Genomic DNA, 144,179 nt, shown 5'->3' with positions numbered 1-144,179 from the left:
CTCTGCAATCCGCCCTGGCATGCTGTCAATTAACTTCTGGGCCACATCCTGACTGATGGCAGCCCATTCTTGCATAATCAATGCTTGGAGTTTGTCAGAATTTGTGGATTTTTGTTTGTCCACCCGCCTCTTGAGGATTGACCACAAGTTCTCAATGGGATTAAGGTCTGGGGAGTTTCCTGGCCATGGACCCAAAATGTCGATGTTTTGTTCCCCGAGCCACTTAGTTATCACTTTGCCTTATGGCAAGGTGCTCCATCATGCTGGAAAAGGCATTGTACGTCACCAAACTGTTCTTGGATGGTTGGGAGAAGTTGCTCTCGGAGGATGTGTTGGTACCATTCTTTATTCATGGCTGTCTTCTTAGGCAAAATTGTGAGTGAGCCCACTCCCTTGGCTGAGAAGCAACCCCACACATGAATGGTCTCAGGATGCTTTACTGTTGGCATGACACAGGACTGATGGTAGCGCTCACCTTGTCTTCCTCGCTGCCCTTCTTGACACCAGGCCATCCTTCAAAAGTCTTCGCCTCACTGTGTGTGCAGATGCACTCACACCTGCCTGCTGCCATTCCTGAGCAAGCTCTGCACTGGTGGTGCCCCGATCCCACAGCTGAATCAACTTTAGGAGACGGTCCTGGCTCATGCTGGACTTTCTTGGGCGCCCTGAAGCCTTCTTCACAACAATTGAAACTATCTCTTTGAAGTTCTTGATGATCCGATAAATGGTTGATTTAGGTGCAATCTTACTAGCAGCAATATCCTTGCCTGTGAAGCCCTTTTTGTGCAAACCAATGATGACAGCACGTGTTTCCTTGCAGGTAACCATGGTTAACAGAGGAAGAACAATGATTTCAAGCACCACCCTCCTTTTAAAGCTTCCAGTCTGTTATTCTAACTCAATCAGCATGACAGAGTGTTCTCCATTCTTGTCCTCGTCAACACTCTCACCTGTGTTAACGAGGGAGTCACTGACATGATGTCAGCTGGTCCTATTGTGGCAGGGCTGAAATGCAATGGAAATGTTTTTGGGGGATTAAGTTCATTTTCATGGCAAAGAGGGACTTTGCAATTAATTGCAATTAATCTGAACACTCTTCATAACATTCTGGAGTATATGCAAATTGCCATCATAAAACCTGAGGCAGCAGACTTTGTGAAAATTAATATTTGTGTCATTCTCAAAACTTTTGACCACGACTGTATAAGAAACAATTCATTCTCAGTTAATGTTTTCCGTTAGTCCTGACAATGTACAGGCTTTAGTCTACATTTGGCTGTCCAGTAAGGCTTTATTTTATAGTCTTGTATTGCTTTGCTATTTCCTACAATTGGTACTTTCTGGTACATTAAATGAAGGTTGTCATATTAACAAAAGCTAATGTGTGGTTGGTGGGCTGTAATGTGGTGATTGGTTGGTTGTCCAGGTTCCGACCAGTCAACAGAAGGAGGGGGTATATGACGTCCCCAAGAGACACCCAGTGAGTCCAGCTGTGTGTGCCTGTCCCCCCCTTGGTGCTATGGTGTTACCCGTGGATATCCTCTGCTGTGGCTTTGTGGTAGTGTGGGTGGAGTCGCTGTGTATGTGAATTGGAGTGGGTGGGGCTTGCTCTATGCTTGGTGCTGGTTGCATGCAGTGTGGTGGCAGGTGGCATGTGCATTGCATGCAGTGTGGTGTCTTGGTGATGCATGGCTGGCTGTGGTCTGCTGGTGAACGAACAAACATGCATGGACTGACAATACTAGAAAGAAAGAGATTGGTAAGAGGGAGAGAGCGTGTGTATGTGCATGTACACACCTGTGTGTGTGTGTCATTCCAGTTGACCTTGACCGTTGTCAGGATGCACCATAACTGTCCATCTCCTTTATGATCTTATTAAACATGGTAGTTAAACATCTCTCTGTTTCACTAGCTAATAACTCCATCCTCATAACCACACTATAGTAGCTATTCTGCACCTGCTACTCCACACATGTCTAAAAATCAAAGATCCTAACAGTAGGGAGGGCGTCTCGTTGTCAAAATCTGCCCTGCTCACTGTTCCCCCTGTACTTCCACTGGGCTCTCCTAGCTCAAACTACAGAACACACACACATTGTATAGTCGTAATCAGATGGTGTGGATTGTGGCAGTCAGTTCTGTCCTGTGTTTCTGTATTATCCCAGCAGTGCTAAGAGGCTTATAGTATGTATACTAGTGAGATCCCACAGCCCTACTGCTCTCCTGTACCACACCACAACACTGACGCTTAACGGCTTTTCTCTGTGCTTACCAGGCCTGTGTGTATCTGTAGGTGTTGTAATACTGTACTATAGCCAGTAGGGTCTGGCACCTCTGTCGAAACCATATGCTCCACTGTTATTTAGACTGTCACCTTCTGTCTCTCAATGCTATTAACCAATAAGAATAAAACACACACACACACACAAAGGCACACACATACAAACGCACGCTCGAACACACACACGCACACACACATATACACACACACACACGTAAAACACACACACATAAAGAACACACACGTAAAACACACACACACGTGACTACTTCAATCTCCGGAGTCCTTGACCCTGTGCGAGTTTACACAGTCTATTGATTTAACCTGGCTCATTCCCTGGCCCTGACCCAAAAGAGGGCAGCCTATTGTCATCTGGCAGTGAAGCACAAGTGGGCTAGTGTGTGTGTGTCCATGCATGCGGTGTGTGTGTGTATGTTCAGCGAGACAGCAGGAGATCAGGGAGGTGGGTGTTAATTAAGGGGGCTGCGTTAATTGTATGCAAACACATGCCTATGCTAATTACTGTTTCCTTGGAGACCGCTAATTGATAGGTGGTTGTCGCAGTGATAAGGAGCAAGGGATGGGCAGAGAGAGAGAGATGGAGGAAAGAGGAGGGCAGGAATCGGATGTGATGAGCTCTGTGTGTGTGTGAAAGTGTGTGAACAGTAAAAGTACCTACATGTAATGTTCCATCCCTCCACCTCAACTCACCCTGTCTCCATATGTCTGTTATTGTTTGAGTGTGTGATACATCATTTCTGTGTCTGTGTTTCCATCTCATCCCACCATTCTCCATCTCATGTGACTGTGCAGAATGCTCAAAATGGTCACCAACAACAACAACAACAACAACAGTCTCTGATAGATCTCATGGATATGGACAGTGTATGGACACCACAGGTAAGGTGCATTATGAAGGACTGGCCATCAACGCAAAGGGTGGCTATTTGAAGAATCTCAAATATAAAATATATTTTGATTTGTTTAACACTTTTTGGGTTAATACATGATTCCATATGTGTTACTGCATAGTTTTGATGTCTTCACTATTATTCTAAAAATAAAGAAAAATCCTTGAATGAGTAGGTGTCCAAACTTTTGACTGGTAGTGTATATTAAGATATTTAAGTAATTTAGTAATGAATGTTTGTGACCTCTGCTGCTACTAATGAATGTAAAAACTTCAGTATCTGATTGATTTCAGAGAGGGGGAGGGGGAGAGAGGGAGGGCCTTGAGAGCTGACATAAAGGTCAAATCTACATCAGACAGATGGAGAAGTCGGAGAGAGAGGGAGGTGGTCAGGTCAGAGAGGGATGGAGGGATGCGAGGAGGGGGAGGGGTCAAGCTTTGGTCATCCTGTCCAACAGAGAGGGTCTGACTCACTCCTCACAGCTCATTAATAACACAGAGGATATAATCAGCTCAGTACTGACCCAGGCTTCGTCCCAAATGGCACCCTGTTATTTATTTTAGTAACACACTACAGTGACCACACTGACCGACCACAGAGGTCAGAAGTGACCCTCCCTCAGCTCCGGGAGATTCAGACTAACACTATCAGCCATAGGTGTCAGTAAGTTCAGGGTTAAAAGAAAGACAGGGTAGTGTCAGTGTACAGTATACTATATACAGTATCTCCCTCGGACTGTGAGTGTTGTCAGTAACAGTATGTACATAACTCCTCCTCTCTCCTCCTCTCTCACTAACAGCAGAAACACTCAGTTCAGCTGTATGGCAAGAAATGACACGCTCTTTCTGATCCATTATCTGATAGATAGACACTTTAAGCTTTAGAATATAATAAGAGCGCCATGGTCTGTGTGACCTATTAGTTTAACTAGTGGAGCCAGAAAGTAGATATTCTAAGAAGCGTCTGTGCAGACATGATCCCCAGAGCCCTATGCAGCAGAATACTGGAGATAGATCTAGCTCTATACAGTGGGGGGAAAAGTATTTAGTCAGCCACCAATTGTGCAAGTTCTCCCACTTAAAAAGATGAGAGAGGCCTGTAATTTTCATCATAGGTACACGTCAACTATGACAGACAAATTGAGATTTTTTTTCTCCAGAAAATCACATTGTAGGATCTTTAATGAATTTATTTGCAAATTATGGTGGAAAATAAGTATTTGGTCACCTACAAACAAGCAAGATTTCTAACTCTCACAGACCTGTAACTTCTTCTTTAAGAGGCTCCTCTGTCCTCCACTCGTTACCTGTATTAATGGCACCTGTTTGAACTTGTTATCAGTATAAAAGACACCTGTCCACAACCTCAAACAGTCACACTCCAAACTCCATTATGGCCAAGACCAAAGAGCTGTCAAAGGACACCAGAAACAAAATTGTAGACCTGCACCAGGCTGGGAAGACTGAATCTGCAATAGGTAAGCAGCTTGGTTTGAAGAAATCAACTGTGGGAGCAATTATTAGGAAATGGAAGACATACAAGACCACTGATAATCTCCCTTGATCTGGGGCTCCACGCAAGATCTCACCCCGTGGGGTCAAAATGATCACAAGAACGGTGAGCAAAAATCCCAGAACCACACGGGGGGACCTAGTGAATGACCTGCAGAGAGCTGGGACCAAAGTAACAAAGCCTACCATCAGTAACACACTACGCCGCCAGAGACTCAAATCCTGCAGTGCCAGACGTGTCCCCCTGCTTAAGCCAGTACATGTCCAGGCCCGTCTGAAGTTTGCTAGAGTGCATTTGGATGATCCAGAAGAGGATTGGGAGAATGTCAGATGAAACCAAAATAGAACTTTTTGGTAAAAACTCAACTCGTAGTGTTTGGAGGACAAAGAATGCTGAGTTGCATCCAAAGAACACCATACCTACTGTGAAGCATGGGGGTGGAAACATCATGCTTTGGAGCTGTTTTTCTGCAAAGGGACCAGGACGACTGATCCGTGTAAAGGAAAGAATGAATGGGGCCATGTATTGTGAGATTCTGAGTGAAAACCTCCTTCCATCAGCAAGGGCATTGAAGATGAAACCTGGCTGGGTCTTTCAGCATGACAATGATCCCAAACACACCGCCCGGGCAACAAAGGAGTGGTGAGAAGCATTTCAAGGTCCTGGAGTGGCCTAGCCAGTTTCCAGATCTCAACCCCATAGAAAATCTTTGGAGGGAGTTGAACGTCCGTGTTGCCCAGCGACAGCCCCAAAACATCACTGCTTTAGAGGAGATCTGCATTGAGGAATGGGCCAAAATAACAGCAACAGTGTGTGAAAACCTTGTGAAGACTTACAGAAAACGTTTGACCTGTGTCATTGCCAACAAAGGGTATATAATAAAGTATTGAGAAACTTTTGTTATTGACCAAATACTTATTTTCCACCATAATTTGCAAATAAATTCATTAAAAATCCTACAATGTGATTTTCTGGATTTTTTCCCCTCATTTTGTCTGTCATAGTTGACGTGTACCTATGATGAAAATTACAGGCCTCTCTCATCTTTTTAAGTGGGAGAACTTGCACAATTGGTGGCTGACTAAATACTTTTTTCCCCCACTGTATATGGCTCTGATTGGCCCTATCTCTGATTTATGCTAATCTCTGACCATGTCTCCACAGGGCTAAATACCTTATTAATGCTAGAAAATATGTGATGAGAGATGTTAGAGAGATATGAAATGGAGGGATTTTGAAGAAAGAGAGACATATATAGAGAGATTGAAGTTAAAGGAAGAGAGATATGAGAGTATATGGAGATCTGTGGATTAGGGTAACTTGGATCAGGTAGGTACTGTATGTCACCTCCACCAATCATATCACTCCATTAATTCATGACATCATCACCTAACCACCCCTGGCTCTTTCCCTGTGGCTCAGTTTGATGATGTCACTGTGCCCACCAGAGGTAGGTACCAGGTCGCGTTTGGCATGTTGCGTGTTCTGTGTTTTCGTAATGTGTGTTGACATGCAACACTGACGTTTCTATTGTAGCATGATGTCTGACGGCTGTGAACTCTCTTTCTGATTGGCAGAATATCAACCAATTAGAGCTCTTCGGAGACATCTCTACACTCCCGGACATCTACTCCCCTTCGGTGAGTACACCCCCCCACCCTCGCTCTCTCCTGACCTTTGATCTGGCTGTAGGTAGACAACTGTGTTGTGTGTGTGTCTGTTTGGCTCCCCTGAAGGTGTGAAGTAGTTTTAACTTGTTCCTCTCCACTCTCCTCCCTCAGACCCCTGCCTCTCCAGACAACACCCTGGACCCCTCTCTGGGCCTGCAGCCCCCCACGGAACTCTTCACCCCCTTCAACCCCGCCTCCGTACCCTCAGGTAGGAACTCTCCCCTCCCCTATACTCTCTTCTTCTCTCCTCTCCCCTCTCTTCTCCTCTCTTATTCTGTCCTCTCCTCTCCTCTTTGGAGCAGAGCTGGAACAAGCAGCTCTGAGAAGAGATGAGTCTGAGAGTTATAGTGAGTCTGTACAGTTTCATGAGTCTGTGTGACTGTCTGAATAGGTCTGTACATGATATGACTGAGGCTCATCGTGGATGTAATGATAATAGTTCAGCAGAACCATTAAGACACAACATTAACTACAGGCTATAGTAGGTCACTACTGCAGTGGTACATGGGGTACTCTGTGTGTGTCCATGCCATGTGCATGTGTATAACTCGCTCTTCTCCTCTCTGTGTCTAGGTTATGTGACGATGGGAGCGGTACCTCCAGGTCAGGTGTGGTCCCAGCAGGCATTTGCTGCCCAGGCAGGTCCTCTGTTCGGGGTCCAGTCCCCCCTGGGTCAGTCCCTCCCTGTGGCCCAGGTCCTACCTGGAGGCCAGCCTCTCATCTGGGGCCAGGCCAACCTCTTCCCTGCTACACAGCAGCAGTGGGCCGCTATGACGGGAGCAGGTATATACACACAGACACAGACATGTAGGTATGTACGCACACACACGCATGCACATACATGTATGCACACACACAGAGATGCATGCGCGCGCACACACACACTAAAGTGTATTTTCCTGTATCTAGGGTTCCCTGCTACAGCCTACCTCCCAGCCCAGCCAGGGTCTCTGCCTACCATGTTCCTCCCTGTTAATCAACCCTGCGACAGCCTATCATCTGCTGGCGCTGCCTCTAACCCTGCCCCCTCATCAGCCTCCAGTCCACAGCATGCAGAGAGGCAGCGGCAGAAGATGAGCAAGGTAAGATCATTTTATTCCATTGATTTTATTTAAACCAAACAAATGGCCTGGCCAAGACACACAAGCTCTATACAATAGCTTTTTATTGGCCAACATCTTACATAGTCTGTCTTTAACATCTTCTGCTCTTTCTGTAGGAGATGTTTAAGGACTTCCAGCTAGCAAAGCCCCCTGCCATGCCAGCTAAGATGGGGGACCAGCACCAATGTCTAGCAGGGACCTCGGAGGCCTTCAGTTCCTATTTCAGCCGCGTGGGGACCGCCACCGATACAGACGACTGTGACGACTTTGACATCTCTCAGCTCAACCTCACACCTGTCACCTCTACCACGCCCTCCACTAACTCACGTATGTACATACTCCTGGCTGGTTGTATATGAGATAACTCTCTGTTTGGAAGTTCCCTCCACCCCTCAGACCATTCGACCTCCATGTTTGTCTCAACTCCCAGTCTTTTTTACATACTGTATCTCATTTTATCAATTGTAATTTGTTTTATTGTATGTGTTACTGCAATTACAGTTTTTTTCAATTGCTAACAAGCATCGGTCAATACTGAAGCCACTTTTTCAAAACTCTTCACACAGTCTGCATTACCAACATGCATCTTGGCCAAACAGTTAATCTCACCTCCAAAACTCACTAAACCACCAAAACACTTCATACATGTCTCAAAATAAGCTTGTTCGACCACAACACTGGCAACAATTCTCACTCAGAAAGCATACATTGTCACTCATAACTCACTGACCTAAAAAACACTAACAACAGGGAGCATTACATAAATGATTAACTTTTCTCTTTGAAGTTTGAATGGTTTTTCACATAAATCAGTATTTCATTATAGAATAAGAATAACACCTTTTCACTTTATTGACTGTACTAAAGTATATGTAACAATAATGATTCAGAAATGCAGCAATTTGCTTCAATAGCCTTTATATTTTCTATATCTTAAAAAAAAATTATATATATATATATATATATATATATATAGTAATTTACTTGTGAAAAATAAAAAGTTTAAACAAAAAACTAATTCCTGAAATTCCAGGACTGCAATAATAATTTAAAAAATAATAATCAACAACATGTATAGTATAATCACTCATACTGTAGAGTACTGTGAGGGTTCTAGTTCTCCCCCTCTCCTGCATTTGGCCACTAGTTCTCATCAACATCACATCTTATTTCTTCTCTGGCCATGCATCTTGGAAAGTATCTTCTGGAATGTCTAATCCAACCCTGGCAGTCTTCAGGAGAAGTGTCTCCACACCCTGCATTCATAGCATCCAGTAAGGACATCTGGTCATGTGGATGGTGGTCATAAACCTTCCACCTCCACGCAGAGAAGAACTCCTCTATGGGGTTTAAGAAGGGGGAGTATGGAGGCAGGAATAGTACTGACATTCTGGGATGTGCAGCAAACCAGTCTGTGACTGCAGCAGAGTGGTGGAATGCCACATTATCCCACACAACAACGAAGGTAGAGGAGTTTCTTGCCCCTCTCTCTTCCACTGGCACAAGTCGATTATGCAGGTCATCCAGAAAATAAATGAGCCTCTCTGTATTGTAGGGGCCAATGAGTGGTTTGTGTAACACAAACCATCATTGGACAGTGCTGCACACATTGTGAAATTAGCTCCTCTCTGGCCTGGGACATCCACGGTTATTCTCTGTCCAATCACATTTCTTCCCCGGCTGTGTTTTTTTGCCAGGTTGAATCCAGCTTCATCCACAAAGATGAATGTATGTGCAGTTTGCCTGGCTTCCATCTCCATTACTCTCTAAAATACAGTAAATCCACAGTTTTACAGTACTTTACATTATACATAGCTGTGTATGTACCCTGTTTGGTTATTGAACAGACATCTTACCTGGACATATTGATACCGGAGTTCTTTCACACGTTCACCGTTTCTCTCAAAGGGTACGGTGTACAACTGCTTTATCCTTATTTTATGTTTCTCTAGGACTCTGGCAATTGTCGTTGTGCTGACTGTATTCACATTCCCGAAAGTGATATTGTCTGCCCACAGTTTTATTGCATTGTTGCCAATTACCATGTCAACAATGGCAATTTCCTGCGCATCTGATAATATTCTGGCTCTCCCTCCTGTGGGAGGCAACCTTTGGATTCTACTGAAAAACACAAAACAATCAATATATTTCAAAATGTCAGTACAATAATGTGAACATACTGTATTGTACTGTAATATGTAGTTCAATTATCATTGAAGGATGCACATCTCACCTGTTGTTTTGCCGGAAAATCTGTACTATTGATGCAACTGTTGAACGCTGCAGATTTGGTTGCACCCTTAAACCGGCCTCTCTCAAAGAGAGACCATGGATTACAATAATAATTGTGGCCCTTATCTCATCAGAGACAACCGCTCTTGCTCTTCCTCTCCTTTGTCCTCCATGCATTCTTCCTCTCCATGCCACTTGTTACGAACCCCGTGGCTTTAAACGTCTAGGGTGGATGGAGAAGAGACCCGTAACATAATTCATGCAAATTAGAATGATGACATGGAACAGTGAGGACAAAAACTACACGACAACCATAAACTACCGTCAAACATAAAAGGTTTATTTTTAAACACACGGTAAAGGTTTGGGAAAAAGGGCTGAGCAGGACCCAAGAAATGAAACAATAGTGTAAAACACCCCTAAACTGATCTTGCCTGCCTCAAGAACCGCTAAGCTACTGCTAATCATACAAAAGTACAGTGGGTGGTCCGCTCAGGTCTAACTAGTGTTTTTAGACAGATTTCTTCCTACGGGTAATGTACGCCCAAGGGCAACTTGCTTAAATTCCCCTTTTCCCAGAAACACACAAAGTTACCAAACAGAGTAACCAGCAAATGAGTGAGTACACAAAACACCACAGTATCCATACTCACATACGGAAATAGTCTCTAACAAAGTTATCAAACAGAGTAACCAGGAACATACAGGACACCTGTGATTAGGGCAGAAGGAGAGGAAAAACACAAAAAGACACAGGATACCTGTATCCGTAACACTCCCACCCTTAAAAGAGCAAACCACAATGGTTTGCGATACACGTACCATCACAACACCCAAAATTCAAAGATCAACAGCATCCTGACGGGATAACAAAAAAAAACTAGATCTTTAAACACGAGACAAAGCATCTGCCAACACATTATCCAACCCCTTTTTGTGGCGGATCTCCAAATTATATAATTTTGCACGACAAGTGCCCAACGCATAAGGCGTTGGTTCTGGTTGTACATCCGATGGAGAAAAACTAAGGGGTTATGGTCAGTATACACTATCACTGGTAATGCACTGGAACCAACATAAACTTCAAAGTACTGCAGAGCTAACAACAAAGCTAGAGCTTCTTGTTCAATGGTGGAATAGTTTGTCTGACATTTGTTAAATTTCCGTGAAAAATAACAGACAGGATGGTCCACTCCACTCTGGTCCTGCTGCAGTAGAACAGCACCAGCACCTCTGGCACTTGCATCTACCTCCAGTTTAAACGGTCAGTCAAAATCTGGCGCAGCAAGAACAGGAGTACTACATAAGAGTGCTTTAGCAGTGTTGAAAGCAGTACGACAATCTTCAGACCATACAAATTTTCTCGCCGGACTGAGCAAATCCGTTAATGGAGCAACTACCGCAGAGACATTTTTACAGAAACTACGGTAGTAGCCAACCATCCCTAAAAAGCGGCGTAGCTCTCTTCTGGTGGTAGGTGCGGGAAATGCATTTATAGCTGAGACCTTGGCATCTAGAGGGCGCACCTGACCATGGCCGACCTGTTTACCAAGATAAGTAACAGTGGCCTTCCCAAACTTGCACTTTGCTAAGTTCAGGGTTAGAGAAGCGGCTGCTAGATGTTCACACACTACCCTTAGAGTGTTAACATGATCAGACCACTCAGTTGAATAAATTACCAGATCATCAAGGTAAGCACTACAATCAGGAACTCCAGCCAATACTGTGTTAACCAGGCGTGGAAAGTGGCTGGTGCGTTCCGCATCCCAAATGCCATGACAGCATATTGTAGGAAGTGATCTGGGGTCACAAAGGCAGAGATGTCGGAGGCACGTGAGGTTAACGGCACCTGCCAGTAACCTTTTAGAAGATCTAGTTTGGTTACATAAGTAGCAGCACCAACAGTATCAATACAGTCATCCAGTCTGGGTAACGGGAACGAGTCGGGCACTGTGACAGCATTGACCTTCCGATAGTCCGTACATAATCTGGATGTCCCATCAGGTTTAGGAACCAGAATGCACGGAGAACTCCAAGGACTTGAACTTGGCATAGCCAGGTTATTCTCCAGCAAATAACCGACCTCATCCCTCATTATCTTTCTTTTAGAGACGTTGACACGATAAGCATGTTGCTTGATAGGTGCAGCGTTTCCAACGTTAATGTCATGTTCTAACACATTTGTGCATGTAGGAACATCATTAAAAAGACATGGAAAGCTGTGTAATAGTCTCATAATATCATCTGACTGTCCGCCCGTTAAATGAATCAGGCTTGACGGGAGAGACAGCAGCATCTCTGAATTGGGCAATCTAGCACACTGCTGCTGAGTATTGCGCAACTCCAAACCATCTCCGTCCACATCATTAACATGACCTCCCACTACAGCCGTAGCAGCCATAGAGACAGCCGACTCGGCCAGTTTCTCTGGACTGTCTATCTGAGTGACGGGTCTGGTGTGGTATGTCTTCAACATGTTAACGTGGCACACACGAGATTGGCGTTTTCTATCAGGAGTCTGTATCACGTAGTCAGTTTCACTTAGTTTCTTTTCAATGACATAAGGACCAGAGAAACGTGCTGACAATGACGCTCCTGGCAAAGGCAACAATACAAGAACTTGGTCACCTGGCTGCAGTGAACGAGAAACAGCCTGTGTGTCATAGTGTCGTTTCATCCGTTTCTGTGAGGAAGACAGCGCTTCCTTTGCTAGAGCACAGGCACCATGTAGGCGCTCACGAAAGCGACTAACGTAGTCCAACACATTTTCTTTCACACACAACTCTTGTGACAAAAACTGATCCTTAAGGACTTTCATAGGTCCTCTCATGGTGTGTCCAAACACCAGTTCAGCTGGGCTGAACCCTAGGGATTCCTGTACTGTCTCACGGACAGCAAACAAAACTAGAGGAACTCCCTCATCCCAATCCTTCTCAGATTCCAAGCAATATTTACGGAGCATAGACTTCAGTGTCTGATGCCAACGTTCAAGCGCACCCTGAGACTCTGGGTGATATGCGCTTGACATACGGTGTGTAACTGACAAGGATTTTAACACTTGTTTGAAAAGTTTAGAAAGGAAATTCGTACCCTGATCAGTTTGTATCACCTTAGGTAACCCAAAAGTTGAGAAGAATTTGATCAACGCTTTACTCACCACCGGAGCAGTAATCCTTCGCAGAGGAATGGCCTCTGGGTACCTGGTGGCCACACACATAATCGTCAACATAAACTGGTTACCAGATTTTGTCTTTGGTAATGGTCCAACACAATCAACCATCACATGTTCGAATGGTTCACCTATGGCCGGTATGGGACAAAGAGGCGCGGGGGAAATAACCTGGTTCGGTTTCCCAGTTACTTGACAGGTGTGGCAAGTCCGACAGAACTGAGTCACATCTTGTTTTAAACCAGGCCAAAAGAAATGTCGCAAAACTCGATCATAAGTCTTGGTGACTCCCAGATGTCCGGACCACTGGTGATCATGAGCGAGGGATAAAACATTTTGTCGAAAGGCTGTAGGAATCACTATTTGGTAAACAGCATTCCAATCTCCGCCAGCGTCAACATGGGATGTCCATTTACGCATGAGGAGATTACCATCAATGAAGTATGCCATGTTTTTCTTCTTTAGCTCCTCCTCTGAGACAACATTAGAAAAACATTTAGCCAGGCTAATGTCAACCTTTTGGTTAGCGATCAGCTGCTCACGAGTGACTGGTAACTGTATTGCCTCAGCAACAAGTTCCACATCCTTCTTCCTTTCTCTGGACTGTTGGTCAGACTGCACCAGCTTACCAGAGGTAGCACCCGAACTATCCTCTGGGTCACACTCTCTGAATAGAACCGTGTTCGACAAATCTATCACTTCACCCACTTGTCGTGCTTGAGCACGTGTGACAGCACAAGCGGGGAACACATCTGGATAACCCTGTGCCAGCTCCTCGGAGAGAGACTGGTCACTTTTATCCAATACCTCCAATACGGGTATCACCTTTCCTCCGGCAATATCGTTGCCCATTATAAATGTCACACCTTTTACTGGTAACATAGGACGTACGCCAACTCTGAACACTCCACTGACTAACTCAGAGTGTACGTTCACAAAGTGCAATGGCACTGGGACAAATCCCATTTCAATTCCTTGTTCTAACACACTGGAACCACAATATGTATTATTGGACAAGGGCAACACATCAGATAGTATGAACGACTGCGCCGCACCAGTATCTCTGAGGATTCTAACTGGACGCTGAGACGCTTCGTCATCTGATATAGAAACAAACCCCTCAAAAATGAACGGTTCATAACTGTGATCTGGGACAGGGACTTTCAAACCACATTCACTATGAGGCCTCTGTCTTGATTCCGGCCTTACAACCGTACGAATCAGCCCAACACCCGTTGGCGGCCTGGCGTGCTGAGGCATCCCCTGTTTGCGTTTTAGCAGAAAGCAATCATTAACCATATGTCCCACCTTATGACAATAGAAACAGTGACGCACATCTTTTGGGCGTGCTGGATGTACTGCTGGTCGACTAGGACTAAAAGTTAGCAACTCCGCAGCCCTGCCCTCCGTACGAGCCGAAAACACGCTCTTATGCGTCAACACAAACTCGTCTGCCTCTAGTTTACGCGTCTCCAGTTCTTGATCAAGCCTACGCGTCTCCAGTTCCATCTTACGCGTCTCCAGTTCCTGATCAAGCCTACGCGTTTCCAGCTTGTCTAGCCTGATTTGTGCCCGCTCTTCCGCCTCCATTTGGAGCCGTGTCGAGCGGACATCCATCCTGGCATCACTGTCAGTCAGTGGGGAGAGTGGGTCATAACGGGGCAATGTGGCTGGAGCCTTAGCCTCGTCCTCAGACACTGATGGGCTTACAGGAGCAGCAACCACATCCCCTACAGGAGCAGCAGACTCAGGCAGCGGTAACTCAAGCACTCGCTCGTTCAACAATATCTCTAACACTGCTTTCCTCACTTCGGCTTTCACTAAAACCCTTGATATGGGTGCAGAAAAGTGGTCAGCCAAAGCCTGTAGATCCACTCTACGGCAATTCTCAAAAACCTCCCACGTAGGGTTTTCCAAAAATGCATCCAACTCAAAAGTAGCCATCCTAAACTAGCAACACGAGCCGTCGAATACTGAACACACAAAAAAAACAGGTAGTTACAGCTGCCAAGCTCAACACTGAACCAGACACTAACTAATTTGCATGAGTAGCATGGGTATCAATGAGAATAATCCCAGACGAACCCCCACATTATGTTACGAACCCCGTGGCTTTAAACGTCTAGGGTGGATGGAGAAGAGACCCGTAACATAATTCATGCAAATTAGAATGATGACATGGAACAGTGAGGACAAAAACTACACGACAACCATAAACTACCGTCAAACATAAAAAGTTTATTTTTAAACACACGGTAAAGGTTTAGGAAAAAGGGCTGAGCAGGACCCAAGAAATGAAACAATAGTGTAAAACACCCCTAAACTGATCTTGCCTGCCTCAAGAACCGCTAAGCTACTGCTAATCATACAAAAGTACAGTGGGTGGTCCGCTCAGGTCTAACTAGTGTTTTTAGACAGATTTCTTCCTACGGGTAATGTACGGCCAAGGGCAACTTGCTTAAATTCCCCTTTTCCCAGAAACACACAAAGTTACCAAACAGAGTAACCAGCAAATGAGTGAGTACACAAAACACAGGACACCACAGTATCCATACTCACATACGGAAATAGTCTCTCTAAGTTACCAAACACAACTGACCGGCTTTTAAACAATGGGATGTGTGATTGAAAAACCAGCAACAGGTGGTGCAATGCAGAGGAATGTTCACTGATTGGTCCACCTTAGCAATCAGCAGACCCCCCCAACGACCACCAATCAGGAACATACAGGACACCTGTGATTAGGGCAGAAGGAGAGGAAAAACACAAAAAGACACAGGATACCTGTATCCGTAACACCACTCTTCTTTCCCCACCAACCTGTCTTCCTTGATCCATGTTTCCAAACATTCCGAAGCCGTCCGCTTCTGTCTGTTTGGTAACGAGACTAAAAGCAGGACACTTGGGTAGGCTTTCAGCTGAAATTGCAATCAGCTGTGTTTGGAATGATGAAATATTCTGCAGAGATTTCCTATATGTATCAATCTGGTTACTGCAGAAATGCACGAAATTTGCAGTTTTTAACAGTTTTGGAAACAGTGTGTTAGCATTTGAAAACGTGCTGCAAATATATAGTTTTGCAGGTGGTGGAGTATGAATGAGAAAAGAGTTCATCGATTTCGGAGAATGTGGTCATTGAATGCATTTTGTGTGAAAGCAATGAAAAATGATTCACAGTTTGGTCCACATACACTTCTGTTTCGCTGACTGTGTGAAGACAATGTGACTTCAGTTTTGACCAATGCATGTTAGCAATTGAAAAAAACCTGTAATCTTTTAGCTGCAGAAATGAAATAAATCACGATCATCATCAATAAAATGAAATAGAGACAGTCGCTGTCCCCCTCTCCTCCCCCAGCTCCGACCCCGGCCCCCAGACAGAGTTCTCCGTCTAAATCGTCGCCGTCTCACGTTAGTGACCACATTGACCACATCAGTGACCCCCCCACAGACGCCACCGACCCCCCCACAGATGACTCGTTCGGCGAGGTGGAGGGCAGCCCCAGTCGCAGTGGAGAGGAGGATGCGGTGAGTGCCTGTGTGTGTGTGCGTGCATGCCCGGAGTGTGTGTGTATGTATTTAGATCTGTTGATGAATAGGCTGTGTAGCAGCACAGTGGGCCAGGTAATTACTCTCTCTGATTGGCCACTCTCATAGCTGGCCAGTGTGTGTGTGTGTGTGTGTGTGTGTGTGTGTGTGTGTGTGTGTGTGTGTGTGTGTGTGTGTGTGTGTGTGTGTGTGTGTGTGTGTGTGTGTGTGTGTGTGTGTGTGTGTGTGTGTGTGTGTGTGTGTGTGTGTGTGTGTGTGTGTGTGTGTGTGTGTGTGTGTGTGTGCGCGTGTGTGTGTGCGTGTGGCCAGTAAAGCATTAAATTAGCTGCTTGAAGTGTCAGATAGATCATTAAGATGTTATTAATGTTAGCAGGTGGCTCCATACATCATCTGATCTGTAGCACCATGTTATTATTCAACTATATTAGAGAAAAACCCCTAGGGTCTTTTCTAGGTCAATTAATATTTATTATTCACCTAATCTATGAGAGAGAGAGAGAGAGAGAGAGAGAGAGAGAGAGAGAGAGAGAGAGAGAGAGAGAGAGAGAGAGAGAGAGAGAGAGAGAGAGAGAGAGAGAGAGAGAGAGAGAGAGAGAGAGAGAGAGAGAGAGAGAGAGAGAGAGAGAGAGAGAGAGAGAGAGAGAGAGAGAGAGAGAGAGAGAGAGAGAGAGAGAGAGAGAGAGAGAGAGAGAGAGAGACACAGATGGAGGTAGAGAGAGAATGATAGGTACAGAAACAGGGCAGTGAGCAAGAGATACTTAGAGAGAGAGGAATGGGAGGAGACTATTTTGAATGAAAGCACTGGAGTCACCAACCTGACAATGGTGAAAGAACTGAATTGGAAGCTATGCCTTCTACCATTGATTCTGTAGACCGTTAATTCCAAAGTATCTCCCCCTCTCCTCTCTCTCTCTCTCTCTCTCTTGCTCTCTGACAGAGGTGTAACTCAGCTGAACCAGGGGGATCCAGATATTTTTCCATATTGCGAGAGGGCGGAGAGAAAGAGAGAGAGAAAGGGAGAGAGAGAGGGGGGTGGGAGAGAAAGAGAGAGAGAGACAGGGAGAGAGAGAGGAACAGAGAGAGAGAAACAGCCTCCCACTCTGTGGTGAGGGAGTTATTGTAAAGAGATGAAGTTTTTCAGGAATCAGTAGAGGGGACTTTTATAACAGCTCAGTGTGTGTGGGTGTGTCCATCCTTTCTCTCCTTTAGTACACTGCTACTCTGTCCCTTTGCTGTCAGTATTCTCCTATTTTATTATCCTGCTTTCACCTTTTTCTCTTTTTCTATCTTCCCTTACTTCCCTGCTCTTCCCTCTCCTCTCCTCTCCTCTCCTCTCCTCTCCTCTCCTCTCCTCTCCTCTCCTCTCCTCTCCTCTCCTCTCCTCTCCTCTCCTCTCCTCTCCTCTCCTCCCTCCATCCCTCTCTCCAGGCGTGTGGGTCTGGGTCTCCGTGTCCCAGTGAGACAGCAGGTTCTAGTCCAGCCCAGACCAGTCCACCTGCCGACAGCTAGATAGATGCTGGCTGGGTGCTTGGTAGGTCTCTTTCCCTCCTTCCTCCCCTCCTTCCTCAGCTTGCTGTCAGCCTGACTGTTGCAAGCACACCTTTTCTGATCTTCAGTTCACCCGCTCTACTCTCTCTCTCCAGTCTTCCCTTTTAATCTCTCCCTTCTCTCATCCTGCCTGCTGCTTGCTCGGATGATGGCATGATGTGTCTGACTGCCTGTGGTCCTGTTGTGTGGTTCTGCACCTGCGTGTGTGTGTGTGTTGTCTTGTTGTGTCTCTTTGTTTGCTCTCCCTATAGCCACCAGAGGTGTGTGAGTATTACTGCAGTGTGTGTATTTAAAAACAATCTGATGACTTCCTTAATGTGCATGGCCATGCTGTCATGATATTGTGTTGTGTTTGTCATGCATACAGTGAGGGAAAAAAGTATTTGATCCCCTACTGATTTTGTAAGTTTGCCCACTGACAAAGAAATGATCAGTCTATCATTTTAATGGTAGGTTTATTTGAACAGTGAGAGACAGAATAATAACAACAAAATCCAGAAAAACACATGTCAAAAATGTTATAAATTGATTTGCATTTTAATGAGGGAAATAAGTATTTGACCCACTCTCAATCAGAACGATTTCTGGCTCCCACGTGTCTTTTATACAGGTAACGAGCTGAGATTAGGAGCACACTCTTAAAGGGAGTGCTCCTAATCTCAGTTTGTTACCTGTATAAAAGACACCTGTCCACAAAAGCAATCAATCAATCAGATTCCAAACTCTCCACCATGGCCAAGACCAAAGAGTTCCCCAAGGATGTCAGGGACAAGATTGTAGACCTACACAAGGCTGGAATGGGCTACAAGACCATCGCCAAGCAGCTTGGTGAGAAGGTGACAACAGTTGGTGCGATTATTCGCAAATGGAAGAAACACAAAAGAACTGTCAATCTCCCTTGGCCTGGGGCTCCATGCAAGATCTCACCTCGTGGAGTTGCAATGATCATGAGAATGGTGAGGAATCAGCACAGAACTACACGGGAGGATCTTGTCAATGATCTCAAGGCAGCTGGGACCATAGTCACCAAGAAAACTATTGGTAACGCACTACGCCATGAAGGACTGAAATCCTGCAGCGCCCGCAAGGTCCCCCTGCTCAAGAAAGCACATATACAGGCCCGTCTGAAGTTTGCCAATGAACATCTGAATGATTCAGAGGAGAACTGGGTGAAAGTGTTGTGGTCAGATGAGACCAAAATCGAGCTCTTTGGCATCAACTCAACTCGCCGTGTTTGGAGGAGGAGGAATGCTGCCTATGACCCCAAGAACACCATCCCCACCGTCAAACATGGAGGTGGAAACATTATGGGACAAAATCCCTCTTGAGATGTGTGCAAACCTGGTGGCCAACTACAAGAAACGTCTGACCTCTGTGATTGCCAACAAGGGTTTTGCCACCAAGTATTAAGTCATGTTTTGCAGAGGGGTCAAATACTTATTTCCCTCATTAAAATGCAAATCAATTCATAAAATTTTTGACATGCGTTTTTCTGGATTTTGTTGTTGTTATTCTGTCTCTCACTGTTCAAATAAACCTACCATTAAAATTATAGACTGATCATGTCTTTGTCAGTGGGCAAACGTACAAAATCAGCAGGGGATCAACTAAGCTACTACCTGGGCGGGCAGGTATCTTAGTGTTTAAGAGCGTTGTGCCAGTAACCGAAAGGTTGCTGGTTCTAATCCCCGAGCCGACTAGGTGAAAAAATCTGTCGATGTGCCCTTGAGCAAGGCACTTAACCCTAATTGCTCCTGTAAGTCGCTCTGGATAAGAGCGTCTGCTAAATGTACTTTTTTCCCTCACTGTAGCTACATCTTTGCCATGGAATAAATATTGCGATACTGGTACCGTCACAGCCCTAGTATATTTTATGGTATATAATGGGACGTAAAATGTATATATCCTAGAATGCCTATCAGGTTAACGGAATGTTTTGCATTGAGAGACTTTCCACCAATGGCAGTGGCTTTACATGATCTCTGACACAATGAAGCTGCTTATAGAACTGTGTGTGTAAGGATAGGGGTGTCAGTAAGGCCCACACACAGGGAACTATGTAATGACAGTGTTTTCATCACTGATACTGGGCTGCCACCACTAATGACTGGCTGCTATTCATTTACATTAATGAAATCCCATGAAGAATCCTAAACCCAATCACCACTCTCCTCCATCAAACCTGCTGGGATATATTCTCCCATTCAAGTCTCCCACATAAACACACATGCGCGCACGTACACACTTTCACATGCACGCCCGTACACACACACTGCTGTAGGAGGGAGGCAGACTTGAGTCATAATAACTCCCAGTCAGACACACACACACACACACACACACACACACACACACACACATATATTGTATGGCCTTGGAATTGCCAGGGACCTCACGATACAATATTATTGCGATACTTAGGTGCCAATACGATATGTATTGCTATTCAATACTGTGATTTTAATGTGATTCCATGGTCCAAACGTATTGCTAACCATATGTCTGCTGCAGAGAGACAAGAGAGAGCCATGAGAAAACGAGTGTTGATCAGTCATGGAAATGGAAGTTCTGAAAACAAATTGGCTCCCTATTTAAAAAGAAGATGGAGAACAAGCTATTAAGGAAAAATAATGGAGTTTTGGTGCAGGTACAGCCAACTAGAGCAAAAGTTATATTGCGGTATTGTTAAAACATTACGATACGATATATTGTCAAAAAGAATATCCCGATATGTAACTGTATTGATTTCTTCCATCACTAACGCTCTAACTATGCATACAACAATACACTCGACCCAGCAACATGGCTGTTCTCTCTGTCTGTAGCAGGGTGATACTGTCCTCTGGTGTTGACAACAGGAACTGCATGTGTTGAAGTTGGGATTTGAGACTCTAGGGCAGGGTTCTTCAATTCCGGTCCTGGAGGGCCGAAACACTTCTGTTTTTTATTTCTACCTGGTAGTTAATTGCACTCACCTGGTGTCCCAGGTCTGAATTAGCCCCTGATTAGAAGGAGAGGATGAAAAACAGAGGTGTTTCGGCCCTCCAGGACCGGAATTGAAGAACCCTGCTCTAGGGAGTAGGTAGGCAGAAGAGGACCTGGCCAGACCCGGGTCCAAATACATATACTTTTAGCGTTTGCTTGAGTCTACCTGGAGTGCCACATGGGTAGGGTTTGCGGTTTTGGGACTTGTATACTGGTTTGATAAGCCAGGCAAGCTCAAACAGGCACAAATAAAGTATTTGAAACCCAGGTCTGGTTCATACCAAGTGGGTCATGGTAATGCTAACAAGCTAACAGTACCTCCTCTCTGTCTGTCACCAGGGGAAGGATCTCTGTCTGCAGGGGAAGGATCCTCTCTACGCCCAGGTCAACAAAGGGAAGAAATAAAGAGACACACTGAACACTGGACTGACCAACCAACGCTGACCAACCAACCTGATGTGTGTGTGTTACTCCTCTCAAGCAGCAGCCTGGCCTCCCCTCTAACAAGGATGGAACACTCCATCTACTCCCTCTACTCTCCTTTCATTCATTCCTTTCATCTCTCTGTCTCTCTCTCTCTCTCCCTCCATCAAACGTTGCTAGAGACTATGCTGCCAAAAGGGGACGGGGCCAAGCATTGTCTCCCTTCCTAACACACACACAGCGTTATCAGACATGGACAAAATTAGTGTCTGTAGCGAGTGGATCCTGTGGGACAAGCCAGGAATGGTATGCTGGGATCCTTATTTCTGATTAGCCGGTTTATTGGGATCTGATTGGCTGTTTGGGTGTTTCACCTTCATGTGAGCGTCTGCTGGATGACTATGCAGAAACAGACTCTCTGGGAGCTGCTCACACACACACACACACGCACACACACACACACACACAGTGTTTTGCCAAATGTCTCTTCTCAGACAGATTCAGAGGGAAGGCTTCAGAGTGAATGGACTCAGCGGGGCATGGATGTTGCCAGCCTAACCGGCACCGCCTGGCATGGACAAACATTGCCAAATTACCGGGTACCCCCGCCTTCGGATGGATGTTGCCAAACAAACTGATTCTGTGATTGAACTGCTCATTCTCTATAATAGCTTTTGTACAATATGGATTAAAAACAGACAAAGGGAAATTGAGTTTTTATTTTATAAGTCCATCAAGACGCTCTACTGTCAGCTCTACTGGAGTTGCACAGTCACATGGCTTTAAGAGACCTGATCGTTGGTTTGCCAAACTAATTTAGTAAATAATAATAATACTAACAACAACAATGATAATTCTGTCTGCAGGACTTCTGTGCCATAAAATAGGCAGGCTTCAGTTATGCAATCAGAAGGTATCAAGCAATACCAACATCTCCTCTGTCTGTCTGTCCAGGTTTCTGTTGCTCTCTCAACCCCTGATGTTGTTCGGTGTATGATCCTATAAGTGTCTTTCCCTAACTCAGACCTTGTCTCTACTGCAGTCTTTTATTGATCAATATCCATGAGCCCTGTAACCTCTTACAGTCATACCATCATCCCGTCTGTGCTTCATATAATCTCTCAGTCTGAGGGACAGGAGCCTTACCCATCATCACAACTACACCAGACACTCCCTACAGCTGTCTGTCTGTCATCGGCCCCTAACCTTGCTTGTCTCTGTCTCCATGTCCGTCTGTCTGCCGGTCTATCCGCCCGTCTGTCTCTGCTAGTACTACATCAACTGTGATGCCAATGACTCCCTATTTTATGGCCAGAGTCTCTGTGTAATTAGACCGCTCTGGACTGACACCTGATTAATAACGACGTTTGGACAATAGAAGAAGAATGTGAAGAAGATGAGGAAGTGGACTAAAAGGGAAACATGCTGTTTGATTACGTAACATTTCTAGACATATTTTAACCTTACCTCAGATAACGGTTTCTTAATGTAAATTGACACATTATTTTTATCTTTATGAATACAACAGCATTCTACAGTGGATTTTTAGAAGACTATTATTTTCTGTTGATTTACGTCTCCACCATGTATTACTGTTCCTATTAAACACATCCCAATGACAGCTGGGTCCGGGTGATCACTGTGCGTGTGGCGTGTCTGTACCTCATCTCTTTGTCTTCTCTCACCTGCCTGACAGACAGTGACACCTATCTGTCAACATAGGATGGCTTTAATGAGGGTTTAGTAGACTAATTGTATGAATAATATCCTACAGTACACATGTACTGTATGTTTCTCTAACTAGCCATATTAAGTACACATAACCTATTATTATGTCCCAAGTTTTTACACATCCATTTAAATCTGTGTGTTTCTGTATCTTGTATGGTTTGTGTCTTCTGAATGCAGTTTAAATACACCTGTTCTTGGAATGCTGACAGACTCCTCAAGCTGTCTTTTTTCACTGTCTCTGTTTGTCTGGAAGACGTAATATAGCTCGCTATAGGCAACATGGGCATAGGCCTACATAGGCACACACAGCAATAGGATATAAGATATCACGTCGGTGTCATTTACCTCTGCCTAACATTTGTCAAATGGCTAAACTGTAATAGCCTATTTCATTGTGGTTGGAAAACAATCGCGATTCTATGGCACCAGCTGCGAGGAATGACACACACACACACACATACACTGCATGCCGGACAACATTCCTGTTGGATGAAAGCTGTCAGACAGTTAATCATACACGTTGCGTTGAACTGCCTTGCGCTCTCGACACTGAAGGACCAGTTTAACTAGACCGACCGTTTCTGCGATGTGCGCGTGAATATTTCTATGAGCGCGAGAGAGAGAATTCCAACCTGACTTCAAACCTACAACCAAACCATTCATCCCTGAAGCTAAGAAACACATGCTGAGAGAGAATAGGTCAATGTAAGGGTCTGTAGACTAACCTAATCCTCTATTAGTAGGTGAGAACAGTAACATTTGCCGGCAGCCTCCTGGACTGTTGACACTGGGGAAAGTTATTCAGAGTTATTGTATTGACTGTTTTGTGTAACTGCTTGGTGTACGGACGTTAAAGGAAATAGCCAGAATGAGAGGCTGAAGCTGCCACCTGGATAAAGCGAGAATAGAGGTGGAACAAGGCTACCCATTGCTGTCTGTCTCCGGTTGAATTACGCACGATGGACCAGGTAAAACGTATATGGTGTTATTACACAGACAGCATTAAGACTCATCTCATTCTCTCTCTCTCTCTCTCTCACAGACGCACACAGCGCCGTGATGTTATAATGCAGATCGTTATCAAGAGTTAAAGTAAAGTCCTGCGCCACAGTTACATTTTGTATTACTGTAAAACGTTAGTTAGATAGGGAGTTGGCATGATGCCCATGCTTCTTGTCTCAACAACTATTAGTTGGTGGTTCTGCTCTCTGGTTTATTGCTAGATGTGGCTGTTTACCCCTGAGTCGATGTCAGCGCCCCAGCGGAAACCTAATTAGCATAATAATAAATAATTCCCATCAAAATCTGTCTGTTTAAACTAGAGATTTTTTGCATGGGCTGCGTCTCAATCAACTGCATCCGCCAAATGGCGGGCTTCCACATCAGTGGTGGAAGGTGGCTGAGCTACAGCAGTGTTTGTCAGACCATGAGACATCCCAAAAACGGTTTGGACTACAAACTAATACTCTATGGAAAGATGAGAGTCTCAGGAACACCATGGTGTTCTCGGTTTTGCTCTATGACCCCCACAAGCGTCATGTGACTAGTCTGAAGTTGGTACCACTGATCTGCCAACTTCTGTCTGTAGTCTCTGAACAGCTTGGGTGAGATTCTCAAGAACATGTACATGTTGGTTGTTTTGCTCTGGGACCCCCACAAGCCTCACAAGACTCTTCTGAAGGTAGCCCGGTACCAGTTTGAAAAATGAATGGAAGTACAGTACCTTCAGAAAGTATTCATACCCCTTGACTTATTCCAAAAAGAATTGTGTTACAGCCTGAATTCAAAATGGATTAAAACAAATGGTTTTCTCACCCATCTACACACCACACTACCCCATAATGACAAAGTAAAAACATGTTTTTAGAAATGTTTGTAAATGTATTGAATAAGTATTCACACCCAAGAGTCAACATTTTGCAGAAGCACCTTTGGCAGTGATTACAGTTTTCTGGGTAAGTCTCTAAGCGCTTTCCACACCTGGATTGCGCAACACTTGCCCATTATTATTTTCAGAAACTCCAGTGTAGGTTTGGCCTTGTGTTTTAGGATATTGTCCTGCTGAAAGGTGAATTCATCTCCCAGTGTCTAGTGGAAAGCAGACTGAACCAAGTTTTCCTTTAGGATTTTGCCTTTGCTTAGCTCCATTCCGTTTCTTTTTTATCCTTTAAAGCTCCCCAGTCCTTAACTATTACAAGCATACCAATAACATGATGCAGCCACCAATATGCTTGAAAATATGGAGAGTGGTACTCAGTAATGTGTTGTATTGGATTTGCCCCAAACATAGCACGTTGTATTCAGGACAAAAGTGAATTGCTTTGCCACATTTTTTGCAGTATTACTTTAGAGCCTTGTTGCAAACAGGATGCATGTTTTGGAATATTTTTATTCGGTACAAGCTAGATGTTTTAAAGTCACCATTGGCCTCATGGTGAAATCCCTGAGCGGTTTCCTTCCTCTCCAGTAACTGAGTTAAGAAGGACACCTGTATGTTTGCAGTGACTGGGTTTATTGATACACCATCCAAAGTGTAATTAATAACTTCACCATGCTCAAAAGGATATTCAATGTCTACTTATTTTTTATTTTTTACCCATCTACCAATAGGTGCCCTTCTTTGTAAGGCATTGGAAAACCTCCCTGGTCTTTGTGGTTGAATCTGTGTTTGAAATGCACTGCTCGACTGAGGGACCTTATAGATAATTGTATGTGTGGGTTACAGAGATGAGGTAGTCATTCAAAAATCTTGTTAAACACTATTATTGCACACAGAGTGAGTCCATGCAACGTATTATGTGACTTGTTAAGCACATTTTTACTCCTGAACTTATTTATTCTTGCCATAACAAGGGGGTTGAATACTTATTGACTAAATACATTTCAGCTTTTCATTTTGAATTCATTTGTAAAAATTTAGAAAAACATAATTCCACTTTAACATTATGGGGTATTGTGTTTAAGCCAGTGACAAAACATCTCAATTTAATACATGTTTAATTCAGACTATAACACAACAATGTGAAAAAAAGTCAAGTGGTGTGAATACTTTCTGAAGGCACTATATACAGTCGTGGTCAAAAGTTTTGAGAATGACACAAATATTAATTTTCACAAAGTCTGCTGCCTCAGTTTTTATGATGGCAATTTGCATATACTCCAGAATGTTATGAAGAGTGATCAGATGAATTGCAATGAATTGCAAAGTCCCTCTTTGCCATGAAAATGAACTTAATCCCCAAAAAACATTTCCACTGCATTTCAGCTCTGCCACACAAGGACCAGCTGACATCATGTCAGTGATTCTCTCGTTAACACAGGTGAGAGTGTTGACGAGGACAAGGCTGGAGATCACTCTGTCATGCTGATTGAGTTAGAATAACAGACTGGAAGCTTTAAAAGGAGGGTGGTGCTTGAAATCATTGTTCTTCCTCTGTTAACCATGGTTACCTGCAAGGAAACACGTGCCGTCATCATTGCTTTGCACAAAAAGGGCTTCACAGGCAAGGATATTGCTGCTAGTAAGATTGCACCTAAATCACCCATTTATCGGATCATCAAGAACTTCAAGGAGAGAGGTTCAATTGTTGTGAAGAAGGCTTCAGGGTGCCCAAAAAAGTCCAGCAAGAGCCAGGACCGTCTCCTAAAGTTGATTCAGCTGTGGGATCGTGGCACCACCAGTGCAGAGCTTGCTCAGGAATGGCAGCAGGCAGGTGTGAGGGCATCTGCAAACACAGTGAGGCGAAGACTTTTGGAGGATGGCCTGGTGTCAAGAAGGGCACTGAGGAAGCCACTTTTCTCCAGGAAAAACATCAGGAACAGACTGATATTAAATCGCTCTGGATAAGAGCGTCTGCTAAATGACTAAAATGTAAATGTAAATATTCTGCAAAAGGTATTAAAGGTATATAAACGGGATTGGACTGCTGAGGACTGGGGTAAAGTCATTTTCTCTGATGAATCCCCTTTCCGATTGTTTGGGGCATCCGGAAAAAAGCTTGTCCGGAGAAGACAAGGTGAGCGCTACCATCAGTCCTGTGTCATGCCAACAGTAAAGCATCCTGAGACCACTCATGTGGTCTCAGGGAGTGGGCTCACTCACAATTTTGCCTAAGAACACAGCCATGAAGAAAGAATGGTACCAACACATCCTCCGAGAGCAACTTCTCCCAACCATCCAAGAACAGTTTGGTGACGAACAATGCCTTTTCCAGCATGATGGAGCACCTTGCCATAATGCAAAAGTGATAACTAAGTGGCTCGGGGAACAAAACATCAACATTTTGGGTCCATGGCCAGGAAACTCCACAGACCTTAATCCCATTGAGAACGTGTGGTCAATCCTCAAGAGGCGGGTGGGCCAAACAAAAACCCACAAATCTGACAAACTCCAAGCATTGATTATGCAAGAATGGGCTGCCATCAGTCAGGATGTGGCCCAGAAGTTAATTGACAGCATGCCAGGGCGGATTGCAAAGGTCTTGAAAAAGAAGGGTCAACACTGCAAATATTGACTCTTTGCATAAACTTAATGTAATTGTCAATAAAAGCCTTTGACACTTATGGAATGCTTGTAATTATACTTCAGTATACCATAGTAACATCTGACAAAAAATATCTAAAAACACTGAAGCAGCAAACTTTGTGAAGACCAATACTTGTGTCATTCTCCAAACTTTTGACCACGACTGTACACTGAGTGTACAAAACATTAAGAACACCTGCTCTTTCCATGACATAGACTGATTAGGTGAATCCAGGTGGAAGCTATGATCCCTTATTGATGTAACTTGTTAAATCCTCTTCAATCAGTGTAGATGAAGGGGAGGAGACAGGTTAAAGAAGGATTTTCTTTGTTGTTGAGACATGGATTGTGTATGTGCACCATTCAGAGGATGAATGGGCAAGACAAAATATTTAAGTGCCTTTGAACGGGTTATGGTAGTAGGTGCCAGCCGCACCGGTTTGTGTCAAGAACTGCAATGCTGCTGGGTTTTTCATGCTCAACAGTTTCCCTTGTGTATCACGAATGGTCCTCAAAGCATTGGAGTCAACATGGGCCAGCATCCCTATGGAACGCTTTTGACATCTTGTAGACGAATTGAGGCTATTCTGAGGGCCAAAGGTGGGTGGGGGGGGGGTTAGATATAGGATATAGGACAGACGCTTTAAAACAACATCCTTTTTTATACCTAAAACGGTGCTAAAATTCATAATCAAATAGCTAAATGATCCTTGGTATGACCATCTTAAAACAATTCCAACAACCCCCCCACTGGCTTAGACTCTTAAGAGGGATTTTATTAAATGTCACATTATTTAGTGCATTTTATTTTAAATCTCTGTCTTTATCTCTCAGTGTGTGTGTGTATGGATGGCAGAGATATGATGTGGTATAGCAGGCCAGAGGGATTAATGCTAAAGCTGGTTACTGCTCCGTCAACCTTCTCACCGCAGCTCTGAGTTACACACACACACACACACACACACACACACACATACAGCCCCAGGCCCCCTGACCTATACCTCTATTGCCCCCATGCCCTCATCTAAAAGAATTAGGCTTCTACGGGTTTCTATTGGCAGTTTTGGTGCGAAAGGGCCTGGACGATGCTTTATGGGTTGTGCACCCCGCCTTGAAAATTATCTAGGGGGAACACTGGATGATCCGGTCACTTTGTTTTATCTTATGTTGAATTAGACTATGAAAAGAGAGAGAGAGAGAGTGGGACAGTTAGGGAGGGCTCAAAGATAACCTGTGATTTGAAATTCAATTATGATTCCTTAGTCTTTCTCAGGTATGAGGTACCTGTTTTCCACCCATCTCACCCCCTCCCCTCTGTTATCTCTCTCTCAGGAAGAACACTGTCTGGACTTCAAGTCCTTGAGGGCAAAGTACCAGGATGAGGAAGTGCTGCTGAAGCAGCCGAGGACCAAACCTGCCCTTCCTTTGAAACCTAAAGTCCTGTCCCCTCCTCACAGCCCTACAAACTCCCTTCCTTCCTTCAGCCCCACATCACACACACCCTCCAACTCACACGCCCTACCGCCCGGAGCTCGACCCTCCCTCCTCTCCTCCCTCCAGGGGAAGGGTGGCTTCGCACCCCGAGTCATCTTCGAGGAGAAGGAAAAGAAGTTAAAGGGAAAAGATCTGCTGGACCAGAAACAGAAGATAGAGGCAGACCTAGTCATGAAGAACAAGAAGGTGTCCCTGCTGTCCCCTAGGGGGTCTAATAGGGGCAGTGTCGAGCTGGTAGACGCGTCACCACCGCCCATAAACGCAACAGAGAAGAAGAAGGGTTTTCGGGGCATCAGGAAGCCTGTGAAATCAGGGAAGAAAGGGAAGGAGGGGAAAGGTGAGTTTCCTCCTCTCCCCATGTTGGACATAGCCAGCCCAGACATGGCTGGCCCTGAACCTCTCATCACTCTAACCACCTTCAGAACCCCACCACACCCTGCTAATATACCCATACCAACCGCCCTCATCCCACCGGCCCCGGCAGCACACATTGCCCGCTTACCCCCTGCCCCAATACCTGCCCCAGTACTAGATGCCCGCTTAACCCCTGAGCTGTTACCCTCCACCCTGATGCCTGCACCAGCAGCTGAAACCATTACAGTCGTAACACCACCCGACCCCCCTACCCTGGAGGTAGAAACCCCAGCTGAGACCATCCCAGCCCCCACCCTGGCTGTATTAGTTCCCCCCAGCCCTACCCCTTCCCCTGTTCCTGCCCCACCCAGCCCAGTACCAACTCCCCCAGTCACCCCTAACCCCTCTGCTATCCCCACCCCACGACCACCCACTATCGCCACCCCATCCCCACCTGCAATCCCCACCCTACCACCACCCACTATAGCCACCCCACGTCGACCTGTTATTGCCACGCCACCCCAACCCGCTGACCCTACCCCCTCTCCTCCTCCACCTCCCCCTACACCTCCAGCTCCTGAACCTGAGTCTGTAGTAGTGGATGCTGCTGTTGTAGTAGTCGAGGCCTCTGCCTCTACGTCTCCCTCTCACACCCCCCCTCCCCCAGCGGTGGACCCCCCAGTCACACACCCGTCCCCCCAGCCTGAGAGGCCCGTGTTGGTCCAGGAACGACCACTCTCAGCCCTGTCGGCTCTAGGGCGAGCAGAGGAAATGATTCCACAAAAAAAAAGAGGATCAGAGATAATATTCAATGCTCTGGAGAAGGCCAAGAGGAAGTTCGCCAGGTACACAGTATACCTTTAATACATACACATTAACGTTAACATCAACTATCCTAACATACTATCCTAACATACTATCCTAACATATTAACCTAACATATACTGTCTCAGTCAGACAGGGAATAAGGTGACATTGACAGTTGTGTTTACAGATTTAGTAGCGTTTCCTGTCCATTGTTCATCCCCAGTCGCTTTAGATAAGAGTCTGCTAAATAACCATATTGTTATTATTACCTTATAATTAACTCCATCTCTTTTCCCCTTTTCCCCTTTGACCACCCCCACCCCCTCCAGCCCTGACACCTCCACCATAGAGGACCAACCCCCACTCCCCCACAAATCCCTCCCTGAGCTCCCACCAATCGACTACGATGACCAGGCCAGGGCGGGGCCCCCTACACCCCTGAAACCGGCCCTGGACAACGGTGTTGACGTTAGTAAGTGTCTCACTCCATCTCTCTTTCCCTGAGGCTCCTGTTCTCTCTCTTCCCCGCTCTTTCTTTCATTCTATATATCTCTATCTGTTTTCTGTTGACTCTGCTTTTGTACTCACTCTGAACATGAAGTACACAGGAGTGCAGCTCACCCCCTACACCCTAGGTAAGACTTTGCATGGTGTCAGTATTATTTTAGAGGAATGGTTTAGATATCTTAAGAGGGTGTCAGCTAGGCTGGTATGCAGGAGGTCAGGTATGCTGCTGGATCTAGGCTGCCAGAGAGTCCCTGGCCTGCAGCAGGTGTTATATGGTTGTTGCAAAGCTGCAGACACTAAACAGCAGAGCAGGTAGAATACCGCTCTGTGCCAGAAACAACTTTGTCTTGAGGAGGGCGGAGGGGAAGGAGGATGGGGAAGCAGGGTTGGGTAGGTTACTTTCTAAATGTAATCCATTATAGTTACTAGTTACCTGTCCAAAATTGATATCAATAATTACCCAAACTCAGTTACGTAATCTGATTACTTTCTGTTACTTGTGGATTACTTTCCCCTTAAGAGGCATTAGAAGAAGACAAAAAGGATCCATCAAACGCATTTGGTGTGTCATCATAGTGGTCTCTGACTTGTGGTTAGACTCGCTCAGGTGGAACAAACATAAAACTTGCGCCTTTTTCCAATGCTGAATTGAATGTCATAATGTATTTTTTCGCAAACATACTTCCTGAATTGAAAAGTAATTCAAGAAGTTAGCATCTAGTTTTTCAAAAGTATCTGTAATCTGATTACAATATTTTAGCTGGTGACGTAACTGATTACAGTTAGTTTTTTTGAAATTAGATTACATTTAACTGATTACATTAAATCAGTTACTCCCCAACCCTGTGGGGAAGTGAGGAGGAGGAAAGGGGAAGGAAGAGAGTGGGAGAGTAGGGCGTAGGAGAGGAAGAGAAGGGGAGAGTAGGGTGGAGAAAGAGAGGTATTTAAACTATCTTCGGTGTGTCACTGTGGGGCAACTGTGTCTTGTGTTCTAACTCTCTTGTTGGTGATGATTACATAGTTTTAAGTTGAGGAATGTTGTTATCAGTAAATCAGAGTGTTCCTCCTGTCTGACTCAGTGAACAGGCCAGTACAACCGCTCAGACTCTCGCTTCACAGCGTTACACTACAACAAAACAATAACCTACACACTGTAGTTTTCACTGCTTTAGCATTCTTAATATTGAATAGGTTTGGGCGGTATCCAGATTTTCATACCTTCATACCGTTCCTGTGCCATACCGGGGTATACAGTATTATAGGCAGTGCACACAAGGGGCTCTATTTCTTTCCAGGAGGGGATTGATTGTCTCTACTGTGACCAAGAAGCTTGATCTTGCAAGCTACCCACTTTGCTAGCAAGTTAAGCAAACCAAATGCATAGCTGGAGTCCTGTTGCCATAAGGGCGCAAGGTAGCCTAGCGGTTAAGAGCATTGCGCCAGTAGCCGAAAGGTCGCTTGTTTGAATCCCTGGGTGAAAGATGTGTCCTTGAGCAAGGCACTTAACCCTAAATTGCTCCTGTAAGTAACTCTGGATAAGAGTGTCTGCTAAAATGTAAGGTTAGGAGTATGGTTAGGTTTAAAATCACATTTTAAGAGGATAAATTGTAGAAATAGCCGGGGTTTATGACTGGCTGTGGTAACTATTGACGACCCTGGAAGCCTGCGCCGGAGATAATTTAATTGGCACATCTTAGATAGTTAACTTGTAGTTTTAAGCAGTGGCATAGCACACACACCCCGAGCTTCATACTGTCGGTATTTCAAAATACCCCGGTATACGGTATACAGTTGAAGTCGGAAGTTTACATACACTTAGGTTGGAGTCATTAAAACTCGTTTTTCAACCACTCCACAAATGTCTTGTTAACAAACTATAGTTTTGGCAAGTCGGTTAGGACATTTACTATGTGCATGACACATATAATTTTTCCAACAATTGTTTACAGACAGATTATTTCACTTTAAATTCACTGTATCACAATTCCAGTGGGTCAGAAGTTTACATACACAAAGTTGACTGTGACTTTAAACAGCTTGGAAAATTCAAAAAAATTATGTCATGGCTTTAGAAGCTTCTGATAGGCTAATTGACATCATTTGAGTCAATTGGAGGTGTACCTGTGGATGTATTTCAAGGCCTACCTTCAAACTCAGTACCTCTTTGCTTGACATCATGGGAAAATCAAAAGAAATCAGCCAAGACCTCAGAAAAAAAATGGTAGACCTCCACAAGTCTGGTTCATCCTTGGGAGCAATTTCCAAATGCCTGAAGATACCATGCTCATCTGTATAAACAATAGTACGCAAGTATAAACACCATGGGACCACGCAGCCGTCATACGCTCAGGAAGGAGATGCGTTCTGTCTCCTAGAGATGAACGTACTTTGGTGCGAAAAGTGCAAATCAATCCCAGAACAACAGCAAAGGACCTTGTGAAGATGCTGGTGGAAACAGGTACAAAAGTATCTATCTCCACAGTAAAACGAGTCCTATATTGACATAACCTGAAAGGCCGCTCAGCAAGGAAGAAGCCACTGCTCCAAAACCGCCATAAAAAAGCCAGACTACGGTTTGCAACTGCACATGGGGACAAAGATCGTACTTTTTGGAGAAATGTCCTCTGGTCTGATGAAACAAAAATAGAACTGTTTGGCCATAATGACCATCGTTATGTTTGGAGGAAAAAGGGGTTTGCTTGCAAGCCGAAGAACACCATCCCAACCGTGAAGCACGGGGTTGGCAGCATCATGCTGTGGGGGTGCTTTGCTGCAGGAGGGACTGGTGCACTTCACAAAATAGATTGCATCATGAGGAAGGAAAATTATGTGGATATATTGAAGCAACATCTCAAGACATCAGTCAGGAAGTTAAAGCTTGGTCGCAAATGGGTCTTCCAAATGGACAATGACCCCAAGCATACTTCCAAAGTTGTGGCAAAATGGCTTAAGGACAACAAAGTCAAGGTATTGGAGTGGCCATCACAAAGCCCTGACCTCAATCCTATAGAAAATTTGTGGGCAGAACTGAAAAAGTGTCTGCGAGCAAGGAGGCCTACAAACCTGACTCAGTTACACCAGCTCTGTCAGGAGGAATGGACAAAAATTCACCCAACTTATTGTGGGAAACTTGTGGAAGGCTACCCAAAACGTTTGACCCAAGTTAAACAATTTAAAGGCAATGCTACCAAATACTATTTGAGTGTATGTAAACTTCTGACCCACTGGGAATGTGATGAAATAAATAAAAGCTTAAATAAATCATTCTCTCTACTATTATTCTGACATTTCACATTCATAAAATAAAGTGGTGATCCTAACTGACCTAAGACAGGGAATTTTTACTAGGATTAAATGTCAGGAATTGTGAAAAACTGAGTTTAAACGTATTTGGCTAAGGTATATGTAAACTTCCTACTTCAACTGTATATGGTATACATGCCCAAGCCTAATATTCAACATGTCTCTCTCCCTCTTTAGGGCAGGCGTTTCCTGTGTTGGAGGGGATAGCAGGGGACCTGATACCAGACCTGTTGGTGGTGCCCCCTCCTCTCCTGAGGAGGCACCTCCCGGAGGCCTCCACCCTGCGACCCCTGCAAGAGAAACCCCTCCGACTCCCCTCCATGGACCTGACCGCCCATGGTACATCCTACCCACTTCTCCTCACACTGGACATGTTCTGTCACTAAAGTGGTCCACAGCAGTGTGTTCACAAACCACATTACATTGCACATAGACAAACATATCTCACACACACACTAATAAACTGGGAAACTAAAAGAGAAAGGATAGAGTAGTGTTATCAGTGTGTGGTTCTTCATGTTGGGTAACTATCGGTCTTTCTTCTCAGCTGTGGAGATTCCTGCTCCTCTAGAGTTCTCCGTAGCCGATCCTGCTCTTGACGTTCCCGAGTTTGAGGACGGAGGGTCGGAGCTTCTGAAATTGGAAGCCCTAGAAATGCAGCCTGCAGACTTGGTGGAGTTAGGGAGGTCAGAGTGGGGGAACGGGAAATATGGTGACCCTGAGTTAGTCCCGCTAGATGTAGACAACATTCCAGAGACAGTGCTTCTAAAGCAGGAGATTCTGGAAGAGGGGGAGGGGGTTCCAGAATTTGAGGACCACAGAGTTCCAGAGTTTGGAGTTGAATTCAGAGAGATTCCAGAAACTGTCCCTGCCTCCCCTTCCAGCCAGGACCCCCAGCCAGCGGCAGGGTAACACAACCAGCTAACTCTTTCTCTCTCTCAAACTTACCTAATTCTTACCTTAAAAAGAACATATCCAGCTCCTGTTCTCCACTAGAATATTGTTCTATGTCATGTTCTTGTCCCTGACTGACCGTTCCCCACCCCCACCCCTCCAGAGCCCAGGCAGAGGACGGCACCTATGAGAGCTGTGACAATGCCAATGAGCACATGCCCTCAGCCAAACAGAAGGTCAAGGGTCAATCCACCAAGAAAAAGAAGGAACCAAAGAGTAAGACACAGGCCCCTTACAGTAAGTTCTCACTCAGATACCATCCACCAGCATGAAAGTTTCCAGCTGTGGGTGTGAGTGTGTGAGATGAGGTCAGTTGTTGAGTGTGTGTGTACTGTGTGTAATGTTATGCAGGCCAGTGTCTAGGCAGTGAGGTTTATGTGTGTTTACCTATTTTCTCCTATCGACCCTAGACAGACTGGAATTGCTATCGCACTCATGATTGTATCTTATCTAGCCATAACTGCCACCAATAAGATTAACTAACATAAAATATGTCATCATGTTTTCTTAACTATTTATCTTCCTTTTATCTTTTCACAGACCCATATGCTGAGACTCAGTCTCCGGTAAGGAAGATTCTGGGTCTTTTGATTGGTTGATAGCTCAGTATTTGAAAATATTTGACCCAGGTCTGTTACACACAGTAAAAGCTGCTCTATCTGTCAGACACTTCTCTGCATCTATCCTGTGGGAATCTAATCACCCATTAAAGATCTTATCAGACATGTCCCTCATCTTCCTATTGTTTACAGACTGAAGGAACACCCAAGACTGGCTGGTCTTTTAAGAAGCCTGCTCTGGAAACCCCAGAGGAGAAAGCACTGAAGAAGAAAGAAAAACAACATCTGGAGAAGGAGAAGAAAGAGCAGAAAGAGAGAGCGAGGAAGGAGCAGAAAGAGAGAGCGAGGAAGGAGCAGAAAGAGAGAGAGAAGAAAGAAAATGAGATGAAGAAGTTTAAGGTAAGAAATCCTGAGAGGAGAGAAGAGGAATAGTATTCTCGGCAGTAGAAACCAGTGCGATTTCATTCCTTCAGGATGGAAGATTAACTGAACAACATGGTTACATGGTAATAACTTCACCTATCACAGAGAGATGTATTCTGATTTGAGATCCACATGGTTGACTTTCATTTTTGAGCAAATCTCCCAATGACGTCAATGAATGATTTTCGCAGAAGTCACAGTTGGATCTCAAGTCTCAATACTAACGACGAGAGAGGGGGTGGGACTTATAGGAAATGTCATATAACCCTAACCCAAGTGTTGCTAGTACAAACACTGCACACTACACTACTACACTCAATAATACACAGATTAATACACAGGGTAATATCAACAATAGCAGCCCCTCTAGCAACTGATGTCATTAATGTAAAGCCCAGCTGCAAAGAAAGACTCAAACTGGACAGTTTTATCTCGATCTCTTCATTCAAAGACTCAATCATGGACACTCTTACTGACAGTTGTGGCTGCTTCGCGTGATGTATTGTTGTCTCTACCTTCTTGCCATTGTTCTGTTGTCTGTGCCCAATAATGTTTGTACCATGTTTTGTGCTGCTACCATGTTGTGCTGCTGCCATGTTGTGTTGCTACCATGTTGCTGTCATGTGGTGTTGCTACCATGCTGTTGTTGTGTTAGGTCTCTTTATGTAGTGTTGTGGTGTCTCTCGTCGTGATGTGTGTTTTGTCCTATATTTTTATTTTTAATCCCAGCCCCTGTCCCCGCAGGAGGCCTTTTGCCTTTGGTAGGCCGTCATTGTAAATAAGAATTTGTTCTTAACTGACTTGCCTAGTTAAATGAAGGTAAAAAAAAAAAAAAAAAGATTTACATTGCATTCATCGCACTCCACTACAGTAAATACATAATAGACTGCTGAGATTATATTTTCACTGTGTGTGCATGTGCATGCCTTTGTGCGTGTGCAGATAACAGGTCAGGAGGAGGCTATATATCAGGCTACGGTGACGGTAGCATCTAAAGGACGTAAGAACGACCTGGCTGTGAAGAATCGGGACATCGTCAGCATCATACGGACCACAAACTGCCCCAAAGGAAAATGGCTAGCCAGGGACAGCACTAATACATGTAAGTTACACACCTACCTAACTCCTGACCTCTACACAAATACAGGTGGGCATAACATTAGTCAAAGTAATAGTTCAAAATCTACAGTAGTTGTTTGAATGTGGGATCACAGACTGGTTGTGTTGTTGTGTTGTCATTACTTGAAGACCTACTGTATGTGAAAACTGTCTTGCAGATGGGTACAACATGAGTAATATGTGTTTACAAACTATCTGTGTGTGTAGATGGGTACATCTTAGTTATAGCAGGTGTAATCAGTGTTATATCTATGTGTGATATAGATGGGTACATCTCAGTGAGCCAGGTGGAGCTGGACATTAAGGAGATGTTGGAGCTGGGGAAGAAGGCTTCTCATGCCATCAGCCATAAGGACAGCAGTACTCTGGTAGAACAGGGAGGAGAGGTGGCCAGTATGGGCAGCAGGACGTCCAATCACTACCCACTACAGGAAGATACAGGCAGCTGTAAGTACTTCACTGTTCAGTCATTCATGTGCACGTGCACATATCATATTGTGGATCCAAATGAACTAGTAGCCCTTTCCTGAAGTCAATGACCAAAAGCGCTCTCTTTGGCCTCATGGGTGGAATGTTATTAATATTTTTCATAATTAATATAGATTATTTCAAAGAACCCGACAAATATCTATGTTAAACAGTTTTGTTAAATTATTCTGTGTTCTGTGATGTACAGTGCCTTCGGAAAGTATTCAGAGCCCTTATTCTAAAATGTATTACATAATACCCCATAATGACGAAGCGAAAACAGTTTTTTAGAAATTCTAGCAAATTTATAAAAAATCAAAAAACAGAAATACCTTATTTACATAAGTATTCAGACCGTTTGCTATGAGATTCGAAATTGAGCTCAGTTGCATCATGTGTCCATTGATCATCCTTGAGATGTTTCTACAACTTGACTGGAGTCCACCTGTGGTAAATTCAATTGATTGGACATGATTTGGAAAGGCACACACCTGTCCATATAAGGTCTCACAGTTGAAAGCGCATGTCAGAGCAAAAACCAAGCCATGAGGTCGAAGGAATTGTCCATAGAACTCCGAGACAGGATTGTGTCGAGGCGCAGATCTGGGGAAGGGTACCAAAACATTTCTGCAGCTTTGAAGGTCCACAAGAACACAGTGGCCTCCATCATTCTTAAATGGAAGAAGTTTGGAACCTCCAAGACTCTTCCTAGAGCTGGCCGCCCAGCCAGGGAGAAGGGCCTTGGTCAGGGAGGTGACCAAGAACCCGATGGTCACTCTGCCAGAGCTCCAGAATTCCTCTGTGGAGATGGGAGAAACTTCCAGAAGGACAACCATCTCTGCAGCACTCCACCAATCAGGCCTTTATGGTAGAGTTGGCCAGACGGAAGCCACTCCTCAGTAAAAGGCACATGACAGCCCGCTTGGAGTTTGCCAAAAGGCACCTAAAGACTCAGACCATGAGAAACAAAATTCTCTGGTCTGATGAAATCAAGATCTGGCCTGAATGCCAAGCGTCACGTCTGGAGAAAACTTGGCACCATCCCTAAGGTGAAGCATGGTGGTGGCAGCGTCATGCTGTGGGGATGTTTTTCAGCGGCAAGAACTGGGAGACTAGTCAGGATCAAGGGAAAGATGAACGGAGCAAAGTACAGAGATCCTTGATGAAAACCTGCTCCAGAGCGCTCAGGACCTCAGACTGAGGCGAAGGTTCACCTTCCAACAGGACAACAACCCTAAGCACACAGCCAAGACAACACAGGAGTGGCTTTGGAACAGGTCTCTGAATGTCCTTGAGTTTCCCAGCCAGAGCCCGGACTTGAACCCGATCGAACATCTCTGGAGAGACCTGAAAATAGCTGTGCAGCGACGCTCCCCATCAACATAACAGAGCTTGAGAGGCTCTGCAGAGAAGAATGGGAGAAACTCCCCCAATACAGGTGTCAAGGTTGTAATTGCTGCCAAAGTTGCTTCAACAAAGTACTGAGTAAAGGGTCTGAATACTTATGTAAATGTGATATTTCCGTTTTTTTATTTGTAATACATTTGCAAAAATTTCAAAAACTGTTTTTGCTTTGTCATTATGGGGTATTGCATGTAGGGAAAAAAACTATTTAATCAATTTTAGAATAAGGCTGTAACGTAACAAAATGTGGAAAAAGTAAAGGGGTCTGAATACTTTCCCAATGCACTGTATTGGGATGCAAACTCAAAATTTAAAAAAATTTCAACTCTATATCTGACATGGTACAGGCGTCTTCTTTTTTTCAAAAACAACCATGTGTGTGAGGTGTATACTTTTGTTTCAAAGTAGATTTGTTTAAGACTACCAAGAAACACTCTTGTGTGGCCCTGATTTAGCCCACTGCAGTAAAAGGTAAAACTCTGTGTGTGTGTGTGTGTTCTCCCCCCAGTCACAGACGAAAGTGAGGAGTGGATGTGTGATGATGATGATGAAGCGCTCTCCTCCCCCATTGAGGAAGATCCTACAGAGAGGTAAGTACACACCGCAACATTAACTATTTTAACAGGCACGTTTAGATATGGGGACTATTCACCATTCGGGCCCGATCCCGATTTAGGAATTGATGTCTTTCCTACGCACGCCTTTCCTACGCACTTCTCAGTATTTGGTATTCAGACTTACTTTTTTCAGTCACATAACACACTCTGCAGGTGTGGCTACCTTGCTCGCTCTGAATACATTACATTCAACCACTGAAAACCCTCCCACTTGATGGCCAACAGATTTTCTCATGGAGTTTTCATTCAATAGGGTTTTCAGTACATTGATCTTAAGCCATCCCTTTAAACAGTGTACCTTTTTAATTACAATTTTGTCAACAGACACAATGAAATACATGGAGAGAACGGTTTCAGATTATAGAGATCAATGAAAGAATGCCATCTATACATATTTGTCTCAGTTTCAGCACCAACTGGTGGATTTAAAAATACTCTGATGTTTTAGATTATTTAGACACATTTTAAGGTTAGGAAAGTATGTATGAATAAAAAAATAACAGTTTGGAGAGCCTTTACGCACTAAATACACTGCTCAAAAAAATAAAGGGAACACTAAAATAACACATCCTAGATCTGAATGAATGAAATAATGTGCTGACAACAAAATCACACAAAAATTATCAATGGAAGTCAAATGTATCAACCCATGGAGGTCTGGATTTGGAGTCACCCTCAAAATTAAAGTGGAAAACCACATTACAGGCTGATCCAACTTTGATGTAATGTCCTTAAAACAAGTCAAAATGAGGCTCAGTAGTGTGTGTGTGGCCTCCACGTGCCTGTATGACCTCCCTATAACGCCTGGGCATGCTCCTGATGAGGTGGCGGATGGTCTCCTAAGGGATCTCCTCCCAGACCTGGACTAAAGCATCCACCAACTCCTGGACAGTCTGTGGTGCAACGTGGCGTTGGTGGATGGAGCGAGACATGATGTCCCAGATGTGCTCAATTGGATTCAGGTCTGGGGAACGGGCGGGCCAGTCCATAGCATCAATGCCTTCCTCTTGCAGGAACTGCTGACACACTCCAGCCACATGAGGTCTAGCATTGTCTTGCATTAGGAGGAACCCAGGGCCAACCGCACCAGCATATGGTCTCACAAGGGGTCTGAGGATCTCATCTCGGTACCTAATGGCAGTCAGGCTACCTCTGGCGAGCACATGGAGGGCTGTGCGGCCCCCAAAGAAATGCCACCCCACACCATGACTGACCCACCGCCAAACCGGTCATGCTGGAGGATGTTGCAGGCAGCAGAACATTCTCCACGGCGTCTCCAGACTCTGTCACGTCTGTCACGTGCTCAGTGTGAACCTGCTTTCATTTGTGAAGAGCACAGGGCGCCAGTGGCGAATTTGCCAATCTTGGTGTTCTCTGGCAAATGCCAAACGTCCTGCACGGTGTTGGGCTGTAAGCACAACCCCCACCTGTGGACGTCGGGCCCTCATACCACCCTCATGAAGTCTGTTTCTGACCGTTTGAGCAGACACATGCACATTTGTGGCCTGCTGGAGGTCATTTTGCAGGGCTCTGGCAGTGCTCCTCCTGCTCCTCCTTGCACAAAGGCGGAGGTAGCAGTCCTGCTGCTGGGTTGTTGCCCTCCTACGGCCTCCTCCACGTCTCCTGATGTACTGGCCTGTCTCCTGGTAGCGCCTCCATGCTCTGGACACTACGCTGACAGACACAGCAAACCTTCTTGCCACAGCTCGCATTGATGTGCCATCCTGGATGAGCTGCACTACCTGAGCCACTTGTGTGGGTTGTAGACTCCGTCTCATGCTACCACTAGAGTGAAAGCACCGCCAGCATTCAAAAGTGACCAAAACATCAGCCAGGAAGCATAGGAACTGAGAAGTGGTCTGTGGTCACCACCTGCAAAACCAGTCCTTTATTGGGGGTGTCTTGCTAATTGCCTATAATTTCCACCTGTTGTCTATTCCATTTGCACAACAGCATGTGACATTTATTGTCAATCAGTGTTGCTTCCTAAGTGGACAGTTTGATTTCACAGAAGTGTGATTGACTTGGAGTTACATTGTGTTGTTTAAGTGTTCCCTTTATTTTTTTGAGCAGTGTATATTGATTAATAACAAATATAGTGGTTTGATTCATCCTGAAAGTTGTCATATTCAAGTTCAATCCATAACATTTTGGAAGGTGAGAAAGTGTACAATAGGGGTTGAATAATAATCCTACAAATCTACCCTAATTCTCACTAATCATGGAACTGTATGACATCGGACCGGTTGTCAGGAACCTGCTACGTGTGGTCTGAGTTCCATAATGATTCAAATAGGCTACATGTCCCAAATTATTGCATGTCTATATGATCCACTAATGCTAGCGACCCTCAGGAACAATTTACAAGGACGTGACAGAGGAAAGAAATGTAAACAGAATGGAATGATGCAAAAATAAATGTTTGTGGGTATTACTGACGGTGGCTCCCGATACTGACTAATATTTAACATGATACAAATTGTAAAATAAAATGGAGAAAAGCCCAGGCATATTGCAATTGCTATTTGTATTTACAATCCCCTTCTCCAAACGGATTGCTCATTTACCTAACTCTTATCAATTTATAAATGACTGTGCATGGAGAATGCTGTTATTTCTATTGAAAAAAAGAAAGTAGATGCTTTTTCCACTTGGAACAGGCAGGTTCGCTCAACCTTATTCATGGTTTCCTCGTGCGTAAAGGTGGTGGAATTATGAGGGAATTAAGTCCAGGTCAGAATACGGTGTATCTGTAGACACACCTCTACCATACCTTCATTTATTCAAGTCCACCTCAAACGAATAGTGGGTGAATAGCCTGCTATTCTCATGCTTAAGTTCAAGGTCAGAATACGCATAGAGAGAAAAGCAGATAAAAAGGGAATTACTTTCCCTTTACTCGCGCTTAACTCGGGTCGGAATCGGGCCCATGGGACTGTTATGGTGAGGGCTATCATAGTGGGGACTATTGACTTTGATGTCAGGAACTTTGAATCTGCATGACATCACTGTTCTCTTCTGCAGCGGCCACATCCAAACAATGTCCAGGATGGGTGAGTAAAACACCACAGTCAAGCCACTGGGTTTCAATTATCTATCTGACTATCAATGAGCCATGACTGGCCTCAGCTTCCTGCACGTCCTGCTCATCTTTTCTTCCTCTCTTTAAATACCTAAAATCAGTGAGGGAAAAAGTATTTGATCCCCTGCTGATTTTATATGTTTGCCCACTGACAAATAAATGATCAGTCTATAATTTTAATGGTAGGTTTGTTTGAACAGTGAGAGACAGAATAACAACAACAAAAATCCAGAAAAACGCATGTCAAAAATGTTATAGATTGATTTGCATTTTAATGAGGGAAATAAGTATTTGACCCCCTCTCAATCAGAAAGATTTCTGGCTCCCAGGTGTCTTTTATACAGGTAACGAGCTGAGATTAGGAGCACACTCTTAAAGGGAGTGCTCCTAATCTCAGCTTGTTACCTGTGTAAAAGACACCTGTCCACAGAAGCAATCAATCAATCAGATTCCAAACTCTCCACTATGGCCAAGACCAAATAACTCTCCAAGGATGTCAGGGACAAGATAGTAGACCTACACAAGGCTGGAATGGGCTACAAGACCATCGCCAAGCAGCTTGGTGAGAAGGTGACAACAGTTGGGGCGATTATTCGCAAATTGAAGAAACACAAAATAAGTGTCAATCTCCCTTGGCCTGGGGCTCCATGCAAGATCTCACCTTGTGGAGTTGCAATGATCATGAGAACGGTGAGGAATCAGCCCAGAACTACACGGGAGGATCTTGTCAATGATCTCAAGGCAGCTGGGACCATAGTCACCAAGAAAACAATTGGTAACACACTACGCCGTGAAGGACTGAAATTCTGCAGCGCCCGCAAGGTCCCCCTGCTCAAGAAAGCACATATACAGGCCCGTCTGAAGTTTGCCAATGAACATCTGAATGATTCAGAGGAGAACTGGGTGAAAGTGTTGTGGTCAGATGAGACCAAAATGGAGCTCTTTGGCATCAACTCAACTCGCCATGTTTGGAGGAGGAGGAATGCTGCCTATGACCCCAAGGACACCATCAAACATGGAGGTGGAAACATTATGCTTTGGGGGTGTTTTTCTGCTAAGGGGACAGGACAACTTCACCGCATCAAAGGGACGATGGACGGGGCCATGTACCGTCAAATCTTGGGTGAGAACCTCCTTCCCTCAGCCAGGGCATTGAAAATGGGTCGTGGATGGGTATTCCAGCATGACAATGACCCAAAACACACGGCCAAGGCAACAAAGGAGAGGCTCAAGAAGCAGCACATTAAGGTCCTGGAGTGGCCTAGCCAGTCTCCAGACCTTAATCCCATAGAAAATCTGTGGAGGGAGCTGAAGGTTTGAGTTGCCAAACGTCAGCCTCGAAACCTTAATGACTTGGAGAAGATCTGCAAAGAGGAGTGGGGCAAAATCCCTCCTGAGATGTGTGCAAACCTGGTGGCCAACTACAAGAAACGTCTGACCTCTGTGATTGCCAACAAGGGTTTTGCCACCAAGTACTAAGTCATGTTTTGCAGAGGGGTCAAATACTTATTTCCCTCATTAAAATGCAAAACAATGTATAACATTTTTGACATTCGTTTTTCTGGATTTTTTTGTTGTTATTCTGTCTCACTGTTCAAATAAACCTACCATTAAAATTATAGACTGATCATGTCTTTGTCAGAGGGCAAACGTACAAAATCAGCAGGGGATCAAATACTTTTTTCCCTCACTGTACCTTTGGCCGATTATATCTGTTGTTGTTTACATTATTGTGTGTGTGTTTTCTTCCTCCAGGAAGCAGAGAGCCTAGCATCCACCACCAACACACACTCAGTGACACCACCATAGATGGCATGCAGTGAGTCACACACAGATAATAAGACAATGATTTGAATAGTATTAACAATATTCTGTCCAATAGTTATCATGTCTCCCTTCTGATGTCTGTTCTGCAGGGCGAGACATGAAGCACTTCAGAAGCTGGCCACTTTCTTCCACAAACCTGTTGTAGAGGAACCCATCAGGAGGTACATATACCTGCACACACACACGCGCACACGCAGATGAAGGTAAAGGTGATTGAATGTTTCCTTTGATGTTTACCTCTTGTTTCTCTGTTTTTTCTCTCCATCTCTCTCTTTCTCTACTGTCTCCCTCTGAGAAGACCTGAAGAACCTGAACCTGAAGAACTAATCAGTAAGTAAAGATCTATGTATGGATTCTGTGTCCTACACATTCCACACATTAGGCCTATAGTCTTTGGGCTGGTTAGCCAGACACAGATTATCCATTTAGCATACCTTTCTTTCATAGCCCAGTAGGGTTTCATTTGGGTCTGGGAAATCAGCCAATAAAGGTTGAAAGAATGTTGTTGGAATTTTTTGAGTTCAATGAAAGGAATCCACTTTTTACGTCTGAATCTGACACTGATGACACAGAGTGGAAAAATACCTTTACGTTTAAAACATTCTTTTTTACTTTCCAGGTCCCGTGGATATAGAAGAACCAGTGTACCCGTAAGTAGGATAGAAAAAAATGTCACATTGTGTAATCTGTTGTCAGACTGGTTTTCTGGGCTTGGATTGTGAATGTTATTGAGCTGTGTCATTGAGTGTGTGTGCGCGAGTGTGTGTCTGACATGCATGTGTGTTTCTATGTAGATGTAAAGAGGAAGCAGATTTGGCCTTTCCAGGCATGGTGATTCTTCCTCCTCCTGACCTGTATTCAGACGACATAATCAATGACGCTTAGTAGACTACCAACTACCGTAAAACAGGTAGTTGAACAGGTAAAAATGATACTTTACAATAATCAGCCATTAAGAACCATTGATCAGTCAGTCAATACCAGTAGGCCATTGATCATGCATTGATGATGTCTGTGTCTGTTCTCTCTTCTATGAGCAGTTGGAGAGCAGAGGAAGAATGGCAAGATGGTATGTCGTCAAGTGCCAGTCATCTCCATGACAATCACTCAGATAACGGAGACATGAAGGATCGCCGTTTGGACAACCTGCAATCGGATGGACTATTTCTCTGTTATAATATTGTTTAGGCCGGGATTCAATCCGAGCGCTCTAGTCAACAATGCAGATTTTGAAGGCAACGTTAGCGTCTTTGCGGAGATCGCATTCAAGGTAAATGCTGCAGATGTCGACTCATTTGGAAATGAACTTTAAAATGTCAATAACGCTATAGTGTTTCAGATTGAATCCCTTGTTTTGATGTCCATCCAGGGTTATGGAGGTTGAGATTAAGGGAAGGATACAGACAGAGAGCAGTTCTGTTTATACTTAATGTTCAATCGTTTTATACAAAGACAACTATGGGATACCATGCATACATTGAGGTTCCACAGTGTAATAAATCTTTACAGGTGTTCGTGTTTGGCTATGACAAATCAACAGTCTGTATCCAGCTACTGTCTGTGTCTAAAATGACACCCTATTCCCCATGTAGTGCACTAACTTTGACCTAAGTGACACAGGGTTAGCCACATAGGGCTCTGGTCAAAAGTAGTGCACTACACAGAGAATGGGATGCCTGCCATATGAGATTTGTCTGTCTGTTGTTTTATATTCTCAGTGTATTTCCCATTAAGTATTAGAGAGAGAGGAAGTCATTAGTTTAAGTCATGTTCATTTAGCTACCAGCTCTGATAGTTATGATCTGCCAATTAATAAAAACGCAAAGCAGTGGTCTACTGTATAGGTCAATGTAATTGTGTTTGACAATAAATACTCAGTAAAGTGCAAATCAGAACAGCACCGCCATGCAATACATATAACACAGAAAACCACACCTCACAGAGGAGAGGAAGAGGTACATTTCACTCTCACACACAGACAGAAGAGAAGAACACTTTGGTTCCAGAAGTCTGAATACAGTGACAACACACCTTAACCCTTGTAAAGAGGTACACCTTACACTGACTGAGTGCGTGTGTATAAACACCAGAATCTAGGGGCATTGCTGTGTGTAATTGCATGAGTGTAGCAGCAGGGAGCAGAGTTTCTCCCTGACCCTGTAGCAGCTACGATCAGACATACAGTGTTCAAAACATTAAGAACACCTTCCTAATATTAAGTTCCACCCCTTTACCCTCAAAACAGTCTCAATTCGTTGTGGCATGGACTCTACAAGGTGTCGAAAGCGTTCCACAGGGATGCTGGCCCATGTTGACTCCAATGCTTGTGTCAAGTTGACTGGATGTCCTTTGGGTGGTGGACCATTCTTGATACACATGGGAAACTGTTGAAGATTAAAAACCCAGCAGCGTTGCAGTTCTTGACACAAACCTGTGCGCCTGGCACCTACTACCATACCCTGTTCAAAGGCACTTAAATATTTTGTCTTGCCCATTCACCCTCTGAATGGCACACATACACAATCCATGTCTCAGTTGTCTCAAGGCTTCAAAATCCTTCTTTAACCTGTTTCCTCCCTTTCATCTACACTAGTGGTCACCAACCTTTGAGTCAAGATTGCTTTCGCATTAAAAAAAGCAAGCAAAGATCTACCGCTCAGATATTTTTTTAAAATTACTTTTAAAAAGTAACATTAACCTAATAAAAACAGTAGAGATTAGGTTTGAGCAGTAGGCCTAATACATTACCACAACATATTGGCTATATGCCTGGCCTGACAGTATCGTTCTTCTCAGACCATATTATATTTCAAAACTCAAGCTTTGATAACATAGATCAGTTTTTGTAGCACTTGCGAGCCACAGCTGAGCATAACTTGAAATAATATGGTACAGTACCTGCATCTGATGGCCATGGTGCTTTCAAGACAACTGGGAACTCGAAGAAAAACGAGGTGAAATCATGATGTTTTGATCTTCAGGTCGGAGCTCTAGAAAGATGCCAGAGTTTCCGACTAGGAATTCTGAGTTGGATGACCGTTCAAAACAATTTCCCAGTCGGATCTCGTTTTTACCGAGTTCCCAGTTGTATTCAACACACTGAAGTCGGAGATTTCCGAGTTCCCAGTTGTTTTGAACAGGGCACTATTCTCAGCTGAGGGAGGAATAGAGCAGCAGCGGGTCCGCCTCTCACGGTCCCTACTCTATCCTTACTTTCCTCCGGTGTGACTGACCAGAGAGAGACACAGTCTTCCACCTGACATCAAACCTCGAGTTGCGCCGCATCTCTAATAATAATAAAGACGCAGGACTATCGATACACTTGGCTACTCATTCATTGCAGCGCGAGTGGAAAATGGGAGAAGAGCGTTTTATGTTTTGTAATAGTGTTGAATAAAAGCAGTGTTGACAATGCTGAATAAAAACTTAAACTCACTCATAAAAACAGCAGCTCTTTGCTGTATTCATTGACAGTCTCTCTGTGGTCATGGTTTTAAAAGTTATTCAATCTTACGTAGGTTAGTATCAAACTTTGCTGTGGCCGGGGAAGCGCTGTACGGTGATTTGAGCTATTCGATTGGCCAGCCCAATAGGCGCACTCGATTTAGCCACAGATTTCGCGGTCCACCGGGTAGACGTAGTTTGTCCTTTGGAGACAAATGAAATGGTTCAAAATGGAAACACTTTGCATACTCGGTGCGCAGGGCTTTTGAATCAAGTGCACCTACCGCCAACAGCGCAACTCACACACACACAAAAGGAGTGCAAGCCTTTATCGTTGGCTTTTCTACAGACATTTTAGGTTACCTACTAGGAATGCCTTGAAGATCGACCGGTTGGTGACCACTGATCTACACCAATTGAAATGGATTTAACAAATTACATCAATAAGGGATCATAGCGGAGTCACTGACCACCTTCCGGAGACACTTGAAACCCTACCTCTTTAAGGAATACCAGGAATAATATAAAAGTAATCTATCTATCATCTAATGTTTTGTACACTCAGTATGTATAATTTATATCAAATATGGGATATGCCCGTTTATTAGGTACACCACCCAGTTAACATAAATGGATCGCTCCTACAGACAGTGAGTCACATGGCCGTGGCTTGTTATATAAAGCCGGCAGACAGGCATCCAGTTACTGTTCAATTGGAACGTTAGAATAGACAAAACAAGTGACTGAGCGTGGTATGATCGTCGGTGCCACGCGCCGGGTCTAGTATCTCAGAAACGCCCGCCCTCCTGGGCTTTTCACGCACGACAGTGTCTAATGTTTACCAAGAATGGTGCGACAAACAAATAACATCCACTCAGCAGCAGTCCTGTGGGCGAAAACAGCTCGTTGATGAGAGGTCGAAGGAGAATGGCAAGAATCGTGCAAGCTAACAGGCGGGCCACAAACAGCTAGCTGTGCCACTAGAGATCCTGGTTCGAATCCAGGCTCTGTCGTAGCCGGCCGCGACCGGGAGACCCATGGGGCGGTGCACAATTGGTCCAGCGTCGTCCAGGGTATGGGGAGGGAATGGCCGGCAGGGATGTAGCTCAGTTGGTAGAGCATGGCGTTTGCAACGCCAGGGTTGTGGGTTCGATTCCCACGGGGGGCCAGTATGTCTGCACTCACTAACTGTAAGTCGCTCTGGATAAGAGCGTCTGCTAAATGACTAAAATGTAAAAATGAGTGGAAAAACATCGCCTGGAACATGACAGCGAGTTCAGTTTACTTGAGTGGCCTGCTCAGTCCCCAGACATCAACCCAATAGAGCATCTTTGGGATGAGATGGAATGGGCTGTTCACAGCATGAATGTACTGCTGTCCAATCTGCAACAACTGCGTGATGCCATCACGTCAGCATGGACGAACATCCCTGTGGAACGTTACTGACACCTTGTAGAATCCCCTGAAGAATTCAGGCTGTTCTGGGGGCAAAGGGGGGGTCAGATCGGTACTAGATGGGTGTACCTAATAAACCATCCGGTGAGTATATACACACACACGTGGGTACCGTATTGCATGTATAGTGTCATACACAGATAAAACAGACAACGCTCTCAGAATAGAGATGTGATGACAGAACTACTGCACAGGACAAATGACAAATAAACAAATAAGGAAACAAAGAAACAGAAGGAAAGGAGGTTTAGTGTCTTCTCTCTTTGTGGCTCAAACCTCTCTTTAACTGGCCCAACAGAGGAGGACTACAATTCCCTCAGTGAAACACACGCTACTGCAAATACACACAACAAACCAATGACTCGAGGGAGCGAGGGAAAGAGAGAGTCAAATGATTCTACATTTAGTAACGAACCGAACACAGAACAGATCACCATCATTGTACCAGAACAGACCAGAGAAACACACACACACAAGCATGCATCAGATCAGCAAGAGCCCAGCCCTCACTGGCTCCAGCAAAACAAGAGACACGGACAGGAGTCCAGAAGACTATATACTGTAAACCATTTGACAAAATGGTAAAGGGAGATTTGTTCCAGTGTTCTCTCATATCTATTCGCTGTCCTCCTTTAGTTATATTAGTCAGATCTCAAATCTCATTGGCACATAAACTACAGCACTGTATTTCTTCTCCTGACCAATCCCTGGCAAGCTCCTGTTTGTATGTCAGTCCTCTCCTCTACACACAGGAGTGTACACACACAAAGAAACAGTCCGCTTGCCATTCAGTTTCTGCAAACAAAACAGCCAACAAGCTAGAAACAACGTTTGTGTTTTTAAGGCACCTGGAGAAAGGTTTGGTACAGATACACTTCCTCCTCCTCCGTCAGTTGCTAACTAATCCACAGAACAATATTGCCAGTCAGTTAGCCTCCTCTCTCTATGACCTCTCATCGCCTAAAATCTCTTCAGTCAGTATAGAATTCTCAAACATCAGCAGTGCTTTAATACTCAATATTCAGTACCACACACATCTCTTTAAAATAAATAACAATCTGATATCTAAATAATAACAATCCTCTTTAACTTCATTTCAATCAACAGCTACTCCACTACTCAAAGTGATAGTAATAGAAATATATGTGATACATATGGATAACAAAATCTGTGTCGTTACAAAAACCATATAAAACCATATATAAAATGCTCAGTGTTTGTGCTACAGTGATGGCTATTCTGGAGCTGATTGGAGGTTGTGTAGTCTGGGAGGCGTCGCCTGTCTATAAACAAACAGTCTATTGCCGCATTCACATGCTAGTCAGAAGTAGGAAACTCTGAAATGTCCGACTTGCTAACCGGTTGAACACTGCACGTGCATAACTACAACTAGTTCGCAAGCTAGAAATGTCAGTTTCCTAGTTCCGACTAGCACGTGAACGCGGCATATGGGAACTACAGTAGATTTGACTTAACGTGACCTTGCCTCAGCAAGTGAGACCTAACCTCTAACCTTTCCCACGGCCAGACTGGCTGCCTCTAGACCAGGGATGGGCAACTAGTGGCCCGCGGGCCGCATGGCCCCTTTTGTAGGCCTGCAGATCAATCCCCCCCCCCTCTCCACATTTTATTTTTTACCCAGTCTGGGTCTCAACTTCCAGTAAATTAACTCTAAAACTTCACATTTTCCTCCACTGTCAAGAGGAGGGACCACTAAAATGTTTTTAAATCGCTTAATTTTACTTAGGGCCCCCAAAACGCTGACTGCATGTGTGTGTATGGATGTGGGTAAGCAGAACCGTGAGCCACCGCAACCCCTAATGATGAGTTCAGATTTTTTGTGGCCCCTACCCCCATCAAAGTTGCCCACCCCTGCTCTAGACAGACAGGAAGCCTAACCAGAGATCTAGGACCTTGCACAGCTCAAACCTACAACACCAGGAGGTAACAACTCTCCCTAAAAACTGACCTTAGATCTGTGGTTAGAGGCATGTCTGCCCTGCAGTGGTCAGTGTTCTGCAGTACTTTGAGAATTAGGTCAGGATCGCACCGATATAAAACTGTCTAAATAGGCTCAGTGCAGGGTTCTGTTTCAGAGGTTATGCAGGTAGGACCTGGAGTTTTCCTGACTATATGACATTGACCAGGAAACACTCCAGGCCCCTAGTTATCCAGCGGGGTTAACCCTCTCTAGCGGGCCAGTGTGGTGATGAGACTGGCACACATCTCAAAGAAGTCCATGGTGTGGCTGCCCTGGCGCGGGGTGGGGGTGGAGGTGAGGAGGGCAGCGCTGGAGCACAGCGACCCAGGCAGAGAGGAGCTGAGCTTGGGGAGATCCACGGCAGGACAGGCTGAGTCCACACTGAGTCTGGGTCTGTGGAGCCCTGCAGTGGAGCCTGACCTCTGGGGGGTGGAAGAGCCCGACTTAAACCCTACTGCGTCCATGATGTCATCTGGGGGAGGAGAGATTAGTGTTTGTTTTTGTCATTACTCATCTTCTGCAGTCAGTAATACATTGTAAAAAGAGGAAACTCTAAATTCTGTTTTCAGAATTAACCAGATATCAAAAGTCAGTTTGCTATTATAAATATGTTGTGTAGCAGGCGTACCGTCGATGCTTTTGAAGTCCAGCAGGTAGGATCTGTTGTCTACTTGGTACAGCTGGAGACTCATCTTCACCAGGTTGCCTGTTACTGGGTTCTTCCTCCGAACACGCAGGTGGTACGGGTTCACCACCTAAACATAACATAACACACACACACAAAAGGTGCAATATGCAGAAATCGTTCCGCCATTTTCTGGTTGCTAAAATTCTAATAGTTCACCTAATTTCTGTTTATATTACAAAACAAACAATGTATAGTGTACAGAATCATTGTACCATCTAAACCGCTGTGAAATATATTTTCAATAACCAAGACTATTGTATTTTCAGCTTTTTGAAGACTGTGTACAAAACTGAAAGTATAAAAGGCAAAAAAAACGAAATTTAAGAACGGGAAGCATAGAAATAGCGCACATAGAACAGATATACCGCTTCTTAGACTTTCTTTCAATGAGAATGACAGATCTATAATTTTTATGTGAATTTGGTCGGGTCACCTAGAATATTACATACTGCAGCTTTAACATGTATACACACACCTTAACATGTACAGTGAGATATTAGAAATTCTCATTTTCGAAAGAAAAGCAATTTTTTTGTCCATTAAAATAACATCAAATGTATCAGAAATACGGTATAGACACTGTTAATGTTGTAAATGGCTATTGTAGCTGGAATCAGCTGATTTTTAATGGAATATCTACATAGGCCCATTATAAGCAACCATCAGTCCTGTGTTCCAATGGCACGTTGTGTTTGCTAATCCAAGTTTATCATTTTAAAAAGGCTAATTGATCATTAGAAAACCCTTTTGCAATTATGTTAGCACAGCTGAAAACTGTTGTGCTGATTAAAGAAGCAATAAAAAAACTGGCCTTCAGTCTATTCTTGTTCTGAGAAATGAAGGCTATTCCATGCATGAAATTGCCAAGAAAATGAAGATCTCGTACAAGCTGTGTACTACTCCCTTCACAGAACAGCGCAAACTGGCTCTAACCAGAATAGAAAGAGGAGTGGGAGGCCCCGGTGCACAAGTGAGCAAGAGGACAAATACATTAGAGTGTCTAGTTTGAGAAACAGACGCCTCACAGGTCCTCAACTGGCAGCTTAATTAAATAGTACCCACAAAACACCAGTCTCAACGTCAACAGTGAAGAGTTGACTCCGGGATGCTGACCTTCTAGGCAGAGTTGCAAAGAAAAAGCCATATCTCAGACTGCCCATCTTTTAAATGTATTGGCCAGTCTGAGATATGGCTTTTTCTTTGCAACTCTGCCTAGAAGGTCAGCATCCCAGAGTCGCCTCTTCAATGTTGACGTTGAGACTGGTGTTTTGTGGGTACTATTTAATGAAGCTGCCAGTTGAGGACCTGTGAGGCGTCTGTTTCTGATCAATTTGATGTTATTTTAAAAAATGGACAAAAAAATTGCTTTTCTTTCGAAAACAAGGACATTTCTAAGTGACCCCAAACTTTTGAACAGTAGTGTATGTATGTATGTATGTATGTATGTATGTATGTATAGTTGAAGTCGGAAGTTTACATACACCTTAGCCAAATACATTTAAACTCAGTTTTTCACGATTCCTGACATTTAATCCTAGTAAAAAAAGTATTTAGGTCAGTTAGGATCACCACTTTATTTTAAGAATGTGAAATGTCAGAATAATAGTAGAGAGAATGATTTATTTCAGCTTTTATTTCTTTCATCACATTCCCAGTGGGTCAGAAGTTTACATACACTCAATTAGTATTTGGTAGCATTGCCTTTAAATTGTTTAACTTGGGTCAAAAGTTTTGGGTAGCCTTCCACAAGCTGCCCACAATAAATTGGGTGAATTTTGGCCCATTCCTCCTGACAGAGCTGGTGTAACTGAGTCAGGTTTGTAGGCCCCTTGCTCGCACACGCTTTTTCAGTTCTGCCCACACATTTTCTATAGGATTGAGGTCAGGGCTTTGTGATGGCCACTCCAATACCTTGACTTTGTTGTTCTTAAACCATTTTGCCACAACTTTGGAAGTATGCTTGGGGTTGTTGTCCATTTGGAAGACCAATTTGCGACCAAGCTTTAACTTCCTGACGGATGTCTTGAGATGTTGCTTCAATATATCCACATAATTTCCTTCCTCATGATACCATCTATTTTGTGAAGTGCACCAGTCCCTCCTGCAGTAAAGCACCCCCACAGCATGATGCTGCCACCCCCATGCTTCACGGTTGGGATGGTGTTCTTCGGCTTGCAAGGTCCCCCCTTTTTCCTCCAAACATAACGATGGTTGTTATGGCCAAACAGTTCTATTATTGTTTCATCAGACCAGAGGACATTTCTCCAAAAAGTATGATCTTTGTCCCCATGTGCAGTTGCAAACCGTACTCTGGCTTTTTTATGGCGGTTTTGGAGCAGTGGCTTCTTCTTTGCTGAGCGGCCTTTCAGGATATGTCAATATAGGACTCGTTTTACTGTGGATATACAGTGGGGAGAACAAGTATTTGATAACCTGCAAAATCGGCAGTGTTTCCTGCTTACAAAGCATGTAGAGGTCTGTAATTTTTTATCATAGGTACACTTCAACTGTGAGAGACGGAATCTAAAACAAAAATCCAGAAAATCACATTGTATGATTTTTAAGTAATTAATTTGCATTTTATTGCATGACATAAGTATTTGATACATCAGAAAAGCAGAACTTAATATTTGGTACAGAAACCTTTGTTTGCAATTACAGAGATCATACGTTTCCTGTAGGTCTTGACCAGGTTTGCACACACTGCAGCAGGGATTTTGGCCCACTCCTCCATACAGACCTTCTCCAGATCCTTCAGGTTTCGGGGCTGTCGCTGGGCAATACGGACTTTCAGCTCCCTCCAAAGATGTTCTATTGGGTTCAGGTCTGAAGACTGTCTAGGCCACTCCAGGACCTTGAGATGCTTCTTACGGAGCCACTCCTTAGTTGCACTGGCTGTGTGTTTCGGGTCGTTGTCATGCTGGAAGACCCAGACATGACCCATCTTCAATGCTCTTACTGAGGGAAGGAGGTTGTTGGCCAAGATCTCGCGATACATGGCCCCATCCATCCTCCCCTCAATACGGTATCCCCTTTGCAGAAAAGCATCCCCAAAGCATTTTATTGCATGACATAAGTATTTGATCACCTACCAACCAGTAAGAACTATCTCCTGAGTGGCGCAGTGGTCTAAGGCACTGCATCGCAGTGCTAACTGTGCCACTAGAGATCCTGGTTCGAAACCAGGCTCTGTCGCAGCCGGCCGCGACCGGGAGACTCATGGGCGGCGCACAATTGGCCCAGCGTCGTCCAGGGTAGGGGAGGGAATGGCCGGCAGGGATGTAGCTCAGTTGATAGAGCATGGCGTTTGTAACGCCAGGGTTGTGGGTTCGATTCCCACGGGGGGCCAGTATAAAAAAAATATATGTATTCACTAACTGTAAGTCGCTCTGGATAAGAGCGTCTGCTAAATGAATAAAAATGTAAGAATTCCAGCTCTCACAGACCTGTTAGTTTTTCTTTAAGAAGCCCTCCTGTTCTCCACTCATTACCTGCATTAACTGCACCTGTTTGAACTCGTTACCTGTATAAAAGACACCTGTCCACACACTCAATCAAACAGACTCCAACCTCTCCACAATGGCCAAGACCAGAGAGCTGTGTAAGGACATCAGGGATAAAATTGTAGACTTGCACAAGGCTGGGATGGGCTACAGGACAATAGGCAAGCAGCTTGGTGAGAAGGCAACAACTGTTGGCGCAATTATTAGAAAATGGAAGAAGTTCAAGATGACGGTCAATCACCCTCGGTCTGGGGCTCCATGCAAGATCTCACCTCGTGGGGCATCAATGATCATGAGGAAGGTGAGGGATCAGCCCAGAACTACACGGCAGGACCTGGTCAATGACCTGAAGAGAGCTGGGACCACAGTCTCAAAGAAAACCATTAGTAACACACTATGCCTTCATGGATTAAAATCCTGCAGCGCACGCAAGGTCCCCCTGCTCAAGCCAGCGCATGTCCAGGCCCGTCTGAAGTTTGCCAATGACCATCTGGATGATCCAGAGGAGGAATGGGAGAAGGTCATGTGGTCTGATGAGACAAAAATAGAGCTTTTTGGTCTAAACTCCACACGCCGTGTTTGGAGGAAGAAGAAGGATGAGTACAACCCCAAGAACACCATCCCAACCGTGAAGCATGGAGGTGCAAACATCATTCTTTGGGGATGCTTTTCTGCAAAGGGGACACCGTATTGAGGGGAGGATGGATGGGGCCATGTATCGCGAGATCTTGGCCAACAACCTCCTTCCCTCAGTAAGAGCATTGAAGATGGGTCGTGTCTGGGTCTTCCAGCATGACAACGACCCGAAACACACAGCCAGTGCAACTAAGGAGTGGCTCCGTAAGAAGCATCTCAAGGTCCTGGAGTGGCCTAGACAGTCTTCAGACCTGAACCCAATAGAACATCTTTGGAGGGAGCTGAAAGTCCGTATTGCCCAGCGACAGCCCCGAAACCTGAAGGATCTGGAGAAGGTCTGTATGGAGGAGTGGGCCAAAATCCCTGCTGCAGTGTGTGCAAACCTGGTCAAGACCTACAGGAAACGTATGATCTCTGTAATTGCAAACAAAGGTTTCTGTACCAAATATTAAGTTCTGCTTTTCTGATGTATCAAATACTTATGTCATGCAATAAAATGCAAATTAATTACTTTAAAATCATACAATGTGATTTTCTGGATTTTTGTTTTAGATTCCGTCTCTCACAGTTGAAGTGTACCTATGATAAAAATTACAGACCTCTACATGCTTTGTAAGCAGGAAAACCTGCAAAATCGGCAGTGTATCAAATACTTGTTCTCCCCAATGTAGATACTTTTGTACCTGTTTCCTCAACATCTTCATAAGGTCCTTTGCTGTTGTTCTGGGATTGATTTGCACTTTTCGCACCAAAGTACATTCATCTCTAGGAGACAGAATGCGTCTCCTTCCTGAGCGGTATGACGGCTGCGTGGTCCCATGGTGTTTAGACTTGCGTACTATTGTTTGTACAGCTGAATGTGGTACCTTCAGGCGTTTGGAAATTGGTCCCAAGGATGAACCAGACTTGTGGAGGTCTAAAATTCTTTTTCTGGGGTCTTGGCTGATTTCTTTTGATTTTCCCATTATGTCAAGCAAAGAGGCACTGAGTTTGAAGGTAGGCCTTGAAATACAATTAGCCTATCAGAAGCTTCTAAAGCCATGCACAAAGTAGATGTCCTAACCGACTTGCCAAAACTATAGTTTGTTAACAAGACATTTGTGGAGTGGTTGAAAAACGAGTTTTAATGACTCCAACCTAAGTGTATGTAAACTTCCGACTTCAACTGTATGTATGTATGTATGTATGTATGTATGTATGTATGTATGTATAAAAATAAAACACACACACACACACACAGTGCATTCGGGATAAGAGCGTCTGCTAAATGACTAAAATGTAAATGTAATGAAAGTATTCAGACCCCTTGACTTTTTCCACATTTTGATACGTTACAGCCTTATTCTTAAATGTATTAAATATATTTTCTCCCTCATCAATCTACACACAATACCCGATAATGACAAAGCAAAAACAGGTTTTTTGAAATTTTTGCAAATGTATTACAAATAAGAAAAACTGATATTACATTTACATAAGTATTCAGACCCTTTACTCAGTACTTTGTTGAAGCATCTTTGGCAGCAATTACAGCCTCAAGTCTTCTTGGGTATGACGCTACAAGCTTGGCACACCTGTATTTGGGGAGTTTCTCCCATTCTTCTCTGCAGATCCTCTCAAGCTCTGTCAGATTGGATGGGGTGCGTCGCTGTACAGCTATTTTCAGGTCTCTCCAGAGATGTTCGATCGGGTTGAAGTCCGGGCTCTGGCTGGGCCACTCAAGGACATTGAGACTTGTCCCGAAGCCACTCCTACGTTGTCTTGGTTGTGTGCTTAGGGTCGTTGTCCTGTTGGAAGGTGAACCTTCGCCCCAGTCTGAGGTCCTGAGCGCTCTGGAGCAGGTTTTCATCAAGGATCTCTCTGTACTTTGCTCCATTCAACTTTCCCCTCGATCCTTACTAGTCTCCCAGTCCCTGCTGCTGAAAAACATCCCCAGAGCATGATACTGCCACCACCATGCTTCATCGTAGGGATGGTATTGGCCAGGTGATGAGCGGTGCCTGGTTTCCTCCAGACTTGACGCTTGGCATTCAGGCCAAAGAGTTCAATCTTGGTTTCATCAGAGCAGAGAATCTTGTTTCTCATGGTCAGAGTCCTTTAGGTGCCTTTTGGCAAACTCCAAGCGGGCGGTCATGTGCCTTTTACTGAGGAGTGGCTTCCGTCTGGCCACTCTACCATAAAGGCCTGATTGGTGGAGTGCTGCAGAGATGGTTGTCCTTCTGGAAGGTTCTCGCATCTCCACAGAGGAACTCTGGAGCTCTGTCAGAGTGACCATTGGGTTCTTGGTCACCTCCCTGACCAAGGCCCTTCTCCCCTGATTGCTCAGTTTGGCTGGGCTGCCAGCTCTAGGAAGAGTCTTGGTGGTTCCAAACTTCTTCCATTTAAGAATGATGGAGGCCACGGTGTTCTTGGGGACCTTCAATACTGCAGAAATATTTTGATACCCTTCCCCAGATCTGTGCTTCGACACAATCCTGTCTCGGAGCTCCACGGACAACCTTCGACCTCATGGCTTGGTTTTTGCTCTGACATGCACTGTCAACTGTGGGACCTTATATAGACAGGTGTGTGCCTTTCCTAATCATGTCCAATCAATTGAATTTACCACAGGTGGACTCAATGGAAACAGGATGCACCTGAACTCAATTTCGAGTGTCATAGCAAAGGGTGTAAATACTTATGTAAATAAGGTATCTTTTTTATTTTATATTATACATTTCCATTATGGGGTATTGTGTGTAGATTGATGATAATTTTTCTTTATTTAATCAATTTTAGAATAAAGCTGTAACGTAACAAGATGTGGAAAAAGTCAAGGCGTCTGAATACACTATCACACACAGCCTCACCTTCCAGTCATACTGTAGCTGTCTCATAGCCCTGTAGACCTCAGCCATGATGTCATAGGGTCTGCTCTGACTCCTGATGCCCAGATGCCACTTGGCTTTCTTCACTGCCAAGGGTTTGGCTCTGGTGGTGTTCAGGGCATCCAGCGGGCAGCGAGCCTGCAGACAGAGAGCGAGGAGAGAATATTTATTATCCCTAACAAGCAGTCATAAATACATGAGGACAAGAAGACTTCATGCAAAACTATACTGCCAATGTTGCATTTGCAACACTGGTATCATGGAAGAAGCACGTTATCAAGTGTTTACACTTCAGAGATATTGTATCTGATTTCTGTAAACATAATACATAGAATAGAACCAGGTAGAGATCCTTGCCTTGGGGCTGTCTACCAGCAGGGGGGGCATCCTCTCTGGGTGTGGTTTGACCCCGGGGGGCAGTGGCATGCCATCCTCCATGAAGGAGCTCTGGGGAGGGCTGGAGGCCAGGTAGAACTCACTGGCCTGGGTCATGATGCGTCGGTTATCTATGATCAGATGGTACGCTACCGCTAGCTGGTCCTGGAAAGAGACGGAAGGAGAGAGTAAGAGAGATCGTGAGAGAAGAGAGAGAGAGGGTAAGTGTGTTTGTCTACGTACTGTATGACTAAGCGTGTGTGTGTGTGTGTGTGTGTGTGTGTGCACATGCCTGTGTTGCGTGCATACCTGGGGGTCTCCACTGTACAGGCTGGACATCACCTCAGACTCGGTGCTCTCAAACTTGTCACACACCTCTCTGACGGCCTCCTCGTCCAGAACGGTGGAGTCATAGGAAGGGTCCTCAGGAAACAGGTAGCCTGGCAGGTCCTGCTTAAACCACTCATGTTCCCTACACATACACACACACGTGTGAACGCACGCACGCACACACACTCAAAGTAACAGTTACTATCCATGATTCTTCTATTCTTTTGCTCTGGACCAACCTTCAACCACCACAAACAAGCTTTAGACTAGGTTTGCCAGTTCTATTAATCACATTAAAAACATGAGCATCATCATCAGTAGGGAAGTTTAGAGGTCAGGGGTTACCTAATGTCTTTAATGGTAGCTCTCTTCAGCGGGTCAACCTGCAGCATGAGCAGCAGCAGGGAAGCGACGGGGCGAGTGAGGTATTCTGGCATATAGAACACGCCCCCTCTGATCTTCTTAAACAGTGTGGGAACGTGTTCGTCATCAAAGGGTAGAGTCCCACACAGCAACGCATATAGGATCACCCCACAGCTCCATATATCCACCTCAGGACCAGCATATAACCTGTACACAAAGCAAATAATACACGATCACACCACAACATGCCGCCTACAGTATCAACCTTAGGATCTGCATACAGCCTAAACACGCACACACACCTTCCGGAGATGACTTCAGGAGCAGCGTAGTTGGGAGATCCACAGCTGGTCCTCAGGAACTCCCCGTCTGACATCATGTTTGACAACCCTGTTGACCAGAGCAAATCATTTTTAAAACATTATCTTCAAATTCCAACCTTAACTAACCTTATCACTGTCCAAACAAACACAAGTTACTATATTCTATCTTCCCTCTCCCCACCTCTCTCTCTCTCCCTCCCTCACCCACCCACTCTCCCTCCCTCCCTCACCCACTCTGCCTCCCTCCCTCACCCACTCTGCCTCCCTCCCTCACCCACTCTGCCTCCCTCCCTCACCCACTCTCGCTCCCTCTCTCGCTCCCTCTGTCTCTCTCGCTCCCTCTGTCTCTCACTCTCTCTGTCTCTCACTCTCTCCTCACTCTGTCTCCTGCTGTCTCTCTCCCAGTCTCCCGCTGTCTCTCTCTAATCAGGTGACACAGTGTCTGACAAGGCTCCCTCAAGTGGATATCCGATAGACAGCCCCCCCCATACACATCCGGCCAAACCCCTTGTCAGTGTCCAGTAAAAGGTGTCGGTATATTCTAAAAGAGAAGTGGTTTGGTTTGACTTTTGCTACTGCTGATATAGTGGTTATGGCTGTGTGGACAACTCAATTTGTTATTTCTCTGCATGCGTGTGTGTGTGTGTGTGTGCTCTATCGTGCATGTGTGTGTAGTGTACCAAAGTCAGCTATTTTGGCGTTCTTGGAATGGTCCAGCAGGACATTCTCAGGTTTGAGGTCTCTGTGCACCACCATGTGTCTGTGGCAGTAGTCTACCCCTGAGATGATCTGCTGGAACAACCGACGAGCCTCTTTGTCTTCTACCTACACACACACAATACGAGGTACAGATTAAGAGGTTAGGAGATTATTATTTTCTAATGTGACTACATGCTTTCACTATGAAAAATGTCACCATAAAATGGCCTGTGTCTATATTAATCAATCAATCAACCAGATAGTCAGTCAGCCATTCAGTCAGTAAGTCAGTCAGAGACAGATAGCCATTCAGACAGTCAGTCTTTCAGTCAGTCAGCCTTTCAGTCAGAGACAGACAAACTGACAGTCAGAGGTATGTCTCACCCGTCCATGTTTGCAGATGTAGTCAAACAGCTCTCCTCCTGATACATACTCCATCACCATGAAGAAGTCTGTAGGAGTACTGATCACCTGGTACCTACACACACACACACACACACACCTTACAGAAGCCAACACGTCTGCCATAGCTCACAATGTCAATGTGGCCTAAACCTAAAAATAACACGGAGAGAGAGATAGAGAGAGCGAGACAGAGCGAGCGAGCGAGAGACTAGAAACCTGAGAAGGGATTTACCCAAGCAGGAATTATAAACTTCTATCTTCTTAACTAGAGATTTCTTCTAACCGGAATTGGTGTGTGTGGGAGAGAGAGAGGGGGTACTCCTTAGGCCCGAAGTAAACAAACACTGAGTGCATGTGTGTGCGGGTATATGTGTGGGGGAGAGAGGGGGTACTCCTTAGGCCCGTAGTAAACAAACACAGTCTGTGTTTGTGTGTGTTATCCTCACAGTTTGATGATGTGAGGGTGTCTGAAGAGTTTGAGGTTCTGTATCTCTCGTTTGATCTTGCCCACCACGTCCAGACTCCTGATCTTCTGTCTGTTCAGGATCTTCACTGCCACCTTATGACCTGTCAACTGGTGCTCTCCAACTACAACACACACACACACACGAACCAACTGGAATATCCATAATTTGTCCCAATATATATATATATATACTTATTGTGTTCAACTGCTACAATGTAGGCTATAAGGCACAATTTGTGCTGATGGGTCAAATATTAAAAATGGTTTAGTCTTTTCCTCTGTTGCCAAGGTGACACAAACCACACTGTGGTAGGAGATAGGGGAATGTGTGATGTGTATGCTACTCTCAGCTAAACATTAATTACCTGATAAAAGAACAGAACCCTAGCTGTTTCACAGTAGTCAACTAGCTATATCTATCTATTCACAACAGTAAGTAACGTACATAAACTGGTAAACAGGGAAAACACAACACACAAATTACAGTAAGCCTAAAGCCATACACACAGATTACAGGCTGAATAAATCAAGTGCGTCTGTCAGATAGTTTCAAAATCGTATCAAGTCGGTCTGTACTCTGTCGCCACATGGTTAGTCAGTCTAACAATTCAGCAACATTGTCTGTCTGCTACAATGTAGCAACCCTGTTTTTGTTGGCTACTTGCTGGTTACACACTCACACTCATGTCTCAAATCAAACACACCTCCTGCAGTGCAGGGGGTGAGAGGAGGAGTAGGGTGGTCTGAATTCTACAAGGTCACGTTGAGACTGCTAGAAAATAGGAAACTTGACGAGGCGTTTTAGATTCTCATTCTGTCCATGCCTTGGTATGGTTTACATGATTGAGGAACACTGGTGATGATGAGCACTATTAAGCTATAACGTTACGGTTTATTTTCATTTTAAAATGTCCTTTCCATAGCCATATAAGGCAAGTTTAAAGGTCAACTGTCACTAGCAAAGTCAACCTCCGACATTCACTGGTGGTCAGGCGATACAATTGTGTGACTTGTTTGTTTTTACACCATCATTGTTGTCGAAGTTAATTATGCATACATAGCCTATCATTACTGATAAGAATGAGTGGACAGGCTAGCTAGATTTGTTGCTGGAAGAATTCACCTTTCAACAAATCCAAACCACATTCTCTACATATCAACGGAGACAACGTTAATCTAGCTACGCAGCCACAACTACGCACTTTGCGTAGCTATCTAAATAGCCCGCCGCTGACTTGTGTTCGAAAACAGTCTATGATTATTTATTTTTTACAATCAATACCAACAAATGTCCCACGACATGACTGTTGACAAGCTCGCGACTTAACTCTTTACTTTGCCGAAGGTGCCGACGCCCAGAGTGTCTCCTAGGAGGTAATGTCCGATCTTCACTCGGCCGCCTTCATGTTTCTGCTGTCGTTCTGCCATCTTTACCGTTCAGAACGTTAAACCGCTCCGGTAGGCTCGCGCTGGCTGCGGGGCCGCCGTACACTAGACCTGTGCGTTCAGTTCGCTTGAACGTTTGCTACGTTGCGGAACGGTTTGTACTGAACGACACGTTTCCCCAAAACGTTCTTGAACAGACTGAGGTACATTTGCTCCCGTTTGGTGGGTGTGGCTTGAAGCAATGAGTGACGTCCTTAAAGGGCACTGGCCATGCTGACAGCGTTCCTCAACATCTCCCCGTTTTTTAACTGGTCATTCAGTACAGCACCGTTTCCATTGAATTGAACGTCCCAGATAGATAAACACGTATTGAACGCAGCCCTGGGTTTCCCAAACTTGGTCCTGGGGCCCCCCCTTGCAAAAAAAGATTGCAGTTTTGAAACTGCAGTAACAGTGCAGTAACTGCAGTAGACTGTGGTATTTTGGAGGCAATCATTGCAGAATAACTGCAGTGTACTGCAGTTGAACTGCAGTTATACTGCACTGTAACTGCAGTTATACTGCACTCTCACTGCAATCTTTTTTTGTAAGGGCCCCCTGGGTGCAAGTTTTGGTTTTTGCCCTAGCACTACACAGCTGATTCAAATAACCAACTCATCATCAAGCTTTGATTATTTGAGTCAGCTGTGTAGTGCTAGGGCAAAAACCAAAACGTGCAACACACTCATCAATCACCTCAGCGATTACAGTATGTTCAGTAGGCTAAACTATGCCTGTAGGCTTAAAAATATATATTGGGTCAGAAATCTATTACAGAACAGGTCATTGATTCTAGGCCTAATATAGGCAAATTAATGTGACCTGTTATTACAGATAATGGCCTATATACTACACAACTACAGTATTATTAGTGCCCTGGATGTCTCTCTTCCTCCCGGGGAAGGACTGCCCGTTCCATGATCTCGCCATCACGGTTGACAACTCCGTTGTGTCCTCCTCCCAGAGTGCGAAGAGCCTTGGCGTGACCCTGGACAACACCCTGTCGTTCTCCGCTAACATCAAGGCGGTGACCCGCTCCTGCAGGTTCATGCTCTACAACATTCGGAGAGTACGACCCTGCCTTACACAGGAAGCGGCACAGGTCCTAATCCAGGCACTTGTCATCTCCCGTCTGGATTACTGCAACTCACTGTTGGCTGGCCTCCCTGCCTGTGCTATTAAACCCCTACAACTCATCCAGAATGACGCAGCCCGTCTGGTGTTCAACCTTCCCAAGTTCTCTCACGTCACCCCCCTCCTCCGCACACTCCACTGGCTTCCAGTTGAAGCTCGCATCCGTTACAAGACCATGGTGCTTGCCTATGGAGCAGTGAGGGGAACGGCACCTCTGTACCTTCGGGCTCTGATCAGTCCCTACACCCAAACGAGAGCATTGCGTTCATCCACCTCTGGCCTGCTGGCTCCCCTTCCTCTGCGGAAGCATAGTTCCCGCTCAGCCCAGTCAAAACTGTTCGCTGCTCTGGCACCCCAATGGTGGAACAAGCTCCCTCACGACGCCAGGACAGCGGAGTCACTCACCACCTTCCGGAGACATTTGAAACCCCACCTCTTTAAGGAACACCTGGGATAGGATAAAGTAATCCTTCTACCCCCCCCCACCAAAAATTGTAAAGTGGTTATCCCACTGGCTATAGGGTGAATGCACCAATTTGTGAGTCGCTCTGGATAAGAGCGTCTGCTAAATGACGTAAATGTGCTCTTGAGCAAGGCACTTAACCCTAATTGCTCCTGTAAGTCGCTCTGGATAAGAGCGTCTGCTAAATGACTAAAATGTAAATGTAAATGTCTCACATAGGTGAGAGACACAATCCCAAACACTACTGCTGTTTTTCATTCTTCTTCCCCTCTAATCAGGGACTGATTCAGACCTGGGGCACCGGTGAGTGGACTCTCTGGCCAATCAATTAACTCAGGGAGAAAATTAAAAAATCAGTACTCTGTCCAGATTGGAGAAAAGTGGTTGTTTCTGAACCGAGGACTGCATGGGTGAGAATACCTCTACTGGTTGTAGTTAAGTATTTCCACCACCACTAGATGTCAGACAGAGCTCAGTGTTGATCCCCTGGCCTCATTGGCGTTGATCAGTCACACACTTTCATGCCTGGGATCACTGCTCTTAGTGTAATGTCTATGAGCCTCACAAACAGACTGAAGAAAACACTACTCAACTGTCGACGACAGCCAGACAGACAGACCGACCGATGAAACTCTCAATATGCAGACGGAAAAAAGACATAGGCTTATTCTAAACTGAACTCTCAACTCTACACAGACAGACAATATCTATTTTGGCTTCAATACATTTACAGTACAACACCAGAGACCTCGTCATGAGGTTTGGACATAATGGCTAAGAAGGTGTTGGACAGAAGAGACAGTCAGGGGCCTGTATACCGCCAAATTCACTACATTGGTGTCAGAAGTTAAATGGTGCTACACTGAGGTCATTGAGGTGTGCTGAAGGACATGAGATAGTGAAGAAGGGGGTAGTGTAGCAACACTAGTTGTTGGAGACATTTTGGCCTACTTTGTTATGTGGCTGTTGTGTTGTCTATAGTTTGCCCTGTAGTTCACAAATTAAGTGGAATATACAAAGACAGACACATTGTTTGTCTGTCTTTGTATATTCCACTTAATTTGTACACTACAGGGCAAACTATATGTTGGTTCATGGGTTATTGGTCATAGGCACCATAGACTTAGATAGATATTTCATCATCGTATCTGTCCCATCATGGCGTCTGTGAGAGCATGGGCAGCGCCATGAGGCCATCTCCATTTTGAAGTAGTCGACTTGGTGGGACTTCCTATGGGTTAAGGAAGGAACACATAATTCCATCCAGGTCATCAGGAGGGTTCAGCCAATGTATTATACTTGTGAGTAAATATTCCATAATTGCAGGTGGCAGTAAATTGGCAACCTTGGCTTTAAACCTGTTCAAACAACACACTCCAGGTGGCAGTATGCACCCTTTCAGTTTGTTTGACAACTCATAGAAGTAGTAGAAGAAAATTGACTACTTCAAAATGGAGATGGCCTCAATGGCGCTGCCCATGCTCTAGCAGAAGCCATAATGGGGCATATCCAGTGGGGAGAACAAGTATTTGATACACTGCCGATTTTGCAGGTTTTCCTACTTACAAAGCATGTAGAGGTCTGTAATTTTTATCATAGGTACACTTCAACTGTGAGAGACGGAATCTAAAACAAAAATTCAGAAAATCACATTGTATGATTTTTAAGTAATTAATTTGCATTTTATTGCATGACATAATTATTTGATACATCAGAAAAGCAGAACTTAATATTTGGTACAGAAACCTTTGTTTGCAATTACAGAAATCATACGTTTCCTGTAGGTCTTGACCAGGTTTGCACACACTGCAGCAGGGATTTTGGCCCACTCCTCCATACAGACTTTCGCCAGATCCTTCAGGTTTCGGGGCTGTCGCTGGGCCATACGGACTTTCAGCTCCCTCCAAAGATTTTCTATTGGGTTCAGGTCTGGAGACTGGCTAGACCACTCCAGGACCTTGAGATGCTTCTTACGGAGCCACTCCTTAGTTGCCCTGGCTGTGTGTTTCGGGTCGTTGTCATGCTGGAAGACCCAACCACGACCCATCTTCAATGCTCTTACTGAGGGAAGGAGGTTGTTGGCCAAGATCTCGCGATACATGGCCCCATCCATCCTCCCCTCAATACAGTGCAGTCGTCCTGTCCCCTTTGCAGAAAAGCATCCCCAAAGAATGATGTTTCCACCTCCATGCTTCACGGTTGGGATGGTGTTCTTGGGGTTGTACTCTTCTTTTTCTTCCTCCAAACAAAGCGAGTGGAGTTTAGACCAAAAAGCTCTATTTTTGTCTCATCAGACCACATGACCTTCTCCCATTCCTCCTCTGGATCATCCAGATGGTCATTGGCAAACTTCAGACGGGCCTGGACATGCGCTGGCTTGAGCAGGGGGACCTTGCGTGCGCTGCAGGATTTTAATCCATGACAGCGTAGTGTGTTACTAATGGTTTTCTTTGAGACTGTGGTCCCAGCTCTCTTCAGGTCATTGACCAGGTCCTGCCGTGTAGTTCTGGGCTGATCCCTCACCTTCCTCATGATCATTGATGCCCCCACGAGGTGAGATCTTGCATGGAGCCCCAGACCGAGGGTGATTGACCGTCATCTTGAACTTCTTCCATTTTCTAATAATTGCGCCAACAGTTGTTGCCTTCTCACCAAGCTGCTTGCCTATTGTCCTGTAGCCCATCCCAGCCTTGTGCAGGTCTACAATTTTATCTCTGATGTCCTTACACAGCTCTCTGGTCTTGGCCATTGTGGAGAGGTTGGAGTCTGTTTGATTGAGTGTGTGGACAGGTGTCTTTTATACAGGTAACAAGTTCAAACAGCTGCAGTTAATACAGGTAATGAGTGGAGAACAGGAGGGCTTCTTAAAGAAAAACTAACAGGTCTGTGAGAGCCGGAATTCTTACTGGTTGGTAGGTGATCAAATACTTATGTCATGCAATAAAATGCTAATTCATTACTTAAAAATCATACAATGTGATTTTCTGGATTTTTTTTAGATTCCGTCTCTCACAGTTGAAGTGTACCTATGATAAAAAAATTACAGACCTCTACATGCTTTGTAAGTAGGAAAACCTGCAAAATCGGCAGGGTATCAAATACTTGTTCTCCCCACTGTCCAATGTTGTGTCCTCTAACTATCTCCATGTGAACTTTTGACTAGGTTAGCCACACTACTAATCTCATCAAGAGGTTCAGATCTCTTGGCAATTACATTAGGGTATTTGCTGGCACATTGCTGGCACAAAAAAGCAAAATTAGGTATGTGGATGATCGCCATGTTTAGGCAAACAAATTATGAAGGGAAATAAATGGCTGCAGTTGACAAATGTTTTGTTATTTAATATACTTTTTTTTGTTGAAAAGGGGCATTTTGCCCAGTTATTGGGTTAACCAAATAACTGAAGAAGAAGAAAAATTGTGTAATTTTTTTTTGTAATTCACTTTTGAAAGCTCGACTAGGTATCTTCTAGTATTTGAATTAAATAAATGAAATATTGAAACAAAATGGCATTGCACATCTCACTATTAATATCCTCACTATGATGAGGTTTTAATGTAAGTTCCCTCTTTTCATTTTTACGCCAAATCATCCTAAAGACTGTTTTTTTAAGACTGTGTAAATCAATGAAAGTGCTTACAGATGATTTGCACATGATTTGGGAAATGCAAATGTAGGTACTATTGACTTGCATTGGATTGTCCGGGAGGCAAGTTACTCCAATGGAAGGGAGGCGAGGTGCTCCAAACATACACAAATCAAATCAAAGTTTATTGGTCACGTACACAGATTCGCAGATGTTATCGCAGGTGCAGCGAAATGCTTGTGTTTCTAGTTCCAACCGTGCAGTGTAACAATACACACATAATCCAAAAAGTTAAAAGAAAGAAATTAAGAAATATCAGAATGAGCAATGTCAGAGTCCAGAATAGATATAATGATGTGTATAGAGATTATAGACAGTATATGAATAGAAAGGTTGTGTACAGCAGTAGTTATATAGGATGAGCCATGACTAGAATACAGTGCATTCGGAAGTATTCATACCGCTTGACTTATTCAACATTTTGTTGTGTTACAGCCTGAATTCAAAATTGATTAAATATATTGTTTTTCTCACTCATCTACACAAAATACCCATATAATGACAACGTGAAAACATGTTTTTAGACAGTTTTGCAAATGTATTGAAAATGAAATACAGAAATATCTAATTTACATTTATATTAAGAAGCAAAGTGAAAACAGCATCGTTGTCATCAACATTGCTGCATGTGATATTGACCATGCAGACTGAACACAAGTGTCTGGTGGTCGAGGAACCACAAATGCGCTCCTTGAGTGACAGGGGGCAGGGCTAGGTCTGTGTGGAAAGCGGCATGGAGAGGGAGAGAGAGATGGCTCAAGTTGCGGAGTAAACTATAAAAATGGACGATACACACAACGTATCACATTTAACAAACCAAAAATTCAAATACCATTATAGAAGGTAAAGTAAAAACCCAAAACGGTCAGTGCATCAATACCGGTATATCGTAAAATAAGGTATAGCCTACTGCCCAGCCCTACCTGACTCAATACATGTTAGAATCACCTTTAGCAGCGATTACAGCTGAGACTCTTTCTGGGTAAGTCTCTAAGAGCTTTGTACACCTGGATTGTACAATATTTGCACATTATTCTTGTAAAAAAATGTCAAGCTCTGTCAAGTTGGTTGTTGACAAATGCTAGACAGACATTTTCAAGTCTTGCCATAGATTTTCAAGCCGATTTAAGTCAAAACTTTAACTAGGCCACTCAGGAACATTCAATGTCGTCTTGGTAACAACTCCAGTGTATATTTGAGCTTGTGTTTTAGGTTATTGTCCTGCTGAAAGGTGAATTTGTTCCAAGTGTCTGTTGGAAAGCAAACTGAACCAGGTTTTCAGACCCTTTATTCAGTACTTTGTTGAAGCACCTTTGGCAGCGATTACAGCCTCGAGTCTTCTTGGGTATGACTCTACAAGCTTGGCACACCTGTATTTGGGGAGTTTTTCCCATTCTTCTCTGCAGATCCTCTCAAGCTCTGTCAGGTTGGATGGGGAACGTCGCTGCACAGCCATTTTCAGGTCTCTCCAGAGATGTTCGATCGGGTTCAAGTCCGGGCTCTGGCTGGGCTACTCAAGGACATTCAGAGACTTGTCCCGAACCCACTCCTGCGTTGTCTTGGCTGTGTGCTTAGGGTCGTTGTCCTGTTGGAAGGTGAACCTTCGCCCCAGTCTGAAGTCCTGAGCGCTCTGGAGCAGGTTTTCATCAAGGATCTCTCTGTGCTTTGTTCCGTTCATCTTTCCCTCAATCCTGGCTAGTCTCTAAGCCCCTGCCGCTGAAAAACATCCCAAGAGCATGATGCTGCCACCACCATGCTTCACCGTTCAATCTTGGTTTCATCAGACCAGAGAATCTTGTTTCTCCAGGTCTGAGAATCCTTTAGCTGCCCTTTGGCAAACTCCAAGTGGGCTGTCATGTGCCTTTTACTGAGGAGTGGCTTCTGTCTGGCCACTCTACCATAAAGGCCTGATTGGTGGAGTGCTGCAGAGATGGTTGTCCTTCTGGAAGGTTCTCCCATCTCCACAGAGGAACTCTGGAATTCTGTCAGAGTGACCTTCAGGTTCTTGGTCACCTCCCTGACCAAGGCCCTTCTCCCCCGATTGCTCAGTTTGGCTGGGCGGCCAGCTCTAAGAAGAGTCTTGGTGGTTCCAAACTTCTTCCATTTAAGAATGATGGAGGCCACTGTGTTCTTGGGGACCTTCAATGCTGCAGAAATGTTTCTTTACCCTTCTGCAGATCCTTGCCTCAACACAATCCTGTCTCGTAGCTCTACGGACAATTCCTTCGACCTCATGGCTTGGTTTTTGCTCTGACATGCACTGTCAACTGTGGGACCTTATATAGACAGGTGTGTGCCTTTCCAAATCATGTCCAATCAATTGAATTTACCACAGATCGACTCCAATCAAGTTGTAGAAACATCTCAAGGATGATCAATGGAAACAGGATGCACCTTAGCTCAATTTCGAGACTCATAGCAAGAGTCTGCATACTTATGTAGATAAGGTATTTCTGTTTTTCTATTTTATATAAATTTGCAAAAATGTCTAAAAAACTGTTTTCGCTTTGTCATTATTGGGTATTGTGTGTAGATTGATGAGGGAAAAAATGTATTTAATCCATTTTAGAATAAGGTTGTAACGTAACAAAATGTGGAAAAAGTGAAGGGGTCTGAATACTTTCCGAATGCACTGTACATATTAAGTGGGTAAAACAGTATGTAAAGATTATTAAAATGACCAGTGTTTAATGACTCTATGTACATAGAGCAGCAGTCTCTAAGGTGCAGGGTAGAGGACCTGTGTGGTAGCCGACTAGTAACAGCGACTAAGGTTCAGGGCAGGGTACTGGGTGGAGGCCAGCTAGTGGTGACTATTTAATACTCTGACGGCCTGGAGATAGAAGCTGTTTATCAGTCTCTCGGTCCCAGCTTTGATGCACCTGTACTGTCTCCTCCTTCTAGATGGTAGCAGGGTGAACAGGCCGTGGCTCGGGTGGCTGAGGTCCTTGATGATATTTTTGGCCTTCCTGTGACACCGGGTGCTGTGGATGTCTTGGAGGGCAGGCAGTGTGCCCCCGTTGGGCTTGACCTCACCACCCTCTGGAGAGCCCTGCGGTTGCGGTCGGTGCAATTGCCATACCAGGCGTTGATACAGCCCGACAGGATGCTCTCAATGGTACATCTGTAAAGGGTCTTAGGGACAGAGACACATTTCTTCACCACACTGTCTGTGTGAATGCACCATTTCAGGTCATCAGTGATGTGCATGCAGAGGAACTTGAAGCTTTTGACCCTCTCCACTGCGGCCCCGTCGATGTGAATGGGGGCGTGATCTCTCTGCTGTCTACTGTAGTCCACGATCAGCTCCTTCATTTTGTTGACATTGAGGAAGAGGTTACTTTTCTGGCACCACTCCGCCAGGGCTCTCACCTCCTCCATGTAGGCTGTCTCGTCGTTGTTGGTAATCAGGCCTACCACTGTTGTGTTGTCTGCAAAGTTGATGATTGAGTTGGAGACGTGCGTGGCCACGCAGTCATGGGTGAACATGGAGTACAGGAGGGGGCTGAGCACGCACCCCTGTGGGGCCCCGTGTTGAGGATCAGTGTGGTGATCAGTGTGAATGCTTAGCAGGACAGGACATTTTTCAAATTCATGCACTTAGCAAGAGAACACGTGGTCATCCCTACTGCCTCTGGCCTAGCAGACTCACTAAAAACAAATGCTTCTTAAGTAAATAATGTGTGGAGTGTGCCCCTGGCTATCCCCTCCAAAATGGTGTTGTCTGCTTTGCTTAATATAAGGAATTTTAAATGATTTATACTTGTACTTTTGATACTTAAGTATGTTTTAGCAATTACATTTACCTTTGATACTTAAGTATATTTAAAACCAAATACTTTTAGACTTTTACTCAAGTTGTGGTGATGTGATTTGAAGGAGTCAGGCACAGGAGGGTAAATCACAGAATAGCAATGCGTCAAACACTCCAGTGCGAAAATATATGGCTCACTGGAAACAACAAGGCACACGGGTGAATATCCCGGCGAATAAGACAAGGGGGCAGAGGGAACACTTATACAGGTACTGATGAGGGGATATGAACCAGGTGTGTGTAATAAACAAGACAAAACAAATGGAATGATGAGATGAGATGAGGAGCGGCAGTGGCTAGAAGGCCGGTGACGATTATCGCCGAATCCTCGAACAAGGAGAGGAGGCAGCTTCGGCGGAAGTCGTGACACAAGTAGTATTTTACTGCCTGACTTTAACTTTTACTTGAGTAACCTTCCATTAAGGTATCTATACTTTTACCCAAGTATGACAATTGGGTACTTTTTCCACCACTGCAAATAGTGATATCGGCTTCTCGCTCATTAATGTCTTAATCGAAATTATGACTTGCCTCTTATCCGCTTATGGTTCTCTTATGCCATAGTTTGTACATTCCAAGTGTTATATTGCTTATATAGGTATATTTCATTAGTATCTTAGTCATTATTGTAGGCAATATTGGAATGATTTAATTGTTTTGCTTACTTTGTGTATTATAATTAGCTCATGTGCATTCCTTCACCAGGAGGGGATACTATATAATGTTGTTGGGTCTGTAACCATGTTTGCCAGTGACAGTCTCTTCCCATTCAAATATATTTTTTTAAACAAAAACTTAAACAATAGACCCCATGTAATTCCAGTTGATATTTCAAGGGTTGTTTTGGTTGCGCAATGTGCGGTCTGTTCGTTGATATATTGTCTATAAAATTGGATCCTCATGATTGTATTTTCGTTCCTTTTTAGACCACATAGGCCTAATAAAATAATACAATATTGTGTAGTGGCTTTGCTGGCATGCATCTAAAAAAAATTGGTTGAGTTTGTCACACCAAGAAATAAAATGCTAAAATAGTAGTGACAGCGGGTCCACCGACGCCCCTTCATGATGTGTTCTGTGTTGGCCTCTCGGTAACCGCCGCTGGGAGCAGTGTCGGACTGCTCTTTATCCAGGTCAAGAGAAAGTTTTCTAGCAGGAGGTCTGGAGCTTATTACTGGGCTGTAGCAGAGAGGAGAGAAGAGGGCTGAGAGGAGGGGGAGGAGGAGAGGAAGGATTGATAAAACGACGGTCTCTCTCTCTGCGCTCAGAGCGCTATTTTCTGCCAGGCTTTGAAGCAGACTGAGAGAGAGGAGCGGGAGAAGCAGGCTTCATTCATCATAGTGCCGTTACACAAGTTTACCGTCCCTAAAGCGTGGACCGGACAGACGAAAGGTTTTTATCCCGGATCTGAAGAGGCGACTTCAGTGGAAAAGTCTAAAGTTTCTAAAGTTTGTTTAGGACGAGGCATCGCATCGTTGCAGCACGGATACGTTTGCAGAACCTCTTCTTAGTTGGGAAGTTAGTTTCCCATAGTTGGCTACTCAGTGACATTCGCTTCTTCTCGGCTGGAAACCTTGACCGACTAAATAACGTGATTTAGTTTGTTTGGCACGCTGGTGGGATTTTAACTGGAGACGGAGTTCTTACATGTAACAGTATTTTGTATGAAAAAGCCATGGCACAACAGACCAGAAACGGAGGGACTTCATTAAACAACAACAACGGCATCGATAACACCAAGAGGAAACTGTTGATAGGACTGGACCTATTCTGCCTGCTACTAGGTGAGTTTCAAAGACATATTAGTCCCAACTGTAAACAAATGAAATGACTTGACAGCACTGAATGGTCTATAACGTGACAATAACATGACAATACTGTCACACAATAATGCCATCAGGGAAAAGTGTGACCTATAACAAATTGGACAATTACATAACATATTTAACACTTTAAAGGGTGTGACCAAAATGTATAAAACTGCGCTCACCATAATGGTGCGTTAGTGTGTTATCAGTGAAAACAGAACAACTGTCAGCGTGTTATAACAGAGAGAGAGAGGCAGCGGGAGTGGATACCCGACCCTGAGCAGAGAGAGAGCGAGAGAGTGGACAGAACTGCATCCAATATGTCCAAAGGGACAGGTTACTATATAAAAAAAAAAAAGTAATATGTTAACAACCTGCACCATGTCCACCTAACACACTTCGTTAACGTGATCAGAGTCAGACCGTGAAATAGACGTCAGACAGTGAAAACCAGGACCACGGGACTACGTTTTAAGTGCCACTGAGAGAGAGAACATATTGTGGTTGTTGACATGATGTGAAGTGGTCAGCCAACATGGCATATGGCGTCCTAAAGACCACTGTCTGACCGAACAAGACTCTGACTCTGAAAATTAACCTAACTCAATTTATTAAGTTGCAATTAAGTCAAATCGTTTATAAATGTTAAAAACTCTACAGTTTTCAGAGTCTATAATTGGATATTAGATTATCCCAATTAACAGTGAGTAAGGTCCCTATGTGTGTGTTTCAAATCAAATTGTATTTGTCACATGCACCGAAACAACAGTTGTAGACTTTACAGCTGCTTATGAGCCCTACCCAATGCAGAGTTTAAAAAATAAAATAAAATAAATACTAATAGTAACACAAGGAATAAAATACACAAGAATGAAGATATATACAGGGAATACCAGTACCATATCACTGTGCAGGAGTATGAGGTATGTGAGGTAGATATGTACATAAAGGCAGGGTAAAATTACTAGGCATCAGGATAGATAATAATACGAATAAAATAAAGAAGAAAGTAGCAGAAGCATATGATGAGTGTGTGCATGTGTGTATCTATGTGTGCATGTGTGTGTGTGTGTGTGTGTGTGTGTGGCATCGGTATGCGTGTGTGTTTTGTGTGTGCATATGTAGTGTATGTGAATGCGTGTAGGTTTGTGTGAGAGTGTCAGTGTAGTGTGTGAGTGAGTGTATTAAATAGTGTATATATTGTGTAGTATTGTGAGTGTGCACAGTCAGTGCAAGATAGGGTCAATGCAGATAGTCTGTGTAACCATTTAGCAGTCTTATGGCCAGGGGGTAGAAGCTGTTCCTGAGCCTGTTGGTCTGAGAGCCGGGATGCTTCGGTAACGTTTTGAGGGCCTTCCTCTTAAACAGCCTGATATAGAGGTCCAGGATGGCAGGGAGCTCGGTCCGAGTGATTTACTGGGCTGTCCGCACCACCCTCTGTAGCGCTTTGCAGTTGAGGGCGGTGCATTTGCCATACCAAGCGGTGATGCAGCCAGTCAAGATGCTCTCGATGGTGCAGCTGCATAGCTTTTTGAGGATCCAAGGGCTTTTCAGCCTCCTGAAGGGCTGTGTGTGTGTGTGTGTGTGTCCAGGGGGAGAGATGTTGTAGATGTTTTGAAGTGCTGTAGCTTGCACATTTTACTGCCCCTTAATTAAATAGCCCGCCAGGCCCTCGCCCCTCCAGCCGTCCTCCCTTTCCCCTATTGCCCATATTACCTTCTAAGATGCCTTTCCATCTATAGAACAGGAATGGTATGAAACAGGACTAGTGTAAAAATAGGAATGGTATGGTGTGGAATTGGAATAGAAATAGAACATGGAATGTGATGATGCTCTGGAGAGCTATTTGACATTCATTACAGGACAGCATTGACACGGGTCAGGCAAGGCAATGTCGTGTGTGTGTGTGTGTGTGTGTGTGTTTGTGTGTTTCTGAGGTGATGATGGCTCGTTTGAACTGTGACCCCCTTGAGTGTTACCAATGCCAGCCATCTCCTTCTCTGTTTCTCTCTCATTCTCCCTCTTTCTCACCCCCTTTCTCTGAGAGCAGGATTAGGGAGTGAAGCCGAACTTTACACATTCTCTCCCAGAACCTTAAAGCAAATCCCCTTCAGCGGTCCCCCATCACTCTACAGCAGATTAACTTTCTTATTTTCTTCTCTCTCTCTCTCTCTCTCTCTCTCTCTCTCTCTCTCTCTCTCTCTCTCTCTCTCTCTCTCTCTCTCTCTCTCTCTCTCTAATTGCTTAAACATGTGTTGTGAGGCAGGGGGAATGCCTCTCAACTGTAAGCCCTGCACTGAGAGATAGATGGGCAATTCCACGTTAACAGAATTACACTTTGAAAAAACATTAATTTCAAAGTTTAACAAACCATACAAATCTATGCAGAATGATTACTTTGTACAATTTACACAGAACATTTCACAAAAACACATTTACTGGAAGAACTGTGCAGATGCAAAGTTTGGTAACAGAATTACAGTAAAATCTCCCCCAGTTTTGTATGTGACCACATTTTCCAAAAACTCTGTTAAATATCTGCACCGAATTAAGATTCTGCAGAAAGAATGTGGTGTCAGCTATGACATGACACCTTGAGTTTGGAAAATAATATCAGGGTTATTAAATTACAGTAGGTGAAGTGGATTTACGTCCGGTAACGGAATTACGGTAACGGAATTACATCATGGATCCCTAATCTGTACTATACAGAAATTTATCATTCTCTTCATGGTGATGTATCCTGAATAGGTAAACAAAGGTAGAAATTTGCAATATCCTTCTTTTGCATATTTGGGTATTATTCTACACTGGCTATTATTGTAATGATCTCCGCTCCCAAACAAGACCACATTTTGGTTGGTCTGGACCAGACCAAATCTGAAACAATAATAAACGTCTATGTTTCACAAGTTTGGACAGTACAGCACAGTAGAGCACAGGTAGAGGGTGTCAGGTAGCCTAGCAGTTAAGAGTGTTGGGCCAGTAACCAAACGGTGTTTGGTTACAAATCCCGAGCTGACTAGGTGAAAAATAAGTAAATATGCCCTTGAGCAAGGCACTTAACCCTAATTGCTCCTGTAAGTCGTTCTGGATGAGAGTTTCTGCTGAATACCTAAAAAATAAAAAGTAGAGTAAAGTAGATATGTACAGTAAAATACAGTACACTGTTCTCTACTGTGCTGTCCAAACCTGTAAAACATAGACGTCTATGATTGGTTCAAATTGTTCCAGCCAGGGCGGACTGACCTAGTTTCAACTACTTTTCAACATCGATGGACGTCCGGTGTCGGTCGGTGCTCAGTGGGTAAGGATGCTTGTTACAGTAAATGGAAAGAGGGTAGGTGTCAGTATGAGAGGTGACATTAACTGGGGAGAGAGAGAGAGAGAGTGGCAGAGAGTGAGAGGGTGGGGTTGTCCCGACTGTTTTCATAGTGTTATTGGCCATGAGACAACAGAAAGAGAAAGAAAACAGTTATGAGCTGAACATAACAGTATGCCAGTGGAAGGGAGGACAGTAGCAGGTGACCCAACTGTGATTTCCCATTGTAGCCAATTCAATTGCAGTAATTCCGTTACAGATTTTGGGGTAATTCCATCACCGATTTGGTAACAGAATTACGAGTTTTAATCACTTAATAATTGATAAACAAACTTGATATCATTAAAAACACAGTAACTAATTGGTAGGTCTACCTTTACTTGTTACTTCTGTGAACTTTCATTATCCTCCTTCCTCATGTGGGAGAGAAATTAGAAAATATCTTTAAAATATGTGGGTTTTTGGTAACGGAATTACAAGGCACAAGTCAATGTTTCTTAAACTTACAGAAGGCAAATAATTTCTCCAAAACTAAATATGTATTGATATTAGTTGGCAGGGGTCTTTACTTCAACATTATTGTGTTTTGATGTATTTCTAATACCTTTTACAACTTTTTCTGGTAGATGTTGTCTAAGACCCCTCTAAGATCTGTTTGACCAAAACTCAAAGCCTTTGCTTATTCCATAGTTTTAGGATGGAAAATGGTTGAGAAATGTATATATGCATTAATAAAAATAAAAAATAAATACTCTTAGCTTTCATTTGACACCCAATTTGACATCCTTTTAGATGGAAATGTCCAGATAGATTGAGAGAGAGAGAGAGAGAGAGAGATGTTAGGAAATGTAGCAAGGGACCAGGGGAAAGCTAAGAACCATAATAGCTCTAAAAACTGATCTGATATTCACTGAGTGTATAAAAAATTAGGAACAACTTCCTAATATTGAGTTTCACCCCCTTTTACCCTCAGAACAGCCTCAATTAGTCGGGAAATTGACTCTACAAGGTGTCAAAAGCATTCCACAGGGATGCTGGCCCATGTTGACTCCAATGCTTCCCACAGTTGTGTCAAGTTGTCTGAATGTCCTTTGGGTGGTGGAATTTCTTGATACACATGGGAAACTGTTGAGCGTGAAAAACCCAGCAGCATTACAGTTCTTGACCCACTCAAACAGGTGCGTCTGGCACCTACTACCATACCCTGTTCAAAGGCACTTAAATATTTTCACCCTCTCAGTGGCGCACATACACAATCCATGTCCCAATTGTCTCAAGGCTTAACAACCCTTCATCTACACTGATTGAAGTAGATTTAACAAGTGACATCAATAAGGGATGATGCCTTTCACCTGGATTCACCTGGTCAGTCTGTGTCATGGAAAGAGCAGGTGTTCCTAATGTTTTGAACACTCAGTGTAGCACATTTTCTTCATAAACATAGCTGAATTCAGTCTAGAAACAGTTAATTTACAACCAGGGAGTTTACATTTCTATTGGTTTGCTTATTGAAAAACCCTAGAAACACACACACTGTTTCAACTATTTCATCTCTAGCATATAAACTAAGAAACAGATACACTGATTCATATAAACTCTGTGACATTCTTTGAATCCATGTGGAGTACATTTCCTCCACAAACCAACTTCTTCCACTTTAGAAACATAGGCTGGTATGCACACACACACACACACACACACACACACACACACACACTCTCACTCTGACTCTCTCTCTCTCTCTCTCTCTCTCTTTCTTTGTGATGCTAAACTCAGACAAGCTGTTAGTTTTTGATTCACTGGCCTGGTTTAGTGGCGTGGGGGTGAGGGAGGGAGGGATGGAGAGTGGGATGAATCTAGAGAAAGAGAAGAGGAGATAGAGGGGTTCTATCATTGGGAATGAAAGGGGGGAGGAGGAATGCGAGTGCGGAGGACTTGAAGAATGTGTGATTGTGAATGGGCTTTGTCCTTACCCGAGTGTGTGCTGCAAGTGTGTGTGTGTGTGTGTGTGTGTGTGTGTGAGGGCGTCAGATGGTGATGTTTAAGTGGCAGGAGAACCTCAGGGATAAGACAGAGTACTACCTGCCACTCCCCCAACACATGGAGGGTTCTGGTGAACACAGTCTAGGCAGACAGTTTATAGACCCTCCTGTTCCTCTTATATAAATCAGAGATAATAAATAAATCAACTTCTATACTGTCAGAGAGAACAGCAGCCCAGAGAGAGATTGAGACAGACATATTTACTATGGAGAGTAAACAGTTGAGCACTAGTCCTTAATCCCATACTGGCAGTTGGACACATAAATTACAGCATCTGCTGATTAGCATAGTTGGAAAGAGCATGCACGCACATTGAAAATACACACACGCCACACGCGCACACACACACAGCATCCCAGAGTTGAGATTGCAGATGTTTGTTAGAAGACATGTTCTAGGTGGAGAGACGCTGTGGGACTGGAGCACTGTGTGACTGTGTGTGTGTCTGTGTGTGTCTTTGTGTGTCTGTGTGTTCATGTTCGGACTAGAGCTGGGAAGCTATTCAAGGTTGGCGTCTTTCTCAGAATATAAATTCCAGTTCCCCTCCCTCTCTCCTCTCCACTCTGACTTTTAATCCAGATGGCTGCTCAGAAAGCAACAAACAGTGAAAGTAAATGCTAATTAAATGTAGCTAAGCAAATGTCTGTATAGCAACCAATCTTATTCATCTGAGAGCAACATCTCCCATTAATTTCCTAATGTCACTGAATGAGATCATGCCTGTTACCATGTTACCATTAGCTGAATATGAGATTTTAGGTAATGTGTGTTTGTATGTGCAGTCTGACCTGACGTCAGTCTCTGAATAGCATTAGAGTCCAGGGGAATCAGCCTATACTAGCGTTAACCTCCTATAGCTGCTGTTAGCAATAACCCTTGTCTCTACCTCCCATTAAGACTTATAGCATTACATTACAGCAGTTTTACCTTCCAACTTTAACACATTTAAACACATACATCACTTTAACCCTATACTCTACCTCCCCCAGTATAACATCAGTATCCCTCCTCAGCCACTTTATTCTGACTGACTGACCGGCTCTATAAATATTTAACAGAATTTCTTACATTCCTCATCAGCCAGCAGTACCGAACTCTTTTGAAGTGACATCTGGTGTAATTGTGTGTTGTGTGTGTGTGTGTGTGTGTGTGTGTGTGTGTGTGTGTGTGTGTGTGTGTGTGCGTGCGTGCGTGCATGTGTAGGGGCACTCAGGAAAGGGTGGGAAACGGAAAGGTAATGTCGGTCGGACGTAGGTGTGTCTCACTTTGCTGTGAAACGTAATACCGTCCGCGTTCCAGACTCCTTTTCCCTCCTACCCCCTCCTCCCCCCTCTCCCTCCCTCTACCTCCCTGTAACCCCACTTTGCCAGTCCCCTCCTCCCCTCCTCCCTCTCCCTCGCTCAATCAGTGGTGATGGTAATAGTGGGACTCTGTAGAGGGAGGAATGTGTTGGGCCTGTGGTAGTAACGGGGTATAGCTGTAGCTGTGCCTAGTGTGAGTAGTTTACCGGCAGGCTGGTAGGGCTAGTGTTAGCCAGGTGCCTGTTGGATGGATGACTAATCTAACCATAGGTGGCTCACATCACAACTGTAAACACACACTAACACACACACACACCAAAACGATTTTGGGTTAATTGTTGTGAGTGGTGCTGTTTATTCTCCTGTAGAACAAACACAGTTGTGTTTACAGAGAGGGTAGTTCCAGGAAGCATTACAACCTTTTATGGGTCTACTCTAGACCAGGGCTATCCAACCCTAGCTGTCCAGGAACAAGGTTGGAGAGCCCTGTTTTAGAGGACACACACTGACTTGGGCCACACGCTACAGACAGACAGACAGCAGTTAGAGTGGGAGTCATCAGGCTGATACGAGAAGAGGAGCTGTGTTTAAACTCACAGGGACTACCGGTATGTTTACAGACATCTTTACTTCAGGAGAGAACATAAACCATTATTGGATTGACTAGAGATTATATAGAATCTATGTGATATATTATGAATACCCCCACTCATTTCTCCTCTGCCTCTTCCATGGCTGTATTCTGCTGCAGAGGTTGTAGTCTGAGAGAGGACAGGAGGCCTGCATTGTTATGCCTGGTATTTATTGTAAGCACACACACAAACACACTTGTTCGTGGATGTTTGCACCCCTGGCTACATTATTTACAGTTCTGTGCATTGATACAGGGCCACACTGACCTACAGAGCCCTCAAACTCAACTCTGGACGTCGAAGCCAGTTCCACTGTGTTTTGTCATTGTTCCCCTCTAATAAGGGACTGATTTAGACCTGGGACACCAGGTGTGTACAATTCATTATCAGGTAGAACAGAAAACCAGCAGGCTCCGGACCTCATATGGTAAGAGTTGAATACCCCTTGCTGTAGAGGGTCACGCATGTGGACATGGTGTCTATAGTATACAGGACATTTCTGGTTTGGTATTGTGATATAGTGGTATTACGGTTTAGTTGCTATGGGGTTAGGGTTGGGCCTATGCGTTTGTTATGGTATGGATTTCTTCTCTATTCAGAGCCTGTGTTCTGTTGTGTAGAAGGTGAGTTAGCTCCTGAGGCTTTAGCTACAGCATTACTGCCTTACATAACTAGACTTAGCTCCTTGCATGTTGACTACACCAACCTTCATATAGGGCACCCACACTTCCAAGAGTGGGAGTGTTTTTATAATCCAATTGGCATCAGGCCCAGGCTGATGTGTGTACCTTAAACAGCCACCTGGTCTCCGTCTACTGGTTGTACTGGTTACGTGACAGCATACACAAGGGGACGGCATATGGCAAACACACACACACACAGTCGCAGCTGGTGTTTGAGGCTACTGGTTGTATGGCTAGATGATAATGATACACTCCTGGGGTTTCTGAGGCCTCAGGGCTGTCATTAGATAGGTTAGTGTAACAGACTGGACAGGCTGTGTGGGTAGTGTATTTGTGCTTGCCATATGCGGTCCCCTTTGTGCATTCTGTAGCCAGTGGGTTGACTGATTGAGAGTGTGTGTGATAGGAATAATGATGACGATTCACTTGAACTCTCCCCTGCTCCTCTTATCTTACTCCCCTGTCTGTGTGTGTGGGTGTCTGATCCTGCATGTGTCTTTCCTCCACAAACAGTTTTAGAGTGGTCTTGAACTCTTGATTATAATTCCAGGGTGTTTAGCTGTATGTTCTAAGTGTGGGTTTCAAGTTTAGGGTTCAAGCGTGTGTTCTGTGGAATTCTGTGTGTGGGCATCACACATAAACATCTGACAGCCCCTTCTGTCTCTCTCTCCAGTCTCTCCCTCTATTTTCTCTTTGTCCCCACCATCCTTGACAGGGCCTCATCTCTCCATCTCTTCTCTTCACTGTCACACTGGCCCCTCTGGCCTCAATACTGATTCTCTCTCTCTCTCTCGCTCTCTGGGGGTGGGGAGATATTCACTGTTTTGGGGAACAATGGTTCTTTTGATGTGTCTGGACTCTTTGTGCCGCTAATGAGCACTAATAGTCCTCTAGTAGAGAGGGATGGATGGAGGGGGAGAGATGGAGAAAGGGGAGAGAGAGGGAGAGAGGGAGAGAGAGATAGTTCCTCACTTCTTAATAAAAAAAAAAAAATTAAATTAAAATTAAACTTCTTGTGTATCTCTCAGTTACTCTTGCCCTCCCTCCGTGTCATTGGCTGGTCATTTAGTTGACAGGAGACAAATGTTACAGAGGAGGCTGTATGGGTCTATTTATCAGACTTTGTGATTCTGTTGTCTGGATGTGGTCTTATCCAGCAAGAGGCTGTTATAAGGCTGTTAAGAAGAGGCTGTTATAAGGCTGTTAGTTCTTATCCTTATCTCTGACTCTCTCTATCCTGTTTACATACAGAGGGCTGTAGAGGAGAGGCTCACTGGAGAACAATACTGAGACCGTTCACACCATAGCCGGGATTTAACACCCATTGTCTTGATAGAAACACAAGCTCACACTTACTTACTTGTGTGCTCGCGCGCACACACACACACACACATTCGTGTACAACTAACCTTGTGGGGACACACATTTCAGTTCCATTCAAAATCCTATTTTCCCTAACCCCTAAACCTAACCCTAACCTCAACCCTAACCTTAACCCTAACCGTAACCCCAAAACCTAACCTTAACCCTAAACCTAACCTTAGCTCCTAATCCTAAAACCAACCCTAGCTCCTAACCCTAAACCTAATTCTAACCTTAACCCTAAACCCCCTAGAAATAGCATTTGACCTTGTGGGGACCAACAAAATGTCCCCACAAGTATAGTTAAACATGTCCACGCATGCACACACACACACACACACACACACACACACACACACACACACACACACACACACACACACACACACACACACACACACACACACACACACACACACACACACACACACACACACACACACACACACACAGAGAGACAGGGGTAGCAGGCCCTGATCTCTAGCCCAGACAAAGACAGTACACTCTTCCCTTAGTGACAGCTGGAGCTCTGGTGCTCTGAGCCTCTGATATCGGGGCCTGGGGGTTAGGACGGGTAGAGAAAAGGAGGAGGGTAGGAGAGGGAAACGAGTAGAGAAATAGAGATCATCAGCTTTCAAAGGGCCTCCAGCCCTACTCTCCAAACCAGGTCTTTGTCCTACAGGGTAATAATACCATTATAGCACCAGTAGAGGGATGCCCAGCTGGCCTGACAGACGGCTCTATTCTATATAATGTTCTTTATGCTCTATACTTTACAGTCTATACTATAAAGCCATGTGATCTGTGTGCTGCTGGGGTCCTATGGGGTCTCGGGTTTCCCTCCTAAAGCAGATATGATGGCAGCAATGTGCTGGACTCCACAAGAGCAGGTGGAAGATCAAATCATTTGAACTCTGAGCACAGCAGCTCTGCCTCAGGAGGACAGTCCAATTCCACAGACGGATCATTCATGGTTTCTGTGTTGGGACGCTCGGTCCTTTCCCAAACTCCGGGCCGTGGGGCTGGAAGACTGAAATTGTTCCATTGAAACAGCACTGGAACAGCTCCCTTCTTCAGATGTCTGCGCCCAGCTGGAGTCGGAGGCTCTATCACATCTTCACTTAGAAAGTGTCGGCTGCAGACTCGTGTGTTTGTTGTAAGAAAGTTGACTCGTCGAATGTTAATCACCCACCGTTTATGTAATTCACTGTCTTTGGGAAAAGTAAAAAAACTAACCGAAGAATTGCATCTGGCAGACACTGTACATTGTGGCACACAGCAGTGATGGCTGGAAGAGTAAGTAAAAACATTAACATAAACATTAAGATAAACAACAACAACGACAAATATTAACCGTTTCGGATGTTTTTGACGACAAGCATTCAATGCTAGCATACGGTAGCACAGCATTCTACGATAACCGGAAGTTTACATCCATCCTGAGATTTAACCGGAAATACGTCATGGTCGCCTGTGCATATCGCCTATTAAGTGTTTGTTGTCATTCAAGGATAGACAAATCGTTTTCATGCACATTTTTTCACTTGAGAAATACTGCACCAAACATCTTCGTTAGATGTAAAATTACGCGACTAAAAGATCTCCTCGGCAAAAACATCAAAATCAATGACAGAGTTCTTGAGTTATCTTTAAAAATTCAGACTATTTTGGCTACGGGCGTATCAAGATGGACAAACTATTGCCGCTTTTTTCTCGTTTTTCAAGTGAAGGTCTTTTAGGGGAGTAAGCTAGCACACGCCGAGTTCGGCCGAACCGAAGCATGAGGAAGGCTTAAGGGGAACGTTGAGTTACGTAATAGCTACTCTCTTCCTTCAGATCTAAAAACACTTAAGGGCTAGGGAGTAGAGGGTAGGCGTTAAAGAACTAAGCGTACTCACTGCCCCTGTTTTGCTAAAAAGCTAAGAGATGGGGCTGGAGAAATGTAACCACTCTCAAATTCATAGACAGAGCTATGGATGCAAGGACTGACCATCCATTATATCAAATGTATAGTTTTAACCATGTTTTGAGGCTATGCAGTGTTTGTTTACATTTAAGTTGTTTACAAACATTGGAGTAAATCAAGCTTATATCTTGGGTTCTGATGGGGTTGGACAGTTGATCTAAGCTAATGAGGCATTTATAAGTTATATTCTTCAAGAGTCATTGGGTATATATAATTAATTTCCAAAAATTGATGTAGCAACTAAGGATTCTAGCATTAAGGCTTGGAGGTCAGGGGTAAGGGGAGCTGGAGCAAGGACCTCAGAGGCTGTCCTTTGCAGGTGCCTGTCTGTAAAGACCCCTGGCCCAGAGGCTGTCCTATCAGGTGCCTGTTTGTAAAAGGATGGTCGTTTATTGGTGTGAATAAAATCTCTCAGAGTAAGCACCCCGCGCCCCCTGCCCTGCCTAGCCCTAACCCTGCCCTTTCACTGCAGGAGAAAAGAGGCCATTCACACTGTACAGTGCTCTGCTGATGAAGCAGCTTGTCTCTCTCTCTGTGTGTGTTTGTGTGTGTGTGACTGAGTGTGTGTGTGACATCAGCAGCTTGCGCAGACAAAGCTCTCTCAAACACACTCATACACAGATCAGCTGTGGAGTAGAATTGAAAACGAGAACAGAGAGAGGAGAGGAGAACAGAGGAAAGGAGAGGAGAATGAAGGAGAGGAGAGAAGAAGAGAGGAGAGGAGAGATTGTAGCTGCTATGCTAAAGCTGTTCAAGTCATTGGTAGTACAGTATTTCAGGCTAGCACTGATCTCGTGTGAGGGTCACTCTCCTAACCCTTGACCCTTAACCCCTGACCCCTGACCTCTAACCTTGCAAAGTGGAATAGCAAACTCCTAAAGAGTTCCTCAGGGTCCACACATACAGTACCTTAATGTCAACGTAGCACACACACACAGACACACACACAAACACACACACACACACACACCAGTGACCAAGTGCAGGGCCATATTTAACCCAACATTCTCTCTAAATGACTGGGCAGTGGAGTATCACTATCTGTCTCTCTCTCTGTCACTTGACTGTATGCTATTAATGCATCGATACTGGTAACAGCTAAGCAGCTAAACACCACAGAAACCCCCACTAATTATCCTCCACTTCCCCCCTAGTCGTTCTCAGAGGTCCAGTCTCTCTCTCTCACACACAAACACACACACACACACACACACACACACACACACACACACACACACACACACACACACACCCGCTGGCATTGACGGGTCAGATCAGAACAATGCCGCCGGGCTAGCGGACCTGGTGCCCAGCCACCCATTCTTCACACAGAATCCTCCCCCTGCCACACACACGCACGCGCACACACAGATACACGCACACACACACACACACACACACATACACACACACACACACACACACACACAGCTTATCAGAGCAGACCAGCGACCAGGCCCCCAACTCCCCTGGGCTCAGATAGGCCCTAATAACACGGTTAATGGACCAGACACACTAGAGCTGTGGTACCTGTGTGAATCGGGTTGCTAGGGAGTTTTAACCCTTTGTTTTAATCCGGAACTAGAGTTTAGCGAACGATTGGATTAGCAGACCTTTATTATGTCATCAATAAGGACCAGATAGAATGTTCAGTTCCTCAGAAAGGTGTCAGGTAGCCTACTGAACTCTTTCACCCCCTCCTTTTCGACCTCTCCCTATATCTCTCTCCCTCCCATTTTCCCTCCCTTTTTCTCTCCAGTCTGTCCAGCTTTCTCTGTGAAAGAGCCTTGTCACGAGTACACACGCACGTACACACGCATGCTAGTGGTGCGCGGGTCAGCTCTTTGTTCATCCGCACCCGCCCACAATTGCTAACAACCCATCCGCAACCGCCAGACTATATGTGATAAAGTGACAATCTGAGGCCTGCACCCGACCCTAACCCGCTAATATAGAAAATGCGCTATAGGCTACAGTCAAAGATGGCGGAATGATTTTTTGACAGGGGGTGCAGTTTTTTAGATAAAGTACAGTGGGGAAAAAAAGTATTTAGTCAGCCACCAATTGTGCAAGTTCTCCCGCTTAAAAAGATGAGAGAGGCCTGTAATTTTCATCATAGGTACACGTCAACTATGACAGACAAATTGAGGAAAAAAAATCCAGAAAATCACATTGTAGGATTTTTTATGAATTTATTTGCAAATTATGGTGGAAAATAAGTATTTGGTCACCTACAAACAAGCAAGATTTCTGGCTCTCACAGACCTGTAACTTCTTCTTTAAGAGGCTCCTCTGTCCTCTACTTGTTATCTGTATTAATGGCATCTCTTTGAACTTGTTATCAGTATAAAAGACGCCTGTCCACAACCTCAAACAGTCACACTCCAAACTCCACTATGGCCAAGACCAAAGAGCTGTCAAAGGACACCAGAAACAAAATTGTAGACCTGCACCAGGCTGGGAATACTGAATCTGCAATAGGTAAGCAGCTTGGTTTGAAGAAATCAACTGTGGGAGCAATTATTAGGAAATGGAAGACATACAAGACCACTAATAATCTCCCTCGATCTGGGGCTCCACGCAAGATCTCACCCCGTGGGGTCAAAATGATCACAAGAACGGTGAGCAAAAATCCCAGAACCACACGGGGGGACCTAGTGAATGACCTGCAGAGAGCTGGGACCAAAGTAACAAAGCCTACCATCAGTAACACACTACGCCGCCAGGGACTCAAATCCTGCAGTGCAAGACGTGTCCCCCTGCTTAAGCCAGTACATGTCCAGGCCCGTCTGAAGTTTGCTAGAGTGCATTTGGATGAGAATGTCATATGGTCAGATGAAACCAAAATAGAACTTTTTGGTAAAAACTAAACTCGTCGTGTTTGGAGGACAAAGAATGCTGAGTTGCATCCAAAGAACACCATACCTACTGTGAAGCATGGGGGTGGAAACATCATGCTTTGGGGCTGTTTTTCTGCAAAGGGACCAGGACGACTGATCCGTGTAAAGGAAAGAATGAATGGGGCCATGTATCGTGAGATTTTGAGTGAAAACCTCCTTCCATCAGCAAGGGCATTGAAGATGAAACGTGGCTGGGTCTTTCAGCATGACAATGATCCCAAACACACCGCCCGGGCAACGAAGGAGTGGCTTCGTAAGAAGCATTTCAAGGTCCTGGAGTGGCCTAGCCAGTCTCCAGATCTCAACCCCATAGAAAATCTTTGGAGGGAGTTGAAAGTCTGTGTTGCCCAGCGACAGCCCCAAAACATCACTGCTCTAGAGGAGATCTGCATGGAGGAATGGGCCAAAATGCCAGCAACAGTGTGTGAAAACCTTGTGAAGACTTACAGAAAACGTTTGACCTGTCTCATTGCCAACAAAGGGTATATAACAAAGTATTGAGAAACTTTTGTTATTGACCAAATACTTATTTTCCACCATAATTTTTTAATAAATTCATTAAAAATCCTACAATGTGATTTTCTGGATTTTTTTTCCTCATTTTGTCTGTCATAGTTGACGTGTACCTATGATGAAAATTACAGGCCTCTCTCATCTTTTTAAGTGGGATAACTTGCACAATTGGTGGCTGACTAAATACTTTTTTCCCCCACTGTATATTTCTGCTTATAATTTCCAACATTTTGTTATGCTATTTGTTAGTCAACATGTCTATAATTAGATACATGTAGCTTCTCTTCTGTCATTGTATGTTGCCCTAGAAGACTAAATAATCCCTCGCTCACCAGATTGTCATAAATCGATAGAAGGAATGCTTCAATCTAGTTTACATCGGTAAAGTTTTCTCTGTCAGCTGGATGAGCTTTTTGTAGTGTTGTTTTTGATCAACTTCACCCCTGATTCAGAGGGGTTGGGTTAAATGCGGAAGACACATTTCGGTTGAAGGCATTCAGTTGTGCAACTGACTAGGTATCCCCTTTTCACTTTCGCGAAGCAAAGACGTTTAGGAACCGGCAAGAAAATGCAATAACAAAAAACAAAAAACGGGAACGATTTTCTGTGCAAATTCAGTTTGACCGGTTGTAAGGAAATAGAAAGCTGTGAAAACGACCCATTATTTTCTGATAAGATTTCAGTGGGCCTTGGATGCATATTTTATGTGGTTGAAATACTATCAGCGCTTATGATGCTGATAAAGATAGCACCTCACAGACGGTATCTAACTGAGCATTCACATTCTTTCAAGATGTTCCCGAGTAAAAATGTTGCCTACATTTGGTGTATCATTTTACTGCAAGAAGTCCTTAATTTTGCAGGAGTTAATATTAAGGCTTTGTGAGAGGTTATAGACCTACAGTCTATATAGATTTCAGTTTCCATTTAACCCATCTGAACAGTAGACATCTTGAACTTCCCTATTTGCAGTCCCCATCCTGTGACTGTTGAATTTGTATATCGCCTCACAATCATCACACATAACATACTGCTATCATCCTCTTTTACCACTTCACCAGCTCTTTCCCAAACATTACTTTTCTGGCCCTCCCTTCTCTTTATTTTCAACTCTCCATTTTGCAGTTTTTCTCTTATTGAATTAAACTCCGACATTGTTATTTTTGCCTCCGTGGATTGACGTTAACTTTTTCTGCCCGTTCCCAAAAGCATTTGGCGATTGGCGTGTAGGCTATTTGGCACACGTACAGTTAGGCCGTAAAGTTTAGGCTTACATACTGCCAGTTAGCCTAAAATAATGAAAGAAAAAACTCAAAGTAGCCTATAGATAGATACAAATTGCACAAGAACGATACAGTTATAAATTTTTAAAGGTATTGTTGTTTTGTCTTTATTCAACCCACTAGACACCCACCTGCCCTTCATCCACACTTTATTTAATGACCGTGCATCACTAATGTAAGTGCACACACACATGCACGCACACGTAGTTGCATGTATACTAATGCTGAGCTGATCCATCTTCATGCAGAGTTGAGACAGAAAAGGAGGAGAAGAAGAAGAAGAGGAGGAGGATTATAGCTTTAATAGACTAGTAGGGCGAACAGGGTCAAACCCTTTAGCCTCTTCCCCTCCCCCTCTATCCTTGACCCCTGTCTCCGCAGTCAGGGTTAGGTATGACTGAGACAGAGAGACAGAAGAGGAAATCCTCTGTTTAGAGCAGATCACAATGCTTCTTCCTTTCCTCTACTCCTCCCGTCATTCACCCTCATTCACCCCCATCCACCCCCTTCCCTTTCTCCTTCTTTCTCTCCCTCCCTCCCCTCCCTCCCCTCCCTCCCCCCCTCCCCTCCCTCCCCTAGTGATCAGGGTGTAGTTCTAATTCTGCCTGCCTGGGTCTAAAGCCCTGTATAGTGCCACTAGAGTTTCAGAGAGTCCTCTAACTGGCAGCGCCAAAATTAACCACAAAGCCAATCAAACAGGCGCAGGCTGTAATCTCGCTCATACACGCTCACACACACACACACGCTCGCACACGCACACACGCACACACACACGCACACAGACACCCACACACCTATAGACCTGCGGTTGGCAATTGCCCATATTGTTGTAAGTAGATTAAAAGTTGGATATTGGAAACATAATTGTGTGTAAACAGCTTTCTTCCCCTCTCCCTCTCCCGTTCTCTTACTGTGCACTCGCTCTCTTTCTCTCTCTCCCGCTCTCTCTCGAATGTGTTCTGTGGGTTCTCTCTCAGTCTAGAGGAGAGAAGTGCGTAACAGAATCTGATAAGACTAATAGAAACTTTCCACTGAGCACCACCACCATACTGCTCGTAAAACCACCCACGTCCCTCTTCCCTCCTCCCTCCATTCTCTCCTCTGTCTCTCTCTCCATCCTTCTCCTATATCTCTCCTATTCCCGGCCGTCTCTGGATGTGACCCCATGAAAGACCTTTTAACTGACTCTCTATTTAATTCACTCAAGTCCAGCTGGGCTCTCGCCAACAGCCCTGCCCACCACCTCTCCCTCGCTCTCACTCACTTTGGGGGGGATGGTGTAAAGAGAATGCCTACATACCAGGCTGCTGTCATAGAGATGGCATGGTGGGCAGGATAATACAGGACTGGCATCTCAGCCAGATCGCTCAAGATTGACTTCGAAATTGGCCGTCTGTCCATGTCCTGAGGACATCGGGAAATGCCTTCAAAACCGGCCACTAGGGGCAACAGTGAGCGTTATTACCATCAAATAGGTTTGGGTTTTGCTAGGGCGTCGTGGACGGGGGTGGCAGATCGGCTTAATCCCATGACTCCATAGCCGAAGGTCGTGTGTTCAATCCCAGTGGTAGACACTCATTTTAAATTTTAAGCCTATCCCTAACCTTAACCCTTAAGTTAACCAGTCGGAGTGAATGCCTAAACTTTATGTTTAACCCTATCCAAAAACATGAACTCTTAACTTGACCATTCAGAACAATGCAGAGCAAGAGGAGCAACCCACTTCGAAGTTTGACATTTGGAGAAACGTGGATAAACGTTAAAATATGAAGTTAAATTGATAAAACAGTGAGATCTTGTTGGGCATCTACTGGGCAGAGAGAGGGTGAAGGGAGAGAGAGAGAGAGGGGACACAGCACGGACAGAGAGCCTTTTATAAACAGGCATTCAAGGCAGAGAGGAGAGTGTCCGACAACAGCTTCTCTCTCTCCTCTTTATCCCACTGCTGCCCCCCTCTCTCTCCCTCTCTCCTCTTCTGTTTTTTTGTGTGTCACCCTCTTGAGCTTCCCAGCTCTTTGAGTGGTTTAGGTGGGTTAGTAGAGGTCAGTGTGTGTGTGTTTCCCACGTTTGTTAAGCCCATGACCTCCTTTCACTCCTCCTCATTAGCATGTGAATCCCCCCTCCCACCGAGGACCAGGCAAGTATGACGGGAGAGAGAAAGAGAGCGAGTGAAAGAGGGAGAGAGTCCTCAGAATGGGCTTGGCTGTTTACCATATGGATCTCTGGAAGTCTCACAGGGTGTGTGTATCGAAAGTAAGCTCAACAGAGCATTAAGATATCTATCTACATGTGTGACAGAGACCTTGCCTGGCTACCCAGACTCCTTGCTTTGGCCAAACGCAATGCCATGCCCATTAGTTTCTTCTCCTCGATGAGTCTGGATCTGAGTGCAGGTTGGCATCTATTGTCATGAATCTTGCCCTGTAGGCAGCTCTGTAGAGTGGTCACTAGCTGGCACAGCCACAAAGTCATTTTTACATTTTAGTAATTTAGCAGACGCTCTTATCCAGAGTGACTTACAGTTAGTGAGTGCATACATTTTTCATACTGGCCCCCCGTGGGAAACGAACCCACAACCCTGGCGTTGCAAGCGCCATGCTCTACCAACTGAGCTACAGGGGACCTATAACATATAACAGTCATAACATCTGATTTTAAACCTAACCTTAACCATAATCTTAAAGGAAAATTCCCCCCCAAAACTGTCTTTTGGTATTTATTTCATCAGGTTTTCAAGATATATAACATTCAAAATACAGAAATACAGCCAGAATTATGCATTTTGCATCATATGATGTTGCGTTTTGCGTCATAAGATGCTGCATCATACCAGCAGTATTTCTGTATTTTGAAAGTTATATATATATGAAAGTTATATATATCTTTAATGTAGAACATTGTGGGACTATATCAACAATGGACTAATGAAACAAAGACCAAAAGATAGTTCCTGGGTGGAGTTTCCTGTTAACCACACTGCTAACCGTAATGCCTAACCCTAACCTTAAATTAGGACCAAAATGCAAATGTTTTACTATATAGCCAATTTTTTCTTTGCAGCTGAGCCCATATAGCGGAAATCGCTCAGTTCTGCCTTCAGGGCAAGATTCATGACAATAAACATCAAACTGCGATCTGAGTACCTCCCTGACCCTTCGCCGAATGCGAACACATTTGGGGCCATCTGATTGGTCCAGGAACCGATGGGTTGGGCCAGAGCCAGAACACACGTGGGTAAAGCGGCAGTTTGAAAATCCATCATTTGCTTTGATACTCTGATTGGTTAGAGACGATGTAATCGCTGATGACTTTATTTTGTACAACGCCCCTCGTGCCACTCGTCACAACAAACGACTTCAATGATGCAGTCTCAGACTAAAGTATGTAGCGAACGACAGAGCAGCAGAAGAATTTAGTGAGTCGTTAAGGCTAAGAGCGACGCCCACTCTCAGTTTTTGCAGATTACCTCTCTGTCTACTGCCCTGGACCATTCAGCTGACTATAGAGACAAAGAGTGGAGGGAGAGAAAGAACGAGGGAGAAGGAGGGAAAGAGACACTATAACAGACAGAGTAGACTGACAGACTGTGCAACTCTACGTTTTCTAAACGAGCTAACTGTAATAATAATATGCCATTTAGCAGACGCTTTTATCCAAAGCGACTTACAGTCATGCGTGCATAATTTTTTTTGTGTATGGTTGGTCCCGGGGATCGAACCCACTACCTTGGCGTTACAAGCGCCGTGCTCTACCAGCTGAGCTACAGAAGACCACTCTAGTAGTACTCCTCTCCACTCATCCATTTAATGGGTTTAGGTCAACCCAAACACTATATAGAAAAGCAGTACAGTAAAATATCAACAGGAGGTTGTTGAGGATGTAAACAAATGGTTTAATGAATGTCCTGATAACCACTAATCAGCACACACTGTGTACCAGGTAGAGTAGTCTTCTCTCCACAGGTCACGGTAAGTTGACTGTGTGTTGCGTGCTCAGGTGTATGGGTCTGAGAGTTGCCCCAGGTGTGTGTTGACCTGTGTGTGTGTGTGTGTGTGTGTGCAGTCATGCTGCCAGGCCTGGTTCTCCACCGGTCCTCAGTGCGTCCATACCAGCGTGGATTTTACTGCAGCGACGTCAGTCTGCGTTACTCCTACAAGAGCTCCACCATCCCCTCGTCCGTCCTCACTGCTGTGGGGCTCATTGTGCCCAGTGTGGCCGTAAGTCTGCCCCACCACGGAGCACTGCCTGGGGAAGGCTGGGAGGAGAGAGAGGGTACACCTGGAGGTCTAGAGGTCTGCATGGTCAACTGGGTCAGACAGAGTGACCATATTAGATTAAAGATTTAAACAGTGGTTTAGGTTTGGAGTTAACTGGGTGGTGATTCAATGACTATCTCTGGCTGATTTGAGCTCCACCAACTGTCACTCTTCTACACTCAGAAGACCATGTTGGACCAACCTCTGTTTCTCTCTCCTCCTTTGCTATCCCATGTTCCCCTGGTGCAAACCGCCCTGCCCCTTCCCTCGACCTCCCGTTTGTGTCCATGTCACTAACCTTATGTCTCTCTCCCTCCCTCCCTCTCTATCTCCTCCCCCTCTCTCTCTCTCTCTCTCTCTCTCTCTCTCTCTCTCTCTCTCTCTCTCTCCCCCCTCTATCTCCCCCCTCTCTCTCTCTCTCTCTGTGCAGCTGGCCTGCCCTTCCTGATAATAGAGTCTAGCACCATACGGCCGTACCAGAGAGGTTTTTACTGTTCTGACGAGTCCATCCGGTACCCATATAAAAATGGAGACACTATCAGCGATGCTGTGCTCTGTGCTGCTGGCATTCTTATTGCCATCCTCTCTGTAAGTCTACCTCTCTTACTATCTCTCCTTTTCCCTCACTTCATACTCCATACTCATCCCTTCCTGTCTGTCTGTCTGTCTGTGTGTCTGTCTGTCTGTGTGTCTGTCTGTCTGTCTGTCTGTCTGTCTGTCTGTCTGTCTGTCTGTGTGTCTGTCTGTTTGTCTGTCTGTTTGTGTTGTTTCATGTGTTGTCTGCTCTGTGTGAAGTAATTTTCCATCGCCATACCAGCATTGGCTCCAGACTGTTTCCATTCTTCTGATGAGCAAGGGAGGGTGTGTGTGTGTGTGTGTGTGTGTTTGCGCTTGTGTGTGTGAACCACACACTCCTGGTTTGAGCTGTTGATGTGATACATTACATTCCCATGCCCATTGTTGCCTGCCCTCTAGGTTTGGTGCCCCCAGTGCCCACACACACCGAACACACACACCAGACACACCCCGCACTGTCCTAGCCTCCTCTACTATATGAGACCCCAGACTGTACACTGTTGGCGTCTGCCCTCATGGTGGTACAATCTAGCTACCAGCTCAGCGCTTCTGCTTATTCAAACCAGGAGTGTGTGTGTGTGTGTGCGTTCTCACAGCTCATGGTGTAAGCTGGCAGATTTCACACATCTGTATATCATTAGTGGTGTCTCCTCTGAATCTGACACCAGTCCCACTCGGACACACACACAGGCAGACACACACACACACACACACACACACAGTCTTGTACAGCTAACCTTGTGGGAACACACAATTCAGTCCCATTCAAAATCCTATTTTCCCTAACCCTAAACGTAATTGTAACACTAATTCTAACCTTAACAAAATGTCCCCAGTTGGTCAAATTTGAGAGAGAGAGAGAGAGAGAGAGAGAGAGAGAGAGAGAGAGAGAGAGAGAGAGAGAGAGAGTTACAGTAAATCTCTAGCTGTCTCAGAGGAGGGCAAATCAATATTATCTGAGTGGAGGACAGATATAGTGAGAGGGTGGGTGTGGGTGGGTGGGTGTTACATAGAGGGCTGTGTGTGGGCATTCAGAGTTCCAAGGGGTCCGCAAGGGGATGGCATGCCCCTGTGTCTCTTGGGGGGGGGGGGTAATCTGTACCCCACCCCTGCTAGAACAGCAGCTCTAGTGTTACAACATCACTGCAGGACTGTATGAGACCGAGTTAACCCACTGAGCTAAGGCCAGAGCCATAGATATAAGCTCTGTTATCTCTATCTATCTCTGTTAGAGGTGTCATCTGTCCATCTCATCCCCTCCTCCATCCCTCCATCAGCTCCTCTGTTATTAAAGCCTCGTCATTAGTTATCATAACAGTGGTGCCTGAGGGAACGGCAGGCCATGCTCACTCTGTCCATCTCTCCATCTCTCTATTATCTATTCATCATCCTCACTGTCTCTGTCTCTCCACCTTGTCTCCATCCTCCCTGTTTTATCCATGTCTTCACTTACTCAACATGAGAATGATTAACTATACATTGTCACTGTGTGCATGTGTGTGTTTGACCTAACTGCATGGGAGTTGACAATATCACTCCTCGGAGCCTCATCAAGAGTTTGTTTGTAATGTTCAATTCCTTTCACCTTTTCATTCCAAATCCTCCTCTCATCTCCTCTCCTCTTCCCTCCTCTCTCCTCCTGTCCCCTCTCCTCTATATAGATTGTTATGGGAGAGTGTTACAGGATTCACCAACGAATGGAGGGATCTAAGTCTTTCATTGGAAACCCTTATGTCTCATCTCTCTACAAACAGGTGAGTACCAGTAGAGGTGTGGGAGGGTAGAAACGGACCATAAATGATACATTTCAACATTTGTATTGTTTTCATGCTAATAGTTATACATGATGGTACTAATGGTTGTTTGCATCCTCCAGGTTGGAGTGTTTATATTTGGCTGTGCCATCAGCCAGTCCTTCACAGACATTGCCAAGGTGTCAGTGGGCAGGATGAGACCTCATTTCCTGGACGTGTGTAATCCTGACTGGTCAGCCATCAATTGTTCCCTCGGGTACATCACCTCCTACACCTGTAATGGCCCTGAGAGCAAAGTACAGGAGGCCAGGTCAGTAGAAACACACACACGACACACACCAGACACTGAGTCCTAGCCCCCTCTACTATGTGATACCCCAGACTGTGCTCTGTTGGCATCTGCCCTCATGGTGGTACACATGTATGTTTGTTTTTCAGGAAATCCTTCTTCTCTGGACATGCCTCCTTCTCTATGTTTACTATGCTCTACCTGGCTGTGAGTAAACACACACACACACACACACACACACACACACACACACACACACAAACAATGGAGTGCAGATGACAGAGGGCATTATGGGAAGTAAGTTTATTGAGCTGCAGGATTCATCTGCCCAGTAAAAAATACCTTTGTTCTCCCTCTACCCCTCTGTCCACCCCCTCAGTCCCTCTATCCCCCCTCCCTCTAACCCCTCATTGCGCTCTGTCTCTCTGTCTCTCTCTCTCTCCCTCTCTCCCTCCTTCCTGCTCATAGTTTAGTCAGACACTCTGAAGTCATATTCTCTTTTCCTTTCCATGGATGGATGGATGGATGGATGATGGATGGATGGATGGATGTACTCCACCTGTTTTCCGCTTAACAGCTGAACACACTTCCTCTCTCCTTCTCTCTCTCTCTCTCCCTTCCTCTCTCCTTCTCTCTCTCTCCCCCTTCCTCTCTCCTTCTCTCTCTCTCTTCCTTCCTCTCTCCTTCTCTCTCTCTCCCTTCCTCTCTCCTTCTCTCTCTCTCCCTTCCTCTCTCCTTCTCTCGCTCTCTCCCTTCCTCTCTCCTTCTCTCTCTCTCTCCCTTCCTCTCTCCTTCTCTCTCTCTCTCCCTTCCTCTCTCCTTCTCTCGCTCTCTCCCTTCCTCTCTCCTTCTCTCTCTCTCCCTTCCTCTCTCCTTCTCTCTATGTATCCCTTCCTCTCTCCTTCTCTCTATGTATCCCTTCCTCTCTCCTTCTCTCTCTCTCCCTTCCTCTCTCCACCTGTTGTGGTTTATTGATCAGTCTTCGTGCCCCAGGGGGCCTCCATGCTTCCAACACACTAATTAGTATTACATCCACCCACCCCCCCCCCCCATCTCTTTGTCTCTCCCTCCCCTCTTTACCCCCGCCATCTCTCGTTCCCTCTTCCACTCTATTAAGAATGCAGATATTTCCACAACTATGCTCACTACTGACCCAGTGTGACTCAGTCAGTGTTTTGGACTGGGCTGGGATAGGCTTAGCTTGGCTGAGCTGGGTTGTACAGGCTTTTGGGTGTGCATGGTTGGCCCATGCTTCCTGGAGTATTGTGTGGTATTTTGTGGTGAGCTCTGGATATATCCCTGCCTCTCTCTGACAGCCTCTCGGTTAGAATGGAGTGTAAAAGAGGGAGAGAAGGAGAGAGGTGGTGCTTTCAGACTGCAGGCTTGATATTTAAACCACAAACAGAGAGGGAAGAGAGCGAGGAGAGAATAGCCAACTCTCCTAGGAAATATAAACTGACCAACAAGTCAGTTTGTACAGTACTCACACACACAGCGACACTCGCATCAGCACACACTCCGAGGATTCTGTTTTTCAAATAGAGGGCTAGTAAACAATATTACAGGCATTCTGTGGTGGTGCAGAATGATGGCAGGAAATCTCTTTCTCTCTCTATCTCTTTCTCGGTTGTATGTTTTATATCTGTCCCAGAGTGATTATGGGAGTTAGAGAGAAAGCGTCTCTCTTCTTGAGTACAATTCTCTAAGAAACCACTAAACTTGGGAGTTTAGAGAATTTGTTTTGTGTTTGTGTCCTGAGAAATAAATAAATAAAAACATTTATCTTACTCACACGGAAGCCTGTATCTCTCTAGGACCAGGAATGGAACTCCAGCCTGTATCTCTCTAGGACCAGGACTGGAACTCCAGCCTGTATCTCTCTAGGACCAGGAATGGAACTCCAGCCTGTATCTCTCTAGGACCAGGACTGGAACTCCAGCCTGTATCTCTCTAGGACCAGGAATGGAACTCCAGCCTGTATCTCTCTAGGACCAGGAATGGAACTCCAGCCTGTATCTCTCTAGGACCAGGAATGGAACTCCAGCCTGTATCTCTCTAGGACCAGGACTGGAACTACAGCCTGTATCTCTCTAGGACCAGGACTGGAACTACAGTCTGTATCTCTCTAGGACCAGGACTGGAACTACAGCCTGTAGTGCTCTAGGACCAGGACTGGAACTACAGCCTGTAGTTCTCTAGGACCAGGACTGCCCTTGCCACCGCTACAGTAGGCCTAGTAAACATCATGGCTGACAAGGACAGACATTCCTGTCTTACTCTCTTCTTTTTGCCTGGTCTCCACCTTTTCCCTCCTTCCCTTCACCTTTCCCCCCTGGACCTGCGGACAGGGGCGGACTTAGTGACTTGTCTGATAATCAATTGTTAATTGATTTCTGGCTGGGCAAATAAGTGGAGGTGGTAGCTCATTTTTCTTGTTTGCATTCACTGATCAGAAACATTTAGCATGCAATAATGTAATCAATTGTATAATTTTCCTCTTGACTCTTGTATAGGCTATAGTAGCCTTATATAATCTATCCACCATCGAGCTGTGAGAGCGCGTCCTGTTTTATCTGTCTTAACGTAACTTACTTCAATATATCTCAATCAATCATTCATTCATGTCATTACACAGCATACGAGTCATTCATGCCTTTAAATAGGTGGCTATTAGAAAAATGTGGATTATATTAATATTGATATGTATAGAAATAAACAATTGATCTATGATGAATTATTATTCGTCTGTATGGGAGCGGGGCCTCGTGCGGAGAAATTATTATTATTATATATATATATTATTACTAGTTGTAATTTTTTTATGCCCAGTTCACGAAGTCCCAGATGATGTCAGGCCCGAGGCAATTGACTCTTCTGCCTAATGGTAAGTCTGCCACTGCCTGTGGAAGCCAGAACTCTAAACATCCCTGAGAGGAGAGAGAGTGCGAGGGATGGGAGGGTTCCTTCCTCTCCTTCCTCGAAGACAACAATAATGATGAGCTTGTCTTCCAGGAAGAGCCAGTCAGCCTCCTCCATACCTTCCTCTGGGAATCCATGGCCTTATGGGGGAGGACCGGGAGTTAGGCAGGGCTATTGTTAGGTCTGCTTATTAGGATTTGGTGAGAGTGGATGGGTGAGAGAGGCTGGCGGAGGCTGCCCCACCCAGTCTCTGGGTATATGAAGCAGGAAGTATAGGTCTAAGTCTGAGGGGAGAGGAAGAAACACAGGAAGTCCAAGGGTGAGGAGAAGAGAGAACACAGTCCCTGTCATCTGTCATCGTACTTCTTAAAGACACTCATCTCAGTAATATACCACAATATATTTCACACTTATTCCCTTTTACCAAGGAATTTCTCCTGATGAAATACATATCTACATGTCTGCTTCAGATGTGATGTATGTTTACTATAAATCTGTCTGTGTAAGATCAAACACATACTGCTCAATGTCTTTCTGTGGCCGTGCATTCAAATAATAATCCCTTTCACTCTCTCTTTCTCTCCCTTTCTTTCTCCCTCTATCCATCCCTCAATCAGTTCTATCTCCAGTCCAGGTTCACGTGGCGAGGTGCCCGGTTGCTCCGCCCCCTCGTCCAGTTCACGCTGCTGATGATGGCATTCTATACCGGCCTATCACGCGTCTCCGACCACAAGCACCACCCCACAGACGTACTGGCCGGCTTTGTACAGGGCGCCCTGGTGGCCTACTGCATAGTGAGTACACACAAAGACAAACACAAACACACACACATTTAATCCTGGTCCTGTGGACCCAAAGGGGTGCACATTTTTTGTTTTTGCCCTAGCACTACACCTGATTCCACTCAAGCACAGTTCCAAAGGCTTGATTAGTTGATTATTTGAATCAGGTGTGTAGTGCTAGGGCAAAACCTTTGGGTCCCCAGGACCAGAACTAAGAAACGCTGGCCTACTGCATGGTGAGTCACTGTTAGTCATCTATTGTATTGTGACTGTAAGGGTTAGGGTCAGAGGTCAGAGGTCAGAGGTCAGGGTTAGTCTGTTGTGAGTCAGGGCAGATCAGGTAATCAGAGATATCAGGCATGAGAGAGAGAGAATGTATTGAGACTCCGAGACATTCTCCAGACCTACTCCCCTACTTTTTCTCTCTCTCAACTCCGCCTCTCCTCTTTGCCCTCTCACTCTCTCTTTCGGTCTCTCTCTCTCTCTCTCTCTCTCTCTCTCTCTCTCTCTCTCTCTCTCTCTCTCTCTCTCTCTCTCTCTCTCTCTCTCTCTCTCTCTCTCTCTCTCTCTCTCTCTCTCTCTCTCTCTCTTTCTCTCTCTCTCTCTCTCTCTCTGTCTTTCTACCCCCCTCTCTCTCTTTTTCTTTCTCTCGCTCTCTCTCTACCTCCCTCTCCACCCCTCTGTGAAATAAAGCAGGCTCCGAAGTGAAGAGAATCTGATTCCCTTTAATGAATAGCACATTGCCTGGAGCCAGCTCCCCAGGAGAGAGATTGTGTGTGTGTGAGAGAGAGAGGGAGAGGTAACCATCATAGCTTTACTGTAACAAACTGTAACCATCATAGCTTTACTAAGCCGTATGTTGCCAAGGAAAATTACATTTGGGTGAGGGGAAAAGAGAGAGAGAGAGAGAGATGGGGGAGATTGGTCTTTGAAACAAAAATGAGGTTGTTAATTTTTTTTTATTAATTTTTTATTTGGCTGCTCTGGTTTTATCACCTCAGCATGACACACACACACACACACACACACACACACACACACACACACACCCACCCACACTCCTACCTTGCCCTCATTCAGTTCAGGAATGGAAATGGTTAGATTCATAAAGTGAGAGAAGCCATGGTGGCGCCTAGGCTCAGCTACTGACATATCTCTGGCACTGCCACACACACCACTCTGGGAACCTTTATACACACACACATATTGCCAGGGCTGGGCAGGGGTACTGACAGCGCCCCTTTTTTAGAACGTTTCTACCAGGCTGAACTTAGAGAACCTGCCCAAAACTCCACTGGGTAGGAGAGGTTGTAGGAGGTTGTAGGAGAGGTTCTGATCCAATCAAAACTCTGTTAGCTGTTCTTATTGCCCTGTCAGCATTGTCAGTCATCAATCATCTGGAACAATATAAACATTAATAAGAGAAACATCAACATCTACTGAAATGAGTTCACTCTTAGAAAAAAAGGTGCTATCTAGAACCAAAAAGGGTTATTCGGCTGTCCCCATAGGAGAACCCTTTAAAGAACACCTTTTGGTTCCAGGTAGAACCCTTTTGGGTTCCATGTAGAACCCTTTCCACAGAGGGTTCTACATGGATCCCAAAAGTGTTCTACCTGGAACCAGAAAGGGTTCTCCTATGGGGACAGCCGCAGAACCCTTTAGGAACCCTTTTTTGTAAGAGTGTACGTATGAGAGGACAGAGGGAGGAGAGAGGGAAGAGGAGAGAAGGACAGAAGGGGAGGAGAGGAGAAGTTTTCTTAGCTTTGTGTATATGTGTATTTCATAGAGAACTCGGCTATTCTTCAGAGCGACAGCCAAGATACCTGCACACACATACACACACACACCGCTGCAGATCGCGGTTATGGGCTTAGCTAGTTTAACAACACTGCTGCCTTCTCCAGTCAGGGTAGAAACACAGAAACATCTGGGATCATTTTAGAGGTGCTGTTAAGAGAGGGGGAGGAGAGGGAGGGAGATGAGTGGGATTCAAACACTTTAGAGGTATTTAACCCTCTCAATAAGCTACAGTGAAGAGATGAAGGTACCTGCGTGTTCATACCACTATCACCCACTCTTTCACCCACTGGCCTTTTCTGATGTCTGAAGAACTTCTATAGAAGCACACAGACATGTCAGGCCTCTTTATACACTGAGTGTACAAAACATTAGGAACACCTTCCTAATGTTGAGTTGCACCCACCACACACCCCTTTTGCCCTCAGAACAGCCGCAATTCGTTTGGGAATGTACTCAACAATGTGTCGAAAGCGTTCCACAGGGATGTTGGCCCATGTTGACTCCAATGCTTCCCACAGTTGTGTCAAGTTGACTGGATCTCCTTTGGGTGCTGGACCATTCTTGATACACACAGAAAACTGTAGAGTGTGAAACACCCAGCAGCGCTGCAGTTCTTGACACACTCAAACCTGTGCGCCTGTCACCTGCTACCATACCCCGTTCAAAGGCACTTCAATATATTGTCTTGCCCATTCACCCTCTGAATGGCACACATACACAATCCATGTCTCAATTGTCTCATGGTTTAAAAATCCTTCTTTAACCTGTCTCCTCCCCTTCATCTACACTGACTGAAGTGGATTTAACAAGTGACATCAATAAGGGATCATAGCTTTCACCTGGATGCACCTGGTCAGTCTATGTCCTTCAAACTCAACTCTAAGCCAGTTCCATTGCATTTTTTCATTGCTCCCCTCTAATCAGGGACTGATTTATACCTGGGAGACCAGGTGTGTGCAATGTCCGCGCCCCTACCAAAATTGATGTTTTTTTTTGTTTTTAGGGGGTAGATCAGCTTTAATATTGCAGATAAATTGTAACTTCCATCAATGTAATTGTGTGCATCACTTCCAATCCCCCATATGTTATTTTTTTCTCACAAATATATATACACTGCTCAAAAAAATAAAGGGAACACTTAAACAACACATCCTAGATCTGAATGAATGAAATAATCTTATTAAATACTTTTTTCTTTACATAGTTGAATGTGCTGACAACAAAATCACACAAAAATTATCCATGGAAATCAAATTTATCAACCCATGGAGGTCTGGATTTGGAGTCACCCTCAAAATTAAAGTGGAAAATCACACTACAGGCTGATCCAACTTTGATGTAATGTCCTTAAAACAAGTCAAAATGAGGCTCAGTAGTGTGTGTGGCCTCCACGTGCCTGTATGACCTCCCTACAACGCCTGGGCATGCTCCTGATGAGGTGGTGGATGGTCTCCTGAGGGATCGCCTCCCAGACCTGGACTAAAGCATCCGCCAACTCCTGGACAGTCTGTGGTGCAATGTGGCGTTGGTGAATGGAGCGAGACATGATGTCCCAGAAGTGCTCAATTGGATTCAGGTCTGGGGAACGGGCGGGCCAGTCCATAGCATCAATGCCTTCCTCTTGCAACGTGGCGTTGGTGAATGGAGCGAGACATGATGTCCCAGAAGTGCTCAATTGGATTCAGGTCTGGGGAACGGGCGGGCCAGTCCATAGCATCAATGCCTTCCTCTTGCAGGAACTGCTGACACACTCCAGCCACATGAGGTCTAGCATTGTCTTGCATTAGGAGGAACCCAGGGCCAACCGCACCAGCATATGGTCTCACAAGGGGTCTGAGGATCTCATCTCGGTACCTAATGGCAGTCAGGCTACCTCTGGCGAGCACATGGAGGGCTGAGCGGCCCCCCAAAGAAATGCCACCCCACACCATGACTGACACACCGCCAAACCGGTCATGCTGGAGGATGTTGCAGGCAGCAGAACATTCTCCACGGCGTCTCCAGACTCTGTCACGTCTGTCACATGTGCTCAGTGTGAACCTGCTTTCATCTGTGAAGAGCACAGGGCGCCAGTGGCGAATTTGCCAATCTTGGTGTTCTCTGGCAAATGCCAAACGTCCTGCACGGTGTTGGGCTGTAAGCACAACCCCCACCTGTGGACGTCGTGCCCTCATACCACCCTCATGGAGTCTGTTTCTGACAGTTTGAGCAGACACATGCACATTTGTGGCCTGCTGGAGGTCATTTTGCAGGGCTCTGGCAGTGCTCCTCCTGCTCCTCCTTGCACAAAGTCGGAGGTAGCGGTCCTGCTGCTGGGTTGTTGCCCTCCTACGGCCTCCTCCACGTCTCCTGATGTACTGGCCTGTCTCCTGGTAGCGCCTCCATGCTCTGGACACTACGCTGACAGACACAGCAAACCTTCTTGCCACAGCTCGCATTGATGTGCCATCCTGGATGAGCTGCACTACCTGAGTCACTTGTGTGGGTTGTAGACTCCGTCTCATGCTACTACTAGAGTGAAAGCACCGCCAGCATTCAAAAGTGACCAAAACATCAGCCAGGAAGCATAGGAACTGAGAAGTGGTCTGTGGTCACCACCTGCAGAACCATTTCGTCTATTCCATTTGCACAACAGAATGTGACATTTATTGTCAATCAGTGTTGCTTCCTAAGTGGACAGTTTGATTTCACAGAAGTGTGATTGACTTGGAGTTACATTGTGTTGTTTAAGTGTTCCCTTTATTTTTTGGAGCAGTGTATATATATATATATATATATATATATATATATATATATATATATATATATATATATAAATACATATACATATCCTTTAAAAATATATATCTCCCTTTATTACTTTTCAACCCCACCACCCCTTCCCTAATTGGAGTAAACTAGTGAACAACAATGCTTAGGCCTCTACTTCCAGCTTATACATACTATATACATTTTATGGACACAGTCAATTTTACAATAATTATATTTTGTTTGTTTTTACTCCTGAACTTCCTCTACCCTCAACCTCTCCGATCATTTTCATGATGTCCATCCGGTTTGCTTCTATAAGCCATATCTTTCTAACTGTGTTCTTTCACAAAAGCTCTCAACCTATAACCTATATACTTATTATGGACACAGTATTCTTTACATTAGTTATCTTGTTGTTATTAGTTGTTGTTAGTTGTTATTAGTCCCATCCTTCAACTTCATTCAACACCTCCCATCTATCTCTTAACACCATCCATATTGGATTTCTATTTGCCATATATTTTTCAACTGTACTGTGATGTTTCACAAAAGTTCTGAACCCTTCTATGCTCATTGTTTCTACAGATTGTCTATTTAAAATAAACATTTTTGCTAAAAGTATTATTATATTATTGATCGATTGACTATGACTTTTCAGATCACCCAGTAGTGCTATCTGCAAGGTTAGCTCCAGGTAATTATTGCAATCCTTCAGCCATTCCTGGGCCTGTGTCCAAAAACAAGCTACAAATGGACAGTACCAAAACAAATGATCTAACGATTCCCTCTTTGCAGCAAAATCTGCAGAGCTGGGAAGATTGTATCCCCCATATAAATAACATTATATTGGTAGCAAGAATTTTGTATAATAATTTAAATTGAACAATTCTAAGTTTATTCTACAAAAATCGAATTAGCATATTAAAACAATCCCCATCAAAATCCGTCAGTTTAAGCTAGAGATATGTGTTTTTTTGGCATTTGATGCGTCTCAATCCACCGCACTTCCACATCTGTGGTGAAAGGTGACAGAGCTAGAGCGGTGTTTGTCACACCATGAGACATCCCGAAAATCGGTTTTCTCACAAAATATTCTGTAGCGTCCGAACGGTTTGGCCTACAAACTATTATGACCCCTCTGAGCTAAATGATCCTTGGTCTGACCTTCTTAAAACAATTCCATATAGCTTAGCAGAACCCCCTCCCCTGGCTTAGACAGGGCTTAGACTCTTATGGGTTAATCATCAGGTAGAACAGAAAACCAGCAGGCTCCGGACCTCGTAGGGTAAGAGTTGAATACCCCTGGTCTATGTCATGGAAAGAGCAGGTGCTCCTAATGTTTTGTATACTCAGTGTATAGAAGCTTCTCTGTTAGTGATGCTGAAGGCCTCCATATGTATTCTTACAATTCCCCATACTGCTATCTCACACGGTCTCTGAGCGAGGGGTTAGCTTTAGAAACACACATGCACATAGCTATAGGAGCAAGAGGTTTGCTTTAGACACGCTTTGGGCTGTGGTAGGTTCTGATGAAATCCACAGGTTGTGTCGTGGCACGATATTCTCTAAAACACAGTGAGCCGTGCTTGTTTCTTTCAGACACACTCACTTCCTTCCTGCTGTGCCACGATGTCTGTTTGACTCAGCGTCTTCATGATTCACATGGTGTGACAGAGGACTCTAAACATGACTGGCAGACTGGCATTAGCAATAGTATTATGACTGTAATCTGCAGAGCCATCCCAGGATGTACGCAGTGATGGAGGGATCTGATGAAGAGAGGGATGAAACACTCCTCCATCAGTGGGGATGACTGTATCCTCTATCTATCACACTGTACACACACCACACTTCTCCCTGACTCCCTGAGACAGTGTTCCCCCTTTAAATGTTCCGCTGGCATGTTTCCAGTAGGACCACATTAAGGAGTGCACAGTCCCCCTCTCCCCTGGTGTCTGCTGCTGAGTCTGCATTTCTCACACAATAGTCTGGGAGGTGGTGTGTGTGTGTGTGTGTGCACAGAAAGCCTCTTTGCTGTGATAAGGCCTGGACCATCCAGGGGTTAAAGGTCAGAGGTGGTCACCAGGGGGACAAGGCCTGCTCTGATTGGATGACTAGGTCCTTGTGAGGACAGCGGTTTGGAATGCGTCCCGTCTGAGGAAGGGGTTTGAAATGCTGCCCACATCTTTAAATGTCGTGGCCAGATATATGATACCATTCACCACTCTGCTCAAAATACTGCTACACACACACCACATACATGAATTCACATTTGTAAGTATGAATGCACACACACGCATGCATGCACACACAGACATACAAACACACACACACACACACAGGGCCTGTTTTTCTAGTGAAGTATCTTTGTGTGTTGTTGAGCTGAGAGGGTCTATTATGGGTCTCTCTATGATGATGTCCTGACTCCGTCAAAGGTCATTAGTAAAGGTTGTTAAAGGTCATGCTCTGACAGCAGTCTGGAATATGACCCCTCATCTCTATATCTGTCCCCATCAGCTGAGCCTGTTTGGATGTGTGGGAGAAGGAGAGAAGGAAGGATGAGAGGAGGAAGGTGAAAAGAGGAAGAGAAGAAAGGAGGAGAGAAAGAGAAGGAAGGAGTAGTGAAGGAGAGAGGGCGACTTCAGGGCTTAAGTCATAATATCCCATTGCTAAGGGCTGTTATATCCCGTTGCTAACAGCCTTTTCCATAGGCCCACTTCCTGCCCAGTCTGCCCGGTTTCCTGTTTGGCCGATGATGTCATCAGGACCTCCATATCTCTTCCTCCCTCTCGGGAAACTCAGGGGGAGGCGGAAGGTGGAGAGAGGGGGGAGGACAGGGGTGAGGAGGGAGGAGATGGGTGAAAGAGAAGGATAGAGCAGTGACCTCAGGAAGAGGCTGGCATTCCGTTTCTCTTCCTCCCTCTGCCTCCCACGCTAGGGCATAGTGAGCTCACTACCCGGGGGGGAGGGGGAGGAAGAGGGTGGAGAGAGGGCTGAGGAAAGGGGTGAGGAAGGGAGAGACATCTTACGCCTGGCTCACTGTGTTCAAGTCCTAATAATGATGATGATGATGATGATGATGTAGGGCTGTGGTCAAATTCCTCTCTAGCTACTTATTATGTGTAGGTACTTTAACTCTCTCTCTCGCTCTCCCTCTATCGCTCTCTAGGTGTTCTATGTATCTGACCTGTTCAAACCGAGGGTGAAGCCTGCCTCGCCCCCTCCCTCCCCCATCAAGAAGGAGCTCCTCCCCCCTGCTGACATCATCGAGCGGAACAACCACCACAACATGGTGTGAGACAGGCCCCGCCCCTTCCCGTGACCGAGGAGCCTATCACAGCGCTGTTCGCCTCCCATTGGACAGTAGAATGTAGTGACCAGAGAGACTGTCGCCATGTCTCATATCACACTCTGTTCCTTATTTAGTGCGCTACTTATCACACCCTGTGGTCCAAAGTAGTGCACTACTTAGGAAATAGCCTGTTATTTGAGACCTGCCCTGCAGAGACCACTCTCACTATCCAGACTCTTTAACTACTATTGTTATTACTACTATTCTGATTTGAGCCCAAGTTAGAGCAAAAATAAAATAATCAAAAGCTAAAAGACAAGAAGTTACAGACAGCAGTGCAGAGCCACTGAAACGGAACACTTTGTAACTACACAAAGGGAAAAAATAAAAATAAGTGAATGAATGAATGAAGGAAAGACAGAGAAACTGTCTCTGTCTGAGGCCTTGACATAGGATAACAACTTCCTTAGTGATAGGAACGATATTACTGCAATATTACTAGCAAACGACACATACAGTATATGAGTAACATTACAGAGCAGAATCATTTACAGCACTATAATCCAGTTGACTGTCAATTATCACCACTCGCCACCAGATGGAGCAGCTATTAGAATGCTTGTTGATGATCACGTAGAGCAGGGGTGTCAAACTCATTCCATGGAGGGCCTAGTGTCTGCTGGGTTTTGGTCTTTCCTTTCGATTAAGACTTAGACAACCAGGTGAGGGGAGTTACTTAATAATTAGTGACCTTAATTAATCAATCAAGTACAAGGGAGGAGCGAAAACCTGCAGACACTCAGCCCTCCGTGGAATGAGTTTGACACATGACATAGAGGGTTAAAGTTAACCTGTAACTAGTTAACTTGTCCAATGCCAGCTACTGACTACTACTAGAGAAGGAAGAGACCTGGAGAGGAACCAGACTCAAAGGGGGACACATACTACTCTAGCTCCTACCACAAGGAAAAAGTTTGGACTAGTCTAGTTCTCAGCTCAACTAGCTGCCCCTCTGGGTAGTCTAACCTGGGATGATGCTTTCTGAAAGAGGGGGGTAGGATGAAGCAGGGGTTCTTGAAAGAGGGAGGTTAAAGGAGTAGGGATATTGATTGGTATTAGTTTGGGGGAGTCGGGGGAGGAAGAGAAGGAGGGGGAGGTAAATATCTCTCAGCCACCTGTCACCTGGTGTGGGGGCGTGGCTGTGCCATGCTTCCGTCTCAATGGCTGCGTATGTGGGGGTGTGGTCTGTCACAATGGACACAGGGTTGATTGACAGCTAAACTGGCACATTATGGGATAGGGGCTCTTTCCGCTGGCAGAGAGGGGCTCTGGCCCACCCAATCACTCGCTAGCAGTATGTATGTATGTGTCCTGTATGTCACTGTGTTGGTGCGTGCCTATGTGTGTGCTTTTGTGTGTGTGTGATGTGTATAGGTTTGCGTGTCTTGTGTATTTGTGTGATTGTCTTTGTGTCTGTGTGTGTCTTTGATGAACCCTCCTGGTAGTGTGTGTAGAATGAACCTTACTCACACAAACCATTGTCTGTGCCAAGAATGTGTGCCACTATATGTGTGTGGGCGTGTGAGTGTGTGTGTGATTATGTGTATGTGTTTATGTGTGTGTGTCAGAGAGGGCCAGAGGTGGAGGACTGAGACCCTGTCTAGAGAACGTTAGAAAACTGTGGATTTCATATTTTTATATTCTGCTACGATGCATCTTTAACATGTTCAGTGCTAGTCCAGTGATGTCATTAACTAACCACTCCCCATCAGCCATTTTATTTTACAGCTCAGCTTACTCAGGGCAAATCTCAAATGGAACGCTATTCCCTACAGAATGCTCTTCTTGCTCAAATAAGTGCGCTAGATAGCGAATAGGGTGCCATTTTGGACAGAGCCTAAGACATCTTCTCAACATCACCACTTCAAAACGTTGCACAGCTTTCTAATCACGTTTAGTCCGTCCTATTATTTCGGCAAACCATTTCCTTTTAATTTTATAAATATATAAATAATGTATAGTTCACTAAAATTAACTGTGTAAGATATTATTTCTAATGTTTAACTATTGTCCACTATGAAACCACAACCTGTGTTCTCTACCAAGTGCTGCTTAAAAAGCATTGATTGACAGATTTTTTTATTTAGTTAACTAAAATATTGTAGATTTGTGATAGTACGTTTTTAATACGCATTGAAAACAAACCTACAATTGTATTAAAATTCACTATTAGTATTTTTGTATTGTCTCATTTTGTACAAAATAAATATTAGCAAAGTTTTTGTTTCTGCTTAATGTACTTATCTCTACTACATGAGCTTTTAAATAAAAAGCCCATTATAAACACAACTATGTGAAGTCTTGTCTTGACTGTATGGTTTTATATTGATGGTCTGTAGTGTTAGTTGAAGTGTTGTTCATGACAACTCCACAACAGTGTCTTAAGAGCATCCATAACACATTTCAAATGTGAGCAAAATGTTATAAAAGCTTATGTCAACTGGAACAACTTGAGAGTTATATTTGCCTGTCATGACCTAGAGTATATATTTCTTTACATTAGTGTAGTAAGATATCGACAACACTGTTATGGATGTGTCATGAACAACACTTTAAAAGTGTTACCAAAAGTAGTATTCTACGCACATCTATCTTGGCACAGGAGCTGGACTCGAGAAGAACCTCCCATTTTAAAAATAGTGTTGATACTTTTCTTGAAGGTAAAATGTGTTAGTACAGACACCACCATTAGTTCCAGTCAGATACAAACACCACAGACACCATAGGAAATTACTCAAGTACTGTAATTATAAGTATTTAGGTCATACAGGTGTAATTTACACACACATACACAGTGAACTCGAGAGGGCTCAGAGGAGCAAGTGTGTGTGTGTGCGTGCCTGGGTGTGTGTGTGAATGTGTGAGCGTGTACAGCGTCATGTTGTGTGACAGCGTGAGAAACAGGCAATGTAATTTTCTCTGCAGTAAAGTCCCTAGATTATGTTGCAAAATGAGGATCTTTATGGGTAAATGAAATTTCCCAAAATGCTGTACATGAAATAGAGTTAATGTTTTTTATTATCCAATAATGTTTTTTGTTGTTGCATTCATCAATGTGTGAGCGTGTACAGCGTCATGTTGTGTGACTGAGTGAGAAACAGGTGATGTAATTTTCTCTGTGGTAAATAGTTTTCAGCTCAGGAGAGCCTCTTAAGAACTGAAAATTACTAAATAGATGTGGTGTTGAAACCCAGGTTCTGAGAAGACAGTGTGACGTTAGAACCCTGGAGGATCTTTATGGGGAAATGAAATCTTTCGGTTTCCCAAAATGCTGTACATGAAATAGAGTTAATGTTTTTTATTATCCAATAATGTTTTTTTGTTGTTGCATTCATCCAAAAAGCATATTGACATTTAATTGAAATTATTATATTCTAGCATTTCTAATCAACAGTGGACATTTTCAGACATGAATCTGAGAAAATCCTGTTATCTGAAACAGACACAAAGAGGACTGACAGAGACAACACATACACACACCCAAGCAGGCACATACTTACACATACCCACCATCCAAGAGCCCAGAGAGTTAGAAAACAGAACAGGAGAAATTAGCTGCTATACTGTTAATTAACCTTCACTTTGGAGAAAACAACATCAATTAATATCAAACATGCACAACACACACACGCACACACACAAGGGGCATGAAAGAATGGAGCTGCAATGGATAACTGCCGTTTTACAGACTCCTGACCAGTTCTGCTATTTTGTGCTGATTTTTGTGCACAACTATGTGAAGTCTTGTCTTGACTGTATGGTTTTATATTGATGGTCTGTAGTGTTAGTTTCATGTCTCAACTGAGTCTAATGAAAGTAGGGTAACACTTGAAGTGTTGTTCATGACAACTCCACAACAGTGTCTTAAGAGCATCCATAACACATTTCAAAACGTGACCAAAATGTTATAAAAGCTTATGTCAACTGGAACAACTTGAGAGTTATATTTGCCTGTCATTACTAGGAGTATACAGTGGGGGAAAAAAGGATTTAGTCAGCCACCAATTGTGCATGTTCTCCCACTTAAAAAGATGAGAGAGGCCTGTAATTTTCATCATAGGTACACGTCAACTATGACAGACAAATTGAGAGAAAAAAATCCAGAAAATCACATTGTAGGATTTTTAATGAATTTATTTGCAAATTATGGTGGAAAATAAGTATTTGGTCACCTACAAACAAGCAAGATTTCTGGCTCTCACATACCTGTAACTTCTTCTTTAAGAGGCTCCTCTGTCCTCCACTCGTTACCTGTATTAATGGCACCTGTTTGAACTTGTTATCAGTATAAAAGACACCTGTCCACAACCTCAAACAGTCACACTCCAAACTCCACTATGGCCAAGACCAAAGAGCTGTCAAAGGACACCAGAAACAAAATTGTAGACCTGCACCAGGCTGGGAAGAGTGAATCTGCAATAGGTAAGCAGCTTGGTTTGAAGAAATCAACTGTGGGAGCAATTATTAGGAAATGGAAGACATACAAAACCACTGATAATCTCCCTCGATCTGGGGCTCCACGCAAAATCCCAGAACCACACGGGGGGACCTAGTGAATGACCTGCAGAGAGCTGGGACCAAAGTAACAAAGCCTACCATCAGTAACACACTACGCCGCCAGGGACTCAAATCCTGCAGTGCCAGACGTGTCCCCCTGCTTAAGCCAGTACATGTCCAGGCCCGTCTGAAGTTTGCTAGAGTGCATTTGGATGATCCAGAAGAGGATTGGGAGAATGTCATATGGTCAGATGAAACCAAAATAGAACTTTTTGGTAAAAACTCAACTCGTCGTGTTTGGAGGACAAAGAATGCTGAGTTGCATCCAAAGAACACCATACCTACTGTGAAGCATGGGGGTGGAAACATCATGCTTTTGGGCTGTTTTTCTGCAAAGGGACCAGGACGACTGATCCGTGTAAAGGAAAGAATGAATGGGGCCATGTATCGTGAGATTTTGAGTGAAAACCTCCTTCCATCAGGAAGGGCATTGAAGACGAAACGTGGCTGGGTCTTTCAGCATGACAATGATCCCAAACACACCGCCCGGGCAACGGAGTGGCTTCGTAAGAAGCATTTCAAGGTCCTGGAGTGGCCTAGCCAGTCTCCAGATCTCAACCCCATAGAAAATCTTTGGAGGGAGTTGAAAGTCCGTGTTGCCCAGCGACAGCCCCAAAACATCACTGCTCTAGAGGAGATCTGAATGGAGGAATGGGCCAAAATACCAGCAACAGTGTGTGAAAACCTTGTGAAGACTTACAGAAAACGTTTGACCTGTGTCATTGCCAACAAAGGGTATATAACAAAGTATTGAGAAACTTTTGTTATTGACCAAATACTTATTTTCCACCATAATTTGCAAATAAATTCATTAAAAATCCTACAATGTGATTTTCTGGATTTTTTTTCCTCATTTTGTCTGTCATAGTTGACGTGTACCTATGATGAAAATGACAGGCCTCTCTCATCTTTTTAAGTGGGAGAACTTGCACAATTGGTGGCTGACTAAATATTTTTTTCCCCACTGTGTATTTCTTTACATTAGTGTAGTAAGATATCGACAACACTGTTATGGATGTGTCATGAACAACACTTTAAAAGTGTTACCAAAAGTAGTATTCTACGCACATCTATCTTGGCACAGGAGCTGGACTCGAGAAGAACCTCCCATTTTAAAAATAGTGTTGATACTTTTCTTGAAGGTAAAATGTGTTAGTACAGACACCACCATTAGTTCCAGTCAGATACAAACACCACAGACACCATAGGAAATTACTCAAGTACTGTAATTATAAGTATTTAGGTCATACAGGTGTAATTTACACACACATACACAGTGAACTCGAGAGGGCTCAGAGGAGTTGATTTCACACTTTGGCAGAGCAGAGGAGCAAGTGTGTGTGTGTGCATGCCTGGGTGTGTGTGTGAATGTGTGAGCGTGTACAGCGTCATGTTGTGTGACTGAGTGAGAAACAGGCAATGTAATTTTCTCTGCAGTAAAGTCCCTAGATTATGTTGCAAAATGAGGATCTTTATGGGTAAATGAAATTTCCCAAAATGCTGTACATGAAATAGAGTTCATGTTTTTTATTATCCAATAATGTTTTTTGTTGTTGCATTCATCAATGTGTGAGCGTGTACAGCGTCATGTTGTGTGACTGAGTGAGAAACAGGTGATGTAATTTTCTCTGTGGTAAATAGTTTTCAGCTCAGGAGAGCATCTTAAGAACTGAAAATTACTAAATAGATGTGGTGTTGAAACCCAGGTTCTGAGAAGACAGTGTGACGTTAGAACCCTGGTTCTGAGAAGGCATTGTGGTTTTAGAACCCAGGTTCTGAGTGGACAGTGTGGTGTTAGAACCCAGATTCTGAGAGGACAGTGTTGGGACAGTGTGGTGTTAGAACCCAGGTTCTGAATGGACAGTGTGGTGTTAGAACCCGGGTTCTGAGAGGACAGTGTGGTGTTAGAACCCAGGTTCTGAGTGGACAGTGTGGCGTTAGAGCCCAAGTTCTGAGTGGACAGTATACCATTACCTTCCACCACTCACCTGCATCCATCTAACATGTTTGTGTTTCAAACCAGAAAGAAGACAACACCAGTCTAAACACATCTACTCACTACAGGCAGATTCATGAGGAAATGTAGAGGGTATTAGAAGGTTCTAACCTAGTTTTAGTAAATCCAATATGTGAAGGTGTTAGATTACAATGACTACAGTTGAATGGTTTCCATGCTCTCATTCAGTTCTCTGACAGACTGGATGCGTAGGTGGTGGATCAGCGATGAACAATAATATGAGGGAGTAGTGATAATCTGGTTTACCCTAGATTATGTTCCAAAAGGGGGATCTTTATGGGGAAATGAAATCTTCCGGTTTCCCAAAATACTGTACCTGAAATAGAGTTAATGTTTTTTATTATCCAATAATGTTTTTTGTTGTTGCATTAATCCAAAAAGCACATTGAGATTTAATTGAAATTACAGTTGAAGTCGGAAGTTTACATACAGTGGGGAAAAAAAGAATTTAGTCAGCCACCAATTGTGCAAGTTCTCCCACTTAAAAAGATGAGAGAGGCCTGTAATTTTCATCATAGGTACACGTCAACTATGACAGACAAAATTAGATTTTTTTTCTCCAGAAAATCACATTGTAGGATTTTTAATGAATTTATTGCAAATTATGGTGGAAAATAAGTATTTGGTCAATAACAAAAGTTTCTCAATACATTGTTATATACCCTTTGTTGGCAATGACACAGGTCAAACGTTTTCTGTAAGTCTTCACAAGGTTTTCACACACTGTTGCTGGTATTTTGGCCCATTCCTCCATGCAGATCTCCTCTAGAGCAGTGATGTTTTGGGGCTGTCGCTGGGCAACACAGACTTTCAACTCCCTCCAAAGATTTTTTTATGGGGTTGAGATCTGGAGACTGGCTAGGCCACTCCAGGACCTTGAAATGCTTCTTACGAAGCCACTCCTTCGTTGCCGGGCGGTGTGTTTGGGATCATTGTCATGCTGAAAGACCCAGCCACGTTTCGTCTTCAATGCCCTTGCTGATGGAAGGAGGTTTTCACTCAAAATCTCACGATACATGGCCCCATTCATTCTTTCCTTTACACGGATCAGTCGTCCTGGTCCCTTTGCAGAAAAACAGCCCAAAAGCATGATGTTTCCACCCCCATGCTTCACAGTAGGTATGGTGTTCTTTGGATGCAACTCAGCATTCTTTGTCCTCCAAACACAACGAGTTGAGTTTTTACCAAAAAGTTCTATTTTGGTTTCATCTGATCATATGACATTCTCCCAATCCTCTTCTGGATCATCCAAATGCACTCTAGCAAACTTCAGACGGGCCTGGACATGTACTGGCTTAAGCAGGGGGACACGTCTGGCACTGCAGGATTTGAGTCCCTGGCGGCGTAGTGTGTTACTGATGGTAGGCTTTGTTACTTTGGTCCCAGCTCTCTGCAGGTCATTCACTAGGTCCCCCCGTGTGGTTCTGGGATTTTTGCTCACCGTTCTTGTGATCATTTTGACCCCACAGGGTGAGATCTTGTGTGGAGCCCCAGATCGAGGGAGATTATCAGTGGTCTTGTATGTCTTCCATTTCCTAATAATTGCTCCCACAGTTGATTTCTTCAAACCAAGCTGCTTACCTAGCTGCTTACCTATTGCAGATTCAGTCTTCCCAGCCTGGTGCAGGTCTACAATTTTGTTTCTGGTGTCCTTTGAAAGCTCTTTGGTCTTGGCCATAGTGGAGTTTGGAGTGTGACTGTTTGAGGTTGTGGACAGATGTCTTTTATACTGATAACAAGATCAAACAGGTGCCATTAATACAGGTAATGAGTGGAGGACAGAGGAGCCTCTTAAAGAAGAAGTTACAGGTCTGTGAGAGCCAGAAATCTTGCTTGTTTGTAGGTGACCAAATACTTATTTTCCACCATAATTTGCAAATCAATTCATTAAAAAATCCTACAATGTGATTTTCTGATTTTTTTTCCTCAATTTGTCTGTCATAGTTGACGTGTACCTATGATGAAAATTACAGGCCTCTCTCATCTTTTTAAGTGGGAGAACTTGCACAATTGGTGGCTGACTAAATACTTTTTTTCCCCACTGTACACTTTAGCCAAATACATTTAAACTCAGTTTCTCACAATTCCTGACATTAAATCCTAGTAAAAATTCCCTCTCTTAGGTCAGTTAGGATCACCACTTTATTTTAAGAATGTGAAATGTCAGAATAATAGTAGGGAGAATGACTTATTTTCTGCTTTTATTTCTTTCATCACATTCCCAGTGGGTCAGAAGTTTACATACACTCAATTAGTATTTGGTAGCATTGCCTTTAAATGGTTTAACTTGGGTCAAATGTTTCGGGTAGCCTTCCACAAGCTTCCCACAATAAGTTGGGTGAATTTTGGCCCATTCCTCCTGACAGAGTTGGTGTAACTGAGTCAGATTTGTAGGCCTCCTTCCTCGCACACGCTTTTTCAGTTCTGCCCACAAATGTTCTATAGGATTGAGGTCAGGGCTTTGTGATGGCCACTCCAATACCTTGACTTTGTTGTCCCTAAGCCATTTTTGCCACAACTTTGGAAGTATGCTTGGGTTCATTGTCCATTTGGAAGAACCATTTGCGACCAAGCTTTAACTTCCTGACTGATGTCTTGAGATGTTGCTTCAATATATCCACATATTTTTCCTTCCTCGTGATGCCATCTATTTTGTGAAGTGCACCAGTCCCTCCTGCAGCAAAGCAACCCCACAGCATGATGCTGCCACCCCCGTGCTTCGCGGTTGGGATGGTGTTCTTTTTCCTCCAAACATAATGATGGTCAATATGGCCAAACAGTTATATTTTTGTTTCATCAGACCAGAGGACATTTCTCCAAAAAGTACGATCTTTGTCCCTATGTGCAGTTGCAAACCGTAGTCTGGCTTTTTTATGGCGGTTTTGGAGCAGTGGCTTCTTCCTTGCTGAGCGGCCTTTCAGGTTATGTCAATATAGGACTTGTTTTACTGTGGATATAGATACTTTTGTACATGTTTCCTCCAGCATCTTCACAAGGTACTTTGCTGTTGTTTTGGGTTTGATTTGAACTTTTCGCACCAAAGTATGTTAATCTCTAGGAGACAGAACTCCTTCCTGAGCGGTATGACGGCTGCGTGGTCCCATGGTGTTTATACTTGCATACTATTGTTTGTACAGATGAACGTGGTACCTTCAGGCATTTGGAAATTGCTCCCAAGGATGAACCAGACTTGTGGAGGTCTACAATTCTTTTTCTGAGGTCTTGGCTGATTTCTTTAGATTTTCCCATGATGTCAAGCAAAGAGGCACTGAGTTTGAAGGTAGGCCTTGAAATACATCCACAGGTACACCTTCAATTGACTCAAATGATGTCAATTAGCCTATCAGAAGCTTCTAAAGCCATGACATCATTTTCTGGAATTTTCCAAGCTGTTTAAAGGCACAGTCAATTTAGTGTAACTTCTGACCCACTGGAATTGTGATACAGTGAATTATAAGTGAAATAATCTGTCTGTAAACAATTGTTGGAAAAATTACTTGTGTCATTCACAAAGTAAATGTCCTAACCGACTTGCCAAAACTATAGTTTGTTAACAAGACATTTGTGGAGTGGTTGAAAAACGAGTTTTAATGACTCGAACCTAAGTGTATGTAAACTTCTGACTTCAACTGTATATTCTAGCATTTCTAATCAACAGTGGACATTTTCAGACATGAATCTGAGAAAATTCTGTTATCTTGTCACGGTTTCGGCCGAGGCTGCCTCTCTCCCTTGTTCGGGCAGGCTTCGGCGTTCGTTGTCTCCGGAATACTAGCTGCCACCGTTGTATGTTTCATGTTCGGTTGCTTTTGTCTGAGTGTTGTCACACCTGTTTTCATTTAGTGTCATTAGTGTCCTATTTAGTTCCCGTTGTGTTTGTCAGGTGTTGTGTATTATTGATTGTGTCAGACGTGTTTTCGCTCGGTTGAGCTTCTCTCCACTGCGCTGGAGTTTACGCACCTGTTTGTGCGCTGTTTTGTTTCTTTTTCGCCTTCGTGCGTATTTCGCCTTCGGGAAAGTGTTGTCCGTTTGCCGTGTTTCGGCTTAATACAAGTCTGTTGGATTATCCGTCTGCGTCCTGCGTTTGATTCCGCCACTGCACCTACAGCACGCCTTGACAGAATAATACACCACAATGGAATCAGCAGGAGCCGCAGCAGCCCAGGCGACTCTGGAGGACAGGGTCCGGGAGCAAGGGGACCAGATCCTGCAGATGGGGACCGCACTGCAGGAGGTGATCACCACCATCCGAGGCTGGGGGACGCCTCCACCGCCACCCTCCGTGCCAGCACCATCGGCCAGTCAGCCTATTCCCGCACCAGAACCCCGAGGAGTCCGACTCTCGCTCCCGAGGGCTTACGATGGGACCGCGGCCGGGTGCCAGGGTTTCCTTCTCCAGGTGGAGCTGTACCTGGCCACCGTGCATCCGGCGCCCTCGGGACATGAGAGCGTGTCCGCCTGATCTCCTGCCTGTCCGGGAAGGCGTTGGAATGGGCCAACGCGGAGTGGAGGAGGATCGACGCGGACACCATAACGTACAACGAGTTCTCCCCGCCGCTTCAAGGCGGTGTTTGACTCATCCCCGGAGGGGAAAGCGGCGGGGGAGCGTCTGGTCTTCCTCCGGCAGGGGGAGGAGGAGTGCTCAGGAGTTCGCCCTCGAATTCCGTACTCTAGCGGCAGATGCAGGGTGGAATGATCGGGCCCTCGTCGATCACTACAGGTGTAGTCTACGAGAGGACGTCCGTCGGGAGCTGGCCTGTAGGGACACCAGCTTCACGTTCGACCAGTTGGTCGACATGTCCATCAGGCTGGATAACCTGCTAGCTACCCATCGGGCGTTCCGAGGGGGGTCCGTCCATTTCACCCTCCAGCGCTTCCGAGCCGTGCTTCATGGAGCTCGGGGGCGCTGGCGCTAGAGAGAGGAGGGGTCGGCTTACTAGGGGGTCCATCCCTTGCACCAACTGTGGTCGGGGAGGACACACCGCGGCTAGGTGCTGGGGATGGCCTCCTAGGGGAGAGGACGACAGGTCCCGCACTGGGGATTCCCTCCAGGTGAGTAGGCGCCCCACTCACCCAGAGCTCTCTGTTGCACATTTTTGTATGCCTGTGCGTTTTCCACAGGTAGCACCTCATTCCCAGCATAAGGCGCTGGTAGATTCAGGCACGGCTGGGAATTTTATTGATAAAAAGTTTTGTTTAGCGTTAGGGATTCCCCTTCTTCCTGTTGATGTTCCTTTCCCCGTTCATGCCCTAGATAGCCGTCCGTTGGGTACGGGCTTGATCAGGGAGGTCACGGCGCCACTTAGGATGTGTGCGCAGGGGGTCATCAGGAGATGATTCAGCTATTTCTGATTGACTCTCCTGCGTATCCGGTGGTGCTGGGCATGCCCTGGTTGAGTACCCATAACCCATCCATTTCGTGACAGGAGAGGGCTCTGATGGAGTGGTCTGCTCAGTGTGTGGGTAGATGTTTGGGCGTTTCCGTAGGGGCTACCTCGGGGAGAGTCCAAACCAGGTGCCCGCATTGCACGTTCCCCTGAGTATGGGGATTTGGCTATTGCGTTTAGTAAGGCGAGGGCGACGCAGTTGCCGCCCCATAGGCAGGGAGATTGTGCGATAGACCTCCAGGCAGGAGCTGCGCTCCCACGGAGCCATGTGTATCCTCTGTCTCAAGAGGAGAAGAAAGCTATGGAGACTTACATAGAAGAATCTCTGAGACAAGGATACATACGGCCTTCCACTTCCCCTGCGTCCTCGAGTTTCTTTTTTTGTGAAGAAAAAGGATGGTGGTTTGCGCCCGTGCATCGATTACCGTGGTCTCAATCAGATTACGGTGAAGTACAGTTATCCACTCCCGCTGATTGCGACCATGACTGAGTCGTTGCATGGGGCGCGTTTCTTCACTAAATTAGATCTCAGGAGCGCGTACAACTTGGTGCGCATCAGGGGGCGATGAATGGAAGACAGCCTTTAGTACCACCTCGGGCCATTACGAGTATCTGGTCATGCCATACGGGTTGATGAACGCTCCGTCAGTTTTCCAATCATTCGTGGATGAGATCTTCAGGGACATGCAGGGGCAGGGGGTGGTTGTCTACATTGATGACATTCTCGTGTACTCGCCTACCCGTGTCGAGCATGTGGCCCTGGTGCGTAGAGTGTTGCGGAGGCTGGTGGAGCACGACCTGTATGTGAAGGCAGAGAAGTGTCTGTTTTTCCAGGAGTCGGTCTCCTTTTTGGGGTATCAGTTGTCTGCGTCAGGGGTGAAGATGGAGGTAGACCCGGGTGTCGGCCGTGCGTAATTGGCAAACACCAACCACTGTGAAGGAGGTGCAGCAGTTTTTGGGGTTTGCGAATTACTACCGGAGGTTTATCCGGGGGTTTTGGACAGGTGGCAGCTCCCATCACGTCTCTTTTGAAGGGGGGTCGGTGCGTCTGCAGTGGTCGGCCGAGGCGGACAGGGCGTTTGGGAGGCTGAAGGACCTGTTTACCTCGGCCCCGGTGCTGGCGCATCCGGATCCCTCTTTGCCGTTCCAGGTAGAGGTGGACGCGTCAGAGGCCGGTCTAGGAGCCGTGCTTTCACAACGGTCTGGCGCGCCACCTAAACTCCGCCCCTGTGCCTTTTATTCTAAGAAGCTCAGTCCGGCGGAGCGGAACTATGACGTAGGGGACAGGGAGCTGTTAGCCGTGGTACAGGCCCTAAAGGTGTGGAGGCACTGGCTTGAGGGGGCTCAACACCCTTTCCTCATTTTGACGGACCACCGTAACCTGGAGTACATCCGGGCAGCGAGGAGGCTGAACCCTCGCCAGGCAAGATGGAATATGTTCTTGACCAGGTTTACTTTTAAGATCACGTACATCCCTGGGTCACAGAATGGTAAGGCAGATGCGCTGTCTCGGCGGTATGACACGGAGGAGAGGTCCGTGGAGCCCACTCCCATACTGCCGGAGTCGTGTCTGGTGGCACCGGTAGTGTGGGAGGTCGATGCTGAACTCGGCGGGCGTTACGCACCGACCCTAGTCCACCACAGTGCCCGGAGGGTCGGAAGTACGTTCGCTCGAGGTTCGGGATCGATTGATCTATTGGGCTCACACGTCACCCTCCTCTGGACATCCGGGTATCGGCCGGACAGTGCACTGTCTTAGTGCCAAGTACTGGTGGCCCACGTTGGCAAGGGATGTGAGGGTTTATGTTTCCTCCTGCTCGGTGTGCGCCCAGTGTAAGGCGCCTAGACATCTGCCTAGGGGTAAGTTACTACCCCTGCCCGTGCCACAACGACCATGGTCCCACCTCTCGGTGGATTTCCTTACTGACCTTCCTCCTTCACAGGGGAATACCACTATACTGGTCGTTGTGGACCGGTTTTCTAAGGCCTGTCGTTTGCTCCCCATGCCGGGCCTTCCTACCGCCCTGCAAACTGCCGAAGCCCTATTCACCCATGTGTTCCGGCACTATGGGGTACCCGAGGATATTGTGTCTGATCGGGGTCCCCAATTTACCTCCAGAGTCTGGAGGGCCTTTATGGAGCGGTTGGGGGTCTCGGTGAGCCTCACCTCGGGTTACCACCCGGAGAGTAATGGGCAGGTGGAACGTGTAAACCAGGATGTGGGCAGGTTTCTTAGAACATACTGCCAGGACCGGCCGGAGGAGTGGGCAGGTCGTTCCCTGGGCCGAAATGGCCCAGAATTCCCTACGCCATTCCTCCACTAACCTAACCCCTTTCCAATGTGTGTTAGGTTACCAGCCGGTTCTGGCACCCTGGCAGCAGAGCCAGATCGAGGCTCCTGCGGTGGATGAGTGGGCGAGGCGCTCGGAGGAGACATGGAACGCTGCACACGTCCACCTGCAGCGGGCCCTCCCGACGTCATAAGGCGCGCTGATCTCCACCGCAGTGAGGGACCGGTGTACGCACCTGGTGATCGAGTCTGGCTCTCTACCAGGAACCTGCCCCTCCGCCTGCCCTGTCGGAAACTGGGTCGGCGGTTTGTAGGGCCATTTAAAGTCCTGGGAAGGTTGAACGAGGTGTGTTATAAATTACAGCTACCTGTTGAATATAAAAGTATTAACCCCTCGTTCCATGTGTCCCTTCTCAGGCCGGTGGTAGCTGGCCCACTCCAAGACAGTGAGATCAGGGAGACTCCTCCGCCCCCATTGGACATCGAGGGGGCACCGGCGTACTCCGTGAGGTCCATCTTGGATTCGAGACGTCGGATGGGGGTCTCCAGTATCTAGTGGAGTGGGAGGGGTACGGTCCGGAGGAGCGGTGCTGGGTGCCGAGGAGAGACATTTTGGACCCGTCTCTCCTGACGGAATTCCATCGTGGGCACCCGACGCGCCCAGCTCCGCGTCCTCCGGGTCGTCCCCGAGGCCGGAGTCAGCGCACGTCTGGAGCCGCGCGTCAAGGGGGGGGTACTGTCACGGTTTCGGCCGAGGCTGCCTCTCTCCCTTGTTCGGGCAGGCTTCGGCGTTCGTTGTCTCCGGAATACTAGCTGCCACCGTTGTATGTTTCATGTTCGTTTGCTTTTGTCTGAGTGTTGTCACACCTGTTTTCATTTAGTGTCATTAGTGTCCTATTTAGTTCCCGTTGTGTTTGTCAGGTGTTGTGTATTATTGATTGTGTCAGACGTGTTTTCGCTCGGTTGAGCTTCTCTCCACTGCGCTGGAGTTTACGCACCTGTTTGTGCGCTGTTTTGTTTCTTTTTCGCCTTCGTGCGTATTTCGCCTTCGGGCAAGTGTTGTCCGTTTGCCGTGTTTCTGCTTAATACAAGTCTGTTGGATTATCCGTCTGCGTCCTGCGTTTGATTCCGCCACTGCACCTACAGCACGCCTTGACATATCTGAAACAGACACAAAGAGGACTGACAGAGACAACACATACACACACCCAAGCAGGCACATACTTACACATACCCACCATCCAAGAGCCCAGGGAGTTAGAAAACAGAACAGGAGAAATTAGCTGCTATACTGTTAATTAACCTTCACTTTGGAGAAAACAACATCAATTAATATCAAACATGCACAACACACACACGCAAGGGGCATGAAAGAATGGAGCTGCAATGGATAACTGCCGTTTTACAGACTCCTGTCCAGTTCTGCTATTTTGTGTGTATTTTTGTGCTGATGGTAACTTTTGTTGTACATAATGTTTCTGCTATTGTTTCCTGTGATTGAAAAGAGCTTCTGGACATCAGAACAGCGATCACTAACCTCGATTTGGATGAAGATTTTTACTTTAATGTGTCATCGGCGCAGGACATACTGTTCACCCCAGACAAGGCCCTAATCCCAGAGACTTGGAAAAGGAAGCGATGGCGTAAGAAAGTGATGAAACTACTTAGGCGAATAAATAATCTGCCTCTTCCCTCCATTCTATTGGCGAACGTACAATCGCTGGAGAACAAACTTTACTTCCATTCGAGACTATCCTATCAACGGGACCTGAAGAACTGATAACGCAATCTCCCACCTGGAAAAGAGGAACACTTTCAGTGCCTTCAGAAAGTATTCACACGCCTTGACTTTTTCCTCATTTTGTTGTGTTACAGCCTGAATTTAAAATGTATTACATTGAAATGTTGTGTCACTGGCCTACACACAACACCTCATCATGTCAAAGTAGAATTAGATATTTTTATTTTTTTAAATACAAAATTAGAAGCTGAAATGTCTTGAGTCAATACGTATTCAACGCCTTTGTTATGGCAAGCCTAAATATGTTCAGGAGTAAACATTTGCTTAACAAGTCACATAATAAGTTATATGGACTCACCAATAGCAATAATAGTGTTTAACATGATCTTTTTGAAACTACCTCATCGCTGTACCCCACACATACAATTATCTGTGAGGTCCCTCAGTCGAGCAATGCATTTCAAACACAGATTCAACCACAAAGACCAGGAAGGTCTTCCAATGCCTCTCAAAGAAGGGCACCTATTGGTAGATGGGTCAAAATAAAAAAAGCAGACTTTGAATATTAATTTGAGCATGGTGAAGTCCTTCCTAACTCAGTTGCCGGAGAGGAAGGAAACCACTCAGGGATTTCACCATGAGGCCAATGGTGATTTTTAAAACAGTTACAGAGTTTAATGGCTGTGATAGGAGAAAACTGAGGATGGATCAACAACACATCACCGAGTACCACTCTTCATATTTTCAAGTATGGTGGTGGCTGCATCATTTTATGGGTATGCTTGTCATTGGCTAGGACTAGGGAGTTTTTCAGGATAAAAATTAACAGAATACAGCTAAGCACAGGCAAAATCCTAGAGGAAAACCTGGTTCAGTTTGCTTTCCAACAGACACTGGGACACAAATTCACCTTTCAGCAATAACCTAAAATACAAGGCAAAATATGCGCTAGAGTTGCTTACCAACACAAGTTACAGTTTTTACTTAAAGCGGCTTGAAAATGTATGGCAAGACTTGAAAAATGGCTGTCTAGCAATGATCAACAACCAACTTGACAGAGCTTGAAGAATATATTGTACAATCCAGGTGTGCAAAGCTCTTATAGACTGACCCAGAAAGACTCATCTGTAATTGCTGCCAAAGGTGATTCTAACATGTATTGACTCAGGAGTGTGAATCATTATGTATTGTAAATGAGACATTTCTGTATTTTATTTTCAACAAATGTGCTAATATTTCTAAAAACATGTTTTCACATTGTCATTATGGGGTATTGTGTGTAGATGGGTGAGAAAATAAATCAATTTAATCAATTTTGAATTCAGTTGTCACGATTGTTTATAGACTGGACGGACCAAGGCGCAGCGTGATAAGCATACATGTTTATTAAACGAATCAACACACAACAAAAACAACAAACGAAATGTGAAGTCCAAGGTAGCACACTAACATACCAAAACACGGAACAAGATCCCACAACTAACAGGTGCCAAAAGGCTGCCTAAGTATGGTCCCCAATCAGAGACAACGAGCAACAGCTGCCTCTGATTGGGAACCACACAGGCCAACATAGATCTATACATACTAGATCTAACCATAGACAATAAACATAGCACAACACGACCCAGAAAATACACACCCTGACTCAACAAATACGAGTCCTAGAGTCAGGGCGTGACAGTACCCCCCCCAAAGGTGCGGACTCCGACCGCGCCACATAAACATAACAGGGTAGGGGCCGGGTGGGCTGTTGACTGGAGCCGCTGACCGGATCTGGACTGGACCCCGGTGGAGCGGATTGCTCTGGCTCCGGAGTCGAGCAGCTGACCGGAGCTGAACTGGACCCCGGTGGAGCGGATTGCTCTGGCTCCGGAGTGGAGCAGCTAACCGGTGCCGGACCAGGCTGGGAACACGCACCACTGGCTTGGTGCGGGGAGCAGGAACGGGCCGGGCCGGACTGTGGAGGCGGACTGGAGGTCTGGAGCGGAGAGCTGACACAACCCGTCCTGACTGGATGCCTACTTCCACACAATATGTGTGAGGCATTAGCACAGGACTTACGGGGCTGTGCACGCGTACTGGCGATACAGTACGTAGCACCGGCGCAGGATATACGGGACCGAGGAGGCGTACTGGAGACCACGAGCGTTGAGCCGGCACACCCCGTCCTGGCTGAATGCCCATCTTCGCACAACACGTGCGTGGTGCTAGCACAGGACGTACAGGACTGTGCCGGAACACTCGCGGCACAGTACGTAGCTCCGCATAACACGGAGCCTGCCCAGTCACACGCTTCCTTGCATGAGTACGGGGAGTTGGCTCTGCTCTAACACTAGGCTCCGCCAACCACCCTTTTAGCCCCCCAAAAAAATTTACTTGGGGCTGTCTCTCGGGCTTCCTCCTCGGCCGGCACCTTCTGCGTTGCCGCTGCTCCTCTCTATAGCGCGCCTCCACTGTCTCCTCCCAAGGACGGCGATCCATCCCGGCCTGAATCTCCTCCCAAGTCCAGGATCCCTTCCCGTCCAGGATCTCCTCCCAGGTCCAGGCTGTCTGCTCCTGGACACGCTGCTTGGTCCTCATTTGGTGGGATCTTCTGTCACAATTGTTTATAGACTGGACGGACCAAGGCGCAGCGTGATAAGCATACATGTTTATTAAACGAATCAACACACGACAAAAACAACAAACGAAACGTGAAGTCCAAGGTAGCACACTAACATACCAAAACACTGAACAAGATCCCACAACTAACAGGTGCCAAAAGGCTGCCTAAGTATGGTCCCCAATCAGAGACAACGAGCAACAGCTGCCTCTGATTGGGAACCACACAGGCCAACATAGATCTATACATACTAGATCTAACCATAGACAATAAACATAGCACAACACGACACAGAAAATACACACCCTGACTCAACAAATACGAGTCCTAGAATCAGGGCGTGACATCAGTAACACAACAAAATGTGGAGATAGTCAAGGGGTATGAATACTTCTGAAGGCACTGTATGTGAGAATGCTGTTCATTGACTACAGCTCAGCATTCAACACCAAAATGCCCTCCAAGGTCTTCACTAAGCTAAGGACCCTGGGTCTGAACACCTCCCTCTGCAACTGGATCCTGGACTTCTTGATGGGCTGCCCCATCTGCATGGCCGCGCACAACTCCAACACTATCATTAAGTTGGCTGACGACACAACGGTGGTAGGCCTGATCACCAATGACGATGAGACAGCCTAAAGGGAGGAGGTCAGAGACCTGGCAGTGTGGTGCCAGGACAACAACCTCTCCCTCAACGTCAGCAAGACAAATGAGCTTATTGTGGACTACAGGAAACGGAGGGCTGAGCACAACCCCTTCACATCGACAGGGATGTAGTGGAGCGGGTCCACATCAATAAGGATCTATGATGGTCCACACACACCAACACAGTCTTGAAGAGATCATGACAACGCCTCTTCCCCCTCAGGAGGCCGAAAATATTTGGCATGGGCCCTCAAATCCTCAAAAAGTTAAACAGCTGCACCATTGAGAGCATCTTGACTGGCTGCATCACCACTTGGTATGGCAACTGCTTGGCATCCGACCGCAAAGCGCTACAGAGGGTAATGCATATGGTCCAGTACATCACTGGGGCCGAGCTCCCTGCCATCCAGGATCTCTCTACCATGCGGTGTCAGAGGAAGGCCCTAAAAATTGTAATTGACTCCAGCGACCCAAGTCATAGACTGTTCTCTCTGCTACCACTCGGCAAGCGATAACGATGCACCAAGTCTGGAACCAACAGGACCCTGAACAGCTTCTACCCCCAAGCCATAAGACTGCTAAATAGTTAGTTAAATAGTTAACCAAATAGCTACCCGGACTATCTGTATTGACCCTTTTTGCACGAACTTTTTGGACTCATCACATACGCTGATGCTACTGTTTATTATCTATCCTGTTGCCTAGTCCCTTTATTCTTAGTTATATGTACATATCCACCTCAATTACCTTGTACTCCTACACATCGACTCGGTACTGGTACCCCGTGTATATAACCAAGTTATCGTTACTCATTGTGTATTTATTATTACTTTTATTATTACGTGTTTTACTTTTCTATTATTTCTCTATTTTCTTTCTCTCTACAATGTTGGGAAGGGCTCGTAAGCATTTCACTGTTAGTCTACACCTAACATTTGATTTGATTTGATTTGAGAGGCAAAGCAAGCTTTAGTGGTATTCAGATTTCTTAGAGGAAGGGAAGGAGGTAAAGAAAGAGAGAAAATGATATTTAATAAGGTTAGCAGGTGTTGGCAGTACCCGGGGTCAACAGGTGATTATGTCATCTCCATGTAAATGGTGTCTCTGTGTCCACACACACACACACAGCCTATCTGTGCCTATCTACGTACACAGTCCTCTCTCTCTCTCTCTCTCTCTCTCTCTCTCTCTCTCTCTCTCTCTCTCTCTCTCTCTCTCTCTCTCTCTCTCTCTCTCTCTCTCTCTCTCTCTCTCTCTCTCTCTCTCTCTCTCTCTCTCTCTCTCTCTCTCTCTCTGCATGCTGGGAGTGTTTGGTGCGTGCTGGGAATTGTTTGAGTGAGTGCTAAGTGCGAGTGTTGTGTAGAGTTAGATATCCTGGGTTTTCCTTTTCTTGGTGATATCCTTTTTTTCTTCTATGCATGATTAAGGTTATTATTTCTATTTTTTGTTGCGGTAGAATTAAGTATATTGTTTTTCGTGTCGAAATTACCCTGATTTTGGTAGGGATGGCGGCCCGAATCGGGACGCCGTCCCTGTCACTTCGGCACGGCTTTAGGTGTGTTACTGAAGCTACTGTCACGGTGGAAAAGGTTTTGGTCGCCGTAGGAGAGAAGGTAGGATATGAGAATGTTGCTTATGCGTCACGGATGAATAAAGCGGTGGTGGTATTTCTTAAAGAAGAGCGCCTTGTTGATCGTATGGTTGAGCATGGCATACTTCTTAAAGGAATGTTTATTCAAGTTACGCCGCTTTTTTCTCCGTCAACAAGGGTAACGATTTCAAATGTACCGCCGTTCATTCCAAATGAGCTATTGGAGCGCGAGTTATTGCGCTTTGGGAAGTTTGCAAGTTCAATTAAGGTTGTCCCATTGGGTTGCAAACACCCGGCGTTGAAACAGGTAATGTCGTTTCGGCGACAGGTGTTTATGTTTTTGGACTCACCGGAACAGACTTTGGAGTTATCGTTTAAAGTCAAGTATGACAATAGATTGTATATGGCTTATGCTAGTACAGGTAGTCAACGGTGTTTTGAGTGTGGGGATGTTGGTCATAAGCGACATGCTTGCCCGAAAAGGGAGAAGGCAGAGGGAGGGGCGCAGGTGGTCCTCGTAACGCCTGGGCCCACTGATGTAGGAAGAGGTGGGCTGACAGTGGTAGAGCAGCCGCACGCATCTGTTGCTGAGGAACAAGTTGTCCGTGTTGAGGGCACAGAGGTGCAACTTGTACCAGAGGGAAATGTTATGCAGGGGGATTTTTTTGTCGTAGAAGGTAAGGATGGATCTGAAGGGCCATTTCCTCAGACTGGTGAGGAGGTGCCCAGTACGAGTGCTGGGGTACATGTGGAGCTAATCTCCCAGGTAGTGGAGGAGATGCCCACTACAAGTAATGGGTTACAGGAGAGGGTTCATGTGGAGCTCATCTCCCAGGTAGTGGAGGAGATGCCCACTATGAGTGCTGGGGTACAGGGGGGGCTAGTCTCCCAGGTAGTGGAGGAGATGCCCACTATGAGTGCTGGGTTACAGGGGGGGCTAGTCTCCCAGGTAGTGGAGGAGATGCCCACTACGAGTAATGGGGTTCAGGTGGGGCTAGTCTCCCAGGTAGTGGGGGAGATGCCCACTACGAGTAATGGGGTTCAGGTGGGGCTAGTCTCCCAGGTAGTGGAGGAGATGCCCACTATGAGTAATGGGGTTCAGGTGGGGCTAGTCTCCCAGGTAGTGGAGGAGATGCCTGGTACGAGTGAAGGGTGCAAGTGGGGAGTGTTGAAAGGGATGTGGTAGAGGGGAGTCAGTGGTCTGTGGCCTCAGTTGAGGAGGATCAGGAGAAGGATATGGATATCTCTCTTGATACGGTATCAGCTGGTGAGGACTCAATTTACGATCTAGAGGAGGTAAAAGGGTTTCTGGATCAGACTTTTGGGAAATCTGTCAAATTGGCAGATTATTTTGATGTTGATAAGTTTGTGAGGTCAGCTGTGATGTTACAGAAGACGGTGGGGTTAGACCAGTTGAGTGAGAAGAAGCGGTTTCGCTTGAGGAAATTTGTTACTGCTGTTGCAGCAGCAAAGGGTGGTGGGAAACGTGGACAGGTTAAGAGAAAATTTAAATAATGATGATGATTATGCCTCATAGGGTGTTCTATTCTCTTTGTCTGGTTTCTCTGTGGTATCTTCTGCTTTTCCTTTTTCTTTTCTATATGGAGGTACTAAGGGTAGGTTCTCTCAACATTAATGGAGGAAGGGACAGGAATAAGAGGGCTTGGGTATTAGAAGTAATAAAACAGAAAAGGCTTAATGTAGTTTTCCTACAGGAGACACATAGTGATGAGGAAAATGCGGCTGACTGGGGTATGTGGTGGGAGGGGCAGCATATACTCAGTCATGGTACTAATTTCAGTGCTGGGGTGGCAATCTTGTTTTCTTCAGGCTTAGGGGTGACTGTGGTATCTACAACAGAGATTGTCAAGGGTCGGGTTTTATTGGTCAAGGTGGATGTTATGGGGTTTTTGTTTGTTTTTTTGAATGTTTATGCTCCTAATGAGGGTACAGAGCGTATTGTTGGTTTTGATAAAATAAAGGAAACCTTAAGACAGTGTGACCAAGAGGGGTGTATGGTTTTAGGGGGGGACTGGAACTGTACAGTGGATTTTACTGTTGATCGCACCGCTGAAGAACCTCACCTGCGGTCAGCAATTTGTCTGTCTGGTCTATTAACTGAGTTTGAGCTTTCTGATGTGTGGAGAGTAAGGAATGCAAAAGTTAGGCAGTACACATGGCTAAAAGTTAATGAAGGTCATGTCAGTGCAGCAAGGTTAGACAGGTTGTATGTATCTGAGCAATACTGTAGTAGGGTTGGAAGGTGTGACATTACTCTTGTGGGTTTCTCTGATCACCATATTGTCACTGTTGATATTCACTTGTCCTGTCCACGAAGGTCATCATCTTATTGGTATTTTAATGTTAAATTGTTACATGATGTCATGTTTTGTGAAAGGTTTTTGTTGTTTTGGGAAAAATGGAGGGTTACAAAAGGGAATTTTGAGTCCTTGAGACAATGGTGGGAGGTTGGGAAGGCCCAAATACGATTATTTTGTCAACAGTATACTGCTCTGTCTCGAATTGAAGTTAAAGAGACTATCAGGGCCCTTGAGCAGAACATTAAATCTATTGAATTGAAGTTGCTCACTCAGAATGACCCCGGACTAGTCATGAACTTACAGGACAAGAAACATGAATTGAGGTCGTTTCTGCATGAAAGAGTGAAGGGTGCCTTGATTAGGTCTCGTTTCGCTTCCCTCAAGGATATGGATGCTCCTAGTGCTTTTTTTAAAAACCTAGGACAGTCGACATTGCAACGTAAACAGATGGTCTGCCTTCGTCTCCCTGATGGGAAGGTGACCACGGATGACAGTGAAATGCGTCAACATGCCGTGGATTTCTATTCTGCCCTCTATAAGGTGGAGGATTGTGACTCTCTGTGTACTGAACAGTTGTTACACGGTCTTCCTCAATTGGGACCTGAGCAAAGAGTCGCATTGGACTCTGACATTACACTGCAAGAGCTGTCCACAGCAGTTATGCAGCTCTCAACAGGCCGAGCCCCTGGCATTGATGGTTTACCATCTGAGTTTTACAAGCACTTTTGGGGGTCTATTGGGGAGGATTTTTATGAAGTGGTGTGTGAATCTTTTCATGAGGGCTCTCTTCCTGTATCTTGTCAACGTGCGGTACTTTCACTGTTGCCAAAAAAGGGGGATTTGGCTCTCATAAAAAATTGGAGACCTGTTGCTTTGCTGTGTGCAGAATATAAAATTGTTTCTAAATGTCTCTCAAACAGGTTGAAAGAGTATCTGGGATTGTTGGTCCACAAGGACCAGTCCTACTGTGTACCTGATCGCTCTATTGTTGACAACTTGTTTCTAATAAGAGATGTTTTGGACATTTGTAAACTGTCTGATGTAAATGTGGGTTTACTTTCTTTGGATCAGGAGAAGGCTTTTGATCGTGTGGACCACCAGTACTTGTTTAAAACAATGAAAGCCTTTGGGTTTGGGGATGTTTTTTTGTCTTGGATGAAGTTACTGTATGCTGGGGCCTCGTGTATGGTGAAGGTGGGGGGGTGGTTTGAGTTGTCCCATCCCTGTCCAAAGGGGCATCAGGCAGGGATGCCCAATTTCAGGGCAGTTATACAGTCTGGCGATTGAACCAATGCTTTGTTTTTAAGAGCGAAGCTTACTGGTTTCTCTGTGCCAGGTGTAATGAAGGGTCCCACGATAGCACTGTCTGCGTATGCAGATGACGTGACAGTTTTTATTACAGGGGGTGAGGATGTTAAGGTTCTCTCAGACGCCTTAAAGGTGTATGAGGGGGCCTCCTCAGCTAGAGTCAATTGGGGAAAGAGTGAAGCGCTGTGGGCAGGCCAGCTTCAGATGGGGTCCGCTCCACGGTTACCAGGGGGGCTTCAGTGGGGCAGAGATGGGATGAAGACTTTGGGGGGTTTTTCTAGGCTCCGATGTCTTTCAGAAAAAGAACTGGGAGGGTGTAGTGGAGAAAGTGTGTGCCAGACTGTCAAGATGGAAATGGGTGCTGCCCCAGCTGTCTTATAGGGGAAGGGTACTGGTAGCTAATAACCTAGCTGCCTCTACCCTGTGGCACAGACTAATGATTTTACAGCCACCAAAGGGTCTGATACAAGAGCTTCAGAGGACCCTTGTCAACTTCTTCTGGTCTGGACAACATTGGATTAAAGCTTCAGCCCTGTACCTGCCACTGCACGAGGGTGGGCAAGGCCTGGTGGACATTTCTTCCAGGATCATGGCTTTCCGGCTTCAAGCAGCCCAGAGACTGTTGTACAGTGACGGTTCTAGCTGGGTTGACACAGCCTACGCATTGATGAGGAGAGCGGGCTGTTTGGGCTTAGACAAGCACCTTTTCCTCTTAAAGCTGGAGGGGGGTGAGTTGCCTGGCCTGACTCCATTTTATGAGTCTGTTATGCAGGCTTGGAGAGTTCTGGTCAAGTCCCGTAAGGCCTGCACGCCACCAGGGATGTGGCTTTTTGAAGAGCCTCTTTTTCACAACACTGCCATCCAGTCCCGTGTTCTGGGTTCAGCTAGCCTACGTTCATGCCTGTTAGGCGTGGGGTGTACTAAGCTGGGTCATCTGATGTGGAACAGGAATAGGTCGTTGGAGGAGCTGGGAGAAAGAGCGGGGATCCGATCGTCTCGCCTACTGAGGAAGGTCGTCGCTGAGGTCTGTGATTCCTTGCCAGTACTTCATCTGCAGTATGTGACTGACACTTCCAATTCTGATCGGTGGAAGGAGGGTCTGGATTATGTGTTCCCTGCACTGATTGTTAGTGCTGCGGCGGGGGCATTCGAGGAGGACGTGGGGATGCTGCTTTCCTTCGATACCCCGGAGCTGGGGGAGTTCAAGGAGGTGGGAAAGAAGGCCATGTACAGAATATGTGTAAAGGTGTCCCATGCCTCTTCCCTGGAAGGGGTAAAATCGACGAGGTGGGCGGGTGTGCTTGGTCCAGGTGCCTCCCCCAAAAGGCTGTTGGCGAACATTATACAAACTGCCTATTGATAAGAGGACAGCTGACCTCCAATGGAGGATAATACATGGAGCCATAGCCACCAACATGTATCTGGTACACCTGGATCCTACTGTTGGGGAGGGGTGTCCATTCTGTGCTCAGTCTGAAACACTGGCACATCTGTTTTTACAGTGTCCCAGGTTGGTCGGGATGATTGACCTGATCACTAATTGGTTCTCAGCTCTGGGAGAGGTTTTCTCTTCCCAACTGTATATATTTGGGCCAAAGTACAGGTTTAGTCAGAAAGCTGTAGTTGTGTTGCTTAATTTTGTGTTAGGGGCAGCAAAATTAGCCATATGGAAGACCCGAAAGAACAGTATTCGGGGACAGGGGTCTGTGGATGTGGTGGGAATGCTGGAGGGAATGTTGGCAGCAAGACTAAGAATTGAGTTTGCCTATTATAAACTGGTCAACAATATTGATCTGTTTATGAGTATATGGGGTATTCAGATGCTGTTGTGTTCAGTTACTGTGGAGGAGGAATTGGAGTTGTGTTTTTAATTGATGTGTAAATACGGTTTTGTATGAGTATTTGTGTGGTGGGCTCCCAGACCCAATAAAGATTATTTCAAACTCTCTCTCTCTCTCTCTCTCTCTCTCTCTCTCTCCTGAGTTACAATAGCCTTGGCTATATTCAAGTAAATCGTTGAGATTTAGAGACACAGAAACCTTCTATACTAAATTCTTCCCTCAACTGGTGGGTCTGGATGTTGCTATAGAGTAAACACAGTGCTGTAGATGGATCTACCAGGAGCTACTCATCAGCCCTGCCTTACTGTGTGCAACAGATGGGAGGTTAGGATATGAGATATTTTGTGGTGGAAGCTACTGTGCAGGCTACAAAGTAAGTGTTCTGAACAAACTATTTAACACACAATGACACAGACACCTTGACCACCTTTATTTGCTCATATTCTCTCACTTACTCTTTGGGAGAGTATGCATGTAGCTACAGTTGGGGCGGTGTTTCAGGTCTTCAAAGCTACTTGGTTATGAAACAGAGCTGGTGAGATTTCTGAGGTGAGACTGATATGGCAGCCTTCATCTCTTACCTTGCACACTATAACGTGTGTGTGTGTGTGTGTGTGTGTGTGTGTGTGTGAATCGTGCGGGATTGTATGTGTGCATGCAGCGTGTGAGAGTATACAAGTATTTGTGGTATGTGTGTGCATGTTTTTTTGTGTCTGTCTGATTTACCTAACACAAACCTTTACATTAATGTCTCATCTTATAACCATAAAACAATAGTTACACAATGTCATAACAAAACACAGGACATACAGTATAGTATTATACTAGACCCCTGCAAAGCCCTTGAAATACAGTACTCCTCCTACAATGGTCCAGATTAAGGGGTTCTATTCAATCTGTATTGCTGAAGCAGATTCTGAGATAGAAATGTAAAGGTAATTTTCCGATTGAGCCGACATATGCAGTGTTTACTGTGAATGCAGTCTCCGCTAAAGCGGGAACATTGCCTTTATATTTAAATCACACAGTAATGCTGAACTTCTGCAATACGGCCTGAATAGAAACCTAAAGCCTCGATCACACCTACAGCATCTTTGCGTTTTGGTACACCAGAAGTACATTAATTTCCAATGGAACGCTGCGTTTGCCTTGCAGCATTGCGCTGCAGAGGCAGTTGCAGTGTGTTCTGTGTAGTGCATACGTTGGATTTATCTTTCGGACGTATGCATCAAATTGTATGTGTAGACGAATTGACAGAAATGGTAACAGAAGGTGAATGTTGAACTTTTGTTGCACACATATCCAAATGATGCTGTGTACCATTTTGCACAATAATGCTGTAGGTGTGATTGAGGCAGGAAGCCTCATTCACATTAACCATAAGCACCCAGTTACATTGCGTCAGATGTCATTCATTTGAATGGGGAGCGTCCAGAACGGAGTGGAATCATAATGCCCCCTTGCAGTTGAAGGACTCTGCATACTTTGTATTTTTAAAAACGTTTCGTCTTCTTCAGTCCGGCCAGAGTCTGTTGAAGAACAGGAAGTTACTAAACCACAGATGAAGATGAAAACATGTGGGTTTTGACTATGGCTGCGTTTCAAACAATTAGGCAAGCAAGGGAAGTTGGCAATGTAAGCCCCTCAGCCCTCGTTTTTGATAGAGTGTGCGAGTGTACAATTGAAACTGAACTGAAACGCCCCATAATTCAATTCGCAATGAATGTACATCCGCTAAGAAAAGTCAGCCAACACTTAAAACCAACATCAATATGGAGAAGTCAACATACAAGTGTAAGTAAAAACTAATGTAAATAAGTTAGAAATTGTGCTACTAATGCACGACGGCACAAACACGTATTGTAAAAGTAATTATGTTTTTGTTTGGTTAGCTTTTGGAAACGTTAGCTAGCGCATACAATCTCACTTATACATTGTAATTTTTTATTTACCTGATATCGTCATATCGTCGGATGGCTAGTATTCGATGTCTGCGGATGCGTTGTCTTCTAGCCAAGATATGAAATGCAATCATAATTGACTGTAGCGCATATAAAGTACACACAACAGCTACCGGTGGGTCCATGATGACTGAAAACACAACCGTGGGACGAACGAGTGACACATGTCTGGGCAAGAGCAGTCCATTTAAAATTAATTCATTCTTCCCTCATCCCTTGCCCTGCAAGTGTCAACTCATCATACGTCATCAGAAGTGTCCACTTAATTTGAGGGCTGAGGGGAGAGGGTGTGTCTTTTACGTGTTTGGAATGCAGCCTATGGGTTTATGGGATATCTAGCAACTTGTAAACAATTACCAATTCCTATAAGTGAGTACTATTTTAATAGTATGTTAAAATATAATACATATTGGCTGTTTAACTAATTATACTTCATGACTGTTGCCTCCCGTTTAAGTTTATTGTGATGGTAATGACGTTTGTTTTATATTATAATTATTAGGTGGAGGTTGCTAGCTACAGTATAGTCTAGCTTTTAGCTAGCTAGCTAGCTGCTCTGTAAGATAGCTTGACTTGCTAGAAAGTTTTAGAAACAAATTGAGGAAAAAGTAACTAAATGAAACATGTTTTATTATCAACTGAAACAAGATGTTTCTCCTGTCTTGAATGAAAATGTCATATTTTGCAATCTCCCAAAATAAATGCGATCTCTGACGAGAGACTAGGCTCTCCTTCACCTTGTCTTGCATTGTGAAACCCTATGCTCTCCGTCCAGTAGCAGAACAAGATTGCATTAAGATGACGTACGGCATAATGAAATACACTGCTCAAAAAAATAAAGGGAACACTTAAACAACACAATGTAACTCCAAGTCAATCACACTTCTGTGAAATCAAACTGTCCACTTAGGAAGCAACACTGATTGACAATAAACTTCACATGCTGTTGTGCAAATGGAATAGACAACAGGTGGAAATTATAGGCAATTAGCAAGACACCCCCAATAAAGGACTGGTTTTGCAGGTGGTGACCACAGACCACTTCTCAGTTCCTATGCTTCCTGGCTGATGTTTTGGTCACTTTTGAATGCTGGCGGTGCTTTCACTCTAGTGGTAGCATGAGACGGAGTCTACAACCCACACACGTGGCTCAGGTAGTGCAGCTCATCCAGGATGGCACATCAATGCGAGCTGTGGCAAGAAGGTTTGCTGTGTCTGTCAGCGTAGTGTCCAGAGCATGGAGGCGTTACCAGGAGACAGGCCAGTACATCAGGAGATGTGGAGGAGGCCGTAGGAGGGCAACAACCCAGCAGCAGGACTGCTACCTCTGCCTTTGTGCAAGGAGGAGCAGGAGGAGCACTGCCAGAGCCCTGCAAAATGACCTCCAGCAGGCCACAAATGTGCATGTGTCTGCTCAAACGGTCAGAAACAGACTCCATGAGGGTGGTATGAGGGCCCGACATCCACAGGTGGGGGTTGTGCTTACAGCCCAACACCGTGCAGGACGTTTGGCATTTGCCAGAGAACACCAAGATTGGCAAATTCGCCACTGGCGCCCTGTGCTCTTCACAGATGAAAGCAGGTTCACACTGAGTACATGTGACAGACGTGACAGAGTCTGGAGACGCCGTGGAGAACTTTCTGCTGCCTGCAACATCCTCCAGCATGACCGGTTTGGCGGTGGGTCAGTCATGGTGTGGGGTGGCATTTCTTTGGGGGGCCGCACAGCCCTCCATGTGCTAGAGGTAGCCTGACTGCCATTAGGTACCGAGATGAGATCCTCAGACCCCTTGTGAGACCATATGCTGGTGCGGTTGGCCCTGGGTTCTTCCTAATGCAAGACAATGCTAGACCTCATGTGGCTGGAGTGTGTCAGCAGTTCCTGCAAGAGGAAGGCATTGATGCTATGGACTGGCCCGCCCGTTCCCCAGACCTGAATCCAATTGAGCACATCTGGGACATCATGTCTCGCTCCATCCACCAACGCCACATTGCACCACAGACTGTCCAGGAGTTGGCGGATGCTTTAGTCCAGGTCTGGGAGGAGATCCCTCAGGAGACCATCCGCCACCTCATCAGGAGCATGCCCAGGCGTTGTATGGAGGTCATGTAGGCACGTGGAGGCCACACACACTACTGAGCCTCATTTTGACTTGTTTTAAGGACATTACATCAAAGTTGGATCAGCCTGTAGTGTGGTTTTCCACTTTAATTTTGAGGGTGACTCCAAATCCAGACTTTCATGGGTTGATAAATTTGATTTCCATTGATAATTTTTGTGTGATTTTGTTGTCAGCACATTCAACTATGTAAAGAAAAAAGTATTTAATAAGATTATTTCATTCATTCAGATCTAGGATGTGTTATTTTAGTGTTCCCTTAATTTTTTTGAGCAGTGTATGTCACGATGTAAATGGGGCAAAGGCCTAGATTCAATCAGATATGACACCCACATAAATTATGTTTTGGCAGTGTTGGAGGTGTTAAAGGTGCAATATGCAATTTCTTGCTCAAAGCCATGAGCGGGCCTGTGGCTGTGACGTTTAACCTCCTAAGGCTGTTCTGAAGACTAACTGTAGTGTCTCTTTTTTCATTTTGAGTGTTTACTATAACCTGGGTGTCCTCTCTAGCCTTGTCTACAAGGCCTGCTCCCACCAAATGTGCCTTGGTTCGGGCATGTAAAAAAAAAAAAAAATTCTGAGGGATTATTATTTTTTTGTGTGTTTTTTTAGGGTCTGAGGCATAGGATGTTAACTTACTGTACATTCCACCCACTCTTTTGCTAGTTTAATCCATCCAGTCGTTTCTAGACCCAAGCACCCTACCTTTTTGCATGTTGTACAGCCCAACTTTGAATTCTGCATGACAAGCCAAATTGCACCTGCTCGGAGCACTTCGTCCGTGGATGCACAGCCCCCCTCCCCCAGCAGCTCCCAGTCTCTGGCTGAGTCTGACTCGCTAGAAGGCCTACTAGCTAGTGGAGGTGCCGGTGGTGATGCTGAACTGGCGGGATTAGCAGCACTGCTAGCTAAGGCATCGCCATCAGGAACAGTTTGCCCCTCACTCCTCTCCTCCAGCAATGACAGTTCGGGGTTCGATTCACCATCTTTCTTAGAATTTTTGGACTTAAACGTTTTCATCAAACTCCATTGCCTTTTCATTTATATATTTTTTTATTTAGCTTTCCCACGATTCAAATTCAGTAGGAAAACGATACGTGACGTGATTACGTAGGCACCTCTTCACTAGTTGACCACCACACCACCAAGACCTGTGTCAAGATCAGTTACTTACAACACCGGTCCTCCCCATAACCTCTATGTACAAATAAGTTGGCAGGTCTGGAATCAGGATGATTACACAGAAGGATCACCGCGCTTTTACATTATGGTCTTTCTGGGGGGCGTTAGAAATAACGAGGAGGCAACTTGATTTAAGGCTGATCGCAGTGCGAACAGTGAAACAATTAATAAATCATGCCACGAGAGGTACCGGATCCAGGCAAATAGGTGCTGGACCAAACAAAGTCAAATCAGAGACTGACTATGACCAATAAGCATACTACATACTCAATTTACGTAACAAATAGTATGGTTAGTGCGGTTAGTATGAGTATTCGAACAAAGCTACATTTTCTCCGCCTCGGCTGAGTGGCTTCAACCCACTCACATGGGTTTCTCTGGAGCCCCCCGCCCCTCCCCCCAAACAAACATCGAACGTGTCAGCCACTCAGAAAGTATAGACTACCGATCGCTGTCCATGGTCATGCAATTGCGACGTCTACGCGGCTGCCAAACGATAAGGCATCAGATTATGTGGTGCTAGTGCTTGTAGTAGCAAATAGCTTTGATTTAATGGATACATGTTTATTTTTATTTGGTTGTCATTTTCTCATGCTAAGCCTAACGTTTATGGGCCTACGGTGTCGCAATGCTGCTATTTAGAATGCTGGCAGACGGCAATAATGTATTTACTTGTTCAGTAATTCAAGTGGGAAATTCCAAACATCACCGATTGTAAAATACATTTTCGATGCAACAGCATACTAATCAGTAACCAATTGTATATATATATATATATATATATATAGGCCTATAGCCTACCTTAGCCGTCCTCGCGCTCTCTCGCATCTTGGATAGAAAGTGTGTGCTGTGTAAAACCAGTCTATTAATGCCAAATCAGTCCACCGTCAAAACGACAGTTTACTAGGGATTGTTTCATCATACAGACAATGCAGTCTAGCCAACTGGCCTACATGTATCTATAGCTACGTATATGACTGTAGAATCCCATTTTCTCCTAGGGAGAGATTTTACATGGGACATTCCATGGCGACAGCCCAGCTGGAAAATGGGACTGAGGTTCCACTGGGTTAGTTAATTGTTTAATCTCACTGTTTATGAGCTCCTGTCATATGAGCTGCATTACTCAGGAGTTTGTGGTGTGAATGTGTGGGAGTCTGGGGGAGTAGTATTGGGTGTGTGTGGTGGGACTGAGTGGCTTTCACTCCTGTGTGTTCCTCTAATGAGATCATTAGGAGATTGCACATATTGTACATGCAAAGGTCCTTATCTTCTACCTAGCAGGGCTCCGAGGACCAGTAATAAAGCTTGCTTTAAGCATGCAGTCATCCAGGAGCCAGTCCTCTTAGTATTCCATGTGGACAGGCTGTTATTATTACTTCTACTGCAGACATGAACATGTTTCACGCAGAACCTGGAATATATTGGTGTTTCCTGGACACAGATGAATTTAGGCATGGACTAAGAAGCACTTTTAATAGAGGGATAGTGTTGCATGGTGTTGGGGTAGTGCAGGGATTGCCAAAGTGGGGTACTGCAGGGGTCTGCGGCCAGATCTCAAAATATATATACTGTATATACAGTATATATATTTTTTCATGTAATTTTATGAATATTGCTAGCAACTATAGATTTTGGATAAGGGATCCGCAGAAAAAGTTTAGAGGGTGCAATACAATACAATTTAATATTATTCATCCACAATTGATGTTCTTAACCTGTAGTGCACAACATAGGCCTGAAGGCTCACAGGGATATTGGTATCCACAGTACTCCATCATTGATACATTTATTTAGCTCAATTCTTGTCTTTCCCAAAAATGTTGTTTTGAACATAATGCACTGTAAATTAAGCTTTAAACGGCTAACTTTTCTCTCTGATGCCCTGGACTGTAGAGGTCTTTCTGACAGAGCAGGCAGACTAATTACAGAACATATCTCACACAACCAGACTACTTCTCTCACCCTCACACAACCAGACTACCTCTCTCCCCCTCACACAACCAGACTACCTCTCTCCCCCTCACACAACCAGACTACCTCTCTCTCCCTCACACAACCAGACTACCTCTCTCCCCCTCACACAACCAGACTACCTCTCTCCCCCTCACACAACCAGACTACCTCTCTCCCCCTCACACAACCAGACTACCTCTCTCCCCCTCACACAACCAGACTACCTCTCTCCCCTCACACAACCAGACTACCTATCTCCCCCACACAACCATACTACCTCTCTCCCCCTCACACAACCAGACTACCTCTCTCCCCCTCACACAACCAAACTACCTATCTCCCCTCACACAACCAGACTACCTCTCTCCCCCTCACACAACCAGACTACCTCTCTCCCCCTCACACAACCAGACTACCTCTCTCTCCCTCACACAACCAGACTACCTCTCTCCCCCCCACACAACCAGACTACCTCTCTCCCCTCACACAACCAGACTACCTCTCTCCCCCTCACACAACCAGACTACCTCTCTCCCCCTCACACAACCATACTACCTCTCTCCCCTCACACAACCAGACTACCTCTCTCCCCCTCACACAACCAGACTACCTATCTCCCCTCACACAACCAGACTACCTCTCTCTCCCTCACACAACCAGACTACCTCTCTCCCCCTCACACAGCCAGACTACCTCTCTCCCCCCACACAACCAGACTACCTCTCTCCCCCTCACACAACCAGACTACCTCTCTCCCCCTCACACAACCAGACTACCTCTCTCCCCCTCACACAACCAGACTACCTCTCCCCCTCACACAACCATACTACCTCTCTCCCCCTCACACAACCAGACTACCTATCTCCCCCTCACACAACCAGACTACCTCTCTCCCCCTCACACAACCAGACTACCTCTCTCCCCCCTCACACAACCAGACTACCTCTCTCCCCCTCACACAACCAGACTACCTCTCTCCCCCTCACACAACCAGACTACCTCTCTCCCCTCACACAACCAGACTACCTCTCTCCCCCTCACACAACCAGACTACCTCTCTCCCCCTCACACAACCAGACTACCTCTCTCCCCCTCACACAACCAGACTACCTCTCTCCCCCCCACACAACCAGACTACCTATCTCCCCCTCACACAACCAGACTACCTCTCTCCCCCCACACAACCAGACTACCTCTCTCCCCCTCACACAACCAGACTACCTCTCTCCCCCTCACACAACCAGACTACCTCTCTCCCCCTCACACAACCAGACTACCTATCTCCCCTCACACAACCATACTACCTCTCTCCCCCTCACACAACCAGACTACCTCTCTCCCCCTCACACAACCAGACTACCTCTCTCCCCCTCACACAACCAGACTACCTCTCTCCCCCTCACACAACCAGACTACCTCTCTCTCCCTCACACAACCAGACTACCTCTCTCCCCCTCACACAACCAGACTACCTCTCTCCCCCTCACACAACCAGACTACCTCTCTCCCCCCACACAACCAGACTACCTCTCTCCCCCTCACACAACCAGACTACCTCTCTCCCCCTCACACAACCAGACTACCTCTCTCCCCCCCACACAACCAGACTACCTCTCTCCCCCTCACACAACCAGACTACCTCTCTCCCCCTCACACAACCAGACTACCTCTCTCCCCCTCACACAACCAGACTACCTCTCTCCCCCTCACACAACCAGACTACCTCTCTCCCCAGCCTCTTCTCTCTACACTTCCCTTCCCTACTCCCTTCATCTCACACCAAGACTCC

The 144,179-nt window shown here is 45.1% G+C and overlaps 4 protein-coding genes across 17 annotated transcripts in view; 3 read left to right on the top strand and 1 right to left on the bottom strand.

The window, feature by feature from the left end:
* The window catches only part of LOC121540186 (disabled homolog 1), an 84,143-nt gene extending 61,141 nt beyond the window's left edge, over positions 1 to 23,002 (top strand). For 4 of the 13 annotated variants that reach the window (XM_041848858.1, XM_041848862.2, XM_041848856.2 and 1 more), the window contains 10 exons: positions 1,427 to 1,480; positions 3,095 to 3,181; positions 6,282 to 6,344; positions 6,486 to 6,582; positions 6,948 to 7,181; positions 7,284 to 7,456; positions 7,594 to 7,804; positions 16,237 to 16,406; positions 17,856 to 17,958; positions 21,300 to 23,002. In XM_041848858.1, coding sequence (XP_041704792.1) covers positions 1,427 to 1,480; positions 3,095 to 3,181; positions 6,282 to 6,344; positions 6,486 to 6,582; positions 6,948 to 7,181; positions 7,284 to 7,456; positions 7,594 to 7,804; positions 16,237 to 16,406; positions 17,856 to 17,936 — 1,170 coding nt within the window. In that variant the 3' untranslated portion in view covers positions 17,937 to 17,958; positions 21,300 to 23,002. The remainder of the gene's footprint in view (positions 1 to 1,426; positions 1,481 to 3,094; positions 3,182 to 6,281; positions 6,345 to 6,485; positions 6,583 to 6,947; positions 7,182 to 7,283; positions 7,457 to 7,593; positions 7,805 to 16,236; positions 16,407 to 17,855; positions 17,959 to 21,299) is intronic. The other 9 variants (XM_041848866.2, XM_041848864.2, XM_041848869.2 and 6 more) reach the window with 7 other exon arrangements.
* Positions 23,003 to 35,967: 12,965 nt separating this feature from the next.
* On the top strand, positions 35,968 to 45,806 carry LOC121540185 (FYN-binding protein 1). Its single transcript, XM_041848855.1, has 11 exons — positions 35,968 to 36,017; positions 36,984 to 37,143; positions 37,425 to 37,607; positions 39,541 to 39,622; positions 42,674 to 42,702; positions 44,487 to 44,550; positions 44,648 to 44,719; positions 44,857 to 44,888; positions 45,178 to 45,208; positions 45,353 to 45,480; positions 45,599 to 45,806. The coding sequence occupies exons 1-10, from the start codon at positions 36,003 to 36,005 to the stop codon at positions 45,441 to 45,443; spliced, it is 759 nt and encodes a 252-aa protein (XP_041704789.1). The 5' UTR covers positions 35,968 to 36,002; the 3' UTR covers positions 45,444 to 45,480; positions 45,599 to 45,806.
* A 3,760-nt stretch (positions 45,807 to 49,566) lies between these two features.
* prkaa2 (protein kinase, AMP-activated, alpha 2 catalytic subunit) lies at positions 49,567 to 63,677 on the bottom strand. The gene is made up of 11 exons (XM_041848853.2): positions 63,422 to 63,677; positions 62,074 to 62,215; positions 61,607 to 61,700; positions 61,204 to 61,348; positions 60,503 to 60,590; positions 60,183 to 60,407; positions 59,817 to 59,979; positions 59,490 to 59,672; positions 59,115 to 59,270; positions 52,067 to 52,193; positions 49,567 to 51,910 (listed from the first exon to the last, which is right to left on the bottom strand). The coding sequence occupies exons 1-11, from the start codon at positions 63,519 to 63,521 to the stop codon at positions 51,648 to 51,650; spliced, it is 1,686 nt and encodes a 561-aa protein (XP_041704787.1). The 5' UTR covers positions 63,522 to 63,677; the 3' UTR covers positions 49,567 to 51,647.
* A 10,078-nt stretch (positions 63,678 to 73,755) lies between these two features.
* On the top strand, positions 73,756 to 111,160 carry plpp3 (phospholipid phosphatase 3). Of its 2 annotated transcripts, none has more exons than XM_045207815.1 (7): positions 73,756 to 74,360; positions 94,452 to 94,606; positions 96,883 to 96,975; positions 97,098 to 97,285; positions 97,414 to 97,471; positions 100,801 to 100,977; positions 108,689 to 111,160. In XM_045207815.1, the coding sequence occupies exons 1-7, from the start codon at positions 74,252 to 74,254 to the stop codon at positions 108,815 to 108,817; spliced, it is 909 nt and encodes a 302-aa protein (XP_045063750.1). In that variant the 5' UTR covers positions 73,756 to 74,251; the 3' UTR covers positions 108,818 to 111,160. The 2 variants fall into 2 exon arrangements, with proteins under 2 accessions (XP_045063750.1, XP_045063749.1); XM_045207814.1 differs by lacking the exon at positions 94,452 to 94,606 and adding an exon at positions 95,076 to 95,233 and having other exon boundaries at positions 73,758 to 74,360.
* Positions 111,161 to 144,179: the final 33,019 nt, after the last annotated feature.

Source organism: Coregonus clupeaformis, chromosome 26 (assembly GCF_020615455.1).
Source record: "Coregonus clupeaformis isolate EN_2021a chromosome 26, ASM2061545v1, whole genome shotgun sequence".
In the NCBI taxonomy this organism is placed as follows: Eukaryota; Metazoa; Chordata; class Actinopteri; order Salmoniformes; family Salmonidae; genus Coregonus; species Coregonus clupeaformis.
This window is presented reverse-complemented; position numbering and strand designations above follow the sequence as displayed.

Bases quoted from the DNA above. Each gene is read 5' to 3' on its own strand.
- LOC121540185 (XM_041848855.1), top strand. The intron at 37,144-37,424 runs GTAAGTTACACA...TGTGTGATATAG, and splicing joins CAGGGACAGCACTAATACAT to ATGGGTACATCTCAGTGAGC. The intron at 44,720-44,856 runs GTACATATACCT...CCCTCTGAGAAG, and splicing joins GTAGAGGAACCCATCAGGAG to ACCTGAAGAACCTGAACCTG.
- prkaa2 (XM_041848853.2), bottom strand. From the start codon at position 63,521: ATGGCAGAACGACAGCAGAAACATGAAGGCGGCCGAGTGAAGATCGGA. The intron at 61,701-62,073 runs GTGAGGATAACA...GTGTGTGTGTAG, and splicing joins CACCCTCACATCATCAAACT to GTACCAGGTGATCAGTACTC. The intron at 61,349-61,606 runs GTGAGACATACC...GTGTGTGTGTAG, and splicing joins ACATCTGCAAACATGGACGG to GTAGAAGACAAAGAGGCTCG.
- plpp3 (XM_045207814.1), top strand. From the start codon at position 74,252: ATGGCACAACAGACCAGAAACGGAGGGACTTCATTAAACAACAACAAC. The intron at 95,234-96,882 runs GTAAGTCTACCT...TCCTCTATATAG, and splicing joins TTCTTATTGCCATCCTCTCT to ATTGTTATGGGAGAGTGTTA. The intron at 96,976-97,097 runs GTGAGTACCAGT...TGCATCCTCCAG, and splicing joins TCTCATCTCTCTACAAACAG to GTTGGAGTGTTTATATTTGG.